Source organism: Equus asinus, chromosome 15 (genome assembly GCF_041296235.1).
Source record: "Equus asinus isolate D_3611 breed Donkey chromosome 15, EquAss-T2T_v2, whole genome shotgun sequence".
NCBI classification, from domain to species: domain Eukaryota; kingdom Metazoa; phylum Chordata; class Mammalia; order Perissodactyla; family Equidae; genus Equus; species Equus asinus.
Window position 1 is genome coordinate 23,196,627 of NC_091804.1, and position 127,275 is coordinate 23,323,901.

The window sequence follows — 127,275 nt, forward strand, 5'->3', positions numbered from 1 at the left end:
AATTGTAAAGAAATGTAAGGGAATAACAAACACAAAATCCAAGGTAGCTATTACACATTAACAGGGGAGGGTACAAGATGAACCAGGGAACAGGATAAAATTGGGAGCTTGCAAGGTAATGGAAATGTTGTGTTGTGCTGTGTAGGGAATCTTTTAGTTGTAACTTCAAGAGGAGAGACAAATGGGACAACTCACTCCACCACGATGCTGACGTCACTCTCTCTGGAAATGTTCTTATTAAACTGAATTGTACACATGTACACAGAATTTGTTGCCTCATTATTCTTCATACCTTTCATACATTTTACATATATATGTATGTATATATATATCTATTTGTGTATCTGTATGTATTACTCAATATCTAATAAAACCTATTTTTAAAAGTCTGGAAGGAAATATACTCAAGTGTTAATAGTGGAGATGTTGCCTCTAAAGGCTATGTTATAGCTATTTTTTCTTTCTTCCTTATTATTTTCCAAATATTACAAATAAGATGTCATTACTTTTTTTTTAGAGATTTTATTTTTCCTTTTTCTCCCAAAGCCCCCTGGTACACAGTTGTGTATTTTCAGTTGTGGGTCCTTCTGGTTGTGGCATGTGGGATGCCACCTCAGCATGGCTTGATGAGCGGGGCCATGTCCACGCCCAGGATTCAAACTGGCGAAACCCTGGGCCGCCGAAGCAGAGCTCGCGAACTTAACCACTCGGCCATGGGGCCGGCCCCCAGGTGTCATTACTTTTGAAATGAGAAATATAAAACTATATAAACAAGCACACATATATAGAAATATAAAAACACATATTCGTGCCTGTATAGATACAGCGGTACGAGGGCTTGTGTTTGCGTTAGTAGATCTCTGCAGGATACACACTGTTTAGCTCTCGGTTTTAAACTGAGGAGTGGGACTGGCGATGGGGTGTGGTGCGAGGAGTAGAACGTTTTCACTTTTCGCTTCATATATGTTTATGAACCCAGACAGGTCTGGCTGCAAATCTTAACTGTGCTGTGTGACCTTGGGCAAGTCATGTCGTCTCTCTGGAGCCTCAGTTTTTTCATCTGGAAATCGGAAACAATAGGACCTACCTGGTAAGGGTTCTGCAATGATTAAATGAAGTCATGAATGCTCAGCACCTAACATATACTTGCACTCTGTCATACATATGTATCATTTTTGTAATTTAAAAGCATTTTTAGGGCCGGCCCCGTGGCTGAGTGGTTAAGTTTGTGTGCTCTGCTTTGGTGGCCCAGTGTTTCACAGGTTCAGATCCTGGGTGTGGACATGGCATTGCTCATCAGGCCACACTGAGGCGGAGTCCCACATGGCATGGCTAGAAGGACCCACAACTAAAATATACAACTATGTACTGGGGGGATTTGGGGAGAAAAAGCAAAAAAGAAAAAGAAGATTGGCAACAGTTGTTAGCTCAGGTGCCAATCTTTAAAAAAAAAATTTTTTTTTAAATAGAAAAAGTCTCAGGTATTAAAGTACCTTGGCCGAGGCACCAAGCCAGTGCCCACTGTAAATGCAGAGGGCGGAATTTCAAGGGATTCCCTTCTTCCTACTCCCAGAAGAAGACCAAGGCCCCACTCGAGCCTGGCTACCACTGACCTTACATGAGCTTATTCAAAAGAAACCCCTGCATTAGCAGTCACTCTCCATACCCTCCACCCCTAGCCCCCCCAAACCACTGATCTACTTTCTGTCTCTGGATTTGCCTGTTCTGGAAGTTTCATATAAGCGGAATCATACAGTATTTGTCCTTTTGAGTCTGGCTCCTTTTACTTAGCATAATGTTTCAGGTTCATCCCTGCTGTGGTGTGCATCAGTACTTCGTTCCTTTTATTAAAGAATACCACTCCATTGTATGGATTTACCGTATTTTATTGATCCATTCATCAGCTGGTGGACATGTGGGTTGTTTCCTACAGTCTATTGCTTTCAACCACAGTGTGCTAAAGTTTCTGTAATCCTTCCCACAAACGGATCCCACATCAGTCAGAAGGAAGAGACGAGGAGACCCCTGTGCTTGGGTGGATGGGAACTGTGGACGACCGAGGTGCCCCCTTCCCCAGGGATCCTTTCGATGGCTGTCACCAGTGGCTCACGCCTGCAACCTTCTTCAGGGGAGTGTCTTGGTGGCTGATCGCAGCCACCTTGCCTGGAGGCATCTAAGAGTTATGTCACCACCCACAGCCAAAGATGGGCTGGCGTCTGTTCTCAGGAAGGAGCAGGCCTCCACCAAGCTGGAAGGCAGGTTCAGGCTTCTGGCCCGGGGGCTCCCTGGTTAGGCAGTGGAGAGACTGACTCAGGGTGAAAGAGCCGATTCGGAAGGGGCAGGGGGAGAAGTTGGTTCTTTCCTTCTCTCTCACTTTTTAAAAATAGAGCTTGAAGAGCCTGAACAACTTTCGACCTCACTGACTCTTCCTCCTCCCTTTTTTGCAGACTTTCCTCCCCTACCAGACTTCCATTATAAAAAATAATAAATTCAAATCGCACAAATAACACATGGCTACATTCTTTTTAAAAAACTATGAAAGATAGAGCTCAAATTGTCTATCCTTCTGTTCACGAGTCCAGTTTACTTCCTCCCCTCTGAAGTTTCCACACTTGTCAGTTTGTTGTGAATTCTTCCATACCTTTCTCTCTATATATACATCCATGTCTAGGTCAGGTAGGGGCAATGGTTAAGAGGCTGGCCTCTGGAGCTGGCTCTCCTGAGTTCACATCCTGGCTCTGTGACATACAAGCTGTGTGACCTTGAAAAAGTTGTCTAACCTCTCTGAGCCTTAAGTTCCTCAATCTATAAAATGGAAATGCTAACATTACCTACCTAATAGGGTTATTGTTAGGATGAAATGAGTTAAGATGTGTAAAGTACTTAAAACAGTGCCTGGCATACGGTAAGGGCCAGATAAGTTATTACTTGTACACACCCACAGGGCAAGTGGAGCATTGTTTTACATATTTTAAAAAAACACGATGGTTTCACAATGAATTTATATCAATCAGTAATTTGTTTTTTAACTCAAAAATGTGTCTCAAAGATAGCTCCTTGTCAGTCCAGATCTATCGAACTCCTTTTGAACAGATGCTTAGTAGTCCATTCTAAGACAGTTTATTGAAATAGCCCCCTACTTATGGACATTTAGGTGGTTTCCAATTTCTCTCGACTGCAGTGCAACAGCTACTAATTGATTTCCCTATTTCCACTCTTGTTCCCCTTCTCTTTGTTTTCAGCACAGCAGCCAGAATTATCCCATTAAAATCAGAATAAATCGATACTCAAAACCCTCCCAGGACTCCCACCTAATTCATAGTCAAGGTCAACGTCTTTACAATAGCCCAGTTGGTCTGCATCCTGGCCCAGAATATCTCTAGCCTCATCACCTGATACTCTCTTCCACAAGGACAACCATTTGGTCCAGCCACCCTGACTTCCTAGCTATTTCTAAAACATGCCTGCTATGCTCCTACCTTTGCACTTGCTGTTCCCTCTGCCTGCAACACTCTTCCTTCAGATATCTGCATGGCTCACTCCTTCATCTTCTTTAGGTCTTTGCCCAAGTGTCCCTGAACTATCCTATTGAAAGTTTCGAACCCCTTTCACATGGATAAGGCCCAAACAGTGGTAGCTGAAATGGTGGGTACAGCGGACCAGGTGTAATGACTTCCTTCTGGCTCTAAAATTCCACGTCAGTGAGTCAGTGATTTCAGACCTCGCAGTTACCCATTCATGAAGAAAAGGAACTTGAGACTCTGCCTAGAAAGTAACAGAGCCACAAGGAATGACAGGAGAGGAATCCCTTGGACCAGGCTCCCCTCTTGTTCATTTGGAAGGACTCGAGAAGTCCTTGCACACAGCCTGGCCTCCTGGCATTGCTTCATTCATTCACTCGCTCTCGCTGAGTGTCTTCTGCTTAGTAGGTCCTGGACACAGCCCGCCTCTGATGCCCCTTCCCTCCTAACACAAATGGAGCCATCCCCACCTCCACCATGCACATGCCTGGTGGTTGGGTGGTGTATATACTGAAAGTGCGCAGCCACAGCCCAGGCTCACCCTGCCCTCCCTTTGTCTCTGTCGTCCGTGCCCCCCCCCCCCCCGCCCCCCCCCCCACCCCCGCCTTCCTCCTCCAATTGACACCAAACTTCAGGGGCTGGAGAGCAAATGGCTTTGCATTTATCACCTCCTAATACCCTATATCAGAGGACAGAGATTTTGTCTGTCTTTTCACTGCTCTATCTCCACCCTTAGCGCAGCAACTGACACACAGTAGGCACTCAACAAATGCTGCAGTGATTGTGCCCCTGCGTGAAAGTGGATGAGTATGTCTCTTGGAGCTAAATCTAGAAATACAAGTCCTAGGTCACAGGGCATATATGTTTGACACTTTGCTACATGTTGCCAAGTTTCCCTGTAAATTGGCAAAGTCGTCTGTCCTCCCACCTGTTGAGTTACCTTGTGAATCCTTGATACTGTCAAACTTGTAATTTTGGTCAATCTGATGGGTGAAAAATGGTACATCTTTGTTTAAATTTCCCTTATTACTGATGAGACCAAGCATCTTTCCATGGGTTTGATGGCCAATTTTGTTTCTAAGAATTGCTTATTTTTCCCATTTTTTTTTCCATTGAGCTTTTGTCCTTTTTTCCCTGATTTATAGGAGATTTTTGTTTCTTTACATTCTGGGTTCTAATCCTTTGTTATATGTGTTGGAAATATTTCACCCCTCAGGCTTGTTTGGTTTTCTTTTGTCAAACAGATTATTAAAATTTTGGCTTGGTCAGTCTTTTCCTTTACCTCTTAGTTTTCTCCTTATGCCTTACTTAAAAATTTCTGGTCTGGCCCAGCGGCGCAGCGGTTAAGTGCCACTTCTCAGCGCCCGGGGTTTCCCGGTTTGGATCCCGGGTGCGGACATGGCACCGCTTGGCAAGCCATGCTGTGGTAGGTGTCCCACATATAAAGTAGAGAAGATGGGCATGGATGTTAGCTCAGGGCCAGTCTTCCTCAGCAAAAAGAGAAAGATTGGCAGTAGTTAGCTCAGAGCTAATCTTCCTCAAAAAAAAAAATTTCTTACTCCCAGGGCCAGCCCCATGGCCAAGTGGTTAAGTTCGCCCGCTCCACTTCAGTGGCCCAGGGTTTCACTGGTTTGGATCCTGGGTGCGGACATGGCACCACTCATCAAGCCATGCTGAGGTGGCATCCCACATGCCACAACTAGAAGGACCCACAACTAAAAATACACAGCAATGTACCCGGCGGCTTTGGGGAGAAAAAGGGAAATTAAAATCTTTTTTTTAAAAAAAATTCCTACTCTAGCATCATAAACATATTCTTCTAAAATGCAAACATTTTTAATTTTAAAAAATATTTTGACAGTTTTTATCCATCTGAAATTTGTTTTTGTACATGATGTGGAATAAAAATCTAACACAATATTTCCCCCAAATGAAAAGCAAATGTCCTAACTCCATTATTTGTTGTCTCCATCTGATTTGAAATTCTACTCAGCATTTACTAAACTTTGATATACATGGGTCTGTTTCTGGACTCTTACACTCTTCTGATTTTTTTGTTGTTGTTTTAAAAAAATTTCCATGGCAATACCCTACTTAAAAAAAAAACTCTGTGGAAAATTTCAAATGCATGTAAGAGCATATGTGTGTGTGTATGTATCATGAACCTGTCACTCAGCTTCGACCATTAGCAATTTGTGGCTGATCTTGTCTCATCGATTCTCCCACCCACTTCCCTCCCCTGCATACTCCTGAGTATTTTGAAGCAAACTGTAGAGTCATTTCATATCTACCATTCCTATATGTATCTCTAAAACATAAAAAGTTTTTAAAAATTACACAAACAAAAAAACCCCTTGCAGTTTATATATATATATTTTTGCTGAGGAAGACTGGCCCTGAGCTAACATCCGTGCCCTTCTTCCTCTACTTTATATGTGGGACGCCTACCAGAGCATGGCTTGCAAGCAGTGCCATGTCTGCACCCGGGATCCGGGCCAGTGAACCCCGGGCCACCAAGCAGAATGTGTGCATTTAACCGCTGCACCACCTGGCCGGCCCCTACCGTTTATATTTTGAAGAAATGACACCTTTTGTCCTGTGGAGTTTTCCTGCCTGAATTTTGCTGATTGTATACTCATGGAGTCAATTAACCATACTTTAAAAAGTAACATAATTTCTTTCTTTCTTTTTTTTTTTGAGGAAGATTGCCCCTGAGCTAACATCTGCTGGCAATCCTCTTCTTTTTGCTGAGGAAGACTGGCTCTGAGCTAACATCCATGCCCATCTTCCTCCACTTTATATGTGGGACGTCTACCATGGCATGACTTGCCAAGTGCACCTGGGATCCAAACTGGTGAACCTGGGGTGCCGAAGTGGAATGTGCAAACTTAACCACTGCGTCACTGGCCGGCCCCTATAATTTCATAATATGTTACTGTTTGTGAGATCTGGTATGGTAATTTCCCCCTATTATTTTTCAAAAATCAGATGCCACTTCTTGTGCTTTTCCTCTTCCATATGAATTTTATAATCAACTCTGTAAGTTCCATGACAAAACCTATTCAGATTTTCATTGGAGTTGCCTTGAGCTTTTAATATAGAGAATTAACATCTTTGCAACATTGGAGCTCCCCATCCACTAATAGCCAGCCCTGGTGGTGTAGTGGTTAAGTGGTGCTCTCAAGGTAGCAGCCAGTGTTTGTTTCTCCATCAGGGTACCACACTGTCTGCCTATCTGTTGTCATACCATGTCAGCTGCATGTTGCTGTTGATGCGGGGTCGGTGAGCCGAGGAGTCGAAAGAAAGATTTCTTGGACTCTCAAGATCTGGCAGTAGTGCTCTTTTATTTAGAGAATAGTGTAGCATGGGGACAGGACCCATGGGCAGGCAGAGCTGGTGCGTGGGGACAGCACCCACGGGCAGTCAGAGCTCCTGCTGCTGCCCCGAGTTGAGGGTTAGGGCTAATTTTATAAGGCATGGGTATGTGAGTCATCTCTTTACCAAGACAAAGGAAAGAACATGGAAAAAAGTTAAAATGGTATCAGTGCAGGTGGGGTCTGGCCATTGGGTGGTCCCACGACTTTTAGACAAGAATCAAATCAGATTAAGTAAAGGTTAGAAAGGTTAGAAGCCACCACCCTAAATCAGTTACATGAGATTGCCAGACAGCAACCAACTTAAGTTCTTGCCTTCCCCATTAAGAGTTTCTAGGGACAAGGTCATCTCTCTTCTTCTTCCTGGTACAGAGAGGGAGGCACCTTTTACAGACAGAGATTTACCTTACAAACGTAAATGTGTCCCAACAAGGGCAAGTTCCATTCCTCAGAGCCTCCCTTCCTGTCCCTGTGATCAAAAGCAATCAGCCCCAAACAATCCCGATGCCAAAGAGACATATTCTGGGGTGGCCAATTTCAGGTCCCTACAAGGTCATCCCCCGTTCCTTCACAAATGTCTCTCAAAAGGGCAAGCAAAATTCCAGTCCTCGGAGCCTGCTTCTCATCTGCAGTTTTAAAAGTAACCAGCCTAAAATCCTCATCAGCTGTGATGCTGAAAGCTATACCATCCGGTATTTCTAATACTAGCAGGGTCATCCATGGTGGACAGGTTTCAGTGGAGCTTCCAGATTAGGAAGGACCTGACCACCCACTTCCAAAAAAATTGGCCAAGAAAACCCTATGAATAGCTACCGAGCATTGTCCGATACAGGATGGGATGGTCAGAGTATGGTGCAAAAAGACTCAGCAGGGTTCCACTCTGCTGTATACAAAGTCACTAGGGAGTCATATCGGACTCAAGGGCGCTAACAACAATCCATTAATAGGATTTATAACCTCATTTAATTATCTTTATAGTTATTCGACGAAGTTTTGCAGTTTTCCCATAAAAATCTTAGGCTTGTGGTTTTTAAAAAACTTTGTAGTGTTTGTTGTTACTATGAACAGCAATTTTTTTTTTTTTTTTGCTCTTATTTTGTAATTTATTATTGATGATGTATAGGAGCAGACGTTCTTAATTCAAACCCCATTTCCTCAACTTATTATGTGATTTTGGACAAATTTACTCAAATTCTCTGAGCCTTTGTTTTCTCTTCCATAATATGATGACAAAACCAGGGGTGGACCACTCTGAATCAAAACGGAGGAGGAAGTACCCAATAAACCACATTTCTAAGCCTGTAACACCAGGGTGTGGACGCGATAAAAGTTTGAAAGACTCCTTCACGTTTGGTAGAGAAGCTGAGGGAGAGTCTATGTTTCATACAGGGGACTCCATGTTAAAACGTAGTGAATTCCTATGAACATTTAAGGCACGATGCACAACGACATGGAGAATAATAAAATAATAAAATAAATTATTTTCTTTCGGGGAAGTTTTAGGGAGGCTCAGGATGCGCACCGTTCTGTTATCTAAATCAACTCCCCCATCTCTTCAGTTGGTACCACCTTTTCCAATTGGTTTGCAGCCGAGCATTCTGGGCTTTGTAGTAATTTCCTTACTAGAGTTGTTCCAATGGGCTCACGCAGCCGCGTGAGACTACATTTCCCAGGAGCCTTCCGGGCCGGCTGTTTGCCTGTCCGTCGCCCTGACTTCCGGCGTCGCTGCGATCTCTAGGGCCAATCGGAAGGCTGGGATTGGCCATTTCCGGCACCCTGATTGGTGCGTTCGACTAGAGCGCCTGGTTTCAAATTTTCAACGGTACTGAATGAATCCCGCGGCTGGTGTTGCGGGCGCCCGGTTGTCAGAGCCGAGGTGAGGTGAGCCGTGGGGAGAAACCGGCGCAGCTGGGGCGCGGGGCTGCCTCTCTCTAATTTTTGAACGGCCGGAGGTCGTCTCCAAGCCCTTGGCGGGGTTTGCGCCTCTAGGCCCGGGCTTCTCTGGCAGTTGGGACGCCGTCCTGGCGGGCGGAATGGGAGCCGGGCTTCGGGCCGCCCTTCTCTTCGCGACAGGATTTTCCCTGGAAGTCTTTCGGGCGCGGGTCTAGCGGGCTGTGTGGAGGTGGAGGCGGAGGCCGACCATGGGGAATAGCGGGAAGAAGGAGTTGCAGGAGGCTGTGGGCAGATAATAACGGCAACGACAGTTATTATAGTTCTTACCACGCACCCATGAACCAAGCACCTGCGTGCGTTTCTCGAGTAGTTTTCACACCGAGCCAACGAAGCAGGTGCTGTTCCTAGCCCCCCGTTATAGAAGGGGAAGCCAATGCCCGCAGTGTAGACCTGTTTCGAGAAATGGGCGAAACGGTAGCCCCGCCCTCAAGAAGTGTGGCATTTGTGGAGGAAAACAGATGTGGTCACAGACAGCTACATTTCAGAACCTTTGTGTGAGATAGAAAGGTCAGTGAGGTGGAATGAGAACATAATCGAGGGAGAGTTTAATGCCTCTTGGAGTTGTCTTTCTATTCGCGATTTTGAATTCATTCTGTTTTATCCACATCTGCTCAGCCCTTCCCTTTTGTATCGAATCACTAGGTATTATTGCCTAATTTACTATTATTTATAACATTTATAGATTGGAGAGGGAAGGAAAAGTGTAAATCAGATTATTATATGGTAGGATTGTTTTGCATCCCCTATTTTCCTGATATATGGGTTTTTTTTTCTATTATAGTAGTTAAATACCAAGGACTTACCCCAAATTGGTCCTCCTTAGGACAAGATAGCATCTGAGTGCTGTACTGATTTTGCTGTAAGGTCGTTGCTTGGTGTACTTCCAGGTTCAGCCTTGCCTTGTCTTGAAATCCTCTGATTTTTCTTTGGATCTGTCTCTCTCATCTCATGTCAAAAATCAAACTATTTGCTGCTGTAATAAAGATATTCTTGTGTTGTGGGCTCAGTGGATCACACCCCCTGTCGAGCCACCCCTGAATTGAACTTGAGTGCCCTTGGTTGCTTTGGAGTAGTACTCTCAGGTGGATCAGTTCAGTCTTTGTCACTCTTGGGATCAAAATTATTGTGGCTCCCAGCTCACTTAGTTAATTAATTGACCTTTGATGGTGTACTGTGAGCTCTGATTGGTGTGAGATACTGGGGGTGTACACACGTATGATGTACTCAAGGGTTTTCTGGTTTGCTTGAGGATGACAGACTGATTCAAACTGACAAGTGACAATCAGAACAAGACATGATGGCATCTGGCACCTGAGTGCTCTACTGTTTAGTATTGTAAGTGCCCTAGCAGTTTAGAGGTGAGGGAGGTCAGTGAGGCTTAGAACAGGCAAGGGTGGCTTTGTGAAGCAGGTGGGACACAAACTGGCTCTCGATAAGCAGCGTTTGGTGAGACAGGGACTAGAACAGTCCTGGTGCACAGAAATCACCCACTAAATATCTGTTGAATTGGATAAGCAGGAGGGCGTTATCTAAATTGACTATAAAATTGCAGGTATGGAAAACTGGATGTATTCAGTTAGGTTGGTAAATTTGTTTAAATTTTAAAATTATTTAAATAAAATAGAGTTATTTTGGCCAGCCTTATACTTAAGTCTTATACCTTGATAAAGTTTATTATGGTTGCAGTTAAGCTTCTCCAGGAGACAGGATTATGTGGGAAAGTCCTTCATTTCTTGTTTAGGTACCAGGAGAGGTTCATAGTTCTATATCCCCTATATGTTTTTCTTTTCAGCCTCTCCTGGGTCTCCTTTTTTCACTTTGTGAAAAAAGTATAGATAACTGGAAGGGGTTCTGTTTTTGTATGTTTGCACAGAGAAACTTGATTAAGGGGATTAAGATTAGTGAGGAAGGTATAAAATTGTATGGGGGAGGGGCCCGCCCCGTGGTGCAGTGGTTAAGTTTGCACGTTCTGCTAGAGGAAGATGGGCACAGATGTTAGCTCAGGGCCAGGCTTCCTCAGCAAAAAGAGGAGGACTGGCAGTAGTTAGCTCAGGGCTAATCTTCCTCAAAAAAAAAAAAAAAAGAAAAAGAAAAAATTGTATGGGGGAGCTTACTTTGGAAATTTTTTTTTAATGCTGTTTCTACTTTTTTAAATTAATAAAAAGTAGGCACAATAGTGCCTACTATTTGTCTGGATGTTTGAATAGGATAGAAGTACATACTACCACCCTTGGTGTCAGTGTTCCTAAATTACAGGTTTTGAAAAGATTACTTTAAAGTGGGATTATGTAATATCAAAGACACCAGGAGACAGCAAATGTACACCAAAAAATTTAAGAACTTTTTTTTTTGAGGAAGATTAGTCCTGAGCTAACATCTCTCACCAATCTTCCTCTTTTTTTTTTTTCGGCTGAGGAATACTGGCCCTGAGCCAACATCCGTGTCCATATTCTTCTATTTTATACGTGGGACACCTGCCCCAGCATGGCTTGACAAGCAGTGTGTAGGTCTGCACCCGGGATCTGGCCTGTGAAACACAAGGTGGAAACTTAACCAGTATGCCACCGGGCTGGCCTTAACATTTTTACACTGGTGAAACAACAATCTGTTAAGAAGTTTGGCGTTTGGGGACAATCCATGCCATTTAGACCTTAGCTCTCAGAAGCACTCTTGGGTTTTGAGGGTGGGCATCCTTGGTCTTTTCTAGCCCCTTCCTGTTCTCTGTTAACCTTTGTAACTACAGAGAACTTGAACCTGTTTCATCACCTCTCTGCTTCTTTCAGATTCTTTACAAGAAGTACTTGCTAGACTTCAAGATTTCAGAAGAGAGGTGAAAGAGTAAATTGCAACTTTGAGTCAAGCCTGTAGTGAGGGGGACTGACTGACTGATTAAACCACAGGTAAGGCTGTGTCCACGGTAAATTACATTAAAAAGGAATGAGGAGGACATTAATATTAATATATCAGCTTCAAAAGTTTTTAAATAACTTTAACATCTTTATAAAGTAGCACATATTTTGGAAGAAAATTTATTTTATATGGAAAAGCAAAAGAATAATATTACCCACTATCCCACCTCTCAGATAAACTATGGCTAATATTCTGATAGATTTCTTTCCAATTTTTGTCTGTGCCTATATTTGATTTAAAAAATCATATACTAAAAACCATTTTTTTCCACTTAATAATTAGATTATGAACATTTTTTCACATCATTAAATTTTTTTACAACATAATTTTAATGGCCTTAATGGTAGTCTATCATATCATTTTGCCACTGGTAAAGAAGAATGTGTATATATATATATATATATATATATATATATTTTTTTTTTTTTGGAAGATTAGCCATGAGCTAACTGCTGCGGATCCTCCTCTTTTTGCTGAGGAAGACTGGCCCTGAGCTAACATCCGTGCCCATCTTCCTCCACTTTATATGTGGGGCGCCTACCACAGCATGGCTTGCCAAGTGGTGCCATGTCCGCATCCGGGATCCGAACCAGCGAACCCTGGGCTGCCAAAGCGGAACGTGCGCACTTAACCACTGCGCCATCGGGCCGGCCCCAAGAATGTGTATTTTTAAGACTTTTGATACATAATGCCAAACTGCTCCAAGAGAAAATTATGCTGATTTACATAATAGTGTATATTCACAAAGGCACAAATATATATATTTAAAATATGTAATATGTTTACATGGTGCAGAAATCAAAATAATATAGGGGCCAGCCCCGTGGCTGAGTGGTTAAGTTCTTGCGCTCTGCTCCGGCAGCCTAGGGTTTTGCCAGTTCTAATCCTGGGTGCAGACGTGCCACCACTCATCAAGCCATGCTGAGGTGGCATCCCACATGCCACAACTAGAAGGACCCACAAGTAAAACTATACAACTATGTACCCAGGGGCTTTGGGAGAAAAAGGAAAAATAAAAAACAATCTTTAAAAAGAAAAATAAAATAATATTAAAAGATTTATAGTTAAAAAAATCTTCCAACCCTGTCACTGTCTACCTCACTCCCTACTGCCCCATAGATAATCACTTTTTTAGGTTCTTGGGTTTGTGTTTGTGTGTCTGTTTCCCAAACTAGATACCTTTTGAAGGACATAAATTTCTACAAGATGGAGTGATTGAGATTTGAGTAGGATTGTAACCTCTTGCAGCCCCACCGTCAACCCTTACAAACTCTTTCGGCTTCTTACTAATAGAACATCAGAACATTTTGATATAAAACAAAGATTTCCTTTTAGTAGTCTACAAAGATCTTTGTCATTATTTGACCTGGAGGTGAACAGCATCATTGATTTCTATCCAGGTCCTATTGGTGGCATAAGAGTGGATTGTTGTTTATAGAGTTCTATGGATAAATTAAATACAGCAGAACTGAGTTTGTAATCTTTACGAAAGAGTGCTATGAAACTCACTAGTTTGGGAGAGAAATGATAGAAAAATATATTTGCTTGAGGTTTCTGGACAGTGATGAATTAGAACAAGTGTTCATGTGTCCTGTGCTGACTTCTGAGTGTTTGGACAGTGAGGGATTGTCATTGGATTTTAAATTGACCCAATTTTGGAAGCTTCATAGATCTGTTTCTGTAAACAGATCCAATTTCAACATAGAAGTTAGCAAACAAATGTGGAAACACAAAGTCCATTAACTTCCTTCAGACTTAGTTTGTGACTTTAACAGTTAAAATTGCACACTGGATTATCTTGCCATTTACTAACTCCTGCTAATCCCTCATGTACAAAAAAAAAAAAAGTAGGTGTTTTCTCCCTGAGTAAGATGAAAATAACTCTATTTAACTTGTGGTTTTGTAACAGGATCTCTATCCCTTGTAAAAGTAGGAGAGGGTATCCCTGGGGAAATGGCACTGCTAGGATGGGACCATCTTAACTGACTATGGTTCTAATTAATAAAGTCTTCACTTACTCTGGTTATTCTCTCACATTACCAAGTGCTTAATTCCTGATTTTTCCTCTAATAGAAGTAGGCAAGTCACAGCTCATGAGCTGGAGAGTGAGCTGCTCGAGAGCATCTACCACACCAATGTCTTTGTTTTGCTTAGGAGCTGCTAGTCCACTGTTTGGGCCCTGCTTAGAATGCACCCTTTTGCAGCTTTCCCCCACCCCCTCTGACCCTGCACCTTTTGATTTATAGAGCTTGTCACGGCTAGTTATTTTTGGTTTGAGAGTGAAGAGAGACGTGGCAGTGGAGGTTAATTTCAGATGAATGTGGAAACAGGTTCCATTGCTGCTTCTGCAATCTTCCGCAGTTGTGTACTCTTCCTCCATTCATTTCCCCTTTCCATTGATCTCTTCCCCTAGGAAAAGTCAACATTCATTCTTAGCCTGTGCAACTCTGCAGGTCTGTCTGTATCTTTAAGGTGTCACTTCCCCCAGGAAGCCTTCCCTGACCCTCCTTCACCCTGTTCCCCTTCTCTGCACTTCCATGGTGCCCTTTGCTTATCCCCCTTCCAGCAAGGATCACCCTCTATCATAATTGTCTGTATTCTCATTCAGTTGTGAGTCTCTTAAGGGAAGGAACTTATATATATCCTTTCAGTCTTTGTTTTTTGGAAACAAAAATGAGCTATATGATATGATGGATGGCACTTAATAGGCAGTTTTAAAAGGAACCTAACTACTTCGTAATGTATGAGAGAGGCTTTTTCCTCAGGTCTGTTGTAGGATTATTGGTCAGAAAGAGCTATTTCTTCACTCAGAATGTTTCTAGTTTTTTTAGGAGTCTGAAGCTATAGTGGATTGAGATAATTTTGAAATGTGAAGCTGATTCTCTTGCTTGGCAGCTTGATCTGTGGAGGGGAATGTGTTTGACGCATGTGCTTTTTTTTTTTTTTTTTTTTTTTTTAGAGAGACCTGTTGACAGAAATTCAATCTTGATTAAGGGGTGCAGGAAGGCATCCAGTTCCCACCGTGCTGGGGCTCTCTCATTAAACAGTTGGGCTTGGCCCTGACCTGTTCCATTTCCCACTAGGCCTTGTGCTTTTTATTTTTTGAAGGTTTCACATCCAGATATTTATTATTTGTGGGAGAGGCAGGATGGTGAAACTGGCATAACCCAGTAGTTACTTTTGGTTTTGTTCATGTATTTGTGCTGTCACCGTTTAGTGAGGAGAGTCAGACTTCTTCGTGGATATGTATTTAGTTACTTATTTGTTTCCTTTTGGGGGGGGTAGGGGTGATGGGTATTGTCTCCTGAATTGGCCATATTAGGCCAAAAGAGAGCTCAAAAGAAGCTTTGTTAAAAAAATAGTATTTTGGTTTTAAAATTTCACCTAAATAAAGATTAGGTGTATTTAGGTTTGAGCCATTACCTTTTAACCTCTACCAATCAGATGCAGTTCTAGACCTCAGAGGACATCCCTCCTCTCCTTGAGTGCCCTCTTCACAGTCTCTTCTACTCTAGAATATCCACTAAGAGGTTCAGACTAAGCTGCATCTTATATGTAGCAAAAGCTTTATATGCAAGAGTACAAACTTAAAAAAAGGGAAATTAAGGTGTGATGTTTTACTTTATGGGAAGATTGAGCTCAGCTTTCTCGGTATATTTAGAAGAGAGTTTTTAATTTTCCAAAGTGTTCTTTATGAACAACCTGTCAGAGAGCCTTAGTTTTTGTATAGAGCAGAGTTTACTTTTGCATTTGTCTAATAGGTTAGTATGATTTGGTTATCTATGTCATTTTTGTTTTTTAAAGATTTTGTTTTTTTCCTTTTTCTCCCCAAAGCCCCCCAGTACATAGTTGTATATTCTTTCATTGTGGGTCCTTCTAGTTGTGGCATGTGGGATGCTGCCTCAGCGTGGTTTGATAAGCAGTACCGTGTCCGCGCCCAGGATTTGAACCAATGAAACACTGGGTCGCCTGCAGCGGAGCGCGCGAGCTTAACCACTCGGCCACGGGGCCAGCCCCTATCTATGTCATTTTTCACGGAATATTTATGGAAAAACTCTATATTATAGTGACTCCAGATTTTAAAGTCCTATAGATCTGGTCTTAAAACTCATCTCTGCTACCCATCTTGATGATCTCAGAGTAGTTCAGCTTTTTGGAGCCTGCTTCCTTATTTGTAAAACGGTAATGATGATATCTATCTTCTATATTGTTAATGCAGTTTAAGTGAGATGATTTATGTGAAGTGTCTGGTAAGGTGCTTGGACAGTAGTAGACAGTCGGTGTTTGGAAGTTGTTATTATCCATAAATGGGTTTTATCTCTTACTCCTTGACGTTTGATCTTGATCTATATACATATCTATTTTTAACTAAATATGAGAGGCAGTGGATAGTGCACTGGATGAGAACACACCCTTTAGGGCCTCTCTTAAGTTCAAGTCCTGGCTTGACTACTTCTTAGCTGCGTGACCATGAACAACTAGTAAATCTCTCTGTGCCTCAGTTTCCTCATCTGTAAAGTGAAGATAATAACAGTACCTACTTCATAGGATTATTGTGAGGATTTGGTGAGTTAATACTTGTAAAACACTGCCAACAGTGTCTGGCATGTCATAAGTATTCAGTAATTAATAGCTATTATTTTTAACTTCTTTTTTAAGTTTAAATACCTTTTTATTAAGTCAATACCCAGGAACATTTTGTTCTTATACAAAAACATTAAAAAAGAAAGAGGATGTGTAGCATTTGATAAGTGAAGTTACCAGCCAGTTGACAGACATGTAAATGGAAGCATTATTTCCAAAAATCAAGAGGTTTAATAATTATTGCTGGATTATCAAGAATATTTAATAAAAATTCCAGAAAGCCCAGTAACTTCTGCACTGTAAACATAGATTTAGGGGGAAATAAATACTGCTTAACTAGTTCTTTAAACTGAAAAGATATGCATTTATATAATAAAACATATTCAAAGAATGTAAAAGTTCATATAGCGAAAAGTCTTCCCCTGACCCAGAATTCCCAGCTCTCTTCCCAGACCCAAATACTGTTAATACTTTTGTGTCTCCTTCCACAGTAGTCTATGTATGGACAAAGGGAGATATGAGTATATATTACCCCTTTCTCTCTTTTTAACATGAATGAAAGCATGCACTTCCGCATTTTGCTTTTTCTCACTTAATAGCTCTTGGAGCTCATTCTGTACATATCACATATGCAAAGTTACAGTATATTAAAGTTATGTAATATTTTATTATATGGTTGTGCCATAGTTATTCAACCAATCTCCTATTGGTGGAATTTGGGTTTTCAGTGTTTTGGCTCATAAACAATGCTATAGTGAACTTTCTTATACTTAACATATGCATAAATACATATTTGTAAGATAAACTTCTACATTTGACAAGATCTATCAAAAAGAAAAATGTAAATTGCCCTTCAAAGAGGCTAGCAGTGTAGCTCCATAACTGAAAAAAGAAAAAAGAGTGTGAGGGGGTTAAATTTGAATACTTTCCAGGTGGTTTTCAGCAGCGTGCTTTGGTGGGATCATGGATTTTAGGAGGCTAAGTGGGGTTGCTGCGTATTACATTCTTGCCTCTTCCCTCCCCCAGCTTTAGTTGTCTTCATTACATTCCTGCCTGGGAAGTGTTCCCAGTGACCTGGGTTAGGCATTAAGATCATGGGAATCCAAAATTTTCCCATGTCTTCCAGCATGTTTGTTCACAAGAACAGGAAAACTTCCTCCTTGTAGCAGGGGAATTTTAACCACTGTCAGTCGCTGGGGAATCTTTCTGTGAGGGTCCTTTGAATACAAATGTTGTCAAGGAGAAGAAAGGTATCAGTAGGTCAAAAGGCAGTGATAACATCTTACGGTAGTGTATTTCATGGCACTTGAAATCCCTTGTCATTTGTTTGTGGGAAGTAGGTAGCCAAAAAGGTAGAGTAACTTGCCTGTTGTCATATACATCTAGTAAATGCCAGAGACTGGGCTAGAATTCTGGGCTTCTATATTAGTTGGGATTGTTTTTGGCTATAAGTGACAGAAAATGTGACTATAAGGGCTTATACAAAAAAAGTATTACTGTCTGGAAGTAGAGGTTGCTGATATTTGATCATCAATGATCAGTAGCTCATTGATGTCAGGACCAATGTCTCTTATTCTCTTGGCTATCCACCCGTGTGTACAATGGCTGCTCTAGCTCTAGCCATTACATCTGCCTTCAAGGCAAGAAGAAAGGTGAAGGGAAAGGGCAGGAACAAGGGCGATAGCTGTATCAGGAAACTAAGCGTTCTCCTTTGAATCCGTCAGCAGATTCCAACTTCATTGTCATTGGCCAGAACTGTCCGTGGCTACTCCAAAGCTTGCAAGGTGGCTATCTAGGAGGTGACTTTTGTTATAGCGTGCTTCCTACTGTTTTGATGATGTTCAATGAAAAATATTTAATCTTGGCTTGACTTAAGCTGTGTTAATCTCTAATTCTCTTTCTACTTATAGTTCATACTATGTAATTTAAATGTTGTATACTATGTTATCTTATTTATTGAGTGTGATAGGATTTTAGCTCCTGTCTAGATTTCAAATTCCTTTGTGTTGAGACTAGATCTACTTTTTGTGTGAGACATAGAGTCTCATCCTTGAATATCAGTGAGAAAGGAGCTCCGATCTCAAGCCCACATCTTATGGCCACTAGCAAGTGTATAATATGAGTAGACTGCTAGTAATAGGTTACTGAGTTAAGTTGCGTAATGAAAGTAGAAATGGGGGAGAATGAAAAATTTAGAATGAGCATAGTGAAGAATCCTCTGTTCAGGGCAACAGATAATGGAGAATGGATCTACTTGGAAATACATACAGTACTAGTTTCTGTGCGAATAGAGGCCTTAACTACATTAACATGCTTCTCTACTTCACAGAGTGAGAGAGCAAAATGATGTGGAAAGAACATTGTACGGAAGTCAGGAGCCTCAGTTCTAAATCTAGTTCTGCCTTTATGTAACTGTGTGATATTGGGCAAGTCATTTAATCTCTCTTACCTTCAGCTTCCTCTTCTATGATGGGGATAATAATCGCTGCTTTATAGGATTGTTGAGAGCATTAGAAATAGTATGTATTTAGTACTTTATGGTGCCTGGCATGCATAAGCGTCTTTGGTAACTGTTTTTACTATGATCATTAGTAATATTGTTGTGTGATCTTGGAGGACCCTTTTTGCTTTAATTAATCCTTATCTATAAACTGCAAAAATTAGGTATTATCTGAGATTCCTCCCAATTCCAAAATGTCGTGTTTCTACAAGTACCTCAGCTGGGATTGTAATAAAGGTATCTGTGGAGTGCTGGCTGCACTGAGTCCATAGGAGAGACCACGGCAAGGTGAAGTTCTCTGATGTATAGATTGATGTCACTATGTAAACCAAATATTTGTCAGAACTAATGTTTCTGAGGCACTGAAGTGCCTTCTGAATTACTCCAGTCCACTGAGAGAAGCTAATGAAATGTTGGCCAAACCACTGAGCAGCAATGAGGTTGGGTGTAACTAATCTTATGATTTATCTCAGAGTATAGGTATAGTGGTACAGTACAGAGAAAATGAGCACTGAGGACTGTTAGTGCCCAGAATTGGTGATGGTTTAGGGAACTGGCACACCTCCCTGGTAATTTAAGTGGATATTACTCTTCTTCTGAGGACCGTTTTCACAGTATGTATCAAGAGCTAGCAATTCCATCTTTAGGAATTTAACTTAAGGGAAGAATTATAGATGTGTACGGAAATTGAGCTACAAGGATATTCTCCCAGTAGTATCTTTAAAGTAAAAATATTGGGGGGCTGGCCCCGTGGCTGAGTGGTTAAGTTCCCGTGCTCAGCTGCAGGTGGCCCAGTGTTTTGTTGGTTCGAATCCTGGGTGCGGACATGGCACTGCTCGTCAAGCCACACTAAGGCAGCGTCCCACATGCCACAACTAGAAGGACCCACAACGAAGAATATACAACTATGCACTGGGGGGCTTTGGGGAGAAAAAGGAAAAATAAAATCTTTAAAAAATATATATATATATTGGGAAAAGCCTAAAAATAGGAGATAAGTAAATTATGATACAGCCATCAATTGATGATTTGTCTATATTTATCTACATGGGAAATGCTCACAATATGCGAAGCTGATTCAAAATGTCAATGATCCCATTTAGAAAAAAAAGTTTGTGTGTGTGTATATATACAGAGAGAGAGAGTCTGGAATAGTGTGGCATTGTGGATTACTATTGTTTTTATAAAATTTTTTGTCATCTAATTTTTTTAATGAGCATGTATTTTTATAGTAAAATAAGGGCTTAGAGAAAGGTACTTAATTGAATAAACATGTATGCAAGTGATTACTGGTATCTGCTTCTCTTCCAAGATACAGAATACTTTAAGTACATGTCGTTCCCTGGATGAAGACAAATGGCTCATTGGGTTTCACAGGGAAATTATTTGCCAGTGAGTGTGGCCTCTGGGCTATTTTTCCAGACTACTTCCAGCTATTTTTTTTAACCATACAGGGCTAGAGTGGAGGCTAACTTTAAACCTACACAGGTTTCCACAGGAGAGAGGGGAACTTTGTACCTAGGAGTAGGGATGGACCCATATCTTTGACTTATTTCTTTTACCTAATCATGTTGTGCCTTTTATGTATTTTTTAAAGTCTTTTTCTTCATGCCCAAGAATAGTATTTTTATGAAAATATTTCTAATGAAAGAAAACCTATCCTTGGCAAAACTGTATTGAGCTCTTAGTATGTGTGAGATATTGTTCTGAGCACCTTGATGGATGAGGTATACACAAGTGAGTAAAATCCATCCTTGTCTTCAGGAACTTACGGACTACTGGGAGAGACATTTACATAGGTAACTAATATAAAATTGGATGGTAAACAAAGCACTATGGCTTTGGAGAGGCAACAATTGTGCGTGATAGGTGGAAATTGGAAAGAGTTTATAGAGAATTGAATTGGATTTTGAATGATGAGTAAGATTTTGGTTGGTAGGTATAAAATTTAATGGAGTGCTTGATAAATTGGATAATTCAGGGCAGAGAGAGAGTAAATTGGATGCAGGGGAGGCTAGAGATGAGAAAATGGTAGATTGAGGGAAAATAACAAATGGAAAACACCTAGCACAGTTGTTGCAGGTACTCATCAAACCTTGCCTCTTTCTAATTCTCGCATATTTACCTCAAGGGGTCTTTAAGTTACCAAAAAAGAAAAGCTGATTTTTGTTTGATTTGAAAAGTAAGGCATATTGTCCACTTGATTTTCAGAATTACGAATGTGATAGTCAAAGCAAAGAAATTGCTAGAGAATCAGTACGTTAATGTGCAGCCAAGTTTCTGAACCGTTTCTTTCCTTAGAAGGTGACCTGTCGAGAAGAGTGACACGGATACTGGGAAAAACCTGCTCTTCTGTGCCGAGGGGGGGCACAATGTCACAAGTTAAAACCTCTTATTCCTATGATGCTCCCATGGACTTCATCAATTTTACATCTTTGGATGATGAGGAAGATACCCAAAACATAGATTCTTGGTTTGGTAAGTATCTGCTTTCTCGGGCCATTTTAAGGGTTAGTGTCTTGCTTTGTTCTGAGGACTTTTAAAAAATAGAAGAGATTGTAAGAGAATAACTGAAATATAAATTCCTTTCTGCACGAAGATACGTTGTCATCTTTGATATGATAGAAATAATTGAAATGCCCAGTATTTGGGGAATGGACTATCAGTACAAATCAATGTTGTTTTGGAGTTAAGAATGACAAATATTTAAGGTTTAGGGTCATATGGGAAAATCCAGATGAAACTCCATTGAGTGAAACTCTAGGACTGTCTGTAGTGATGGTAGTCACATAAAAACTTGCTCTATTGTCGTTAGGCATAGAGTGTAATATTACACCTAGGATATTGACAATGGTACAATTCACCAATCTTAGATCTCTCTAGTTTCATGTGTACTCGTTTTTGTTTATGTGTATTAATGAAATGAATTGAATGAATTTTATCACCTGTGTAGGTTTGTATATCCATCACCACAGTCAAGATATTGAACAGTTCTAGCATCACAAGGATCCTAATGTTGCCCTTTTGTAACTACACGCACCTCCCTCTTGCTACCCTTCCCCAATACGTTTTTAAATGGAGGGATTATGCTACTCAGAACCCAATCCCCAGACAGAGGTAGGATTGCCTGATGGTTTACGTAATATGGCATAAACCCTGACACCAGGCCAACAATAAATAAGCATATGCCTATGTTGTCATATTACTTTGGAATAATATGTCAGACCAATGATGTATCAGGCAAATAGCTGCTGGAGCCCCTTCATTTTATTCTTTCTTATGTCCTCGTCCTCCTTATCATTATTATTATTATTTTTTTAAGGATTGGCACCTGAGGGGCCAGCCCCGTGGCCGAGTGGTTAAGTTCGTGCGCTCTGCTGCAGCAGCCCAGGGTTTCACCAGTTTGGATCTTGGGCACAGACATGGCACCGCTCATCAAGCCACGCTGAGGCGGCATCCCACATGCCCCAACTAGAAGGATCCACAACTAAAAATATACAACTATGTACCGGGGGGTGCTTTGGGGAGAAAAAGGAAAAATAAAATCTTAAAAAAAAAAAAAATTGGCACCTGAGCTAGCATCTGTTGCCAATCTTTTTTTTCCTTTCTTCTCCCTGAGCCCCCCAGTACATAGTTATAGGTCCTTCTAAGTTGTGTTATGTGGGACGCCGCCTTAGCATGGCCTGATGACTGGTGCCATGTACACGCCCAGGATCCAAACTGGTGAGACCCTGGGCCACCAAAGCAAAGTGTGCAAACTTAACCACTTGGCCGAGGGGCCGGCCCCTTATCCTCGTATTAAGAGAAATCAGTATGTGATAGGGGACAAAAATGAGTCCATTGCAACTGCTTTTCACTTATGATGCAGTGTCAATGTGATGTGATGTGACAGCATATGCCATTCTCTTGGAAAAGGACTTTAATGTTATCCAGTGGGGATTCTGAGAGGAGGGGTCTGTTGGCAGTGGTGTAGGAGGAAGTGTGGATGAGAGGACTAGCTGCCGTATAGTGGTCTTCCCCATGCCCTTGCTTCACTGAAACCCTGAGGAAAAGGCTGGATTGTCTGCCTACCTCTTTTTCTAAGTTTTTTAAAACTAAAAGAGGAAATGCAGCAGTCCCCCCTTATCCCTGGGGAATACGTTCCTTGTTGATGGTTTAGATGATGCTCTTACCTTTTCACTTATATATAAACAACCATAACTTCTCTTTGGCCTATCCAAATTGCCAGCATCACTTCTCTTGCGCTTTGGGGCCATTATTAGATAAAAAGGGTTACTTGATGCAAGCACTGTGATACCACGATAGTCGATTTAATAACCAAGGTGGCAAATACAGAGTGGATACAAAGGGATGATTCATGTCCTGGGCAGGACAAAGCAGAACTGTGCAAGATTCATCATGCTATTCAGAACAGCATGCAATTTAAAACTTATGAACTGTTTATTTCTGGAATTTTCCATTTTATTATTTTTGAACTGCGGTTGACTGCAGGTAACTGAAACTGTGGAATGTGAAACCATGGATAAGGGGGGACTATTGTATTAGTATAACAGTACTATTAAATACAATTTGGAAGAAAAAAATTAAGTCCCACTGTTTTTTCAAAACCACCTTAGTTCTAATATATTACTTTCTAATTTTCTTCCAAATAATCACCTTTTTTTTTTCTTTTGAGGAAGATTAGCCCTGAGCTAACTGCTGCTGCCAATCCTTCTCTTTTTGCTGAGGAAGACTAGCCCTGAGCTAACATCCGTGCCCATCTTCCTCCACTTTATATGTGGAATGCCTACCACAGCATGGCCTGCCAAGCAGTGCCATGTCTGCACCCAGGATCCGAACTGGCGAACCCCAGGCCACTGAAGTGGAACGTGTGCACTTAACCGCTGTGCCACTGGGCCAGCCCCTAATCACATCTTTTACACAGTTGCAATCAGTGTATATGCACAGTGTTATTCCTGGGGCTCACTGCATTCCTGAAGCTTCTATCAGTAGGCTGTTGGTAGAAGAGACATTTCTCTGCTTTGTGCTGACTTTCAGGCACAGCTGACTTTAACCTAAGGTAAAAATCCTTGAGAGAGCCTGGTTCTATTCTGTCCTCACACACCCTCCACTCCCCTCTTACCACCCCAGCTGAGAAAGAACCTCACCTCAAATAGACTATAAGGTGTCCCTTGTAAGTCCTGTAGATCTTGGTGGCTACAGTTTGATTTGAGAGGAACATGATGTATTAGGTGGTGGATAAGGCCAGCTCGCGCTTGTATGATCCTGAACGTGTATCAGGCAAAGATAAGGAGCTGTTTACAAAGCAGAGTCTGCACTCCTCCTCTTCTAGAATACATTATTCAGTGTTGCCAATGTTTTAGTGAGAGTTTTTACAGTCTCTATCTCTGATGTATAATGTGTACTCATTTCCTTTGCCAAATGAGTTAGAAGTGCACCGGTAGGGGCTTTAAGGCCGCGTTTTAAGCGCGCGGCCCTGATTTATTTTGCTTCCTTGCTGATTGTTAGATGACAATGCTCTTACCTTTTCACAGAGGAGAAGGCCAATTTGGAGAATAAATTTCCTGGGAAGAACGGGACAAGAGGGCTTTTTCAGGGCAAAACTCCGCTGAGGAAGGCTAATCCTCAGCAAGCTATTGTCACACCTTTGAGACCAGGTAAGAAAGAACATCTTTAAAAAAAGCTCCTTGGCAGAATGATGGAACTAGGAGCCTGCCTGAGGGATCTGAGGAATTACCTGAATGCTGTATCCTTTGGTTTATTATTGGTAAAATGGGCTAATTTATTTCATGGTGAAGGTGCAACTAATGATGCGCTACACTTTTTTTTTGTTAAATTTCTTGAAACTTAAGCTAACATAGAATTTTATTGCCAGAAACATAGCTGTTTTCTTTTCATGACAAGATTTAATGTAACCTAACCTGGGTCTGGCTGGGAAACAAAAGAGCAGGAGAGAAGAATGTACTGCTTGCCATTGTACAAGAATTCTTTGAGTCATGTATCTGATTTTAAAAGATGATGACATTTAAACTGGTGGTTACTAAATCTGCAGGATATTGTCTATTTGGTCAGAACAAAAGAAGCATTGTTTAAGAGGTCATAAATCCTTGAAAATGGTTTTTTCTCGAAATAACAGCTATATTTATATATAATTCATGTATACAATTCACCTAAAGTGTACCTTTCATGTTTTTTTTATAGTGTATTCATAGAGTTGTTGTGTAACCACCACTACAATCGATTTAGAGCATTTGAAAATTACTCTTATGGGTAAATCTGAAATTGACCTCAGTTACACTATTAACTGGAGGAGCCATATCAGGGAAATAGCTGTGTTTTCAGTGGACCTCTCTAGTTTGCAGAGTCTGAGCAGCTGGGCTGACTTTGAAATAATTCATGAGTACAGATGATATCTGTTGGATTCAGGATCTGGACAAAGACCCTGAACTTTTGCATCCATCTTTTTTGCACGAGGGATTAGAGCTGTGTGGCATGTTTTACTTGATGAGCATGGAATGCCTGTGGCCTGTGGCCTGAGCACTGTATTCTTGGGTGAATTTCATCAGTTCATTAAGTGTGGCACATTTTCTGTTGCTTTGATGGTCTTTGTGCTCTTCTTGAATTGAAAGGGGGATGTAATGTTACGTAGTTTTTCTGGACCACTTTCTTTTTAAGGCTGTTTTGTTAACAGTAGGCCCCAAAGCAAGAGACCTCTGCTAGGCCTATTCTGTGACAAAGACCATGCACACTGCTTATATGCATGCTCCTTAGACTCCTCAGAGTCTTTATGTTCTTAGTGCACATTCCCACCTGTCTATTAGTGCTGTTCAATCTGCCTAGAATACCCTTACTCTAACTGAAAAGTTCCTAGTCATCATTCAAGGTCCAGCTCAAATATTCTTTTTTCTCTAATTCCTCTTATTTGTGTTCTTAGAGTGCTCTTCATACCTCTTTTTTTTTTTCTGAGGAAGATGCATCCTGAGCTAACATCTGTTGCTGATCTGCCTCTTGCTTTTTTATGTGAGCTGCCACCACAGCATGGCCAGTGACAGATGAATAGTGTGATTCCATGCCTGGGAACTGAACCCAGCCCACAGAAGTGGAGCATGCTGAACTTAAACCACTAGGCCATAGGGGCTGGCCCTCATACCTCTATTTTAATTTCATTTTCCTACTATGTTGCTAATACAAAGAAATAAAATTAATTTTTATATATTGATCTTTTATCCTGCAAGCTTCTTTTCTTCTTCTTCTTTTTTTTTCCCTTTGGTGAGGAAGATTGGCCCTGAGCTAGCATCTTATTGTCAATCTTCCTCTTTTTGCTTGAGGAAAATTGTTGCTGACCTAACATCTGTGCCAATCTTCATCTATTTTGTATGTGGGATGCCACCAGAGCATGGCTTGACGAGTGGTGTGTAGGTCTGCGCCTGGGATCTGAACCCACAAACCCCAGGCCGCTGAAGCGGAGGACACAAAGTTAACCCCTATGCCACCAGGCCGGCCCCTATCCTCCAACCTTCTAAACTCATTTATTAGCTTTAGTAGCTTTTTTGTAGATTCCATCAGATTTCTACATAGATGATCCCGTCATCTGCGAATATGCCTTTTATTTCTTTTTCTTGCTTATTGCACTGACTAGAACGTTTAGTAGGATGTTGGATGGGAGTAGAGAGAGTAGACGTGCTTGTTTTATTCCTGATCTTAGGGCAAAAGCATTCAGGCTTCCACCATTAAGTATGGTGTTAACTGTAGTTTTCTCATAGATACCCTTTATCAGGCTGAGAAAGTTCCCTTCTATTCCTGTTTTGCTGATAATTTTTATCAGTAATAGATGCTAGATTTTGTCAAATGCGTTTTCTGCATATATTGAGATGATTTATATGATTCTTTTTCCAGTCTATTAATGTGTTGAGTTACACTGATTTTCCAATGTTAAGCCAACCTTGTATTTCTGGGATGAACTCCAATTGGTCATGATGGTGTTTTTCTTTTTATGTATTTTTAGGTTCAGTTTGCTACATTTTTGTTAAGAATTTCTGCCTCTGTTATTCATGAGGGATATCATTCTGTATTTTTCCATTCTTGTGATGCTTTTGTTTGATTTTGATGGAGTAATGCTGGCCTTACTCTATAAATATTCCCTTTTCTTCATTTTTCTGGAAGAGTTTGTGTAGAATTGATATTATATCTTTCTTAAATCCTTGGTAGAATTCACCAGTGGAGACATCTGGGTCTGGAGTTTTCTTTGTAGGAAGGTTTTTGACTACAAATTCACCTTCTTTAACAGATATAGATGATCTGTTTCTTCTGGAGGGAGCTTTTGCTAGCTTTGGTAATTTGTCCATTTCATCTAACTTGTTGAATTTATAGGCAAAACGTCATTTATAATGTTTCCTTATTATCCTTTTAATATTTATAGATTCTGTAGTGGTGTCACTTCTCTCATTCATGATGTTGGTAATTTGTGTTGACTCTTTATTTTCCTAATCAGTCTGGCTAGAGATTTATCAATGTTTATTAATCTCACAGAACTAGCTTTTGGTTTCATTGGTTTTTTTTTTTCCTGTTTTTCTGTTTCCTGTTTCATTGGTTTCCATTCTGATCTTTGTTATTCCCCTTCTACTTAATTTGCGTCTAATATGCTTTTTTTTTTTTCAGTTTCTCACCGTGGCAACTGAAGTCATTGATTTGAGATCTTTCTTTTTTAATGTGTTTACTGCTATAAATTCCTCCCTAAGTACTGCTTTAGTGGCATCCCACAAATTTGATGTGCTGTGTTTTCATTTTCTTTCTACTCGAAATACTTTTAATTTCCCTTTTGAGATCTTTGATCTCCAGGACTTATTTATCTATTAGTTACAAGTTACCTATTGTGTTACTTAGAAATGTATTTAATTTCCAAATATTTGGGCAGGGGGTTCCAGAAATCTTTTCTGTTATTGATTTCTTGAGGGATTTAATTCCACTGTGGTCAAAGAACATACCTGTATGACTTGAATCCTTTTCAATGTATTGAGACTTGTTTTATGGCCCAGAATATGGTCTGATTGGTAAATATTTTGTGTACACTTCAAAAGAATATGTATCCTGCTGTCATTGGGTGGAGAGTTACATAAATGTAATTTGGGTCAAGTTGGTTGATTGTGTTGCTCAAGTCTTCTATTTCCTTATTGATCTTATATCTAATTGTTCTATCCATTATTGAAAGTGGGGATATTGAAATCTTCAATGATTATTGTTGAATTATCTGTTTCTCCCTTCAGTTTTTTCCGTTGTTCTTTCATGTATCTGGGACTCTGTTGTTAGGTACATATATGTTTATAATTGTTACATCTTGATGAGTTGAGCAGAACATATTTTTGTAAATGAAGTTTTATTGGAATACAGCCACGCATATTCACTTATATATTATTTATGCCTACTGTATTACTGATTTTTCTGTCAACTTATTCCCTCTGTTAGAGAGAGAGGTATTGAAATTTCAGACTATAATTATGGATTTGTCTATTTCTCCTTGTAGTTTGTAATACATGAAGTATTTTGAAGCATTTCTCATTAGATACATAAATATTTAGGTTGTTTTGTCATCTTGAGGAATTGACCTCTTTATCATTTTGAAATGATCTTCTTTATCTCTGATGATATTCTTTGTTCTGAAATCTGCTTTGTCTGATATTAATATGGGCACTCCAGCTTTCTTTTGATTAGTGTTAGCATGATGTGTCTTTATATTTTAAGTGTATTTTTTGTAGGCAGGATATAGTTTGTTCTGGTTTTTTTAGTTTAATATAATTATCTTTGCCTTTTAATTGGGATAAGCACTTCTATTGTAGCCTTGACATAATATACTATCATTTTTTTATTTCTATGTCTTTTTCTCCCCTCCAGAAAAAAAATTTCTTTAGAGAATGAGCCAAATGATTGTTCTCTGGAATAAATAATACATGAAATGTGTTTTCATGGCCTGACTTTTCGTCTCCTTTATCTGGTTGGAGTTTTCATCTTTTATCAACGCTCAGTTTATAAGCTATACCATCAAATGCTATTTCCTCCATGAAGTCTTTACTTGATTGTTCCTTTTTATTATTCTCTTAGCACTTTTTTCTGTTTCTATTTCATGGTGGCCATGGTATCATCAGAATACTTTTTGATAAAATATCTCCTTCCCCTTCCCACCCCTATTACCAGTCCCCTTTCTCAAAGGCTACATCTTTTAACGCTTGCTGTTTTAAGTTGAACTGGCGGTTACACCCATAATGCCTGATAAAATGATTATATGAGAAATATTTACGTTTTTATGATTATGTAAATATTGTTCAATGCCCGGTCAGTTAGTGTGATGCAACTGCATTCCTTCTCAGTTCTGCTTGGTTCTCCTCAGTTCCATTGTCACAGCCCCTGGGCGACATAAAGATGATCCTGCCAGCGAGGTCAGGTAGATTCTCTTTTCTTTAAACTTTGTCAATTACTTAAAGTTTTGTCATACTTAGCTTGCTTCATATTGGACAATGATCCTTGGAAATATAACTGCTGTGTTTTTTTGGAGGGCATTATTTTCCTTGATATCTTTGCTGCCTAGTTTCCTGGATCTTATGTCTTCTTACTTATATTCTTTCATTTGTACTTCATTTTGCAGGAGTACATCCTTAGGGAACTTCCTTAGATTAGGTGCAGGAGAAGAGAACTTGGAGTTCTCACATGTTTGAAAATGGCTCTGTTCTGCCTTCGTATACAATTGAAAGTTTGACTTAATATAGAACTGTAGATTAAAAAATTTTTTTCTTGGCTACTTTGAAGGCATTGTTCTTTCATCTTCTATCATTCTGTGTTGCTGATAAGGAGTTCAGCTTATCCTATTTTCCTTACATCTTAGGTGACTTCTTTTTCTCTACGGAAAATTTCAGAATTTTATCTTTCTTTTTTTGGGGGGGGGAAGATTAGTCCTGAGCTAACATCTGAGGCTGATCCTCCTCTTTTTGCTGAGAAAGACTGGCCCTGAGCTCACATCCGTGCCCATCTTCCTCTATTTTATGTGGGGTGCCTGCCACAGCATGGCTTGACAAGCGGTGCATAGGTCCGTACCCAGGATCCGAACCAGCGAACCCCGGGCCGCTGAAGCAGAACATGAGCTCTTAACCACTTGCGCCACTGGGCCGGCCCCAGAATTTTATCTTTTTAAAATGTCGTGAGGAGGGGCCGGCCTGTGGCTGAGTGGTTAAGTTCCCACGCTCCACTTTAGCGGCCCATGGTTTCACCGGTTCACATCCTGGGCGTGGACATGGCACTGCTCATCAAGCCATGCTGAGGCGGCATCCCACATGCCACAACTAGAAGGACCCACAACTAAAAATATACAACTATGTACCAGAGGCACTTTGGGGAGAAAAAGGAAAAATAAAATCTAAAAAAAATAAATAAATAAAATGTCATGAGGAAATGTTTGGTATTTTTTTTTCTGAGATAGTTTCTTAGGCTGACAAATAGGCAGGGCCCTGGATACTTCATTTCTGCTTCAACCAAAGTAGGTTTTATAAATTGGTCTTTTGTGTAAGATTCCACTGGAACTAAAGGTTCCACTGCTTAGGATGGCTATATATACAGACATACACACATAGATAAAATTGTTAACCTAGAATTCTCTATTAAGTCACATATATATAGATGTGTCTCTCATCTCCAACTTATTTCCTTGGGATTTGAGTGCTGACTAGTTTTTGCTGTCCTACAGTTGACAACACTTACTACAAAGAGGCAGAAAAAGAAAATCTGGTGGAACAGTCGATTCCATCAAATGCTTGTTCTTCCCTGGAAGTCGAAGGAGCTACATCAAAAAATATTCCAGCCCAGCCTCAGAGGTAAGATTGTTTTGGGGCTCAAAAGTGGTGGTTATATAAATAATGTTCAAACTGAACAGAGCACCTACTTTGTCTCATCTTTTGTAGACTCTTTATGTCACCTTATTTAATCTTCATAACATGTGTGAGTTGTAGGTTATATGCTTAATTTACAGACAAGGGCTCAGGGGTACTAAGTTGCTTGCCCAAGCCAAGTCTATTTTAGAGCCAGGATTCAAACTGATCAGCTTGGTTCCAAAGCCCTTGCTGTTTGCACCATCAACATGGGTTGTAATTTTACATTTATTCATGTGGATTTTGACAGATTTTTTTCCCCTGTTTATAGGTTGTCGGTAAACTTTATAAGGGCAAGTGTCATATATCCCTAGTGCCTAACAGTGTCCTGCAGGAGCAGAAGCTGAATAAATACTTGATGAATGAACAAATGGAAAGATGTGTGGGTTAAGCTGCAATCTTGGCACTAGCGATCTCAGAACATCTCATGTCTTTGTTGCATTTTGCATCAGTATCCTCTTTTTGATAATAAAAACACAGTGTTTGCGAGCTGTCCATCTTATTATTAGTTGCCTTCACAAGGCACTAATCAAAAGCTTATCTATTCAAATTAGGTTTTTTAAAACTTCTGCCGTCTAATAATTCCCACCACCATCATGTTTAAATTGCAGGACAGTTTATTGCTTTACACTTTAGTGTCACCTAGAATATCCTCAAGGAAGAGGAATGGCAGAGTATTTAATATTGCTCAGAAGTGATGAAGTTATCCTTTGCAAAGGCTCATGCTGCCACAAGGATATCAACTTTTGAGGATGGTATTATGCAAGCTTTTTCTAATCTTTTCTGGTAAAGAAGCTCATTTTAATCAAAGAATTTATGAAATTTCAACCAGCTAGGTATACATCACAGGAATCTTAAGAGATTGCTATTGGTTGATTCTATGATTTCTGTTCCATGTTTAGAGTTTGAAGTGAGACCTATGGAAAAGCGAATCAGTATCCTACAGATTCCTTCAGAATACAAAAAAGTGTTAGTGTCTTGGCATCTCCATTTTATATATGTATAAAATTGTCCCTCATCCTAACCGAATTCTGGAATGCTTTTTGGAAATGATGGTATGGCAGGAAACCAGGTGCTCTGAGAGTCAGAAGGCCTGAATGGTTTTTTTCTTAATTATTTTTTTTGTTGAGGAAGATTAGCTCTGAGCTAACATCTGTGCCAATCTTCCTCTACTTCATATGTGGGTCACCACCACAGCGTGGCTGACAAGTGGTGTAGGTCTGTGCCTGGGATCCTAACCCATGAACCTGGGCTGCCGAAGCAGAATGCACCAAACTTAACCAGTATACCACTTAACCAGCCACAGTGAGTGGTTTTTTGTTTTGTTTTGAAGGCAGGTACATCTACCACTCAAAAACTTCAGTTTACTGAGAATAATCATATTTCTCAGGCTTACTATAAGAAAGATCCAAATAAGATGATATGTGACAGTACTTTTTAAATGATACTGCATTATGGGAATGCGTAATAAGAGGTAAAAAACATTAGTGCCACTTGTCTCAGATCTGATATTTATCTTAGTCCAAAGATACGTAATCTAGAAAGGAACAGCGGATGGACTAGGAAGTGTAGATAATCATACAAATTCCCTACTGTTCTATTTTCACATAGTTTCCATGGGTAGGCTAAAAGATGGCCAAAACTTGTTTGACACAGAATAGTTAAGCATTAACAAGGCTGTAGTCTGTAGTAATAATTTTTCCATGGAGGTGTTGCTTTAATACAAATACATGTTTTAGTTTTTGGAATCTCATCCCTTAGCCATTTCTCCCTAAAGACACCAAGTAATTCTCTTGACTTTATAACTTCATTGTATGTTGAATTTAAGTAATGGTCCAAAATGGTCATGTCTTCATATGCTTTGCCTTCTCTCTAATTTTTATGATTCCCAGTCCGCTTTTTAAAATTAACTAATTTTATTGGGGTATAATTTGCATATAGTAAAATGTACAGATCTTGTGTACAGTCTGATTAGTTTTGACAAATGTATACCACCATGCACCCATAACAATCAAAATATACAGAACATTTCCATCACCTCAGAAATTTCCCTCATCCCTACCCTTTTACAGTCAATCCTTACAGCTCTTTCTGCCTTCTCACTCTCCCACCCAGAGGCAACCACTGTTCTGATTTCTGTCACGATAGATTAACTTTGCCTGTTCTAGGTGTTTTTATAAATGGAATTATATAGTATGTACTCTTTTATATTTGACTTCTTTTACTTGGCGTGTGCTTTTGAGATTCATCCATATCTCATCGCATGTGTTAGTATTTTATTTCTTTTTGTTGCTGATAATAAATTCTATTGAATGGATATACCACAGTATATTTAATCCATTCACTGGTTGATGGACATTTGAGTTGTTTCCAGTTTGGGGCTATTATGAATAAAGCTGCTATGAGTAGTTGCTTATACGTCTTTGGGAGGACATGTGTTTCTCTTGGGTAAATACCTAGGAATGGAATTGCTGGGCCATACTGTAAAGTTTATGTTTATAAGAAACAGCCAGAATGTTTTCCAAAGTGACTGTACCATTATACATTCCCAGTAGCAATATAAGAGTTTGTTGCTCCATATCCTTACCAACACTCGGTATTACCAGTCTTTCTAATGATATTTCATTGTGTTTTTCATTTGCATTTTTCTGATGACTGATGATATCAGTCATATTTTCATGCGATTATTGGCCATTCATATATCTGCCGTTTTTTCATTCTGGCTTCCTGAAGTCTCCCCTGTGCCTGTGAAGTTTCGTGGTCAGCCAAGATTTTGAGTAGAGTTTATACTCAGGTTTAAGTGTTCATTCTCTCTGTGGTTCTCTTGCTTGTGGAGTTTTGCCTCTAAATTTCCAGGTATTTTGCCAGCCCTGATGTTTGTCTTCTGACATCTCAAGCTAGTAGACTTTAGCTTTGTGCCATCCTACTGTATACACATTGGGGACTCACTTAATAAAAAAAGCAGCAAACTCACTAGTCTTCCTAGTGCAGTAATGTCTCTCTCTCTCTCTCTCTTTTTTTTTTCTGTGAGGAAGATTGGCCCTGAGCTAAGATCTGTTACCAATCCTCCTCTTTTTGCTTGAGGAAGATTGTCACTGAGCTAACATCTGTGCCAGTCTTCCTCTATTTTATGTGGGATGCTGCCACGGCATGACTTGGTAAGTGGTGCTAGGTCTGCACCAGGGATCTGAACCTGTGAACCCTGGGCCACCAAAGCAGAGCGTGAACTTAACCACTATGCTACTGGGCAAGTCCTGCAGTAATATCTTTTAAGGATGGATAGCTCACGAGATTCTGCTTGCTTTTTCGTTGCGCCCCCTAGGTCTCTCTTAAACATGCATAGTTTAGCAGTCAAGCAAGAATTTGTGGAGTTTTTGTTCAGATTTTGGGTTACACCTTTTCTGTGCATCTTTCACTTCCAGAATTTTCCACCTAGATTTCCAGCTGCTGTCCTAGCCTTGATTCTATCTTCTGTTATCCATAGCAAGTGAGACTGAAGTTTTCTGCTGCTGGAGCTGCCACATTTGGGGAACACCTTCAGGCAAAAAAGCTACTAACTCATAATTCTTATCCTTTGCAGTTGCTGTTTTTCATGGATTCACGTTCTTCTGCTTTCTGCCTGCTTTTGGTTACTTTTTCCAGTCCCTTCAAATAGTCATTTTTTTCTATTTTGTATACATTTTGTAGTAAAATGCAGGTAGATTTGCCTGATGAATTCACTCTTCATTACTCCATATTTTTTTTATGACTACTTTCTTTTGGGGATTAATATGAAAATATTTGCAATTAAAAGATATGAAATTTGGGATTTGCTTCAAAATCTAGGGGAATGATAAAGGGAAAATTGATACATGATTGGCTATGAGTTGATAATTTTTGAAGCTGAATGATGAGTACCTGGCAGCTTATTATATTATTCTCTTCGTTTTTTAATATGTTTGAAATTCTCCATAATAAAGATTTGAAAATTAGGTACTCTATGCAATAGCATAAAAATTTGAAAATCAAATAATCTCTTATAGTGTTTAGGACTTCTATACAGGAAGTGTGAGAAATTAAACAAAATCTAAATAAATGGCAGGATATACCATATTCAAGGATTGGGAGACTCAATAGTGTAAAGATGCCAATTCTTCCTAACTGATCTGTAGATTCAGTGCAATACCCATAAAAATCCCAATGGTTTTCATTTTGGACATTGATAAGTTGATGTCAAAATTTATGCAGAAATGCAAAAGTCCAAGAATAACCAAGATACTTTTCAAGTGTCTATTAGATATCAAGGCATTTTATAAAGCTACAGAAATTAAAGCTTTGTGTATTACTTAAGGATCAATGACAGTAGTGGAATCAAAGAGTAACTCACTCTCCAGTATATGGAGATATATGACAAAGGTGGTACTACAGACCTATGGGGAAAGAATGTCCCCCCCCCCCCCCCCCCCCCCCCCCGCCCCGCACTCCCCACCCTTGAAAAAATAATGCTTGGACAATGGATATCTAAATAGAACAAAATGAAGCTTGGCCCCTACCTCACTCCATAGAAAAGAGTTCTAGAGGGATTGTAGATCTAAATATGAAAGCTAAAACTCGTATAAGGAAGGGGCCGGCTCCGTGGCTAAGTTCGCGTGCTCCGCTGCGGCGGCCCAGGGTTTGGATCCTGGACGCGGACATGGCACCGCTCGTCAGACCACGTTGAGGCGGTGTCCCACATCGCACAACTAGAAGGACCTGCAACTAAGATAGACAACTATGTACCGGCGGCGGGGGGGGGGGGGGGGGGGGGGGGGGGGGGTGGGTGGGAGGGGGTGCGGGTTGGGAAATAAAGCAGGGGGAAAAAAAGAAAAAACTCGTATAAGGAAGTATAGGAAAATATATCTTAATGACCTTGGAATAAGGAAAGATTTCTTAAATTGGATACACACAGCAAAGCCCTGGCCATAATGGGGATGGAGTTTGATGTATTTGAGCACATTTATCTAATCAAATGATACCATAAAGAGAGTAAAAATCCTACCCCCACAGTGGGAGAAATATTTGTAACACATAAAATCTACAAAGGGTTCATATTCGTAGTACATAAAGAATTCTTACTGATCAATTAGAAAAGGATTGACAACTCAGTAGAAAACAAGCAAGAGACTTGAACTAGCACTTTATGAAAGAGGATAACCAAGTGACCAATAAACATGAAAAGTTGCTCAGTCCTACTGGTAATTAGGGAAAAGCAAATTAAAACCACAATGAGGTTCTACTACATACCAACTAATATGGCTAAAATTAAATCATCTGACAATACCAAATGTTCAGGAGGATGTAGAACAAAGCAGACTCTTATAATCTTGCCAGTGTAAGCATAAAGTGGTATAAGCACTTTGGAGACAACTTCAGTTGACATAACCAATGTCCTGTGACCTAGCAATCGTATGACTTAACATACCCAACAGCAACATGTGCACTGAGAGACATACAGAATCAACAGTAGACTGGGTAAATAGCAGTACATTCCTACAATAAATGTTAGACAGCATTGACAATCAGTGAATTAAAGCTACAAGAATCAACGTGGTTGAACCTCACAAACCTAATGTTGAGTGAAATAAATCAGACAGAAAAAAATACTTGTAGTAGTCTGATTTGTTATATAAAGTTTTCTGTTTGTTTTTTGTTTTCTGTCCAAATGAATATACTGTGTTTATGGAATGCATGTTTATATAGTAAAATGATAAAGAAAAAGTAATGATTACCATAAAACAAGTCAAGATAGCAGCTACTTCCAGTGTTCTGTTTCTTAGCCTAGGAGGTGATTTCATGAGTCTTCACTTTGTAATCATTTAACTTAATTGTTGTTTTGTTTACTTTTTGGTATGTGTTACAGTTTAACATGGAAAGGGGGGGTGTGGCTAAAAGAAAAAGGAGAAAATAAATATCTTAGTCAATTTCCAGGAGATCTGATATCTAATTTCAAGCCTGACAGCATTTAGCTATGTAACATCTCTTCTTACTTTTACCTATAAAAGGAGGGAGTTGTACTAGGTGATTGCCAGTGCCTTTAAAGAAAAAAAAAATCAGCTTTATTGAGGTCTAATTGTAAACACCAAAATGCATTTAAGTACCAATATTTTATGATGAAATTTCAAAAACTATCAGTAAGACAAGGAGAAATTAGATTTTTAGAGTGGAAAGGATCCCACTAAACTTTGTATAGCCCTTTGCAGTTTGACAGACTTTCACATTTCTGAGGAACCTTTATGTATCTGTAATAGATGTATTCATTTCACACAAATTTTGTCAATTCCTCTACCACAGAAGATCTGTTAGACTCTCTGCTCAGAAGGATTTGGAACAGAAAGAAAAACACCATGTAAAAATGAAAGCCAAGAGATGTGCTACTCCTGTGATCAATGAGATTCTACCCTCCAAAAAAATGAAAGTGTAAGTAGCCACAGCTTCTGTCACTTGTCAGTTGTTGGCTCCTGTAGTTAATAGCAAGCAGAATACACGGTGCTTGTTCGTATGCTTATCAGTTAGGACTGTATTTTACTGTAAGTAATAGCCTATTCAGCTAGAATGTTTTAAAGAATAGTGATTTATTTGCTTCACAGAAGTTGGTTTGCTGTTGGCTTTCGTTCAGTGACTAAAAATTGCCAGGGCAGCATCTCTGTGATTCTTAGCTTTTTTTTCATACTTGTTGCTCAAGATGGCTGCTCTATGTTTCTTAGCTTCTTCCTTGTGCTTATTGCCTCATTCTCACATGATAGCTGCTATATCTCTAGCTATCACATCCCCGTTCAAGAGAAGAAGAAGGAGACTATGGCAAAAGAAGAGGGACAGCACTCATGTCACAAAAGTGAAATATTTTCCAGAAACCCTTGTTACATATGTGTTGCCCAACTGTGTCACTTGGATACCCTCTAGTTGCAGTAGAGGCTATTGAAGCAAGTACAATACTTTTGCCTTTGTACGTTGCCACCCCTAACAAAATTGGAGTTCTATTAGTAAGAAAGAAAGTGGAATAGATATTGGGAAGGCACCTAGCTGTCTGCCGTTTGTGTATTTGATGAGGAGCGGTTGGAATCCCTCCCTACCCTCCTGAACCATCAGCAGACAACTCTTACCTTGGCTTCTGTTGGTGTTCTCAAAGTTTACCTGTGGTAGCCGTTGGTATGTGTGATCTGATGATACTCTTGGAAGAATCTTGCAGTTGAAGCATGCTTCTTGTCCTAAGGAATGAGAAAATTTAAGCCATATGTGGTAGATTTGGGGAGGAGGGTAGAGCTGGGCGTGCTTTAGGGAATTGAGGGGATTTTTTTTGTCCTTTTGAACAAAAGTTCTAGCAATAAAAAGAAGCCAGAGGAAGAGGAAGAAGGCAATGCTCATCAAGATACTTCTGAAAAGAATGAGTCTTCCCCAGAGAAGGTCAAGAGCAGACATACTGTGTCTTGTATACCACCTGTAAGGTATGCTTCTTTCCTGAATTTAACTTGAGAGTCAATAGAGTAAAATGACAAATGGGTACATCTGCAGTCTGTTTTGGTGCACGTGGAGCTTGTACCTAAGCTTTGGGAAACTCCTAAAACTGTAACCATGGTGAGGTGAATTGTTTCATGTCCTGGTGAGTACTCAAGTCTTAAACATTGAGAAAAAGATACTATTAAAGCAAATTAAAAGAAATATAAAAGGAAAAAGTTAGTGAAGGTTCTTACTACCAAATTGAACAGTTTTTATTTTGCCAAGCTCCCTTCTCGTCTTTACTCAAGTAAGATACATATTTTCACAATCACGTATAAACAACCTTTGAATTCTACTTTATTCACTTGCCATATTTTCTTTTTTTCTGTACTGCTACAAAATCTTCACATTTATCCTTTTTTGATAGATTGTTAATATTCTATCAAATTGTATTTAACCCATTTCCTGTTGAAAATGCAGTTTCCAATTTTTCACTATTATAAGTAATCAGTGAATATCTTTATACAGAGCCTTTTCTTTGAGTTTCCTTTTTTAGTCTCCTCAAGATAAGGGAAGAGAAATTCCTTTATCAAAGGGTGAGACTAGTTTTATGGCTATTGATATTTATTGCCAATTTTATTTCTGAAATGAATGTATGAATTTACAGTGCCGTCAGCTTTTTTTTTTTTAATTTTTATTTATTTATCTTTTGAGGAAGATTAGCCCTGAGCTAACATCTGCTGTCAATCCTCCTCTTTTCACTGAGGAAGACTGGCCCCGAGCTAACATCTGTGCCCATCTTCTTTCACTTTATATGTGGGACGCCTGCCGCAGCATGGCTTGCCAAGTGGTGCCATGTCCACACTCTGGATCTGAAACCGATGAACTCTGGGCCGCCAAAGCGGAATGTGCGCACTTAACCGCTGCAGCACCGGTCTGGCCCCAGTGCCGTCAGCTTTGAATGAATATTTTATTTTCTTGTCTCATGTGCTTTGGATTTTTTTTGCTTTCAAAATTATTTCAGGGCCAGCCTGGTGGCGTAGCAGTTAAGTGCGCACGTTCCACTTCTCAGCGGCCTGGGGTCCGCTGGTTCGGATCCTGGGTGCAGACATGGCACCTCTTGGCAAAAGCCATGCTGTGGTAGGTGTCCCATGTGTAAAGTAGAGGAAGATGGGCATGAATGTTAGCTCAGGGCCAGTCTTCTTCAGCAAAAAGAGGAGGATTGGCAGTAGTTAGCTCAGGGCTAATCTTCCTAAAAAAAAAAAAAATTTCAAGTTTACTTGATATAATGTTGATGGCATCAAATTATTTTGATTTTTATCTGTTTGATTGCTAACAAGATTATACTACTGAAGATTATATTACTGTTATTATAAAGATCTTTTCCATATTTCTGCTTGGGTGAATAGTCTGTTTCCTTTTCTATTTATTTATAAGTGGTCTTAGTGATGTTGTCATTACTAAGAATGGCTACTCTCAATTGAACTTTTACTGTGTCAAGTACCTCAGAAATATTACCTAATTTAAGAGTCACAAATATTCTGTGAAGGTGTTTATATTCCTCATTTTACAGTGAAGAAAACTGAGGCTCAGAGAGGTTAAATAGTTTTCTCAAGATGACATAGGCAGAAAATGAAATGACAGGGTTGCGATTTGAACTCTAGTTGGCTTTATTCCTAAGTCCTTTGTATCACAGTATATATTTTATGTACATTAACCTTTTGTCATATTTGTTGCTTATTTTCCCCATCCTACTGCTATTTTAATTTTAGTTTTTCTTCTGGCATAAAAGCTAATCATTTTATAGTCAAATTTGTGGCTCTTTTGTAATACCTTGTGTAGTCTATTCTAGCTAGTTTTTCTTAAATTTTTTCAATATTTTAGTACAAGTTGTGCGTGGTTTTTTTTCATAGTGTTATCAAATTCGGTATTGATTTATTAGATATTACTTTTTGTTTTTGATGGTTATTTTGTCACAGGTTAAAAATCTAATCTAGATAATGCCTTTAGATTATTTTGAATCATTGAGACTCTTTCTCCTTTCCTCTCTTATCTCCTTTATTGATTTGCCCTTTAGGCGGAAGCTTCTAAAAAGTACTGAGGAGCAAGAGTTGGAGAAGAGAATGAAAATGCAGCAGGAGGTGATGGAGATGCGGAAAAAGAACGAAGAATTCAAGAAACTTGCTCTTGCAGGAGCAGGTCAGCTTGGCTCTGGTTGAGTCTGATTTATATGGGGTGCTTCTGGTAACCTTGGTGTATGGATTTTTGAAGTCTCTAAAGCAAAAAACGGCTGTCTTGTCTGGTAGTCTGCATAAAAAGATGTGTTTCTTTAGAAGGCTGGACATGGGTACCATTTATATCCCAATTATCATTCCCTAGAATGTTTTACATACATTAGCCCTTTCTTACAGCATGCTGTTTCTCTCCGTCTCTATCTATAGAAGTCACATCCATCTTTTGAGGCCTTTTTCCATGAGGACTTCCTCATTTCTTCAAGTAGAATTAATTCCTTCTTTCTTTTTCCTCCCAATTCTTTTTGTTTGTATTAGAAAAAGAAGGGACTAGGATTGAGACAGAAGTAAAGCAATTGAGCAGGCCAGTTTTTTGTTGTTGTTTTCCCATTTTATCCTAAGCAGAGGAACAGAAAGCTGAGCAAGTCCAGTTGTAGCTGGAGGAAAAGTGTGACTGAGGGAGCAGAAGGGGTCAGAGTTCTGCTTTGCTCTGGCCTAGAGTTAATGGTGGAGTCAAAGCTCTAAAGTCCTGCTTACTGGAGTGAAGAAGCACTTCCGGTGTTTGCAGGGTGTCCCTCTTAGAGATGCTTAGTTAAGTGTGCTTTTAGAGTCAATTGATGCCTTTTCCTATCAAAAGTATTCCAATTACTCTGTGTCTCCAGAGCTGTGACCACATTTGGGAAACGGGCTTCTTCTCCCCCTGCTGCCTCTTTATGGTTTGTGTCTGACTGAAGGGCCGCAAACCCAGTAGTACTCAATGAATAAAGCACACGTATTCGTGTCCCTGAGGACTGTTTCAAGTTTTGCGTTATATGTAAAGAGTGAACAAAGTTAGATCCATGGTAATAGAAATACCAAAAGGACTGAATAAAAGAGGATTTACTGATTTCTCTGTTCTTAGTGTCACGTGTGTGTTTTACTCTGCTCCTCACTCAGGGCAACCTGTGAAGAAATCAGTGAGCCAGGTAACCAAATCGGTTGACTTCCACTTCCGCACAGATGAGCGAATCAAACAACATCCTAAGAACCAGGAGGAGTATAAGGAAGTGAACTTTACATCTGAACTGCGAAAGCATCCTCCATCTCCTGTAAGTTGATGGACTAAATGAATATTCTTGTCACTAATTCAGTGAGGATTTCAGGTGGAGTATTTGTGGTCACTACTTACAGTAATACAATCAAGAGAAGCATATGTTTTTGAGTTAAGATAGATCTAAATCCTCTGTTAGCTTTGTGACCTTGGACAAATCACTCTATCTCTCTGAGAAGCATCTTACCAACTTGCTGTGAAAACGGAATTGAGAATGTACATAAAACGCATAGAATTATGTGTGGCAAATTGTAGGTATAGGCTCGTTACAGCTTGTGCTGTTACAAAATTCTTGAAAAACATCTGTGTCTGCAAAGTGGTGTACAAAATATAACAGAGTTTATGGGAAAAATGAGGTTGGGGCGGACCGCTTAAATCCTGTGCAGTTGTGTTACCAGAGCACTAACAAGGACAGTGACAGTCCTAAATAAAAATCCAGTACTGAGAATTCTCCGTGTGTTTGCAGTCAGCAGCGTTGTTTGTTGAAGTCAGTCCTTTGCAGTCTTAAACCGTGGGGTTGTGTTTCTTCCCTTGTGACATAGGTCCTTGAAGAGTTTGTTTCCAATCAGAGACCCGTTTTGTAAAAACTAACGATCCAAAGAATAGGCTTCTTCATCAGTCAGTTTTAGGGAGGGTGTGTGGAGAGATCTGACAGCTACCTTACCTGCTCCAGACCTGGAAGCCCAGTCAGTTTTTTTTAAAGGGATTTGGGGTGGGATACCTTTGCAGCTTTTTTCCCTTCTAATTCTAAGAATACTTCCTCTTTTTTTTTTTTTTTTTTTTAGATTTTATTTTTCCTTTTTTTCCCAAAGCACCCCGGTACATAGTTGTGTATTTTTAGTTATGGATTCTTCTAGTTGTGGCATGTGGGATGCCGCCTCAACATGGCTTGATGAACGGTGCCATGTCCGCGCCCAGGATCCGAACTGGTGAAGCCCTGGGCTGCCGAAGTGGAGTGCGTGAATTTAACCACTCGACCGGTGGGCCAGCCCCAGAATACTTGCTCTTGATTCTTCAAAACATTAACTTGCTTGGGAAAAATCACCTTATGTACTATTGCAGAACAGATAATTTGTTAAGTGCTAGATTCTTTCCCCCCCTTTTTAAAAGATGGGAATAGACTAGTTATAACTCTTGCTCAAGAACTGGCAAACTTAAGAATAATAATCTTGGCTTTATGTGGACCCTTTTTTTTTTATCCTCTGTGCTGAATATGTGGCTTGTGGTAGCTCTGAGCTCTAATGTAACACTTCATTTGGGAAAAACTCTTTCTTTACAGGCCCGAGTGATTAGGGGATGCACCATTATCAAGCCTTTCAACCTGTCCCAAGGAAAGAAAAGAACATTTGATGAAACAGCTTCTACGTATGTGCCCCTTGCACAGCAGGTCGAAGCCTTCCATAAACGAACCCCTAACAGATACCATTTGAGGAGCAAGAAGGATGAAATAGGCAAGTTTCTTACCAATATCATAGCCCGCTGGAGCCTCCCCTAGAATTCCCTTTGCTTACATCTTAGGCACAAATTTGCCTTTACTTGAAATCCTACTTTTGAACTAAAGTATGGCATATGCCTATGTGCAGACAACAATGTATAGTTGAGCATTTCTCAAACCACTCAGCTATCTGTCCACTTTTACCCATGAACCACCTTGATCCTCCTGGTCAATAATTGGCCATGGGGAATTAAGGTAACCTGAGATGTCATTACACATCAAGGCTATCTTTGCCATGTGTCAGAGTGTGAAATGCATTTACTCACCTACAGAAAATGAAGGCATTCCGTTCCTTCAAGGTTGTGTGCTTTTTGTTCAGCGACTCAACACATTTTTTAACCACTAAACACCAGGCACTGTGTTGGGTGTAGGGGATATAGAAGTGAACAAAATGGATTTAGTGCTACTCAACATCAAGTTCTTATTCAGTGAGAGAGGTGAACAAATAGATCATTACAGATTGTGGTAAGTGCTATGAATGTGGAGGGAGCTGTAAGAGTCAAGGGAGGTGGGAGATAGGTAGAGCGTGTCCATATGCTGAGAAGTCCCTGACAGAAAGGAGTGGAAGATACAGGAGAGAAAGGGGATAACCAATGATTAAGTCCCTGTGCAGGCAGCCAGGGGAGGGATAGTTAGCACAGGAGGAGTGGTGGTTCTTTGAAAGGAGGGTGGAAGAGTGAGAGGAATGGGTGCAAATGTAGTGGGTTGTAGATTTGGTGGCGAACAGATAAGAGGATTCTAATCTAATAGCTTCTACCTTTATAAAAGTAATCACAAGAAGGAAGGTAAAGAAATTTGAGAAATGGAAGAGGTGTAAAATAGTTGTCAGGAGCATAAGGCTGGCATTCTGGATAAAGCAGAATCTGGTTGTTTTGAAGGTCTCAATTTTTTCTGTCCTTGCATAGGCATTGTTCCGTGCTATGGTAGGTAGCCAGACAAGTTCCTTTAAGTACAGCATTTCTTAGCATTGTTATTATGTTCCAGTAGCCATTTGTCAAATTTTATATTATGAAAATAATGAAATGGTTTTTTTATCCTAATGGAAATTTAAATATTAAACATGACTTTTCAAATAATATATGATTCTTAGAGTCTGATATGCCCTGCTCCTAGAATCCTGGTCCTGGCAAACAGAAAGGAGAATTATTTTCTGCAATTTTTATTTAAAACTGTACAATTCTAGCTAAATAATGGTTATATGTATACTTGAAGCCTGGCTTATTTATAAAATAAATAGATTTGGTTTCTATCTTCTTTTTTTTTTAAAGATTTTATTTTTCCTTTTTCTCCCCAAAGCACCCCAATACATAGTTGTGTGCTTTTAGTTGTGGGTCCTTCTAGTTGTGGCATGTGGGACGCCACCTCAACGTGGCTTGATGAGCTATGTCATGCCTGCACCCAGGATCCGAACTGGGGAAACCATGGGCTGCCACAGTGGAGCGTGTGAACTTAACTACTTGGCCGTGGGGCTGGCCCCATGGTTTCTATCTTCTCATCTTTTTTCTTTTTTTAATTTTTTTTTTTTTAAATTCATAAATTCCTTTTGTTTTGTTTTGTTTTTTTCGGAAGATTAGCCCTGTGCTAACTGCTGCCAATCCTCCTCTTTTTTGCTGAGGAAGACTGGCCCTGAGCTAACATCCATGCCCATCTTCCTCTGCTTTATGTGTGGGATGCCTACCACAGCATGGTGTGCCAAGCGGTGCCATGTCTGCACCAGGATCTGAACCGGTGAACCTGGGCTGCCAAAGTGGAATGTGCACACTTAACTGCTGTGCCACTGACCTGGCCCCTTATCTTCTTATCTTATGTGATAAGATCTAAAATAGAGGACTCATCCTATATAATTGTGAAAATTGATAAGATTGCCCCTGGCCGGGTAAATCAATATTCTCTATGAGCAGTAGTATAGCCTTAATATTGATGGTTTGACATAGTTTTTTTACTTTCTCCATTTGACTTTCTATGAGAGATGGTCTTGATACTTTGATGTAGATGCTTTTAGAGAGTTCATAAAATTGGGAGTTTTTACTTATTTTAAATAAGAAAGGCCTTATTTTAAAGCTAGAATAAGCAACAATCTTATTTATCAATAACAAGCAAAATAGTTGGCATTGTCAATAGAAGGGAAGTATAGCCCTTTGCAGTGATAAGGAATCCATCAGACATGAACAGATTTTAAGTTCAGAAGATGATAGCAGACTACCCAAAGTCTCCGCATACCCCTCAGTAAAGAGTGATAGAGAAGAAGGGACAGAATGTTTGTGAGGTTGACAGATGAGAGCTGAGCTGAGCAGAAGGCCAGTCACTGTGCGATTTGGCATCTCTGGGCTGCCGAGCTGAGTTAGCACCTATAGGGAAATGGGGTCTTGGGGAGCTAGGTAAATGTCTGTGATCTCGGTTTACAGCTCTGTTACCCTCCAAATCTACTGTGGCCAAGATATCCAGAGACCCACAGACTCCCGTGCTGCAAACCAAGCAGCGCGCAAGGCCTGTGACCTGCAAAAGCGCAGCGGATCTGGAAGCCGAGGAGCTAGAGAAACTGCAACAGTAAGTCCCATCGGCAGCATTGGAGGGAGAGTTCTAAGAATCTGCCTGCTTTCTTTTCATTTCTGTAAGGGGGACAGTTGCTCTTTTTCTTGCCATGGGAATTTATGGCATTTGAGTTAGAGGCTCTGCAGGCTATGCCCCTGCCTCTATGATTAAAGGATTGAAAGTGGGAAAATGGAGATGTCCTGGAGTGTAAACTGGTAAAAAACTAAGGCAGAGGTTTGAGTGGGAGAACTTCCTTAGGATTCCAATTAATGGTTATCCTCTGAGATTAGTTTAGGTAGACCCCACCCCTTCCGGCTACCCAAGGGATCATTACCGCTGTTATCAGTGGAGGAAACTGGACTTAATGTGGTTGGTACTGAAGTTTGTCTCCTATATCCTTCTTCCATTCCTTTTTGTACTTCTTTTGAGAAGGTGGAGCTTCCTCTAGGAAGAGAAACCCCAATCTTTAAAGTATTGGGAATGTTAGGACTGTCTCATTTATTCTTTGCTCTAGAGGTAGAAATAATGGCTATGGAGAGAACTGAAATTTTGCTGTGCAAGATGGGTAATCTTAATGATTATTATTTTTCTGTTTTTGGCTTACTTTGTGTTTCTGTCGTTTTCATTTTATTAAAAAAATTTTTTTTGTGGTTGTCATTTAAACTCTCACCTTACCAGATACAAATTCAAAGCACGGGAACTTGATCCCAGAATTCTTGAAGGTGGGCCCATCTTGCCCAAGAAACCACCTGTCAAGCCACCTACTCAGGCTATTGGCTTTGATTTGGAAATTGAGAAGAGAATCCAAGAGCGAGAGTCAAAGAAGAAATCAGAGGATGAACACTTTGAATTTCATTCCAGACCTTGCCCTACTAAGATCTTGGAAGACGTTGTGGTAAGAATGGTTGAGGCTCTGCATGCTGGCAGAAGTGCCCTGCTCATGACCAAATATCCACTCATTCACAAATGTTCGAGTAGGTGCTATGATCAGGGCATCAGGTTAGGAGCTGTGGGTGATAAAAAGACATATCAGAAGTGGATTTTGCTCTGAGGAAACTTAAAGTCTCAGCAAGGGAGACAACATGTTTAAATAACATAAAATGAGACAGAAGTGTTCTAACAGAGATGACAGTTCAAAGTACTATAAGCATTCAAAGGAGATAATGATTTCTTCCCCATAGAAGGTTCAGGGAACGCTTTGTGGAGGAGGAAGCATTTGACCTGAGCCTTGACAAGGTGTAGTAGTCATCGTTGTCATCCTTCTGTTGTTGTCAGTGTCATAATAGCTGACACTTTCACTTTGTGCCAGGTGCTGCTCTAAGCCCTTTTCCTGTATAAACCCATTCATTTTGACCACAACTCCTTCGGGTGGTTTGCTCTAATTATCACCAGTTTTGGATGAGGCAATTGAGGGACAGAGAGGTTAAGTAGCATTCGCAGGGCACTCAGCTAGTAAAGAGGGGAGCAAGGATAAGAATTCAGGCACTTTGGCTCCAGAGTCCATGATGATCTTAACACTTCATTGTATTGCTTTTCTGCTACATGGTAGGATTTGGACTTGTAGAAATGCAAATGAAACGGACCGGTAGAGCATGCCAGGCAGTGGGAATAAGACAAAGCCTGAGTGTGGGGTAGCTATGGGAGCTGTGAGTGACTCAGTTAAATTGGAAAAAAGAAGTGTGTTAAGAGGAGCAACTGGAAACTAGACTAGAGAAGTGGGTTGTAGTTTGATGGTGGGCTCACAGTCATGATTTTAGAGAAAATATACAATCAGGAAGAGATGCCACGGTCAAAGATAAGTAATGGAGTTCAGCACCTGCATAAGTGCAAAGATAGGTTTTGGATGTATTTCTGTGCTGATGGGAAAACACCCTATCCCCCTAATTTGGATTGATTTATGTGCAGATACTAGAAGAAGTCTGTTTTTCTGTCCTCTTTCTTTTTGCTCGCCCTTTAGAGTCACCATGGTTTTAAGTGAAACTGTGTACCAATATATTACCTTCAACTGGGGACTTAGTTTTGTATATTCTGTTTTCTTAGCACTAAGTCAGAAGCAATCTGAAGTTATATTTTCCAGGCTTTAAAAAAGCATGATAATGCTTAGAAATGATTCTTCCTCTCTTCTTTCAATTGAGGGCTTTCTCCATGTGAGGCCTCTTTTCTATTCACAATGCTTTTCTCTTTTTTTTGTTGCTCTGATGCACATGTACTATAGGCCAAACTCTGTAACATAAACTTTCAAGAAACCTCTTCCCACCCAAGTGATTAGTCTCCAAGAGCTGTGCCACCTTTGTCCTTACCTGCTGAGGAAGCAGTATTCTGAATTCGAGGGAAATGTGGGTCATAGGCAAATTCAGAATCCTAGAGCCAGAAGGGCTCTATGTTTCCATTTTACTCACTAGGAAACAGAAGCCCAAAGAAAAGAAATGACTTCCTGAAGGCTTCTGTAGCATTCATTTGGCACCAAGCTTTTATTTGTTTATTTATATTAAAGATTGGCACCTGAGCTAACATCTGCTGCCAATCTTTTTTTTTTTCTTTCTTCCCCTCCAAGCCCCCAGTACATAGTTGTAGGTCCACACCTTGCTTTTAAATCTTTTTCTCCAAGCTCCTGGCTTTTCCTCCTGCTATAAGTTTTTGTTTTTTATTTCATTCACATACCACCTTCTTGATTTTTACTATATCCTTGTATCTCATATACCAATATTGACTTTATATAGTCTTAAAATCGACTAATTTTTAAAGTAATTTTAAAGGGAACATTTAAGTCACTATATAAATGGAAAGCTGGTACTTTTTGCCATAAATAACAACAATAATAGCTAATACTTATATAAAGCTTATTGTATGCCAAGTTTTATTCTAAGCTCTTTATATAATAACTTAATTCTCATAATAATCTTATAAGGTAGACACTATAAGTACTATTATCAATCTGTTTTACAATTAGGAAACATACAGGTTAAGTAACTTGCCCAGGATCACAAACTAGCCAGTGATAGAACTGGAATATGAATCTGTGTAGTAGGGTTCCAGGGTCCATGCTCTTGTTTTAAAATAGAAGGTTCTGGGGCCAGCCCGGTGGTGCAGTGGTTAAGTTTGTGTCTTCTGTTTCGGTGGCCCAGGGTTTGCTGGTTCAGATTCCAGATGTGGAACTACGCACCGCTTGTCAAGCCATGCTGTGGCAGGCGTCCTACATATAAAGTAGAGGAAGATGGGCACAGATGTTAGCTCAGGACCAGTCTTCCTGAACAAAAAGAGGAGGAATGGCGGCAGGTGTTAGCTCAGGGCCAATCTTCTTCAAAAAAATTAATAATACTTAATAAATAAAATAGAAGTTTCTTAGGAAAATATGTGATTATTAAGTAAAAATATCCCACTGAACATCCTCTTCCATATCACCAGTCATGCCTGAACTCCATTTTTAGAAACATTGATTTGGGAAATTGGTTTGGCAGTTTGTTGCACTTTGGAAATGCTCTGGTGAAGTAGGAAGTGGGGAAGGGTGACTTGAGTTCATTAGAGTTAGTTAAGTGAGGTCTTAGAGTAGCATTGTACCAGGTTATGCCTTGTTGAGAATTCTGGATAAACAGATCAGCAAAGCACTAGGTAAGTAAGTAAGATGCGACTGAATTGATGTGGTATGCTGGAGGGAAGTGTTTGCCAAATTCAACTGGTTCGCAGAATCCTCTGGAGATCTTATTACATAAACAGATTCCTGGGTCCCACCCCTGGAGTTTTGATTTGTTAGGTGCGGCGTAAATTAGAGCACCCGTGAAGAACTTAGTGTCTGACACACAGTAAGCAGTCATGTTGTTAATAGTAATAACTGTCATTTTATTGCATGCTTACATTGTACTGATTGTTTTATGTAGATTATCTTATTATTTCTCATAACAACTCTTAAGAGGTAGCTTCTATTTTTATCCTGCTTTTTCAGATGAGGAAAGAGGCACTAAGAGGTATCCACTATGCAGAACCAGAATTGGAACATCTCCTTAAACACTATATTATTCTACCCCACAATGCTAACTGATATCATTGTTTATTTTGGCAAACGCACTTTTTTGAGTTTGACGCTGGCTGTTTGCAGCTCTCCCTACTAAAATTTCGAATGATTTTCACTTCAGCTCTTGGTTTCTAGAGAAGCAGAGCATAGAAGGAGACATTAGATCTGTTCTTGTCCACCCTCTTCACTCTTCAGAAAGGAAGCTTTGAAAGGGGAATGCGGTTTGCCCACGGAAACCTTTTTAAAAGTTGATGGCACAGCTGAGCCTATGTCTCTTGACTTCTAGTCTTGGATTCTTACAGCAGAACAGAAAAGCCTGCCTCCCAGAGCCCAAATGCAGCCTGTCTGTCTGCCACTGTTGTCCCCCACCTGTGTCCCCCTGGTGCTGAAGCTCCCTTTCCATGTGTCCTTATGGTATTTCTTGTGCTCTCCCACTGTGGTTGGTAGGTGGCAAGGAGCCAACAGGGCTGATGAGAGATGGGCTTGGGCAGCAGTGGGCCATGAGGCAGAGATGAAAAAGGGCTCTGGGGGTAGAGGGGGAGTGATGAAAGCCTTGAGCTCAAGGGTGTGAAATGTGAACTTGGTGCCGACATCTAGTGGGGAGCTGGGGCACCACAGAGGTGGATGTGCTGTCAGTGAGGCCAGTGAGTAATTTTAGCAGCGATATTTTAGGGATGACTTGGGTAGACCAACAGGCTTTTTTTTTTTTTCATACTCCCTGAGATAATATTGCTTCACAGTAATTTACTAACTGCTCTAGGACAGGCCCGAGAACCTTTGCCCGGGGCACTTGGGGGCATATCCTGCCTTAGGGAGAACTGCTCACCCCAACACCCCCATCTCCCCTCCTGGGGTGCTTTTCCTAAATGTGTCCTCTGTCTATCCACATTGCCCTCTTCTAACCACACATCACCTCTTTAGAGACACCTTCCCCGAGCTTCCCATCGGAGCTTCCCCCCATTATCCTTTAGCTCCACATTCTGCTAGGTTTCTTCAGAGCACTTGTGAAAATCAGGAAATACTTCATTTGTTACTTTTTCATCATCTCTTTTCTCCGCTAGAATGTGAGCTCCCTGAGAGCAGGGACTACGTATGTCTGCTTTGTTCACTTCTGTATCCCCAGCTCCTGGCATCACAGCATAGGCGGCCAACATTGGATAACTGAGTGAGTGGCGAAACAAGCTGAAATGCACCAGCCTGGTTAGACATGGGGTATTCAAAGATGGAATAAGACACAATCATCGTCCTCAAAGCTTTCACAATCTGCTAGTGCAGATTGACATGTAAACAAATAATGATGGTAATATTAATCAATGTATTTGGTGAACAAATACTGCTACTTGTAGATGCTGTGGAGAATGCAAAGAAACGCAAATGACGATATTCCCTGCCCTCAAGGAGCCTATAACTAAACAAACTTAAAATAGCAAAACAAGCAGCCTTCTCTGTTTTCTAGAAACTCAAATTCCTTTTCTTTATTTCTGATTGGGCCCTCAGTTGGCTTTGATTGCAGTGGAGGTGGGAGTGTCGGTGGATAGTTGCTGCAAAGTTGATTTTCATAAATCACCTTTCCCTCTCCCCCAACTAATTAAGAGGATTGATTGTGCATAAATATCTCTTTCATGGCTAACTTATTAGAGATTTCCATTGCTCCTCTTGTAAAACGCACATCTCTGCTGGGTGGATACAGAGAAGACAGGGGAAAAATAGGAAAAGAGAGATTATTTTAGAACTAAATGAGTGCTCAGATATTTATTTTCATTATTTTATGAAAAGACAAAAACAAAAACCGAAGGCCTAGAAAACTATCTACTGTGCCCAAGTTAAACAGATTAGAATCAGAGCTGGACTAGAGCAGACCTCTGATTCCCTGCTCAGTGTTCTTCCTGCTCCCACCTGTCCAGGATGTTGTAGAACAACAGATTTTTGTTGTTTGTGGTAAGCATTATTTGAAAACCCGTTTCATGGACTTTTGTCACTCTGATTACAAGTTCTGCTCTATTGGATTTCACTATGCTAGTGACCTTGGCTTTCTTTAGAAAACATACAAGAACTTTCACAGCAGAATGAGCATCCCTTTACAGTGGTCACCTTGCGAGGGTATAAATTCTTTCCAATGATTGATATTGTACAAAGCATTTTGGAAAAGCCACTTGTCTTGGGTACTTGAGCACAGTCATTTGGGTCTCTTCAACGATGGTAAATCTTCATATTTTAAAGATTTGTTTGCTTTTAGGAGTTTGTCTAAAGTCATTTGGAACTGAAACTTCTGAGCAGTCCAGTATAATAGATCTGGAAACAATTTCATTTAATTAAAAGTAAAGATTGGGGGCTGGCCCCGTGGCCGAGTGGTTAAGTTCACGCGCTCCGCTGCAGGCGGCCCAGTGTTTCGGTGGTTCGAATCCTGGGCGCGGACATGGCACTGCTCATCAAACCACGCTGAGGCAGCATCCCACATGCAACAACTAGAAGGACCCACAATGAAGAATACACAACTATGTACCGGGGGGCTTTGGGGAGAAAAAGGAAAAAAATAAAATCTTTAAAAGTAAAGATTGAGCAACTACCTTATATGGCCTAAAAACTGACTTTGAAAGCCATGCCAGAAAGACATTCCAAACATGTTTTGAAGAGTTGCAACATTGTTGGGATTAAGAAGTCTCCCATGGTATAAATTAGAGTCCAAGAGACTTAGAGTCCAAGGTATAAATTCTGTTATTCATTCTTACTGTATTCATTCAGCAAACATTTACTGAATGCATTATACTTGCCAAGGTCTGGTTAGGTGCTAGGGATTGATGGAATAACAGTCCTCACTTTCAAAGCACTCATGCTAGCAGGAGGAGATGGCCGTCTAAGTAAACAAGTGCACTGAAATTTTGTATGTACTAGGATAAAACTATATACAGGAGAGAGAGGGCTCATTTCCGTAGGTTCTAGGAGTGGAGAGATCTATTGAAAGGCTTTATAAACGAGGGACGCTGGGCACCGGCCCCATGGCCAAGTGGTTAAACTTCTGCGCACTCTGCTTCAGCAGCCTGGGTTCACAGATTTGGATCCTGGGTGTGGACCTACTTCACTTGTCAGCCATGCTGTAGAGGCATCCCACATAGGAAGTAGAGGAAGACTGGCACAGATGTTAGCTCAGGGACAGTCTTCCTCAGCAAAAAAAAAAGGAGGATTGGCAATGGATGTTAGCTCAGGGCGAATCTTCCTCACAAAAGATAAATAAAACAAAAGAGGAGATGCTTCAGTGGAGGCTTGAAAAGAAGGGCTAGATGCTTCCAAGCAGCCAGGGCATTTCAGAGGGAAGAGAGCACAAGCAAAGGTACTGAGCTGAGAACCAATGTTACATTTTGACAGCTGCCAGTAGTTCATCGTGGTTGGAGGGTGTTGTGTAAAGAGGAGCAAGGGATAAGGCTGAAGAGTCAGGCAGGGTGCCTGATTATGAAGGGCCTTGTACTTTATGCCAAGGAATTTGTTATACTTTCATAGGTAAACAATAGGAGCCTTTAAAGAATTTTAAGTCAGGAAGTGATGTGATCAGATGTGTTTTAGAAAAAATTCTGACTATATACAGCAGATGGATTGGGGGAATGAGAAGAGAAGCTGAAACACAGTTATAAGGCTAGTGGAATGGCACAGGCAGTTGATGATGTGGCCTATCTCAGGGCAGTGAAGAGTAGAGGGAGCAGAATAGGGAGCTTATGGGGCAGTGTATGCATGTGAGTATAACAAGGAAGGAGTTATTGAGGATGTCTCAAGGTTTTGATTTTTTTTTAATTGATCTGATCAAACACTTCATTCAAAACAACAGCCCAAGAGATACCATTTTGCGGTTCGGATTAATTTCCAGATTTGTGATAGAGTATAAAGTCTATGAGAATCAAAAAATGCTTATGGAACAACTTTCTAAAATGTGTTAGTTTTGAATGATGTGCACGTGATGAAACATGTAATTCAGTCTGCAAGAATTTGAAGTGTTGGCAGTCTTTTGGAATCATGAAGGAAAAAAATCTTTGTAGTAGTTGAATGTATTAGAATTATGGAAGATAGAAAATTAAATTCCTCTCTTAATTCACTCTCAAAGAGATGTGAGAGTTAACAGTTTGGTGTTCTTTGCAGATTTTATTTTCTATGCTTAGGTTAATTATGTAACATTTTAAAAACACACAAAAATAATATTCTGTTTCAACAACTTATCCCTCTCCCCTCAGTATTATGAATACTGTTCTGTGTCAGTAATAAAGATTTGTTTTATTCTTTTTGATGGCTGCATCATATTATATTGTGTGGATGTGCTACAATGTAAGGAAGGATTTAACTGATCCTTTCTTGATAAATAATTTGAGTTTTTTGCAACTTTTTATTCTTTTAAAAAGTGTTTTGAAATATACCTAAAAATTAAACTAAATGAGATCAGATACTAGAGGTGTAATACTGGATGAAAGAATATGACCATTTAAAAATTTAATAGCTAATTCCCAAAGGTTGTACCAATTTATACCCTGTACCCTTACCCAGCTGTTTGTGAGTGCTCACTTCTCTTCACACATGCCAACATTGGTATTAGTCAGTTTTTAAAATATTACTCCCAGTATTATAGGTGAAAAATACTGTGTTTTAATTTATATTTTTAAAATTACCGAGATTGAGCCTTTTGTATGTCTTTGTGACCTGCTTGTTCTTGTTCTTTGCCCGTTTATTTCGCAAAAAGGAAATTAAACTAGCCCTTGGCCAATACCTTTTTTTTGAGGAAGATTAGCCCTGAGCTAACATCCGTGCCCATCTTCTTCTACTTTATATATGGGACGGCTACCACAGTATGGTGTGCCATGCGGTGCCATGTCCGCGCCCCGGATCCGAACCTGCGAACCCCAGGCCGCCAAAGCGGAACGTGTGCACTTAACCGCTGTGCCACTGGGCCGGCCCCTCCCACTTGTCTTTTGAGGGTAAAGTTTTTGACCGTAAGTTATCACTGTAGTGCTGAATATGGAATAGGTTTAGGAGAATGGACAGTATTTATTCTGATCCTCGATACATTTGGAAGTCTTTGTGTATTTTGTTTTTGAGAGATTGGAGTATAGAAAGGAAGAGAACAATAAAATATTGGCATTAGTTTGTTTTCTGTTATGGGAGTGTTTCTCATAAATACCAAAAGAGATTTTGATGAACCTTATTTTCGCTGAACTTACAGCTCAAACTATATCCTTGTCGTTTGCTGCTTGTCTGTCATAATAAGCCACCTTTGGGGTGCTGCTGCATACCACATATGCCTTTGTCTTAGTTGGGTAAACAACAGCACACTGAAATACTAGTCTTTTTTTGATTCCTGGTATATCAACTTCCCTTTAAGAAAGGGATTTAATCATATCACAAGCCTAGTGGAGATTGTTCTGGCATGTCTAATTGAGTTGCTTACTCCTTCCAGGGTGTTCCTGAAAAGAAAGTACGTCCAGTCACTGTCCCCAAGTCACCGGCATTTGCATTGAAGAACAGAATCCGAATGCCCACCAAAGAAGATGAGGTGATTCCTTGGGATAGGGAATTTCTTCTTCCTTCTGCATAATCAATCTAAGAGTTATTCTTTCTTAGGCTTAACGGAATTCAGAGGCAATCACTCTTGTCTGGAGTTGTCTCTAAGAATGAGTATGAACATTTGATCATCTTTTTTGCTCCTCTAAGAGGAGCAAGGGTATGGGTAAGGATAATGTTGATAAGGGTACGAACTTTCTGGCTTTCGGGGGTAACTGGTTGCAACTTATTAGAGGCTTATCCATTTCTATGGCACTGAAAATCGGCCTGTTGTTGTAACATGGATCAAAAGTTGCCAAGCCCTACTCTCTGTTTTGCCTGAGCTATTGTCACCTTCAGTGAGGCACTTTTAAAACTCATACTAAGCTGTTAAATCCACCCTGAACTATCTCCATTAACCCAAAGGTTGTGTGGTGATGGTTGATGAAATTGGAATACAGAAACTGTCATTGATCAGGCTAGTTTCTTGTTACATCTCCCATTTTATCTATAAATATCCAGAGTTAGGGTAATTTTATAGCAGATCTCAAGCATAAGCCTTTTTATAGGTTCACTTGAAACTAAAATACACAGTAATCTTATGCTACCAGCTTGAACCCAAACAACTTACTTGGTCCTATTCTGGGTTTGGCAACCCTTAACTCCCAGTCACATGTTTCAGTGGACTCTGGAGGCTGGGTCAAAGAAGAGGCCAAGGTATATGCTTGGTTAGTAGCTTTCTTCTCTTCTTCATTTTATTCACACCGTTGGACCTCATTTAGTTTTTACAACCTTCCTGTGAAAAACATTAGTTCCTTGAAGGGTAATTGTGTTAGTCCTTTATCAAATGCTTCCACATTGGTCTCACCCCTGTGAGTTGGTAGGTGACTTAGGTATTATCCCTCTTTGATAGAAAAGGAAGCTAAAACACCCAAGAGGTCGAGTGACTTGCCTTAATTAATGACTTCTTTTCATATAATGTCTTCTGACTCCACAGTCTGAGGAGGTGAGACAGAGTGAGGAGTCTTGTTTCTAGACTGCACTTTTTCTCTTAGGAAGAGGAAGAGCCAGTAGTGATAAGAGCGTTACCTGTGCCACATTATGGGGTGCCTTTTAAACCCCAAATGTCAGAGGCAAGAACCGTGGAAATATGCGCTTTCTCTTTTGATTCTCGAGACAAAGAACGTCAGTTACAGAAGGAGAAGAAAATAAAAGAACTGCAGAAAGAGGAGGTAGGTATTTCCATTTCGGCAAGTAGCGGAACACTATTCTTTGATCCCTCAAAGATAATCTTTTATTTTTCACTTTTAACTAGAAAATCACTGACTTCCTTCGATTCCTCTAAGAACCTTATGAAGCAGAAATAGGGCAAGTAATTTTACTAAGCTTTCTGGTACAAGGAAGTGAAGTGACTTGCCCATGATCCTTCTGGCTGCTATTGGCGATATTGGAGGGCAAACCTCGATTTCCTTTTGAGCCCATTACTCTTTCTGCTACACCATGCTGCTTTGAAAACTGGCCTTTCCTAGTTTTCAGATTCATCCAAATATTCTGGAGCAGGTATTGCTTTCTGGTGAGAGAGGCCTTATCTTAAATCTTATATTTTCTCTTAGGTGCCCAAGTTTAAGGCGCTTCCTTTGCCTCATTTTGACACCATTAACCTGCCAGAGAAGAAAGTGAAGAATGCGACTCAGATTGAGCCTTTCTGCTTGGAGACAGAAAAAAGGGGTGCTCTGAAGGCACAAACTTGGAAGCACCAGGTGGGGGATGAGGAGAGCAGCTAAAATGTTAATTGCTTGATTGTTGATTTGTTAGAAAAAAGTAGGGGCCGGCCCCATGACCAAGTGGTTAAGTTCACGCGCTCTGCTTCAGTGGCCCCAGGTTTTGCCAGTTTGGATCCTGGGTGTGGACATGGCACCGCTAATCAGGCCACGTTGAGGCAGCATCCCACATGTCACAACTAAGAAAAATATATACAACTATATACAGGGGGGATTTGGGGAGAAAAAGCAGAAAAAAAAAAACAAGATTGGCAAAGATGTTAGCTCAGGTGCCAATCTTTAAAAAGAAAAAGAAAAAACTAGACTCACTACACTGAAATTCATCTGGGAATGAACATACTGGATTATTTCAGGGGCTGTCACTCTAAAGCAGGGGTGAGTAAACTTTTTATATAAAAGACCAGGTAGTAAATATTTTAGGTTTTGTAGGTTACATATGGTCTCTGTCACGTGTGTTTCAACCCTTTAGAAATGTAAAAACCATTCTTAGCTCACCGGCTGTACAAAAAGAGGTAAGCTGGATTTGGCCTGCAGGCTGAGGTTTGCTGAGTCCTGCTCTAAGTGATCTGATCATCTGGGGAACGTGAGCACTGACAGGCTTTTTTCTGTGTCAGGAGTTACTTTAAGATCTCTTCTGTTTTATCTGTTAGGCTTGTTCATTAACTATTCACGTCTTTCTGTAGTGATAAGAAGCAGTGTAATAAGAATAGATTCTCAATATGGTTTGCTGTTTTCTCAACATTGTGTGCTATTTGCTCTTTATAGATGACAGGTGATTAAAAATAATTAATTTGTTATTGGGATCTAATTCTGCCCTACCTGAGAGAGGGTGGAAAAAATTCCCCTGAAACCCACCCTCAGTGTGTCAATATTTTTGTATTTTTGTCACATCCTAGACTCTGTCTAAAAGGAGCTCTGGGCTAATCTCTGTTTATGGGAAGTCACCCCTCTTGAAGCCCAGGAGATGTGATTTCCTCCATCGATGGATGCAGGTCCTTTGTTGCTGTTGTTCTCTAGGAAAACTTGGGACTGTTGCTTTGGAAATGGAGTATATCTGTCTTTCAGGGACCATGACACAGAATGTCTGTGTTGCGTATTTTCCATAATAATATTTTTAAAAATGTTTTTAGACATATGCAAAAGTAGAGAGAATAGTATAATGAACTTCCATGAGCTTGTCACCTGGTTCTATAATGATCAAAACACGGAAAGTCTTGTTTCGTCTATACTTCTACCTACTTTTCTCTACACTGGATCCTCCTACCTACACAGGGTTACCTTGAAGCAAATCCTAGGGATCATCTCATTTCACCCAAAAATACTTCAGTATGTATCTTTAAAATATAAAGAAAAGATTAAAAAAAAAGCCATAACCACAATAATATTTTCACACTCAAAAAGATGAGCAGTAATCCCTTAATAGTGACAAATAGTCAGCATTCATATACCTCTAAATCTCTGAAAATTTTTTAAATAGTTGAATTCTTCAAATCAGGGTCCAAATAAGCTTCACATATTACATTTGTTTGATAAATCTCTAAGTCCCTTTGAATATAGGCTCCTCTACTTGTGTTTTATTTGTTGAATAAAGTAGATTGTTTGTCCTATAGGTTTTCCATCATCTGGATTTTGGTGATTGCATTCCCATGGTGTTCTTTAATATGTTCCTCTATCTCCTGTACTTCCTATAAATGAGTAGTTAGATCTAGAGGCTTGATTAAATTCTGGTAATTTTGGGGTTGGGAGGGAGAATACTTCATAGGTGATCACATCCAGGAGTATATAATGTGTGCTCGTTTATTTTTGTGATGTTAAGATAGGCCTTAAAAGTATATTAAAGATACTTTCTAGTTCTCGTTGGGTTCAGATGTTGTCAGTCTAACCTACTCAGTGCAAAGTCTATGTGAGGGCTTTTAACTGGGGTTTGGATTAAATCATCTGCTGTCTTTATTGATGAAGCACTTTAGAAACATGAGAACTCAGTCATTGAGGTGGCAGTCGTGGAGAGTCGTGTCGTTGCTTATCTGACAGACTTTTCTTTCTAACAGCTGGAGGAAGAACTGAAACAGCAGAAAGAAGCAGCTTGCTTCAAGGCCGGTCCAAACATTGTCATCTCCCAGGAGCCCTTTGTTCCCAAGAAAGAGAAAAAATCCTTTGCTGGTATTATTATATGTACCCTTGGGGGTGGGGCAGAATTGGCAGACTTCCTATGGGGAATGCCTTGGGACTCACTTGTCAGTATAATGCTGTGTCAATCAGAAGCGTTTGCCTTTAGAGGATCTAGTTTATCTCCCCTGGATCCACTCTTTTGCCTTTGTTGTACCCAGCAGCTATGTTGAGTTGCAGAATGTGTTAGGGCCAGATTCATAGAACAAGAGCCAGGGCAGAGGCAGCTGGCATTTCAGCAACAGTTATAGGCTTTCCCCACCCAAAGAGTAGCAAGTAAGTAGGGGAGGGAGAGCCAGGATTTCTTTCCGGAGTTCGCCCTGAAGCAAGCCTTAGATCCAAAATAGTTGATTCCTTAAGCACTGGACGAAGTGTCAGAAAATTGGGATTCTTCTCCTACATCTGTTTCAAAGTCACTATATAGTTTTCAGCAAGCTATTTCACATATGGGTTTTGCTTTTCTCCTAATTAGATGATTAGATAATTAGGGACCCTTCCTACCCCTAAAATTCTAAGACTTTGTGTGTGGTTTACTTCACCTTTGTCCCAACAGGGCTAGCTTAGAGCTCAGCCTTTCTGTGGCCACACGCGTCTGTGCCACTTGCTGGATCCATGGGGGCTAAGTTTCTGCAAGTCCTCCTTGAGCACCGATATTCTCTCTGTTTCTGTACTCAGAGGGCCTCTCTGGTTCTCTAGTTCAGGAACCTTTTCAGCTGGCCACTGAGAAGAGAGCCAAGGAGCGGCAGGAGCTGGAGAAGAGAATGGCTGAGGTGGAAGCTCAGAAAGCCCAGCAGTTGGAGGAGGCCAGGCAGCAGGAGGAAGAGCAGCAGAAGGAGGAGCTAGCCAGGCTACGGAAAGAACTGGTAACTGAACAGCATGAGCGCTGACTAACCCACTGTTGTCTCTATTTTGTTTTATCTGTACCTTGCCTTACTCCAGAAAGGATCTAAGGTGGCCTACATGACATATCAAAGATGAGTGAAAGCAGGAAATCACACAAACCAAGGGTGGTCACAAAGCTAAGACGTGAACAAAACTGAAGATGCGAACATTGTGATCCACACACATATCTGCTACGTTTGAGCCATAATTTTGGCCCTTTTAAGAAGCCACCCTGTTGCTTACAAAACTTACACTGTTCATGAGATATAAACAAACTAGTTGTTAAAAAAAAATAAATTATCCTTGATATTGAATTCAGACAGAATTTCTTCCAGGAGTTTTCGTAAGGATATCATGTGGTATAACTATGCGCAGTGATGCATTCATAAGACTCTTTTTATTTATTTAACTTATTTTTATTATTTCCTTAAGGCTTAAGAAAGCCAACGTGTTTTACAATTAGACAGGAAAACCTAGGTAGGGAAGAGCATAGGAATTGTGTGGCAACTGTATTTTCATTTTCCTCTTAATACTTGACTCAGATTCCTTGGGTTATGGTGCATATTGGTCCAGGTGACCCTTCATGCTAAGACTAGCATAATGATTTAGATATTAGTTATCCAAAAAGAAAGCTTAATTCACATTAAGGACCCTTCTATTAGGAGGGCAGCAAGCCACTTTAACTGCATTAATGAGGAAGAACACAGTTATAGATGGAACTTCATGTGATTAATAAAAGGATGAATATAGAAATACGTAAGTTGAGGCTTTGTCTGAAAGTGCTAGGCCAGCAGCTGTTAAGCAGGGTGACTATGGCTGCAGGAAAGCTCTAGGGACAAACTATTAAAGGGACTAGCTTTTCGGCAAAATCCAAGCTACCATTTGCTGATTGGATGAAAAAACAATTCAGTCCCCACTCTAGGTATACTCACAAAACCAGCCTTTTTTCTAGCCTCAAGTTCTTTGATTTTTCTTCAGCACTTGGTAGCTGTCTTTTGTCTGTGTCCCCATCATAGAGCTGTTTCTTACAGCGAGTCTCACTGTAGGCTGATGGCCACAGCCTAAAGCACAGCTCAGTCGGTGCTAGTTAGCTCTCTACTAATCCGTCTTGATTCGGGATTTAGACTGCCCAGAGGATGGCCAGGATCACGCCTTCTCCCAGCAACCCTTCCTGGTTATTGTGTTTTTTGTCCATTCTTTTGGTGAATATTAAGACTCAGTAAGCTTAAGATTGTACTCTGGCAAGTTCTTACCGTGTATCTCTTCTCTGCTGCAATTGAGTACAGCCCCATTACACCCTAGGAATAAACAGTCAAACTGGAGATAGGTTTGACCTTCTTCAGTGTAAGCTGAGAGACCCTGCAAGACCTGAATAGAAACCTAGTTGGGCTCCAAAGCTCAGGTGCTTTTTCATGCTAGTGTTGCCTTTTTTCTTCCTCTTTGAATTAGTGAATGGGATCTGTAAAACTACACCAACATTTTCTCAAGAAGAAAAAAACAGTTATAAGTGTAGTTCTCTAACCTCCTTATCAGTGGTAACTTTATTTTCCTTACTCGGCAGGTGCACAAGGCAAATCCAATACGCAAGTACCAGAGTGTGGAGGTCAAGTCAAGTGACCATCCTCTGACTGTGCCCGTATCTCCCAACTTCTCCACTCGATTCCACTGCTAAACTCAGCTGGGAGCTGCAGACACCACCTGGGAACAGGAGCTGCTCTTTCCATCAAACCAGGGACCTTCTTTCTTTGTCACTGGGGCATGGAGAGAACCCATTTGTCCAGACTTTTACCTACCCATGCCCAACAGAGCATACCTGACAAGTGTGGACTCCAATTCTGTTGAGAATTGTTTTCCTACATTATTGAGGTTAATGATGAAACTCAACTCACGTGTGTCTCGATCAGACTCCATGTAGTTATTTCCTTTGAACCAGCAGCTAACCTTTATTATGGGTCTTAACTTTAACTAGCATTTAAAGTCTCTGTATCAGCACAGTGTAATTTCTATTGCCCCTTCCCTGCCTCCCTTTTTTTCTATTTTAATCAGAAAATAAAGATAGTTAAATACAGAGATAGTATTTAAGTGATGGCTTAAATGGGGGACAATCAGTATCTTAGATTCCTTTCTCTGCACACAATGGGGAAGCCTCATTAACTGCATATCAAGGGAGAAGTCTGCGTGACTGGGGACCTCAGTCATCGGCAAACTTTGGGCAGAGCTGCTGGTAAGGTACATTCTTCCCTTCTCAGTGCTGAGAATAATAGGGAATGCCATGCAGCACATGCTCGAAGTCCTCCAGGAACCTGGACTAGAATAAATATGTTTGTCTTCCCCTCCTTGGTTTTGTCATTTGGTGTTTTTAAATCTGTCAAGCCCCTTTGGAGGTCATATCTTAATGGGAAAATGGGTACTTTGAGAAGAGGGTCCAGGAGCGTTTAAAAGCACAGGCTCTGTCTTTAAAGGAAAGTGCCTTGTAAATTTTTTCTGTCTTATTCAGAATAGCGTTCCATATTTTGTTAGCTCGCTCCCAGGAACTCCTCTGGAGGGAATCGTGTGTGTTAGACCTTCACACAGATTATGCCTCTCCCGTAAATGTGCTTTTCCTCCTCTGGTGAACTCTTGCTGAGAAGACTCAGCTCAAATGAAATCTTTTTCGTAAATTCTTCCTTGACCATCTGACCTCCTCAGGTAAGGATGATCACCTCCTTCCCTGTGCCTCCCAAATGTTTCTTTTTTTCTTTTTTTTTTGGTGGCTTAAGATAATAGAAATTTATTCTTTCACTGTTCTGGAGGCCACCAAATGTTTCTTATGTATATCTCTAGTAGAACAATCATACTGCTGAGTTACTTGTACTTGTTCACAAACTATAGAGATGCAGGTATCTAAAATTATTTTAGTCCTTGAACAAAAATTACCGTAGTCATCTCTGTATTTGTCATAGCTGGTACAAATATGCTAGGTCCATGTTAAATAGTGTATTTACTTTTAGACTTAACGTAGTTTATGAATTCTATTCTGTACCAGTCATCTACTCCTGTGCCAGGAACTATAAAAGCATCCATATTCTGCCCAGGCCAGTCCTAGGCACCATACGTGATATTAAACTTGTTTTATATTCCTTTTATTTATTCAGTGAGCATTATGTACAAGCATTTGTAGATTGAGTAATGTGTGACAAAGCAATATATGATTTGCAGATCCCTGGCCCTCCTGAAGGCCTACAAACTGATGCAAAATGTGGGTCCTTTATTCATTTCCTAGAAGTATATGGTACACAGTTCCATAACTACTTATGTAGTTCATTTAACAAATATTTATTTGGTGCCACCTATATATACCTTGGCACTGTTTTAGTCTCTAGGAATACAGCAATGAACCGAAATCGAAGACCTTGGCTTCGTGGAGCTTACGTTTTAGGAGGGGAGACAGACAAGAAGCAAGTAACTGTCCTCTTCTGTCGGGTGATGAATGTTTTTCTGCCTGGCTGCTGTGTGGGGAATAGACTGGCATGGGGAGTGAGCGGGCGTGTGAGATTGGAAACAGGAAGGTGAGGAGGTTTTTGTTGTCCAGGTGAGAGCTGATAGTGGCTTGGGCTAGGCTGGTAGCAGTGGAGGTGTGAGAAATGGTTGGATTCTGAGCGTAATTTGAAGTTGTACAAGACTTGCTAAGAGATTGGACGTGGGGAGTGAGAGAAAGAGGGTAGTTAAGGAGTGCACCCAGGTATCAGCCCCAAAGAGGGACGACGTTCTCTATCCCTTGTACGGTGACAAATCTAGTTCTACCCCAGACTTCATATCTCTTGTCACTTGTCGGGAGGGCTTTCATTTTTTTTCTGGTCTTGCTTTTGTTTTTCCACTTGTGTTCATCTCTTGATCCCCTCTCTGCACCTGTCCTATGTTGCTTTTCTCCCTCCCTTGTATCAGCAGTTCTCTAACAGTTCACTATCATTCATATATTTCCAGCTGGTATCATTTTTTTATATATTTCATCCATTTTTTGTTTTTGGTTGTTTCCAATAGGAGAATAAATCCATCCCTCAAGTTGAGGGTTTTGGAGAGAGTGTTACTGAGAATTATGGACCTACGGGATGCTTCTATCCCATTCGCTGTATTGTAGACACACCCGAGTCAGGGCAGTAATGTGTGGCAGACTGTTAGAGGCAACAGAGAAGGATTACATTACTTCAGAGCAAACAGCTCAAAACTGAGACGCAGACATCCATTACCTCTTGCTTCCCAGAGTCTCTCAGTTTCTCGGTGGCTGTCTACGCCTCCTCACCACAGTCAGTGTGTTACTGAGTCCTCTGTTTTGGGCCACCTGACATGACCTTCATTTTTCTAGCACAGCCTCCCATTTCCCGCAAAATTCAAACTCTCTGCTTTTATTTTAGAGAGAAATTCAGGTTTTTTTATCCCCTCAGGCCATGTCTTAGAGAGAGCCTCTCTTTCAACACTCAGAGGTCACTCCAGAATTTTCCTAAACAAAGAACATGTCCTCTGAGAGGAATTTACTGAATTCTACTGAGAAATCTGACTGTCACAATTTGCTTGACAATTTACAAAACTTCTAGCACATGCACTCATGCAGATTGTTGGAATTCCCACAATTTCTGGGAAGGACTCTTCGTTTTCAGTGTGATTGTGACTTGGTCCTGGTTGCCCATTGCTAATAGTCTTGTGCTAATTAATAACATAAGCTTACTGCTCAGTCTTTGGTTGATGCCTTTGTTCTTGTGTAACTGCCTTGTTGCCATCTTGACTGCTCTTTTATTCCTCACTGGTTCTTTTCCACAGAGTTTTGTCTCTGGAAAGTGGAGCTTGAGTGGTAGACAGGCTGCAGTTGCTCGAGCATTTAACAGAGATGAGACCTGTGCACAGATAATTGTAACACAGATCGGGTGTGATTGAGTGACGTGAGATAGACAGAAAGCCCTGCAGGAGTTTAGAGATTCTTCTTGGAGGTGAGATTGCAGTTCTTAAAGATGTTTCTTTTTAAGTAAAAAATATGAAAGTAGTACTGCCTTTTGGAAACAATTAAAACAATATAGACTATATAAACTAAAACATGGAAGTCTCCTAACTGCCCCTCCTCCCATTCCCCAGGAGGAAATCCTTGTTAACAGCTGTGTTCTTCCAGAATGTTTTTTATGTACACACAGATTTATAGAGCATTTTTCTTTTTGTATAACAATAAGATTCTAGCATTCTGCATTTGTTTTTAATTTTAATTTGTTCTTTGAAAGGTTATAGATTCACGTGGTTCAAAATTCAAACACTGCAAAGGTAAAGTCTTCCACCTTTTCTCCCAGCCGCTCAGTTCCCCTCCCCGGGGGCAGTCAGTGCTGCCAGGCTTTTTCCCTCGCAGAGATGGCATCTGCGTATACGCATTGCCACCTCCTCCTTCCTTTCATTTTTCCGCAGATAGTGTCATACTTTACACTCTGGACCTTGCTCTTTTCATGTGTGTTCTGCCTTGAACGATGCGGTTCAGGTGCTAGCTGGGGTGTGTCCTGGCTTCTCCTGACTGAAGTATGAAGCCGCTTCTGAGAATCTAGTGGCGTGGAGGGAGACCTGTAGTGGGGTCTAGCTCCTCTGCATGAAGTCCTGCGCTGGTGACCTGAGGTCCCAGGGACTCAGGGCAGCTCAGCAACACCTGGTCTTTTAGCTCCTCCTGGCTTAGCGGAGCCTTGGGGGCTTATTGGCTCAACTATCTGGTTAAACCTGTGTATCCCCTTGGATAAATCTTGACATTGCTTCCTTTTCAGTTCTCTTCTGAATCTTATCTGCTTAGGAAGTTCCTCATTGCTGAGAGTAGCAGTTAAAAAAGCTGTTAGCCACGTGGCTGGGCTCCTGTTTCTGCACAGCAGGCTGAGTTACAGCTTGGTGGTGCAGATCCAGGTAGGAATTGGTCAACATTCTGAATCCTGAGCTGCCATCTGCCTTGCAACCTGCTGGGATGCTCAGTTTAGACAGCATATAAAGTTTCCTGGATACGAGACAAACCCAGGCCTATGGAAAGAGCAGGAAGGTTAAAGTGCATGGTACTCTGAGCAGTGACGAAGGCGTAACCAGGGAGCTGACGTGTTTGCTCCAACGCCAAGAATTCCAGGACAATTTGTTATCCAGCTGAAGCCAGTGTAGTTGCTACAAAAAAGCCCTGGGACAAAAACATATTTTTTCCTGTTTCCTTTGTCTTCTCACGCCCCTGATCTATTTTCTAATGCTGTAGTGAAAGTTACTGACATTGAAAACGTCTGATGGTATTTGCTCCTCTCTTTCTTGCAAGAGAATAAGAGGCTGGGCTCAGGTCAGAGCATGGCTCTGAGGTGCTGAAGGTATCAGCTTCCTGAAAGGGCTTGACAGATGCTGACTCTTCACTCCGAGAAACCACAGTTGGAGGGGCAGGGGTAAAAGCTTTAGGAAAATACTAGGTTTTATCAGGAAATATTTCACCAGACTAAACTTGACCTAAAGGCATCGATTACCCTCTCCCTTTTTCTTAAAATTTTACTAGACAGAAAGGCAGTAAAAGCCTGGCCTGTCTGATTTGCTGAGACCCATGTAGTTGTGGGATTGATCCCAGAACATCATGGGGAGGTGTGTGAAGGGGCTAAGAATTATGGGAGACGTAGTTTTCAATGGTTGTAAATTGTAATATGAAAAGCAGTTTGGGGCAGCATGGTAAGGAGAGGTGAAAAGTCTCTAGCCTGACACTGATCTACGTCCCCTCACAGGCACACACGCACACTCAGTCACACAGATAACCGACTAAATGGCCAGAAAGTGACTTTGAATTTGCTCTATGCAAAGATCTCAACTGGGTTTTGCAATATTTTTGTTTTCAGCTTTTAAATTTGGATTTATTGTTAATTATATACAATTAAGATAATACCTGGTAATAGGAAGAAAGAGAGAAAAAAATCCATTACCCACCTTGAACACTGGTGTTTCTTTGAATAATCTGTTTTTTTCTTGTATAAAAAACAGCCTGTCTTTCTACATTGTAGGGTTTTTCTGTGTATATGTATAGATATACCTTGCTTTTTTCACTTAGCATAGTAGTAACTCAGATATTTTTCCTGTATTCCTGCATACTTTGTAAATACCAATTTTAACAGCAGCATAATGTTCCACTGTTCTGAGTTTGCTTCTCCCCATTGAAAATGCTTGTTTTGCAAAAGATTTTTCTAGACTCTATAGGATAGATTTGTTCACCCCATAATATATCATGTCTGGCTCTAAATTTTAAGTGGCTGTTTCAAACCACATATCAGTCAATTTTTGTAATTAAAATATTAAAAGGATATATAAGCCCCTGAAAAGCAGAGTTAATGACATTATTCTTGCATACACATTTGCAAAATGGAAAGCTCCTTTTGGCTGATGTGATATCAGTGTTACTGGCACTCATGCCCAACAAAAGCTTCAGTTTGTTGGTCTTTAGCAAAGCCTTTCTGGAGAGAAGTCTAGTTATGTTATCTTAAAGTCTTGGAACTCTCCATTTTCAGATGACTTATACAGGGATTGTTGTCTCGAAGCCTCAGATCAGATTTGGAGGAAGATGCCCTTTGTCTTTTTTAACTCTATTCTAGGGCTGTGATGTGTCTTTGGGGACAAATAGGGGCAGGGAATATAATCTCGCTTCTGTCACCAACACACTGGCTGACCTGTAACAAGTCACTCGCCTTTTCTGGACCTCACTTTCCACATCTGTCAAATGAGAAGATTGAACTGGAAAGATTAATAAAGCTCTCTCCAGCTTGAATATCTGCAGAGTTTTTCCTGTAAATATAAATATGCCACACCAGACATATTTATATTTTTCTATAGCCGGCTGCTCGATCACTGCAAGAGGACACCTCTAGCAAGCTCTTCTGCCCCTGGATTGCCATTTGAACTTCAGTGAAGTATGTTGGAGACCAGTGTGGTATCTCGTTGAGGACTTTCCAAGGGTTGTTCTGGGCGCGGAAATCTAGCCCAGATCACTCCAGGGGACTAATCCCTGAATAATGTCCTCTGACACACACACATATTTTCTGATGTTTCTCTTGACCTTGGAACCGGTTAAAGACTGCACAGAATGTTCAATGAATTCTTATACATACTACAAGGAAGTCCCTCCTATCCTCGGCTTTTCTAAGATATGAGGCTGCCTAGTTGTGGTTTTCTATTGTTGGAGGCAGTTTAAGGGCATCCCAGTAAGACCTTGCCTGGCTGCTCTTGTCTCTCTCCACTGCAGTTCAAGTTTTCCAGGGTTCGTGGTCACAGGGACTTGGATTGTTTTGGGATCACTGTCACAGGCTTCAGGAGGAACACAAAATTATTTAGTGGAATGAGCCCAAGATTGGGAATTGGGAGAGTGGCTTCTGGCTTTGTGACCTTGAGCATGTCATTTGAAATCTCCGGGCTCAATTTCCTTATCTTTGAAGTTAGATTGCTTTCTAGAAAGGATCTTTCCTCCAGCTCTGTGGATGAGAATTTGCTCCCAGCTTTAACATGGCCCAAGGGCACTCTAGGCAGCAGTGATGATTGTCACATCGGGTACTTACCTATTCATCCCTGTTGGCCAATGTGACTCAGGGTGACCATGCTTGAGTCATATAGTCAGTATTGACAATGGGTATATGTCACCAGGGGGTGCCAGAAGGCCCTACTGTTTACCCAGAGCTAACAACCAGACAGGACAGGGCCAGCAGGTGCTAGTTAACAACCTGCGAAAGGATCAGGGAGACCTTAGGGCAAGGGCTTTGAATTGAGCTTGTGGAAATCTCATTCTTACTGGCTGGAGGTTGATGTCTGTGCTGTGGGCTCACTGATTCTTATTTGCTCATTAACCTTTTTCTCTCATTTGAGGAAATTTGTTACTGCAGCAATAGAAAACTAATACAGGAAGCAACACAGAGCAAGCAGCTAGTCAGATTGGAGCTGGGAGGGGCTGCCAGTACCCACCACCTTCACGAAACAGCTTAACTTGAAACCCTAGCTGTACTGACTGGGTCTAAGTGTTTCTGTGTTTTCCTCACACATATATCAAAACACTTCTACTACCCAGAGGTCTCATAAAAATGGGAAGGAATTGGCGGGCTGGAAGCTCAGCAACTTGGGCTAGGGGACTTTTCTCTAGAATAGTGGTCCTCAGAGTGTGCTCTGTGGACCAGCAGATGAGCATCACCAGGACTAGAAATGCAAATTCCCGGGCCCACTCCAAACTTCCTGAGTCAGACACTGGATGTGGGGCCCAGGACTGGGTGTTTTAGCAAGCCCCCCAGAGGACTGTGATGCATGCCCAAGGGTGAGGACCACTGTGCCAGGAGAGGGGCCTACAGGTCCTGATAGACAACAGGTCGCCCAACTCAGGGCAGCCGGCAGCCATTTTCTCCTGTGACTCAGTGCCCAGGCCAAACGAGCTGGTCTGGAGGGCCAGAGCACTCCTCCCCTCCAGAGCTCCCTGGGGAGTCATCTTTGTGCAGTCTGTTCATGTTACACGGGAGAGCTGCTGAGTTTGTTGAGTAGGTATTTATTTCCTTAGCCAAGACTAAGAAGATGGAGGGTAGAATGCTTTTCCATATGGCCTTCCAACAAGTCATATGACAGATGAGGAAACTGAGGCTCAGAGTTTAAGTTACTTTCCTAAAGTCACACTGCTAGTAAATGGCAGAGTCAGAATTTGGCTCCAGGTCTGTCTGCCCTCAAGTGCCCTTTCCGGCACACCAGTTGCATCTGAGTAGAGCCAGCTGTAAGAGATGGGCATTCTCAAGAGCTCCTGGCTCTTTTTGGAATTGAGTGACACTTGATCAAAGACCCCTGGATGAAGAAGAGATTGCTTCTGTCACCCTACAGGGCCAGAAACTCAGGACTTTGGAGCAAGTGTCTTGTGAAGGTTGCAGTTTGGGCTGGAGCCCTCACTGAACTCTTGACCTTGCTATGGGAACCTCCAGCTAAGCTTCCCAGAGGCTGGGAGGCAGGCCCTCTCCTCAGTTTCACACAGCAGGCATCTCCTCAGACCGTGCCCGATGCTTGGGTTCCTGTCAGAGATGTGGCAGCTGCCAGTCAATTAAGTCACAAGCCACAGCAGGCCTGAATGATAGCCTAGGTGGTCAAACGGCCAAGCAACTGCACCCAGGAGTTGCTTTGCCCTGGCCCACTTCTCATCCTTTAATCTGGATGCCCCCCACCATGCCAGACAAGACCCTCTTCCAGCAGCCGCTCAGAGCATGCCATGCACCCCTGGTTGTTATGGTAACACAATTTAGCAAATGGACGTGAAGTTTTATAAATAGCACAATTGTAGGCCAGGAAGCTGTCCTGTGCAACAGGACAGAACACAAATTCCCTGCTTTTTGAGCCGTTTCCTGGGATCGTGTGACAGGAGTGACTTCTTGTGCAGATTAAGTCGAATTACTCTCAACTCCGGAGTCTGTGTTCCTCACTTGGGTCTTGCGTCTGCTTTTTTATGTGTTTGCGTTTGTCTCCTGCCCCCACTGGCCCTGCCTTCCTGGGGTGGTGCTTCCAAGTCTGTTCCTGGGACGTTTCCTGTTCTTGGAACAGCTGCACCAGCCTGGGGTACCCTCCTGCTACTTGATCCTATAGGGAGGTGTCCAGTGGCCCTTGGCAATTTTCAGATGACCTTGTTCCTCTGACGTCATTAGATAGCTATTTTTGGCTTTGCTGTTTATGCTGCAGAGAAGTTGGGCTGGAATGGGGGAGAGGGAGAAGAGTGAAGGAGAGGCTGGTCTGGTTTCCCATTGTCCCACGGCCCTACCAAAGTAGGAGCATTTATCCTTCAACGTTAACAGAGCACCTACTGAATGTCAGGCCCTGGAGCTACCAAGTTGATGTCATAGTCTAAGTATTCTTCACTCACTCTCGAATTCCTTTTTCAGCCAGCATTTTCTTTGGGGTGTGGAGTAGTAATTAAGCACGAGGGTTCTGGAGCCAGACTCCACTCCCACACCTGTTGGGCTTGGCTTTAAATTCCAGCCCCACTGGAAGACTCTCCCTGAAACCTTGGGCGGGTTACTCCTCTGTGCCTCAGTTTCCTCTTGGAAATAAGAGTGATAATAGTATCTACCTCATAAGTTTGCTATGAAGAGTAAAGGAGATAATACCTGTGTCTAGCACATAGTAAAGACACAATAAATCCTAGTGGCTATTACTATTAACAGCAGCACCCCTTTCCGCACTAGGTCCTTGGGATACAAAGTTGGCCAACATGGTCTCTGTCTGTCTTGAGCTGCCATCTGGATCTCTAGAGCCCCAGATACTGGGACAGTGTGCACAGTCAATACAGCAAGTCAGAACAGAACACCTGCATGTGCACTGCTTTACCCTACATTGTAGGGGCACTCCAGGGAAACAAGGTGAATTCCCTGCCCTGGGAGAGCCTCAGAGCAGTGGCTCTCAACCCTGACTGCACAGCAGAATCTTCCGGGGAGATTTAAAAAATACCAACATTCTGGGCCCCCCTCTTGGAACTGGTCTGAGCTCAGGAGGGGCTCAGGCTTCCGGAGTGGTAAGAGCTCTCCAGGCACCTCCCATGTGCTTCAGGTGTGAGAAGCATGCCCAGGCTCCTAGGGGATATGTGACCTGGAAGTACTCCGCCAGCTAGCTGCACAGGTCGGACTCTGTCAGGAGTGCCTCAAAGCTGGCCCTCTGACTGGGGGTTCTCAAACATGGGTGTGCGTGAAAACCACCCGAAATGCTGGTCATTGAGACAGATTCCACAGTGATATGTTTCTAGTGATTAATCTGCTCAGAGTTACAAAGGGTCATTTAAAAAAATAAAAGGAAAATCCAGACACAGAATGAAAATCATCTCCACTCCCATACCTGTTAATATGTATATTTATATCCCTCCAGATATTTTCTCTATAAATGTTTTTAACAACAAAGGATCCTACTTCATGAATGATTTTACAATCTTTTTTCACCTAAAATGCACTGGGTGATGATTCTATAGCTTTTCCTCAACTTCATCTCTGTGTCCCTAAGGTGACCAGTTGAGTCCTGGCCACAGAGTAGAGCATTCGGTAAATAATCTTAGCAATAAAACTCGACAATTCTGGGACAGAACAGTATGTCATTTGAGCTCCAAGAGAAATCGACATCCAGTTTGTCACACAGAGTGTCCACAGACCTCCGCTTAGCAGCCATGGGTCTGCTGTAAAGACAAGGCTTCTGCAGGGCTTTCCCAGAGACCTGAGAGGTTCTGCCCGGGCCCGGGCTCTGGGGTCCAAGGTGGGAGAGGGCAGAAGACAGCCCTGAGCGGCTCCCGTTTCAGGACCAAAGGAAAGTTGTGAGGGGAGTTGGCTGGCTGCTCCCTGGAGTCAGGTCATTGCTCAACTCCCTGGATTTTCCATCACAGACGAGCCGGGAGAGGGTCAGGCCGGGAAATGTCTCCTCTGAACAGGTCCTTTTAAAGCCTCTTGGCTGGATCAATTTCCTCCCTGGAGCCAGGGAAGCAGTGCCCGGGTGGAGTTAACCCCTCCACTCCCGAGGAATTCTCTCAGAGATGGGTGAGCCTGGGAGCGCAGGCTTCTGGAATGCAGAGCCATCCAGGGCAGGAGGCCTAAGGAGCCGTGAACTCTGGCTGGAGAAACCTTCCCTCTGGTCTTGTTAAACCCAACAGCATAATTGCATCCTGCTGACCTTAATTCCCCTGGCGGGTTTAATTGGTCCTGGCATGGCCCAATTTCCTGCCCTGCCTCTGTAGAGGCAAAGAGGGTGCCTGCACAGCTGGTGCAGGGAGGGAAAGCCCCCTTTTAGGGGTGGGCAGGGGCTCTGGCAGCCCCCAGCTGGGTGGAGGAGGTTTCCCTGTGCCCCACCCCTGTGCCTCCAAGGGACCGCTAAGAAGAAGTGCGGGGACTCCCAGGGAACAGCTGGCCGCCTGTGGGTCCGGAACCAGGCCAGCCTCTTATCCCAGCGGGAGGAGCCTGCAGGGATAGCTAAGCCCTCTACCTGAGGTGTCCACAACATTACTGAGACCCCACAGTGCCATGGCTACTGTGCCAAGCACTCTACGTACAGGTGCTTGCTAAATGCTCCCAGCCACCCCGGGAGAGAGGCAACCAGGCAGAGCGGTTATGAGTGAGCCTTGGGTTCAATGGTTCACACCCAGCTCTGACGAGCCCTGTGAATCAGTTTTCCTGTCACATCTGGGAAATGGGGATGAAATAGCTGACATTTCTACAGCACTTACTAAGTACCCACACACTGTTCTAAATGCTTTATCAGCCTCCCCCTTCTAAGGAGGGTCTCGCCCTACAGATGAGGAGACAAGCGAGGGCATTTGCCCAGGCCTCGCAGTTAGTCTCAGAGCTCCACCCACAGTGCTCCTCGGCCACTCCTCCGGAGGAATGCTGTAGGTGTGAATGGAGGACACTCATGAGGTTGCTGACCCCAGGGCCTGCCCCATTTAGGAAAAGTTCAAGAAATGCTAGTTATCTGGGAATCGTAACAGTAGCAAATGTAGCAAAGAAAGCCACTTATATTGTCCCAGCCTGGACTTTGGTCTCATTGGCAGGTGGCTCTGGATAGTTTGAAGCTATGCAATAGCTGTGCAACTTCAGGGATGAGCCTGTTACCCTCTCTCAGCATCAGTTTCTGCACCTTCACAATGGTCTAACACTTGGGCCCCCAGAGTCCCTTGTGAAGATCCGATGAGCTGGGTAAAGGCTTTGGCAGAGCCAGGCCTGGCCCTTAGCGGGCACTCAATAAATGATCGGTATCGACAACCACAGTGATAAAAGGGGACGTCTGCCAGGGCCATTCTAGTAGAAAACTCCCACAAACCCAGTCCACAGCCTTGCTGGTCCCTCAGTTATTTACTCACCAAACACTGATTGGCTGGGGACACACGTGGGCATCATTGAACAACCTCTGCCCTGGAGAGGCTCCCAGACAGTGTCAGTGGTGGGATCAGCCTGGAGCTAAAGGAGGCCAGAGGAGGGCAGTCGACATTTCAAGCTAAACCAGAATATGATGTGGGGACCACCAAACAGACGGCCAGGGGGTCAGGATAATAGGCTTGGACAGGAAGCATTTCAACCTTCAGAATGCCGTGAGACCCATAAAGGGGGTACCCAGCGGGGAGGGAAGGGCGAGGAAATTTCAGGGAAGAAAGAGGACTCTGGGCTTTGAAGAAGGACCTTTTTGGTTCAAATCCCTTCCCTGTGGAGTGACTTTGGGCGACTTACCCACTCTTTTGATCCTCTCCATCTTCACCTAGAAAATAGGCTGGAAACTCCTCACAGAGTTATTATCAAGACGATGTTTTAAGAAAACACGGATAAAGCTAATAGCAGGCACTGGGAAAATGGGAGCTCCCTTCCCTTCAGAGAGCCTGGGTTCAGATCCCAGCTCAGTCCCTTACAAGCCAAATGGCTTTGGGTAAGTTACTTAACCTCCCTGTGCCTCAGTTTACCCATCTGTAATCATCCTACCCCATCAGCTTGTTGTGAAGATCATATGAGGGAATCCACATAAGAGCACTTAGGAGGAGGCCCGGTGCATGTGGCGAGTGCTACACAGGCATTAGTAAGTATTTTGGCTTCCTGGAGGAGGCAGGCTGTCAACCAGACCTTGAAGGAGAGAAATGGAGGAGGGGAGGGCCAGGCCCGAAGAGGAGGGCCAGGCAGAGCAGAAGTCGATGAGACGGGAGAAGGAGCTCCAACTCTGGTTTTCAGCAGCCTGTACCAACATGCCCAACATTTGCTCACTTAAAAAACAATCTCTCATTTTGCATAATCTGTTCACATAGTTCACGGTTCAAATAAAGAAGTAAAAGGGTGTGTAGTGATGTCTCCCTCCCACCCCTGTGCCCCAGTGTCTCACTTATCTTGCCAAAGAAGTTCTTGTGCATACAAAGTGAAAATTTCTATATTATGATGTCAAATATTATCTATTTTACCCCCTTTTGCTCAAATGCGAGCACACTCTACATGCTATTCTGCACCTGGATTTGTTTTTGTTTTTTTCCCCTACTTTGGGGGTTGCCTCCTATCTGTTCATTCACAGCTTCCTCAGTCTCTTTTACAGCAACATAACTTCCCATCGCTGAGACGTGCTGCGTTCTTGGGTCATGTCCCTCTCCCTTCTCCCATGGGAGGGCAGGGGTTGTTTCCTCCATTTGATACTTAGAGGGTCTGAGGCTTGCCAGAGTCAGGACTGAACCCAGACGCCCACTCCAGAGCTATTTCCAATGCGCTGGGCTCAGGCTAGTTTTCAAGGGCCCCCTCAGAGAAAAGCTCTGGGCAGACAGCCTCTGGGTGATGGAAGGCCCTTTGGGTCATACCTCACCCCATGCCGTCTTGGCTTGAACACCTCAGGCTGGAGCAGCCCCCGGGTCACCGCTGTGGGGGACGACCCTTGGAAAAGACTCCTTCAACTCCCTCCTTCCAGGGCGGCCACTGGAGAGACCCGGACCAGCTCCAGGGATGGACGCAAGAGCACTGACCCTCTCCCACAGGTCCTTGGGGCAGCCTCCATCTCCCCAGGAGACCAAGAAAAACACATTTTCAAAAGAAAAGGCTTTCAGGCCCAAGGGCATGTTGAGCAAGTGCCCCCAAGACAATTTCTTACCCAAAGATGCTCCAAGTAGGTCCAGATGCCAGGGCCAGGGATCGTGGGCACGGAGCTGGGCCCTGGGGCTAGGGTGATTATCCCTGGGCCTGCGGGGCTCTAACCAGGTTCTGGGGGACCCCAGGAGATGTAGCACACAGGTGAGCAGAGCCAGGGCCCAGCCTGGGCAGAGTCTTGCCTGTGAGCCCTGCCCGAGAGCCCCTCCTCTTGCAGGCCCCCTCCCTCACCCCTGTCCAAGCTAGCGATCCCAGGCAAGGCCTGCAAAAGGCTGCTCCCCCAGGGCCCCAGGTGCCCCCTCCCTTTTCTCTTCCTGCTTGTTCCAACACCACTCTCTCCCCAGTCGGTCCATGGGAAGAATGCCATGTCCTCTGAATAGGGGCCAAGAGTGACAGGTGGTGGCAGTCCAAGCTGCATGGCCCCTGGTGTAAGAGATCCTCTCCCCCGTCCCCGCCTCCCCTGCCTGCGCCCCTGCCTCCGCCTCTGCCCACCCGGCCCAATCCTTTACAACTGCCCCAGGACTGCTCCTGGGCAGCCGCCGCAAGACAGACGGCCACCAGGTTGCCCCTCTCTGCTCCAGGTACCTCTCTCCCTTCAGTCAGCTGGCCGTGGCCTCCTCTCAGCCAGACAAGAGGAGGAATCCAACAGCCCGACACACCTCACTCTTCTTTCCGCAGCTAGAAATACTTGAGTTAGACAAGCAGAAGCACACGCCTCCCTACCTCATGGCGACAGAAAACGGAGCAGCCGAGCTGGGAATCCACAGCCCGTCAACAGGTGCTAAGCTGGGGCAGGAGATGGAGGGTGGAGCTTGGGAAGGGGTGTTTGAATCCAGGGTTGGGCCAGGTCCTCAGTGGGAGTTCCGTGCCTGAGGCCTCTTCGTATGGCACATGGGGGACCCAGAAATCAGAATTATCGCTGGGTAGGGTAGGGCTGGGCCAAGGGTCTAGAGGAGCCCTCCTGGAGAGACTGGGAGAATGTGAAGCCCCCATGGATGGTATCTAAACACTCAGAGCAAGGGATAGGGGGCCTCAATGCCTACCAGAGGACCAGAGGCCTCCCACACAAGGCCTCCAAGGCCCTGGCAGCCCATCTCTAGATCCCACCAAGTGGCCCCAGGGGCTCCGAAGGAGAAGCATTTCCAAATTGTTGCCGGGGTGGGGATCTGGGCCCAGAGTTGGTCTCTGGCCAGCCTGGCTGGGGAAGGAGGGGAAGGTGGGTGGATCCTGACCGGCGTCTCACCTCCTTTGCAGACGAGGCACCTAAAGGGGCAGCAGGAGAAGGACCCCCAGCTCCAGAGAAAGACCCTGGTCCCCCAGACCCAGAGAAGGAACCTGGGCCCCCAGACGCCAAGAAAGAACCTGGCCCCTCAGATGCAAAGAAAGAACCTGGGCCCCTAGATGCAAAGAAAGAACCTGGAGCCCCAGAAGGAAAGAAAGAACCTGGAGCCCCACATGCAAAGAAAGAACCTGGAGCCCCACATGCAAAGAAAGAACCTGGAGCCCCAGAAGGAAAGAAAGGACCTGGAGCCCCACATGCAAAGAAAGAACCTGGAGCCCCAGAAGGAAAGAAAGAACCTGGAGCCCCAGACACAAAGAAAGAACCTGGAGCCCCAGACGCAAAGAAAGAACCTGGAGCCCCAGAAGGAAAGAAAGGACCTGGAGCCCCAGACACAAAGAAAGAACCTGGAGCCCCAGAAGGAAAGAAAGAACCTGGAGCCCCAGACGCAAAGAAAGAACCTGGAGCCCCAGAAGGAAAGAAAGGACCTGGAGCCCCAGACACAAAGAAAGAACCTGGAGCCCCAGAAGGAAAGAAAGAACCTGGAGCCTTAGATGCAAAGAAAGAACCTGGAGCCCCAGAAGGAAAGAAAGAACCTGGAGCCCCACATGCAAAGAAAGAACCTGGAGCCTCAGAAGGAAAGACAGAACCTAGAGCCCCAGAAGGAAAGAAAGAACCTGGCACTCCAGAAGGAAAGAAAGAACCTGGAGCCCCAGAAGGAAAGAAAGAACCTGGAGCCCCAGATGCAAAGAAAGAACCTGGCTCCTCAGATGCAAAGAAAGAATCTGATCCACTCCACATGAAGAAAGATGCCAAAGCCCCTCCCTTAGCAAAAGGAGATGGTGCCCCGGCCCAGCCCTCACCTAGCAGCCAGGGCCCGGAGGGAGAAGGTGACCTGGGTGGGGGGCCTGCGGAGGGCAGTGCTGGGCAGCCGGCAGCCCTGCCCCAGCAGACTGCAACGGCTGAGGCAGGCATCAGGAAGCCCAGTGCCGAGCAGGGTACCTCAGGCAGCCAGAACCCTGCAGAGTCCAAGGTGCACAAGAAAGAGGCTGAGGGCCAAACAGCAGCCAGGAGGGGCTCACCGGCCTTTCTGCACAGCCCCAGCTGTCCTGCCGCCATCTCGAGGTGAAGGTCCCCTGCCTGGGAGCAGAGAAGGGTCCTGCAGCTCTGTCCCCAGGGCCTGTGCTTAGCTCCTGTGTCTTGGGCATCGTTGTCATCACATTCAGTGCTGGATTGGGTAGTTCTGACATTCGGCTCCTCTGTCCTGGGCATTGGTCTGACCTCCTTGTCCCGCTGCAGAAACCAAGACCTCATGATAGTTCATAGAAGCCTGAAATGTCAGACGGGAGAGGTCCTCAAAGACCTCTTCTCTGGGCGTCTGGAGTCCAGACTTCCCCTTACTCTGTGAACTTGGGTCTAGCCAAGGGCAGGGCTGAGATGCAGGAGGAAAGGAGAACACTTCCTCTTAATATAATTATCAGTGTAATACGGAAAGATGACTAACAACCGGATTGGTATATCATTACTAATACTTGCATAACCATAATCTAGCACCAGGCTTAGGATGGAACCAGTTATACTTACCTGAATGCTAATTATGTTAATGAGGTTATTAGTGATCTTTTGTAAACCACAACAATAACACCATATCAGTTTGATTTGTGTATTAATATCAATTGTATTGCCACAGTTTTTATGCATCGAGAGCTACATAATCTCCCTAATTGAATCCACATAATGGTTAACCAAATCAACAATCCTACTAATAGTTATTAGTGCTTTGGTAGTCAAGATAATGACCACAGACATTTATGTTATTATTAACATCCCTCGATTTTGCTGAAAGTGGCTTCAGATACATTATCCTGGGAGTTTGGGATGGGGAGCAGGGTTGTATCAACTCCAGATCGCAGATGAGGATCTGGAAGCATCCTGCTGGAGGCCGCAGAGGGGCTGTGGCTGCTAAGGGTGTCACTTCTGTGTTCCCCCCTTCTAGCTCTGAGAAGCTGCTGGCTGAGAAGCCCCCAAATGAGGCACTGGAGCTCATCTTTGAAGGGGTGCCGGAGACCCCTGGCCCCACAGATCCTGGGCCAGCCAAGGCACCAGAAGGAGGGAAGAACATCCCGGAAGGCAGCCAGAAGGAAGCAGAAGAGAAGGCCCCAGGCCAAGCTGGCCAGGCTAAGGTGCAAGGGGATACCTCGAGGGGGATCGAGTTCCAGGCTGTTCCCTCGGAGAAATCGGAGGTGGGGCAAGCCCTCTGTCCCACCGCCAGGGAGGAGGACTGCTTCCAGATTTTGGGTAGGCCAGGGGCAGGTGGGCGCTGGGGCTGCCCTGGGGCTGAGGGAGGAGGGAAGGGACCCCCATGTCTCCCTGTTCAGAGGACTGCACTGCTCTGAGCCCTGCCTCACCCAGGCAGATCCATGCAAGTGTCACACAACCCCAGGAAGTACAAGTTCCTATTCCTTTTTGATAGATGAGAAAATGGAGGCTCAGAAAAGGGGAAATGGAGTGAGTGTCCAAAAATCCATAGCTGGGACGGGATTTGAACCTGTCGGAACAAGCCTGGCTCCAGGGCTCACTTTTGACTTTCTTCTACTTTGTCTAAAATGGGGTTTTGAAAAAAAATCAGTCAGGTTATTGGACCAACACCAACTCTCTAAACAGTGGAATATGAAGTCAGTGTGTGGAAGGGCTCGAATGCCAGGCTTTGGTAGTTAAACTGCGTTCTGGAGGGGCTGACAAGGGTCAAGGGAGCCACAGAGGGTTGGTGAGCTGAGGAGCACAGGTGTCTGTGTGCGGGAGCAGTGACCAGGGAAGCTGGGCACGTGAGATGGATGGGGCAGGGCTGTGGAGTGGCCTTAACTAACGATCAGACAAGGAGTCAGTGGATTATTCAGCCGGCACCAGGGACCCATGAGCATGAGTGAGCTTGGCCAACAGGTGAATAGGGAGAGGGCCTGGGCAGGGGTACGACAGGGTTGGGGGTGGGGTGAGATGGGGTCAGGAGAGCCCAGAACGTCCTGACAGCCCCCCTTCTCCAGGCCGAGGTGCCCTGGGAGACCCGCCAGCCTGCCTGGTGAGCGGCACAGAGCCACCCAGACAGGGTGGGAGGGCCTGGCGGCTGGGCGGCAGCCAGGAGCCCTGCCTCCTCCCCTAGCAGAGCAGCGGCAGAGACCTCCGCCCCGCCCCGCCCCGCCCAGAAATCACATCTTCGGGGTAACGGGACCTGAACAACCTCCAAGAGCCGTCTGATTTATCGCCATCCCGGCATCCCTGCAGCCTCTTACTATTTATAAAGAGGTTTCCATTCCCGATGACTCAGCCTGTCGGCCGCCAGGGCCCGCTGTTCCCCGTGGTTGCCGCTAGGTGGCAGCCTCTCCCTACCAAACATCTCCGTCCGTGTCTCCTCCCTCGGCCCAGATTGGATGCCCGTTCCACAGGTCAGGCCAGCTTGTGGTGGTGTTAGAGGGGACCGTGGGCAGGTCCCACCACCTACCCCATCATTCAGACCTAGCAACCCCGATCTAGAACTCTACCATGATAGTTGCTTTTTTTTTCTTTAATGGAAATGCGGACAGCTTGGGATGGAGTCTTCATACCTTATAATGTGGGAGGGTCGAAGTCCAATCAGCCATCCCCTTTGTTGTGCCGGGAGCAGCTGAGCCCCCTCTGACAGAGGCAGAGGCCTCCCAAAGCTATTCTGTGTGTTGGTGGCAGAGCTGAAATTGGAATCTGGGTCCCCTAGCCCATATCCTGGAGCCACCTGTCCCCCAGGTATCACTTGGTGAACTTCCCTGGATGGGGACTCAGGCCAGGCAGGAGGGGGTGGTGCCAGCGTGAATCCTCAGCAGCCCCCAGCACTGACTGTGATGGTTCTGCTCTGCCTCCCCAGATGATTGCCCGCCACCCCCAGCCCCCTTCCCCCACCGCATCGTGGAGCTGAGGCCCGGGAATGTCAGCAGTCAATTCAGCCTGAACTCCAAGGAGGCGCTGGGCGGGTGAGAGCTGGGACCCCGAGCCCCTGGCCCACAGGCAGGAGAGCACCGAGCCCCCAGGGCCTCATGTCTTCTCCATTCAAGGCCCAGACACACCCCAAGTGGACATGTCCATGTGGACATATTACTTCTATGGGGTCACACCCGTTGTACGCAAGCTGTTACACAGGCTGATATGCACTCACGTCACTGTCACTCAGACACACCATCAGTCACTTGGTGTTTCCTGCAGGAAACACACGATATTTTACTGTCTCTCAGTTTCAGGCACCACACTCACCCTCTCAAGGTGATTCCTGCTTTGTAAAAAGCCCTGAAGCTGCCCTCCCCAGGGGCCCAGAGCCCCAGGGCCCCTACCTGCCACAAGCCTGTGAGCTGTCACCTCAGGGGCTGTCCTTCGGATGGGCCTACACTTCTTGCACCCCTGGTTTGTGTGATTCAGCCGTTGTCCCCACAGCAGAGCTCACAGCTTCAGGAGGGAGTCAGGGCTGGCTGGGGCGAGTGCCCCCATCTCTCAGATGAGGATCCAGATGAGAACAGAGCCCAGGGCCCCCTCAGCCCTGTGCCCCTCGCACCCCCCTCACTCCCAGCCTCTTTTCTCTCCAGCGGCAAGTTTGGAGCAGTCTGCACCTGCACAGAGAAAGCCACAGGCCTCAAGTTGGCAGCCAAGGTTATCAAGAAACAGACGCCCAAAGACAAGGTAGTGGGGGCTGGATCCTAGGAGGGGGAGGGGATCCTTCGAGTGGGTGCCTCTCAGCTCACTCCACCCCCACGTCTGCGCTGGGACCCTGGCGTGTGAGCCCTGATGCGCTGGAGGTGTCACACAGATAGACAGACAGCCCTGCCCCAGGGCCTGATGCCCGAACCGTAGAGCAGACCCCTCAGTTAGTGGACTTATCTTGGGGACTTCCCCTTCTAGGCATGGGATCTCTCTGCCCTCTGTTTGGTTCAATTCAGCAAACACTGATGAGTGCAGGCTCTGGGCCAGGCCCCGGGCTGGGCAGTGGGGGGCCCAGTGTGAAGCGAATGTGGGCCCCGCCCTCAGGAGAGCCAGGGTGTCTCCAGCACTCAGCCTGGGCATAGTTCGGAGGAGGCGAGGGCAGTGTTTGTTCAAGGAATGAATGAATGAATGAATGAATGAATGCAGGTAGAGGCCACAGGGAGTGAGGGAGCCGGGTGTGTGAGGAGGTGATGACAACCTGGAACCTGTGTAGTGAGAGCTGTAACTTGGGAAAGCTAGGGCAGGGGCAGAAGGGGGCAGAGGAGGATCCGACCCAGCCCTGGGGTCAGGGACGCATCCTGAACCTGCGTCTCCTGAATGACGGCTCTGAAGAAGGAGGAGCTATTTTCCAGTGGAGAAGGCCAGAAAGAGAGTTTCAAGCAGAGGGGCCTGTGGAAGGAAAGGCCTGAGGGCCGGAATGGCAGGCACCTGCTGGGAGCCATTGAGCTGAGCTGGGGCCGAGGAGAAGTGAGGTTATGGGCACTCTAGGCAGGGCCTGCACGTGCGGTGGCGCGGAGCCCAGAAAGAGCCTGAGAGGCAGCTCCAGCTGCGGCAGCCCTGCCTTCTTGTCATGGCGCGAGGCACATCTGGAAGGCACGAGTTTTCTGTGGCTCTTTCTCTGCCTCTTCCCCTTGACAGCGCCTGGGCCTGTACCATTGACTGCTGGGTCTCCAGGCCTCTATCATGGACCTGGCTCAGCGTAGACGCCCAAGACACATGTGCTGTCTACACTAACTGGAGGCAGCGACTGGTTAAGTGATTCCTGAGCACTTCTTCCGCCATTCACTCTTCCAGGTGCTAGGGAAATGGCAGTGAACTAAAAAAGTCCCTGTCCTGGTGGGCTGACACGCTAGAGAAGAGGGACAGATGGCTAGAAAGCAAACAAAACAAAAGGCATAGTCTCAGGAACTGAGAAGTGCCGGGAAGAAAAATAGAGCCGGGTAAGGGCCAGGGAGTGTGGGGCTGAAGAGGCCTTTCAGATAGGGTGGTGAGGCCAGGCCTCTCCGAGGAAGTGGCCTGGAGGGTGAGGTAGGAACGAAGCAGTGGAATAATGGAGCAACGGAGCCACTGGGGGGACGATACCACGCTCTGGGGGGCGGGTCTGGTTTGTAGGATTCGCCAATTTCTCTGGTGTAAATATTCCTGCCACGGCTGATTTCAAGCTACCAGTGTGACAACTGGCTTGCCAACTTTCTGAAAGTGACAAATAATGGCGGCTTAGACTAGGTAGGCAGTGGTGGAGGAGGTGAGAAACTGTTGGATTTGCAATCTAGTTTGAAGGTAGTGTCAAAGGGTTTACTGATGGGGGGGTGGGAGGAAGCGAAGATAAGAGAGGAAGCTGGGATAGCTGCTAACTTTTTGTCCTGCCCACCTGGGGCAAGAGTGGTATCCCTTTAGCTGATGGGCAAGCTGAGGCCAACTCGATTGTGGGGAAGAGGCATCAATTGTTTAATTTTGGGCATGATAGGTTTGAGATGCCTGTTAGACATCCAAGGGGAATGGCAGTTAGGCCGTTGGAGATCCGGGCGTCTGGAGTTCAAGGCAGCACCTGGAGGCGGAGGCATGTACTTGAAAGTCCATCACAGTTGGATGGAATGTCAAGTCATAGGACTTGAGGAGAATGACAGGGAGACTGTAGAGACGGGAGGGATGAGCAGGGACCACTGGGTCCTGGGGCATCCCCATCTTTAGTCAGGAAGAGGAGAGGAAAACCAGTGGAGGAAAGGTGAGCCACCAGGAATGGCGGGGTGGCGAGCACACAGGCTTGGAGGTGGGGAGAGGAGAGGCAAGGGGCCAGGGAGGAGGAGGCTGGCAGTGGTCTGTTCAAGGGCGCCGGTGCCACGGATGGAGGGCAGAGAGTGATGATGCCCAGATGGTACCCCTCACTCCCCCGGTCCCCAGGAAATGGTGATGCTCGAGATCGAGGTCATGAACCAGCTGAACCACCGCAATCTGATCCAGCTCTATGCAGCCATCGAGACCTCTCACGAGATCGTCCTGTTCATGGAGTAGTGAGTGCCAGCAGTGGGGGCAGGGGGCTGGGTGGGGGTGCCAGTGGGCCCAGAACCAAGCCTGTAGAGGGGTCTGTGCACACAGCATCGAGGGCGGCGAGCTCTTCGAGAGGATTGTGGATGAGGACTACCAGCTGACTGAGGTGGACACCATGGTGTTTGTCAGGCAGATCTGCGATGGGATCCTCTTCATGCACAAGATGAGGGTTCTGCACCTGGACCTCAAGGTACTGGAGCTGGGGCCTCCCAGAAGGGGTCGGGAGCAGCATCCTACCACCTGAAGTCAGCGTCACAGCCAGCCATGCCTCCATCCTCCAGTCATTCCTCCTCTTCCTCCATCCATCCTTCCATCTGTAGACTCAAAAAGGATTTATTGAGCACTTACTAAGTACCAGGAGCTGGGGATACAACAGAGAACAAAAAAAGACTTGGTCCCATTCTCAGGACTCCTGGTCTAGGACTGGGTACTTGTTGACAGGGTCTCTTGCAGTCCCGTGAGCCCCCAGCTCAGTGTCTCACACACAGAACTTGCTAGTAAGTGTTGCAAAAGCATTTGCCTCAGGGCCGGCCGCCGACAGGCACTGTGAATGTCCGTTTATTCAACACGTATTTATTGAGGGCCCACTGTATGCCAGGCAGTGTTTTAGGTGGTGGAGAGCCAGTGGTGAACAAAATAGATAAAAATGCCTGCCCTCATGGAGCTTACCTTCTAGAAGGGGGGTCAGAAAAACGAATCAGTACGTATAGTGTCAGCGCAGCAATACCTACGTGATAGGCACTAACAGAAATGTTTAATGAAAGAACATTTATGTCCCTCTTCTGACCTTGCCCGGTACCTTGCACGTGGCAGGTCAGGGGGAGCAAATAGGGTTTATGTGTCACACCAGCTCTGATCAACCGGTAGTGGCTGCCTGGAGCTTGGTGACGTGGGCATGGTGTGGAGTAGGCGGGAGCAGCGTCCTCACGGCAGGTGTTAATGTCTGTGGGATAAGTGGCAAGGCCAGTGGAGGAGTGGAATATGAACGCTGGGTGGGTAGGGTTAGCACCCACAGCTAAGTGGCTAGTCCTTTCATTCACTCATTCAATAGACATATACCAAGTACCGGCTTGTGCGCTGTGCTGGGCACGGGCCTTGCCATAGGAATGACGAAGGACACACCCCTGTTTAAGGGGGTCTACAGGGTTTGTCAGGGAAACAGACATTTATAAAATAATAACCAAATGAATAGATCATTTGAAACGGTTCAAAGTGTGGGGAAGTAGGACGTGAGAGCAGTGGGGAGACGTACAAGGTGAACTTGGAGAAGCAGGCACAGGGCGGAGCTCAGAGGCCTGGAGCAGCCCAGGAGACGCTGGGGCTGCTGCGGCCTCACCCTGCAGCGAGCTTCTGAGGGCTCAGGGCTGCACAGAGCGCCGGCCCTCCCTCCGGCCCCGCCGGGACAGGCGTGCCGCTGTCATCCCCGCTGACACGCGGGGAAGCAAGGAGGCAGGCACATGGCTTTGAGGGGGCCCAGTGTGGCAGCAGGAAATTCAGGGACTGTTGTAACAAGCCGGGAGAGAGGTGACGGGCGCTGGACCCAGAGTGGCAGTGGCGGGGAGGGAGTGGCCAGATGATGGGCACATTCCGCAAACAGAGCAGAGCTGGGGTGCTGATGGTTTGGAGGGACTGGGGGTTAGGAAAGGGGAGGGCAGGGGTGACTCCTGACTCTGCGGTGCCTTGGGAGGCCTGCCCTTCCCCCGGGAAAGCCCTTTTCTTTGGGGGTAGAGCGGGGTCCCCAACCAAAACGTAGTGCCCTGGGAAGAAGCTCAGCCACAAGCCTCTGCATCCAAGAATGTGCTTTTTTTCGGGATAACAATAAGTTTTTCATCAAAAAAGAGGTTTTCACAGTCAAGTAAGTTGGGTGAGCCATTTCCCAGGCCTCCCAGCTTCTCAGGAAGTCCCAGCTCCTCCAAAAGGAGGTCTGAGTCTGTCTTGTTTCCCCGGACCATGGACCCTGGGCCCTCTCTTTCTTCCCTGTCTTGGTGGGACGCCAGGTGGAGCTCTTAAAGTCTTCAGGAGCCAGCTGGGAGTGAACGCGGCAGCTCGACAAGGGCCCTCAGAATGCCCCTCCTTAGAGGCTGCAACTCAAATGCCCACAGAGCTCCGAAAATAACGGGACCGTGTAGGGGCCGGGTTGGGGTGGTGGAGTCCCGGGGTCTGGAGGACTTCCGCCCCATCTCAGGGGCTCAGCTGCCACTCAGTCCAAGCAGTGTGTGGCCGTGCGGCTGGGGCTTCCGGTGTTTGAGGAGGTGCTCAAAATCAGGAAATCAGGAGTTTTGTGCGAAATCTCCTGCCTTTTTAAACATTGTTAACGATTTAAGATGTTTCTGCCCTGCAACCTCGGATTAGTCCTGTGTCCTTGTGTTATATGAAGAGGAAGTGGAGGCCCAGGGCGGGGAGGGACCAGCCTCACAGTAACTGCATTCACATGCTCACCTGAGCTTGGGCCCCAGGAATCCGGGGGGCCTTGGCTGAGCACCTACTGGGTGCCTTTGTTGGACCCTGAGGGTGGGGAGCAAGGAGGCCAGGAGAACATGGTCCCTGTCCTGGAAGAGCCAACCCACTCGTGTCCCGTCTGCCCCAGCCCCTACCTCGTGGAGTGCGCTATGGGTCGTTGTTGGCCGACGGCAGGCAAAGTGAGGTCAGGAGACCAATGCTGGACAGTTGTGGAGTCAAGTCCTGGCTCTGCCCTTACTTGCTGGGTCACTTCTGTGTCGGAGCCTCAGTTTGCTCAGCTGCGAGATGGGGATGGATGGCGACAGCACCTGCCTCGTAGAGCCTGTTGGGAGGACTGATGAGCTAGCGCTGGAAAGCAATGACGCTGGCCCTGACGTCTGGTGGGTGCTGTCGTCTCTAAGTGGCGAGAAGGAGCAGCTCATCTGAGAGCGCACACAGAGCAGCAAGGAGCCCTCCGCTCCCGAGGGCCTTCCTCTGGGAGCCCTGATCTGGTGGTTTCTGTCTCGGTCTCTGGTCTCTGGAGCTCTGGCCCTGAACTGTCCTCCCCCCTGGGGCACAGCCCTTCTCTGCAGCCGTCGCTTTTTCCATCCTCAGAATTGCTAGGACACTGTTGTTTTCTCATGGCCTTAAGTGAAAGGAAATCCCCCTGAACCCACCCAGAAGCCTTGTGCTGCAAGGACTTGTATGAGTCCCTCTCAGGCCCTCAGGATCCTCATCTGTGCCTGGAGCGGGCAGGCCCCAGGGTCTCTGATAGCTGCCCGTTCTGGCAGCCTGGGCCTCTGGTTCAGGGAGCCTGGGCCTTGGGTGGACCTGGATGGGGAGGGAGGGTGAGCTAGGTCAGAGGCCAATGCAGGCTGCCCCCTTGTCCTCAGCCAGAGAACATCCTGTGCGTCAACACCACGGGCCACTTGGTGAAGATCATCGACTTCGGCCTGGCACGGAGGTACCGCCTGGGTGGGTGGGGAGGGCAAGGTGAGCCTCTGAGGTGGGCAGGGGGCAGGGGAGGGGCGGAGGGCACCCAGGAACGGGCTGGGAGCTGTGCTCTGAGCTCTTGGTCTCACCCTAGGTATAACCCCAAAGAGAAGCTGAAGGTGAATTTTGGGACCCCGGAGTTCCTGTCACCCGAGGTGGTGAATTACGACCAAATCTCCGATAAGACAGACATGTGGAGTATGGGGGTCATCACCTACATGCTGTGAGCCCTGAGGGAGTGTGGTGTTCTCGGGGTGGGGGCACCTGGGTGGGCAGCTGAGCCAAGATTGGCCTTGGGGTCCCGGTGAGGTGGTCCCACTTTCCCACTCCCCCAGTCAGGGGTTTGCTGGGAGTAGGGAATGCTAAGGAGGACCAGGAAAGGGGCACCGTGGACCTGTTTTATAGATAATATGGTAATGTGGTATAGATATGCAGTCGGTCATAATTCGAATAAACCAAGGCCCCGAAGGGCATAGTGTTCTGGCCCCGGGCTCTGGAGAGCAGAACTTTGACCACCCAGGGTGGGCGCAGAGGGGCAGTGGGCATTTTTTGTGTACTCATCATTCCTCTTCTTCACTGTAACTCTGGGAAGCTGGGATGATTACGCCCATTTTACAGATGAGAAGAGTGAGGCTCAGAGAGGGGAAGTGACTTGCCAAAGGTCACCCAGCCAGATTCAAACCCAGGTCTGTCCCACTGGAGAGGCTGGGGGTCTTTACAGCACATGGTGCTGCATCTTAGGATCTGCCCCCATCCCCTGACTCGCCAAGGGTGACTCAGCATCTCCAATCTCGCCTCCCTGCCCCCTGCCATCCCCTCCCTCCAGGCTGAGCGGCCTCTCCCCCTTCCTGGGAGATGATGACACAGAGACCCTAAACAATGTTCTATCTGGCAACTGGTACTTCGACGAGGAGACCTTCGAGGCGGTGTCAGATGAGGCCAAAGACTTCGTCTCCAACCTCATTGTCAAGGACCAGAGGTGAGTCTCTCTGCGGGACAGGAACCCCGTGTGTGCGGGCCCAGTGTGTGTGGGTGCCATCAGGGCAGGAGCAGGCTGGCTGGGCTCCTGTTCCTCAAGGACGTGCTGCCCACCCTCACCGCGCCCCCGCCCCCTCCCCCCCCCCCCCAGGGCCCGCATGAGCGCTGCCGAGTGCCTCGCCCACCCCTGGCTCAACAACCTGGCGGAGAAAGCCAAGCGCTGTAACCGCCGCCTCAAGTCCCAGATCTTGCTTAAGAAATACCTCATGAAGAGGCGCTGGAAGGTACTGCTGGACCGCGGTGGGGAGTAGGGCGGGGCTGCGGGGCAGGAGGAACCCCTGGCACCAGGCCCCACCAGCCCTGCCTTGGCAGATGCTGTCGCCCAGGCCAGGCCTTGTCTGGAAAACAGTGTTCGCTTTTCTCTCTTTGTCCTGGGCTGTCTCCTGACCCTCCACCCACCCCCTCCACCCTGGGGAGGGGCGTCCATCTGGGGCTCAGGCTCAGGAAAAGGTCTCTGACCCCAGCCCAGGCCTCCTCCCTTCATTTCACAAATATTTATTGAGTGTCCACTATTTCTAGGCACTGGGGATATGCTAATGGACAAAAAGCTAAGGACTTCAGTTTTTGTGCACTTACTTTCGGTTGGAGGTGGGGAGTTATTAAAAGAGATCAAGGAAGGGCTCTAGAAATAAGTGAGGATGGTCAGGAGTGCAAAGGGAGAGGTTGTACCTCTAAATAGGGGCGTCAGGGAGGGCTCACTGAGAAGGAGCGTGTGAACAAAGACCTGAGGGAGCTGAGAGGTGAGCTGTTCCAGGACTGGCAGGGAAGAGTGTCGTAGGCAGAGGGAACTGCCAGTGCAAAGGCCCTGAGGCAGACACATGGTTGATGAGTGTGAGGAGCAGGTAGGTGGCCAGTATGGCTACAGTGGAATGAGCAAGGGGGCAGGGGAGATGAGGTCAGAGAGGAGCAGAAGGCAGAGCATGAAGGGACTGTGACCATGGTGAGGGGTTTATCTTATACTTGGAGGGAAATAGGAGCCATTGGAGCATCTTGAGCACAGCGGTACTCTGGTCTGGCTGACCTAGCTGTTGAAGGAGGGAGGGAATCCTGGAGGTTGCAGTGTCATGGCGCTTCCTGTGGCCATTTTGGGCACTGCACCCTCCCTGGCGTCTGGCCCTTCTGGAACAAAGGGGACCTTAGGAGATGCTCAGCTGTCCCACAGCTTCTCCCCTGCCCTGGTGCTGACCAGAACCCCTCTCCTTCATCCCCCAGAAAAACTTCATTGCCGTCAGCGCTGCCAACCGCTTCAAGAAGATCAGCAGCTCGGGGGCCCTGATGGCTCTGGGGGTCTGAGCCCCAGGAGCAGCTGAGGCCTGGACGCAGCCCCACAGTGGCCAGGGCTGAGGCCACACAGCCCAGAAGGCCAGAGCAGACAGGCCAGATCCCCAGGGCGGGCTGGCCGGGACAAGGCTGCGCCAGGCTGGGAGGCTCGGGGCTCCCCACGCCCCCCGCGCAGTGACTGCTTCCCCGATGTGAGCCGCTCGGATGTGGCCTGACCCCATCCCGCTAACGCCTCCCCGGACAGGCCTCTGCCCAGCGGCCACAGCCCAGATGCACGGGCCGTTGTTCCCTGCCTGGCTCCTCCTCTTGGAACTGCTGCCCTGGTGACCCCTGCTTGGCCCCACCTGGGCATCCCCAGCCTGGGCTTGCTCCTAGTTGGAGTGGGAGGGCTGGGGGTCCCAGCGTGTGGGGCTTCTGCGGTTGTGGCCAGGAGGCTCGTGGTGGGGCAGGAAGGCAGCAAGGCCGGTTCCTAAGGCCCAGCTGCCCGGGCAGACAGAGCAGGCTTTGTGAAAGAGGACCTCCGTGCCCTCACCCGCCTCCCCACTCCCAACAGATAAGGCCTAGCACACACCATCTGGCCCAGGCCCGGCCCCCCGCCCACCTTCCTCGCGACCACCAACACACAGGAACTCCGGGCGAGAGAGAGGACGCCCGGCCCAGGCCTGGCGGAGAGGGAGAGGGGAAGCCTGGGGGACACAGGAGACCACCCCCGAGCTTGCCTGAGGGCCAAGCCGGCCCAACCGCCACTCTGGGCCCCCCTCCCAGGGGTCACCCACGGCCTCAGATGAGGGGGTCAGCAGGCCCAGGAGGAGGGGGAAGGCCGTCAGGCAGCCCCCAATCTGCTCTCAGCTTGTGCCTTGTAAATAAATGTACAGGTTGGACGTGGCCTCCTTCTCTGTGCGTGTGTGCACTTGGGTGGGGTCCCAGGTGGCCACCAGCCCTGAGCGCTGCTGCGGGCCAGGCACTTTAGTGATGTCCATCAGCGTGGGGTATGGTGGTAACCGAAGCAGCCCCAGGAGCCAGGCTGCCCAGTGCGTGATCTGGGCAGGTTGCTTCCCCACTTTGTGCCTCCGTTTCCTCATCTGTGAGAGGGAGGTCGGAGCACCAGCCAGCGTTTGTTGAGTGATGACTGTGAGCCAGGCTCTCTTTAAGCACTTGCGTGTCTATTAACTCCTTCACTCCTCACAGAAAGATGATGAGGTGGATGTTGTTATTCCTATTTTACGGAGGGGGAACCTGAGGCTCAGAGAGGGGAAGGAACTTGAAGGCTACTCAACAAGTCAGAAGCTGGGGCTTGAAAGGAACTCTTCTGTCTCCCAGAGCAAGGCTCTGCCCACGAGCCCCGCTGCTTCTTGCCAGAACAAGATGTAAGCAGAGCCTCCCAGAGCCTGCGGCGCCTTTGCTGGGCCTGCCGTGATGGGCGTCTCCCAGGAGGCCTGCGGGGAGAGGCCCGTGCTCTGCTGTTTCCCGTTGGCTACAGCCCACCTCGCCCCAGGCCTGCCATGCAAAGGGGGCCTCCACCCGCCTGGGGGGCAGCTGGCTCGCCTGTTGGGGGCGTATCGGTTCCAGCGGGAATGGCAGGGACGGCAGTTCACACGCACAGAGCACCTGCTGGGCGCCGGCCCCAGCTCAGCCCCGTGTGTTCGTGCTCACGTCGACTGCTCATGATGGCCCTGCACGGCGGGCCTCGTGTCCATCCCTCAGATGGGGAAGCCAAGCCTCAGGGAGGTTAAGCCGCTTGCTCCGGGTCAGCCAGGATTTGTACCCAGACAGTCTAGGCCCCTGTGCTTAACTGCTACACTGCCTGCCCCCTGCTGAGCATCTTGGACTTGCCTGCAGACTGAGACCTTGACAGTCCCCCTCCGCACCTGCCTCCATGAACATTGGCTGGAGGGCGAGGCCAGGGTCCTCACCCACACCCCTGCCCTCTTCCAGCAGGTGGGTGCAGAGTCCTGCTGTAGCAGGTGCCACACGGGATGGGGCGTGGGGACTCTGGGGTCTGAGCTGGCAGAGCTTGGCCCTGGGGAGCCGGGTGGGGCTCTTGGTGGGAGATGTGCTTATGGGCAAGACCCCCAGGGCCGTGGATCCCTGCCCGCCTGACCGCCCGCCCGCCACCTGCCAGCTGGGCCGGGCCTGTGATTTCCTCTGAGTTGTCTCGGCCTCGCTGGCCCCCACCCAGGCTGAGCCTCGGCCACACAGCGTGATGATGAGGGATGAGTCACCGCCGTGGTTGGGGGGGAGGAAATGAAGTCCAGCGAGAGCAGAGATCCAGGGCCTGGATCCAGCTGGGGAAACCGAGGCCAAAATGAGGAAAGCCCCTCAGCAGAGACAGCCGCAGCTGGGACTAGAACCCAGGACTCCTGACTCCCAGCACAAGCCTCAATTTCCTCCTCTAGAATATGAAAATGACCACCTCAGCTCTGCTCTCCTCTGCCACTCCTAGGCCATTGTGACAATCGGGAGATGGGACAGGGTGCTCATTCACTGTGTTTGACTGGTGAGGAAACAGGTTCAGAGAGGGAAAGTAACTCACCCAAGGCCACACAGCAAATTAACTTGTCCTGGACGGGAAGCCCACCCAGAGCCGCAGAAGAGGGTGATCACTGCCTCTGCCCCCACCCTCCCGGGAGCACCTCGTAGAAAGCTCTTTTTAATTTGTCAGGTGCCTCCTTTGGGCCTCCCTTGCTCCCTGAAGGGAACGATATGGATGGGCAAATGGGAGTTCAGAGAGATTTTGCTTCCTCCAAGGGCCACAGAGCACACCCAGGAAAAGCTGAGGCAGCAGCTCTGGTGTGGGGCTGAGTTCCTGCCTCTCTGCGGGCCTGGGCCCCAGCCCCAGCCCTTTCGCTAGAGCTCCTGTTCCCCGCAGCCTCAGAGGAAGCAGCTTCCTCACCCTAGGAGCCACCCTGACAGAGGGCGTGCATCCTCAGTGGGTTTGGGCTTGCCAGCTGGAACCAGGGCCAGGGCCAAGGCTCTGGGGCTGGGGCTCTGCAAGTCCCGGGTGCCCAGCTGTGAGTGTCCCCCGCGCCTTGCTGGGTGTGCCCTGCCTGCCTCAGTGCCTCCTCCTGAGTTGTTGTGGGCTCCTCCCACGTGGTGCCCATCACAATGCTGACGCGGTGACCTGCCGCCAGGTGCTCCGTGCCCCATGGGGCCAGGGCCACCAACTTCCCCTACACGGTGACCTGGGCCTCCCTGTGGGCTAAGAAGGGTTAACACCCTCAATGGGACAGCTCCTCCCGGCTGGTCCCAGCCCAGAGAGCGTTCCTCCAAGACTATTTCCTGCCTCTGGGCCTCGGCCAGGCCCTCAGTGACCACCCCCATGGGTCCGAGGCCGCATCTGGTTTGGATTACACCAGGGCTGGTGACGCTGTCTTTTCCTGTCTGCGTCCAGTGGCCTCGAATTCCACTGGCCACCTTGGACCCAACAGGGCAGCGGTGGGAAAAGCCACAGCCAGTAACAGGGCTGCCTCGAGGGTGTGAAGCAGCCCGCGCTGTCCTGAAGGATGTGCCCACCTGGACCACATCCCCTTCGTGCAGCTGCCCACACACCTGTTCCTTCCTTCACCCCAGTGCTGTTCTTTATTGAGCTCCCAGCATTGTACCAAGTGATTCCCCTGGGTGAACTCCTTTCATCCCCACATGATGGATGGGTGTTTTCATTACCAGCACTTCAAAGGTGAGGAAACTGAGGCACAGGGAGTTTATGAACAGGTCCATGGGTTCCCAGCCAGTAAATAGAGGAGTCAGGATGCAAAGCAGGCAGTCTGACTTCTGACACATCCAATCACATCACAGCTATTTATTCAGTCCCTGCTCTGGGCCTGGCCCCAACCTAGAGCCTGGAGATGAGTTAGTCACGGTCCCCACCCTCAGGGAGCTCGCGGCCTCTGGAATCCCAGAGGGTGGGAGGCTGGGGATCAGGGTGAAGCTGGAAGGACATGGAAGAAGACATGAACCCCTATTCTCTTCTCTCCAGTGGGAGTGACGTCCAAGTTGAGAGCAAATAAGGAGCAGGCCTTTTCCAGATAGAGCAAGAAGGGTGTTCTGGGCGGAGAGGATCTCATGTCCAAAGACTTGAAGCTGAGAACAAGCTTATCTTGGAGCATTCCAGTGGGGTTTTGACATATAAGGAAGCAGGAAACAAGTCTGGAGAAGTTGGCATGGGCCCCAAATGCCAGGCTGAATCAGGGCAATAGGGAGCCACAGAATGGTTTTGAGCAAAGGAGGGACATGGTCAGATCTGTGGTTTAGAAGGATCCCTGCAGCCAGGGAGGTGAGTGGCAGAGAGAGACTGGAGGCAGGGAGGCCGGGGGAGGCTGGGCCCGGTCTGCTCGAAAGGCTGTGAAGATTGTGGGGACAGGGGGAGGGAGACGCGGATCTCATACAGCTCTGGAGAGACAAACTAAGGACAGAGAGGCTGGATGCCGGTCAGACAGAACGGGGTTCGAATCTACTTATTTGCCCCTCTGAGCCTTTGTCTGGGGTAAGATAGCACCTGCCTCCCAGGGCTAACACGGGCTTACATGAGACACGTAGATAGAGCTCCTGGCACGGGCTGCTGAGTCTGTTCCACAACTATTTCCTCAGCTCCCGCTATGTAGCAGACACTGTTCCAGGTGCTGGTGACGAGCAGCTGACAGACAAAAATCCCCGGCCACACGGAGTGTCGTTCTAAGCGGGAGACAGACGCTGAACGGCAGTGATGACTTTAGGTTGTGTTGGTGGGCACGTGGGGGATGCGCTGGTCAGGCGGGCTTCTCTGAGGACAGGACCAAAGGGCGTGAGGGAGGGAGCCCCGAGGGGATTAGGGGAAGACTGTTCCAGGCAGAGGGACGAGCACGTGCAAAGCTGTTTGGAGTGGGTGAGGGGAGGACAGGAGGGGCCGAAGCCGGGTCACACGGGCTGGTGGGACCTGGGCTTTTGCTCTGAGGGAACCAGGAGCTCCTGGGGTTGTCTGAGATTCAGTCCATGGCGAATGGATGAATGGGGGCCATGAATCCATTCGTCCGCTCAGCACACCTTTCCTGAGGGCCTGCTGGTGCGGGTCCCCTGCTTAGGGAAGTGGGTAAAATGAGTCAGGCGGACCCCACCCTGCTCCCTGAAGCTTACATTCTAAGACGAAGACACAATGAAAAGGGAGTACACGTGGAAATGGGTAATTCCACATCGCAGCAGATGCCATGCGGAGGAAACGAGTAGGATGCAGAGACGGGAGAGTAGTCAGAGCACCTAGTCAGACGAGGGGGTGAGGGCGCTTCCCTGAGGAGGTGACGCTGAGCAGGCGGCACTGGATGCGGAGGAGTCAGCTGCGGGGAGTGAGGATTCTGGAAGGGCCGAGGAGTCGGCTTCCCTGACTCAGAGACACAGGGGTGGCCTCTTGTACCCCAGGGAGACCAGGGTACCCTGGGGGATGTGATCAGGAGGTCTTTCCAGGGCCCCAGGCAGGGTCTGGCTGACGGTGTGACTAAATGGCCTCTGGCCTGTTTTTAGCCTGGAACCACTTCCTTCGGCCCCACCGGCTGAGTCATGGCCCGATTACCAGCAGGGTGGGAACAGAGTGGGGGGCGAGTGGCTAGGTACCTCCCGACCTGCAGGATGGAGGTTTTGCCACCTGCAAAGGAAGGCGCAGAGAGGAAAGGGCTGAGGGCACGAGGCCCTCCAGGGGAGCTGTTTTATGCTCTAACTTCATTCCTCGTTGACTGAATCTTACACGAAGTGCACAAGACAAGGTTTCCCACCTACCAGTCCTGGGGGTTGAAATGATTGGCGCCATTTAACAGATGAAGAAACCAATACTCAGAGAGGTGAATCCACTTGCTCAAGGTTACACAGCAAGGAAGTGGAGATGCTGGGAAGTGAATCCAAAGCCTGTCTACACAGCAGTCTTCCCACTCCCTATACTCCCTACCTCCACAGCTGCTGGACCTTCCCCTGGGGGTAAATCAGGCCAAGGGGATATGCCTCTGGGACCCAAATATTTTTGTATTTTACCTAACAAACACTTCTATGGCAGTTTGCATGTGCCAGACCCCGTCCTAAGCACTTTGCAAATATTAACTCATGTAATGCTCACAACCCCACGGGGGGAGGTACTGTTAGTGTCCCTATTTTATAGATGAGGAAAACACAGAGAGGGAAGCAACTTGCCCAAGGTCACACAGCTAGGAAGTGACAGAGCTAGGTTGTGAAGCCAGGTAGTTGGGCTCCGGAGCTCCTGCTCAGAGCTGCTGTACCTACTGCTTCTGGCAGCCTGGCCTTCAGGGGTGATGAGAGCCTGTGTGGGGAGGGGATGTTCTGGCTGAGCCCCGGTTTCCTGGGTTCTTACTCTCCCCACAGGCAGACGTGCCAGGCTGGCCGACGCCGCCTCCCCCTTCTTCCTCATCCCTGGGGCGGCCTTGGAGCGCCCCACCCTCCACAGGAGAGGGTCTCCCCGCCCCTGGCCCAGGCGCTGTCTGGGGTGTGGGCAGTGGAATGCCATAAACCAGGGAAGGAAGCGGGTGGGAGGACGGGCGGGCCGGAGATAAGACGTGGAGGGTGGAGGAGCCGGCGGAGGAAGGCCCGGCCCTGCGGGTGGGGGTAGCCTCCTTGGGGGCAGGGAGAGCAGAGACCAAAGGACCAGCAGGTGAGGAACTTCCTGCCGGTGGCTCAGAGCTGCCAGACTCGGCTGGGAAGGCAGCGGGCTCCTCCTGGTTCCTGGAGGCCCACGTGACGTGCACGCCTCGATGTAGAGGGGATTCAGAAATCAGGCAGGAGACGCCCTTTCAACTGCGATATTCCAAGAATCTGAGCTGCTGTGATTAACAATTCTGGAAATTCTGAAATACCACCAATTCTATCATTTTAGATTTTGACATAGCCTAACTTTACAAGGTGACTCAGTACCCTTTTTCACTCTAACTTACTGAGGAGGAGGAGTAGGGGCTGGGCTCTCCTACTGGAGACAGACAAGCATCCAGTGAGGGGGGAGGTCCTTGAGGCAGAGTCAGAGGGGATGGTCCCTGTCCCCTAAGACCTAAACAGTTAAGGCAGCAGAGTGGGTACCGGCTCCTGCCTTGCTGTGTGACCTTCTCTGGCCTTGGTCTCTCCATCTGTGCCAAGGTGCTCTCTCTGGGTTGGCCCCGTTTAAGCATTCTGAATCTTTGCTAAGCACTGTCCACTCCCGCCCCCCCACCCCCCAGGTTGGGGTGGCCAGGCAGGAGCCAGAGGGTGTCGGTTGGCCATGGAAAGAATGCAAGGGCAGGAGGCCCAGAGGGTGGGGTCCCTGGGCTGGGCAGCAAGCACAAGGCAATGTGAGATCATGGTGTCTGGTCTTCTTGATCCAGCACCTCTGGGGATGGGATCTCCTCCAGGCCGTCCCCCGAGGTCAGACCCTCTTGTGGGACCCAGACTCAAAGAGTCAGGCTGCCCACCCCCAACTGGGCAAAGGGAGTGAAATCAGGGCCCAGAGAGATCATGGGCACTGGTCCAGGCTCATAGAGCGAGTCCAAGGCAGGCACTGGGCCCAGGGTCCTGCTTGGGGGTTGGGGCTGAGGGGGCCTGTCTTCACTTCTCAGCTATGTTAGGAGGCCAGAGAGGGATGTGGAGAGGGGGCTCATGCCCAGAGCTGAGTCTGTGCACCTGGGTGTGGTTGACCCTGTTGCATGTTCCCCCAGAGCAGAGGGTGGGCAGGGGGCGCAGATTTTTTCTCCCCAAGCCCCCACCCCAGTGCAGATGCTAAACCTCCTCAGAGGGTGGGCTGGCAGGATGCAGAGGCCTGGGCTCCCCAAGGCAGGGCAGCCTCCCCATCCTCCTACTAGCTCAGGACACAGGCTGGGAAAGGACCGAGGTCACCAGGTCGCCACAGGAATGCACCACAGGGAACAGTGCCCAGCAGAGGCGTCTTTCCCTGACCCAACTGAGAGAGAACCCTCACCCCTTGAATCTGGTTGCCCCTGTCTCTATAACTGTCTGTCTGTCTGTGCATCACACACACACACCCCCTCCCTGAGACATGCTGACCTACACGGGCGCCTCCTTCTCTCTCCTGGCCCAAGCCCCGCACACACACGCCTTTCTCCGCCCCCTTCACCAGGGACGCTGCCTCAATGCCACAGGACAGACCCTCTCTCCTTCTTCCCTTGCTCAACGGGCTCCAGGCTGGGGTCCAGAGGGCAGGGTGGGGAGTGACCTCACAGTCGGCCAGGCATTTTCTCAACCCCTTCCAACCACAGTGAGCCCCCACCCCGCAGGTCCCCCTTCCACCCCGGCTCTGGAGTCTGTGGGAACCAGACAGTTGGTTGGGGCTGTCCAGCCGGGCTCGCTTCCTCCCAGGCCCCAGGGGACATGCCGAGGGAGGAGGGAGCGTCAGAGACTGAAGTCAGTGTGGCCGCCTGCCCGAAGGAGGGCCTCTGGAGGGGACTAGGCTGCCTGCCAGACAAAGGGGTCTCCAGCCCCCTGGGTGTCACCTTGTGGGACATAAGACCCTCCAGGCCCTCACACCAAAGACCCCTAGTGTCACTGGCCCCTCTCTTCTCTCCCTATACCCATGATCCAGATGGTGGGACCAAGGCTCCAGAGGGCAGCCATTTGCCTCAGCAATTCTGGTATTTGGACGGTACAGGGACAGTGAGGTTTCAGGTCCCTAAACCTGTTCCTCTGATGGAGGCCACGAATACACCCACTCCTCCTGCTTCCATCCAAGGGGGCAGCTGGAGAAGCCCAGAGGTGAGGGCTCAGTCGCTTCTAATCTGTACCCAGGACAGCACCCCATCTCCCCATGAGAGAGATGCTCTCAAGAGTCACCAGGAGACCTCAGAAACCTGGGGGCTCAGAGAGGTCCCTGTTTCAGGTAGGAAATCCAGACAAGGGAATTGGTGCCTGCCTTTCGAGCCTTGGGTTGTCTGAGTCGGGGTAAGGGGTTCCAGGATTCCAGAAAAGCCCTCCCCGCTCTGGGGGTCACCATCAGCTCTGGTCCTTCCCTGTGTGCCTCCTGTGCCCCTCACCCAAGCTGCAGGGCGGGGGCCGGAGGTAGAGCCACACAGACCTGGTTTTGATTTCCTCTCTGTCACTCACCCGCCATCTGGAGTCGGAGATAGAGAGCCCCAAACTCTCCGAGCCTGTTTCCACCACTGTGAAATGGGGATAACATTCTGTACCACACAGGATTCAGTGAGAGGGTATCTACAAGCCCGGCACAGAATAAATGCCACAAACGATTCCCGATACTAGGACTGCTCCTCATGGGGGCTGCTGGGTCACAGAGTTGGGGGCTGGAGTCAGCCCCTCCAGCCAGCCCAGCCTCACCCTCTGCCTGGTGTCTCTCTTGCTTGCATCCCTCCTCTCTCCCTGCTTCCCTGCTCCCCCATCCTCTGCCTTCCTGGGAAACTCCCTAAGAAAGTCCCCAGCAGGAGAAGGCCTCATGGGGACATTTCCATCTGCAGTCCCCCACCCCTGCCACACAACCCACAATTATAGCCACCCCACGCAGAACCAGGCATCCTCAGCCCCCAACCATCCAGCAAGCTGATCCTCATCATCACACTGGCTTTATTGGCCCCGAGAGCCACAGAGTAAATCTCAAGGGGGCCCCAGGTCCCCTCACCCCCAAGTCTGTCCAGAGGCCGTGGGGGCTGGCCCAGTGTTCAGTACTCCAATCTTGGCTTCCTGTCCCGATTGTCGTTGGCTTGCAGGCCTGGGTCCTTTGAGAGCCCCCCAGATCCTAGAGGCAGGCTCAGCCTGGAGGGTGTAGTTGGCAGGGGCCTTGCAGGGACTGCCCGAGGTCAGGTGGGCTTCACTCAAAGAAGAACATTCCTGGTGTCCGGTATAGGCAGGGGGTCAGCCCAAGCGGGTAGCCGGAGCCTCCCTGGACAGGGAAGCTGCCTGCAACCCAGGGTTCCTTGGGGTCAGCTGGCAGGGGCAGTGGGGCCCTGAGTGAGGCTGGAGGGGTGGGTGGTGCAGGGGAGGGGGCTGCCGAGGCCAAGAGGTGCTCCAGGCCTGAGTCGGGCCCCACACAGAAATTCAGTGCCTGCAGCCGGCACTGGTAGCTGCTCCCAATGCCCGCCTCAGGGGGCAAGATGGGTGTAGGGGCCTTGCTAAAACCCTCAGCCTCAGAGAAGCCAGCAGGAAAGCCAAACGCTGGGCATGGGGAAGACGAGGTGGCCACAGGGAACTCCCCTGGGCCTGCAGGCTTAGGCGTGGGCATCTCTTTGGGCTCCGCGGGTGGCCGAGGCCTGGCATCGGTCGTTGGCGGGCACATGCTGGCTGGCAAGGCCCCCACCAGACCCCCAAAGCTTAGGCCTTTGGGCTCTGGCAGCTCTGGAGGGAATGGGCACTGCCTGCCAGTCACGGCGTCGGGGACTCCTGGGTCCTGGCTGCTGGCTCTGAGGGCTCCGCGGCGCGCCTTGGCGGGGCCCTTGGCGCCCTCGGCACCTGCCCGCCGAGTGAAGCGGCGGCGGCGGCGCAGGAAGCTGCCGTGCTCGAACATGTCGTGGCAGTCGGGGTCCAGCGTCCAGTAGCTGCCCTTGCCTGGCTTTCGGTCATCGCGGGGCACCTTGACAAAGCACTCGTTGAGCGACAGGTTGTGGCGGATGCTGTTCTGCCAGCCGGGCCGGTTGTGGCGGTAGAAGGCGAAGCGGCCCATGATGTAGCGGTAGATGCCGCTGAGCGTGGCCCGCTGCCCCGGGGAGCTCTGGATGGCCATGGCAATCAGGGCTATGTAGCTGTAGGGAGGCTTGGTCGGCTCGGCCGCAGGGGCCAGGGGCCCCGGTGGGGGCTGCTGCTGCATGCTGGCCGGGCTGGCGGCTGCCGGGACCACAGGGGCCAGGCACGGCGTCCAGGGCTGGTGTCCCGCACAGCCTGCCAGGGCTGGTTAAAAGGCCCACTGGCCCAGCCTCCCAGCCTGGAAAGGCAAAAAGGGGTGGGCCCGCCAGGCTGCCCTCCCTTCCTCCCTCTCCCCCCTCCCCCAAGGCCCAAGAGGGGCGGGCAGGAGAGGCCAGGATTGGGAAGCTGTGAGCAGCTGCCAGGGGTGAGGAGATGGGAGGGAAGGGACTGAGACCCTCAGCCCACATGTGCCGGGTGGTGGTGGCTGGGGAGGGACAGGATGTGAAACCGAGCGAGACAGAGACCGAAACAAAAAGAGATGGAGGCAGAGACGTAAAGAGACAGAGATAGCAAAAAAAAGACAGAGAGACAGAGACAAAGAGAGGTAGAGACATAACAAGAGAGAGGCAGGAACACACAGCGAGAGATGGAGGCAGAGAGAGACAGAAAAGATAAAGACACACAGTGCCCAGACACAGAAGTTAGAATCACTGAAAGAGAGAAACACAGAAATCTACAGAGAAAGAGGGAGATGGAGAGAGACACAGGTACAGACACAAGAGAGGGTGGGCAGAGAGACACGCTGACGAGAGACGGGGGATCTAAGTGGCTGAGCTGGGGAATGGGGAGTCTCCGTGAGAAAAGCCCCAGGGGCCTCTCCAGTCCTCACCTCTAGTTCCCCTTTCCTCCTCTCCTCCTCCCACCAGGCCTCTGGTCTACTTTCTCCTCCCCGCAGTGCAGAGCCCTCGAGGTCACACCATTCCCTGCCCTCCTAGCCCTGGGGTGTAAGCAGGGAGGGGAGCCTGGGATGATGTGGAGGGCCACGGAACTGGGTCTGCTGAGCCCCCAGCGCCCTCTAGTGACTGGTGTGGGGAGGACAGACGTCCACCCTCCCAAGAAGCCTCTCCAGCCAGTCCCTGACCCTGGCTGAGTTTGTTTCCCCAGCGCAGAGCAGGGGTTTAGACCGTCACTCTGAACTGAGGCTCCCCACCAGCTGCAGCCTTGGGCCGGGGATGCAGCGAAGCCCAGGACAGACAGTCAGGCTTTCTGAAGGGTGGGGCAGCCTCCTCCACACTCTCCTACCCACAAGTAACTGAGTGGGCGCTTACTGTGCGCCACTCTTCGTGCCAGGCCACTCACATCCCCTCCTTACATTTACTTCTTGGACCAATCCTGCTCCAAAGGGCTTCATAGCTTCTTTTGAATGGATGAGGAATTTGAGGCTCAGAGAAGTTAAGTGACTTGCCTGAGGTCACGCGCAGCTAGTAAGTGACAAAGCTGAGATTTCAACCCAGGAGTCTGTAACTCCTTACCACCACCCTTTCTGTGAGGGCCAGGAGTAGAGGACAGTCACTGGGCCCCCACTGGAAAGCAGGCTGTGAACCCCAAGAGAGTAGGGACCATGGTGTTTTGCTCTATGCTCAGTGTCCAGCATTGGCCTGGAACAGAGCAGGTGCTCAATAAACATTTGTTGGATGAATTAGAAGAACAGTGATCTGATGGACTTCTGGCCTTGGTTGAATCACACAGTCCCCCTTCCCCATAAAAGCGGCTTCCTCATGTATCACTAAAAGAGACCTATGATGTTGCCATCTGTGAGAGGATTCCTATAAATAAAGTCAGAAACCAGAAAAGGAAAGAAGTTCTAGATATCTGGAGTGGAAAACAGTGACCTTCCTGCCGAGGCCGGGGCAACTGCCCTCCTGGTGGGCTGCCTCCCAAGGCTCAAGGACGCCCTACAACTTACAGTTTGCAAAGACTGGCCGGCCTGGGGGAGGGCCCGACTCTTGGCTCCCACTTTGGCTTCTGCCTCAGGGTCATGTTTGGGGGCCTGCCTCAACTTCTCCAAAGACAGCATCTACAGGTGCTGCTGGTGGTTCAGTGGTCAGCATCCACAGCCCCAGGTTCAGGCCAAGTCCTCTGTTTGGGACCTCCTCCCCCCTCCATCCACACACACCCAAAAGGAAGAGAGAGGGGGCCAGCCCGGTGGTATCGTGGTTAAGTTTGCACACTCAGCTTCAGCAGTCCGGGGTTAGCAGGTTCGGATCCTGGGTGCAAAACCTACACACCACTCCTCAAGTCACACTGTGGAGGCATCCCACATACAAAATAGGGGAAGATTGGCACAGATGTTAGCTTAGGGTCAATCTTCCTCACCAAAAAAAAAAAAAGAAGAAGAAGAAGAGAGATGAGTCGCAGGCGGGAGGAAGGGTCTGGAAATTCAGAGCCCCTCAGAGGTGGGCAATTGTTACTGGTTGGCCCCACTCTAAAGAACCCTGAGGATCTAATTATTGGTAAACCCAGCTTTAAGCAAAACTTACAGCGGATCAACCACAGTTAAGGTCTGCTTTTAGTAAACCACTATATGCATGTTGGGCTCTCAGCAAAGAGATGAAGTCTTGTTTCTGATGTAATTGCTGTTTCTAGAACCTCAAGCTTGAGTTTGGTTTCCGCCTGATGCCCTAGGCCCAGCTGCTGGGGCTACGTGCCACGTTCCAGGGCTTCATCTCCATGGCTGAGAGGGTGGAGCCGCCATCGGCTTCCACTGTCCCAACCTACCTGGGTGATGGGTGGGGGGAGGCCCCAAGACCTCTGGCTCAGTTTGGGCAGGGCTGGGGTGTGGTCTGCACCTTGGTGGGGGGCTGACTTTAGAGGGCATGAGAGGAAGAAGCAGCTGCTTAGGGCTGACTCAGCTGCGTCAATGGTGAGTGATGCCTTGGACGCAGGGCTGGGGACCTGCAGCCCAGGCACCATGGCCGTGGCGCTTCATATGCAGGAGGAGCTCCCGGGCGAAGATTGGCTCCACCTGCAGCGGGGGTTGGGGGACAATGAGCCAACCACCTCGGTTACCAGCACCCTACGTTCCAGTTGGAAGTCCCAGCCCTAGTGACCGCCCCTTCCCCACACACATGTTTACATACAGGGTCATACAGACCAGCGGTCATGCAGCAGGTCAGGGGTGGAGCTGGGACTGCAGGGAGCAGTGAGGGGCCGTTCAGAGGGGACTGGAGGGTGTGGCTCTCCGCTGAAGTGAGAGGTGACTCACATGGGCCATGATGAGTCGCTCCTCAGGCTGGTCCGGGGGCCCTGGGTACTCCTCACCAAAGCACAGACGGATCTGGTACTCGGGCTCTGGGTGACCATCCTGCAGGTGGGCGCGCAGTTCTACGGGCACCAAGACTGTGGGGGCTGGGCCAAGACTGGGCATCCCACCTGGTACCCACTTTGTGCTCCTGCCCCATGCCCACGTCCTGTAAGCCCACCATCCATTGTGTGCCCATGCACTGTGCCCACTTCCACGTCCCGATGCCTGTCTCATGTCCCCCATCTGTGCCCACTTCCAGTGCTCATGCCCCTCGCCTTGTGCCCCATCACTCACCTATGCCTATCTTGTGCCCAGTGCCCCGATGTGAACCCTATGCTTAGCACCCTAAGACAACACATGTGCCCAAATCCTATGCTTATGCCCTACACCGAATGCCCCAAGCCTGCCTCGTGCCTACACCTCTCATATGCCTATGTCCATATCTGTGCCCAGCCCTCATGCCCATGTTCGTTCCCACTCCCCATGTTCTGTGTCATGTCCTTTATTTCGATGCCCACCCCATGCCCTGCATCCTTAATTCTATTCCCCTGCGTCCACATCTCGTGTGCCCACTCTCCTCTGTCCACGTCCCTTTGCCCACCCTTGTGCCCAGTCACTCTGCCCCGCGCCACCAGCGGCCCCACCGTCTTGCTCTTACCAGCGAGGAAGCGGCGCGTGTCGAGCAGCTGGCAGGTGCGCTCGCGCTCCAGTTTGTTGGGCCGCGCGCGGTGCGGGGCGAGCGGGCCGCGCCAGTACACGCGGCCCTGGCACAGGCGCTTGGCGAATACGCCCTCGGGCGCCACCCACAGCAGCACGCCGCGCTCCAGGTGCGGCAGCAGGCGTTGCAGCACGCGGGCGCCGGGCGGCGGCTCCGGGAAGCGAACCTGCGCCATGCGCCGCGGCGGCCCCAGCAGGCGCTCGGCGGCGGCGGCGGCCGCCCGCGGGCTCAGACGGCAGCCCTCTGCGGTGCGCGCGGTGGCTTCGCGCACCAGCTCGGCGCCATAGAACAGCCGCACGTGCAGCCAGCAATCTGCAGCAAGGGAAGACGCGGAGCGTGCGCCACGCGTTGGTGGCACCCGCTCGCCTCTCCCACAGCCAACCGGGCAGGGGACCTCGAGGTCCTCCAGGCCCCACCTCGGGAATTTCTGGCGCTCCCTCACTACAGTTGATAATAATAGTTCTGGTAGTAGTGTGTGTGTGTGGCGGGGGTTGGGGAGAGGGGGTAGTAAATAATAGCAGCTTCCACTATAAACGATCTGGTAGCTGAGTTTCAAAAGCATATAGTCTGGAGCCGTCAATGGGGGCCTGACACTGAGGCCCTCCCAGCCCTGGCTTCTGGGATTTTAGGAGCTTCTTCCCAGCAAATATTTTAACGCTGGTAGAAATAATAATAACAATAACAACAAAAACAACAACAGCAGCCTCCCAGAAGAAGAGCCAGTAGGATGCTCGATGGTCAGGGTGGTGGGCTCTGCAGCCGGGCCCTTGCAGTCTAGTCTCTCGCTGCCACTTAGGACCTGTGACCTGTTGGTAACTTTCCCAGGGTTCCTAGCTGTGTGAGCTTGGGCAAGGTTCTTAACCTCTCTGTCTGGTTCCTGCACCTGTAAAGTGGGGGTAATGGCAGTATCTGTCTCACAGGGCTGTGGGGAGAGCTTATTCAGATTTCTTACCAGGGTTGCTGAAGTCCTCAGGGGGCGAGGGGCTCGAAGGGTGTGCAGGGTCCTGTGCCTGGTACCCTGGGGAAGGAGGGGGAGCAGTCAGGTGCCACCTCACCCTGGGTCCCTCGACCCCTAGATCAAGGGCCCGGAGGAGGCCGGGGAGGGGGCAGGGGTGAGTGAAGAGACCCATTCCTTACTGTGGTCAGCCAAAGGGCCCGGGAGCAGGGTGGTTGGTGGCAGGGAGCCCTGCTGGGCCAGCCCCCTAGGCTGCTGCTTGTCCTTATCCTCTGTGGCTAGTTCGGAGCCATCCTGAGTAGTGGGAGAGAGGGTTATGAAGGTGGGAGAGGAGACCTGCGGGCCACAGGAGTTCCCACACTGTCTGCATTGGGGCAGAGGAGGTCTGGACAGACCAAACGCCAGCTGGGGGTTGATAGGGATTTGAATTTCAGAGCCCATGACTCCCCCCACCCTCCACAGAGGTAAAGAGAGAGTTCATGGCGTTGTTGGAGATGATAGGGTCAGAGATGAAGTTCACTGTGATAAGGAGAGAAGTTCTAGGAGTGAATGAGGAGATGGGGAACAAAGGTGATAGAGATGGGGGGACAGAGCAATGGAATGGATGCTGATGGGGGCAGTGGGCACAGTGAAATGGACCAGGCTGATGGGGAGATGGGCACAGAGCAATGTACCATCGGTGATGGGGGAGAGGTGATGGGGTGGAGATAATGAGGGCGATACAGACAGGGTGATGGAGATAGAGATGATGGGGTGATGGCAACTCTCTATAGTGAGGGAGCTAGAGGTGATGAAGGTAAAAGAAATACGTGATGGAACTGGATCTGAAGGGGTGAGTGGGGACAAAGTGATGGACTCAATGATGATAGGGGAGGGGGGTGAATTTGGAGAAAATAGGGTTGATGCTGGACAGAGTGATGGAGCTGAAGATGATGGAGGTGATGGGAACAGTGAGGGAACCAGAGATGATGGAGGTGAAGGGAATAGAATGATGGAGCTGAAAATGACGGCAGAGATGGAGTTGAGGTATGAGGATAGTGATAGAGCAGGAGCTGATGGCAGGGATGAGAAAAATGTGCCAGAGATCATTGGGAGGGTGGTTTGGGTGAGAAGTGACCAAGCTGGCAATGCTGCAGAGGCTGGAAGGACACGCTGACCTGGTCTGTCCTGCAGGCCAGCTCCGTCGCTTCTCCAGGGGGCTCCGCCTGGCTCTGGAGAATGCCCTTCTCTTCAGGGGGAGCACAAGCCCTGGTAACTGGATGGAGGGAGAGCCTGTTGTTCCGTGGGCCCCAAGGGGGACCCCCTCAACTGAGATGGTCACAGACAAGAGTACCCCGGCCCACTGCATGATCTTAGGCAAGGCCCACCTCTCTCTGGGCCTCAGTTTCCTCCTTATCAAATGGGGAGATAAACTGGGTGGTCTAAGTGTCCTATGTTTACCAGCCCTGGAGTTTAAGCTCAATAAGTCCACCATTTCCCATTTTACAGATGGGCAAAGTGAGGTCTTTATTGCCCAGAGAGCCATCCTCAGCCACTACCTCCAGGGGCAGGATGGTACCTGGGCCATCGGTACCGTCGGACACAATCCGGTAGACCTTGTAGGGGTTGGAGATGTCCAGCTGGCTGCGCGCATGCACCTCACAGAAGTCGGCGCTCTTGTTGAGGGCACAGCGGAGCCGCGTCTTCCAGGTGGAGGGGTCGTCCTTGTCAATGCCCTCTACGTGCTTGCCCTTGTATATGGCCCAGGCCTGGGGATGAGCAGGGGGACTTGGGGAGGAGTGGCCTGGGAGAGGGGGCCGGTGCCATGCAAAGGGGTGAGGGCTTGCCTTGCCCCCCACCCATCTCTCTCTCCCTCTGACCCTCTGTCCCTCCACCCCTCCATGCTTCCATCTCTTCCTCCCTTCCTCCATCCAACACAGGTCCCTTGAGTCCCTGAGATGTGCTAGGCCTGAGTTAGGGACTGAATTGGGAACAAGACAGACATGTCCTTGCTCTCAAGGAATTCAAGTCTAATGGGAGAATACGGCTGCAAACAGCTGAATGCAAATAACTATATTCCAAATTATGGATTGTGATAGATAAAAAATAAATAGGATCATGGGGTATAAACTAATGGCAGTGATTTGCTAACTGGTAAAACTGATAAAACTAAATCCCCATCTATCGCCACATACAAAGTAGACCCCAGACGATTAAGAAACCAGAACTAAGAGGTCAAACTGTAAAATTAATAGAAGATAATGTAGGAGGAAATCTTCCAGGGGCAGAGAGTGCTTCTGAAACAAAACTTGAAAGGCATGAACTATAAGGCAAAAAGCGTTTCTGCATAAGGCACGTCACAGTCTCCTGTGCTTAGGACACTAGACAGCGCTTCAGCACTATGCTGGGGACCATTTCAAACCACCATTTGAAATCACCAACAAAAGGAACAAAAATATTAAAACACGGCACTAAATAGACTGAAAACGACGCTTGTTGACAGTAGGAGAGCTAAAACTAAAAGGCAGAGCGTGCCCTTGTCCAACCTCAGCTGGGAATGTGCACGTCCAGTGACTCAGTTTTTGCCGTTCTGAACACGTCTGTGAGCGGCTGCAAAAGCACCCTGAGTATTGATTTGGGGATTACAAATTTTAGCAAGTAAGTGAATTTGCAAATATGGAATTCATGAATAATGAGGATCAACTGTATGTGGCAGGGGAAAGGAGAAGAGGAATTGAGGAAGAAGAGACAGACTGAAGCTGGATCATGAATGTCCTTGGAGGCCAAGCTTTATCCCGTGGGCTTTGGGGGCACTAGGAGGGTGAGAAACCAGGAAGTCACATGAGTCTGTCAGCAGTGGGTTGAGGGATGGGTGAAAGCAGCCAGAGGGATGGGGAGGGCCAGTACCAGAATCTCCTTCCTCCGAACAGCACCCAGTCTTCAGGGACAGGCCATGTAACCATCTGTATAACACTTATGCAGCACCTTCTGGTGGCTAGGCACCGTGCTCATGGTCACTACCCTCGAGCAGCAGGAGGGAGTCTGCTGGAGGAGACAGTCTCATACGAGGCACTTATAATTCGCAGGGAAAGGCGTTCCAATGGAGGAAGCAGAAGGAATCAGGGATGACTTGGGAGAGGCACTGAGCTGGAGTTAATAAATGCACTGAACAAATGAGTGCTTCAGGGGAGGCTCTCTTGAGCACGAGATGTTGAAGCTGAGCACAATGGAAGTTGGCTAGGTGAAGGCGAAGAAGAGTGGGTGTTCCAGGGAGGAGAACAGCACAGGCAAAGGTCTAACGGTGAGGGAGACACAAAGCGCTTAGAAACTGAAAGAACTGTCAGGCTGGCTCTAGAGTTGGGGAGCAGAGGGAGTGGAGACAAGGAGGCCAGAGAGGGGCAGTCGATGGCACGGCTTTGAGGCCATCATAAAGAGTTGGTGGGACTTTAATCACAAGGGCAATGGGGAGCCATGGAAGGATTCTGAGTAGAGGAGTTTCAAGGCAAGATTTACATTTAGAAAGATCCCTCTGGAGGCCTGAGGGGAGAGCTAAGGGACTGGGGAAGCAGGGAGCTCCGTGAGGTCACTGCAGTTGACCTGGTGAGAGATGGTGGAAATAGGTCCAAGCAGATGGATTGAAGAGAAGATCTGCAGGGGACATCAGCAGGCCTTGGTGACAGAGGAGAGTGAGACTGGAAGAGAGGGGAGCAGCTGGGGTTCAAGTGCCTGGCTCTGGGGCCTGGGTGGCAATCGGTGCCATTTCCCATTTTGGGAAACACAGCAGCCATAGAGGTGAGCTAACGAGTGTGGCATTGAGGGCATGCTGAGTTTGAGAGGTCTGGGGGCCGCCAGACCAGCAGGCTTGGGGTTCCACGCGGAGGCTGTGGAAGGGGAGAGTGGGACATGAGGAGGGAGATGCAGGGGTGAGTGCTGGGAGCTGCAAAAGAGGAAGGGAGGAAATGGAGGCTGGGAAGCAGGGGCCAGGGAGGTAGGAGGAAAATGGGGGACACTGGGGGGGCGGGTGGGAAGCAGAGATTCTGGAAACCGAGTGAGATGTTTCAAGGAAGAAGGCAGGTCCACCAGGCCCAGACCCACCCAGAGGTGAAAGAAGATGAAGACCGTGATGGCATCCTTGGATCTGACAACTGGAGACATTAGCAGGAAAGGCAGAAGCCGGACGAGGGTGGTGGTAGCGAGAAGGAATTGGGGGGCTACGAGTGAGGGAGCTGATGACCAGGAGACCATTTCCAGGCGCCTCACCCTGGGAAAGGAGAAGGCAGGCCAGAGGAGCAGGAGTCAAAGGCACTGCCAGTGTTTGGGGTGTGGCAGTGGCCTGATACGTGGTTGGTTCCTTATAGCTCACGGGAGAGATTCCAGAGTTTAAACGTTGATGGGAAAGAGCGAGCGAGTTTGGAGGACAGCAACAATGCCTGACCAAAGGGAAGGCATCCCGGAGGAGGTCTCTGAGAAGGGCTGGGGCTGAGAAGCACAGAAAATGTCCCCAAGTTGCCGGGTGGGTGGTTTAGCGTGAGAGGTTGAGGGAATTCCCATGTGTGATGTCTGATTTCCCCATGGAGAGGGAGCAGAGGCCCCCTGAGAGGTGGGGCGGTGCGGGTCACGCAGCCGTGGTGATTCCCTTTTAAGGGGGTGTCTGAGGGTCTCCCGCCTGTACAGAACACTACCCTCAACCCAGAGACAACTGAGGCCAAGGGCCGAGCGCGTGGCCTCAGGTCACACAGCGCGTCGGTCGGTCCTGGCGCTGGGACGGTGCGCGTGCAGAGCCCCCCCGGGGTGCGGCCGGGGACCGCCCCCCACCCCCTTACCCTGAAGAGCGCCGCGTCCTGCTGCGCCCGGTAGCCCTGCTTGGCTGCGTGCTTCCAGGGGATGCGGAAGAGGGTCTTGCCCTCGTCCTCCCAGCGCAACCCTGCGTAGCGCCCGCTCTCGATCTGCGCCACCAGCCAGTCGCGGAGGCGCAGGGGCCCCCTGGCTCCCACCATGGGTCGCCTGCCGTCGGGGACCTTCTCCTCCTCTCTCCGCCAGGGGTCGCCGGCCATTTGGGGAACGCACTGTGACGGGGGTCGGGTCTGGGGCGCGGCGACTGGACCCCAGAGCGATAGGGGATCGCGAGGACACCTGGCTGGCGCGCGGAGGCGGGCGAAAGCGAAAGTCTGGGCAGCCGGTTTCGCTTTCCTTTCTGCCCCCTCTCCCGGGACGCCCTTCCCTTTCGCCCCTCCCCGTGTAGCCTGGCCAGGAGGGCGTCGGGCCTCGCGTGGGGGCAGCTTAGGGCTGCGTGGTTGGCTAAGACCCAGTGGAAGGTATGGCGTGGGGTAGCCTGGGCTCTGTCTCTCTAGGGAGGGGACCCAGACGGGCACCCAAAGGCGTCCCTTGCCCCACCCTGCACCTGTTCTCTGCTCTTCCCAGCCTACTGGAAACCTGTCAGTCTCTTCTCAGGACCCGGACTGCAGAGGTTGGAAAGGAGCAGTACCTCTGAAATGAAGGCCCTTCAGAACTGGGAGGCAGAGACCAGTCTAAAACGCACACTCCTGGCCTCCATCCCAGACCTGCAGAAGCAGATTTCCTGGGCAGGAAGCCCGGGAGCCACATTTTAACGAGTCCCTCCATGGGATTCTGATTCCCGTGGTCCATAGGCCACACTTGGAGAAACGTTTCCTTAAACATTGGGAGATCCGGGTTACTGACAGCTCACCACAGAGCCGGGCCTGGCTAAAGCCTTTCCTGCAGTGTGGCAATTGTTTCTCATGTGAGATGCTATCATGACCTATTTTATAGGGAGGAAGACTGAGGCTCAGAGAGGGCAAGGCCCAATAACCAGGTCACAGAGCTGGTACATGGGGGAGCTAGGATCTCAACCTGTGTCTCTCTGCCCCAGGGCCAGGAGCCCAAACAGTGCCCCACACTGCCTCCCGACAGCTATACCTGGAGTTTATGGATTCCTGTCCGGGTCTGTGACACGCCCCACCCCCACCCTCAATGTAGACATCTTCATGTCTATGTATTTGTCTAGGCTTTGTATCTTTCATTAAATTGTCAAAGGGGGTGTGTGATACGAAAGAGGTCAAGTAGCTCAGGCTGCTCAACCCCATGCTGTGTACGTGGGGAAACTGAGGCTCTGAGAGAGAGAAACCACCCTTCAGTTAGTGGACATAGGGCTGGACACCAAGCCAGCGTTGACCAGTGGCCGGTAGCACTGTCCCTCCTGTGCGTGTGTCAGACGGTCCTTCTTCATGCTCCCACCCTCTGTCCTCACGTGCCAGCAGCCACTCAGTTCTGACACGTCTACAGTGACAGTCGGGATGCAGACTCAGGCCTGCAGGCCTCCGATGGGGCACAAAGCATTTCATATGATTACATACGAGTCCTAATTGTATCTGAGCAGGAGTCCTGAGTGTGTCAGACAATCTCTTCCTTTTTCTAGGTGACAGAGTGTAGCAATTAAGAGGATGGGGTCCACAGCCAGATGGCCAAGAATCAAATCCCAGTCCTCCCCCCCCACCCTCAGCTGATGACCTTCGGCACCACCTCCGTTTCCTGGTCTGTCAGCAACGCCCCCCTCATCGGGTTGCTTGAGGATTAAATGAGATGCAAGGACAGTGTTTAGCATATTGCCTGGCCCCTAGTGAGCGCTCAGTAAATGTGTGCTATTATCGTTGTCGTTGCTGAGTCAGAATGTGGTAAAAGTAATGAGAGAAGGAGGGGAGAAGTGAGAAGGACCTGGAACATCAGAGCAAGGTGCTCTGTTTTGTCCTATCGACAATGGGGCCGCGGAGGCTTTTAAATAGGGGGGACACCAGCAGAAATAGAAAGGTGTTTTAAATCCAGTGGATGGTGGTGGCACTGCTGACCAGCCAGGAGGACCACTGGTGAGTCTGGCCACCTTGCTCTTTATGCACAATCTTACCTCAGGGACTTTTCACTTACTGTCCCCTCTGCCTGGAATGCTCCCCTGAGAGAGCAAAATGGTTCACTCCCTCATTACCTGACATTTTTTTGTTTATCTCTTTGTCTGGTGTCTTTCCTACCAGAATGTAGGCAACTGTATCCCCAGGGCCCAGCACAATGCCTGGCACACAGTAGGTGCTCAACGAACATCTGTTGAGTGAATTCAGAGTAGGGGGCTGGGCAGCAGGTGAAGGTTCTTTCATCCATCCTCCCCCCACCCCCGATGCCATCCCCCCCCCCCCCCCAGCCCTGAACACGTGCTTGGTGCATACTAAGAACCCCAGACAGCTAGCTATTAGATTATAGCTAGTTCAGGCCCCTGTCAACTTCAGGTTCATTTCAGTTTAGGAAAAGTCTGCTCCAATGACCTCCCTTCATTCTTGGAGTAGTCTGCTGCTTTCTAGGGCTGCCTTGAGGCCCTCCCTCCTCAGTGGCTGCCCTGGCCTTTAAACTCTGGATGGGAAGGGTCATTCCCACTAGCTGGCAGGGGATCCTCCTTGCCAGTAATCTCCAAGACCAGAAGGAGCTGCTTCTTAACAACCATCATGGGACTCAGACTGCCTAGGTTCAAATCTAGTCTCCCCTACTTCATCTGTGTGTCTTCAGGCAAGGTCCCTGACCTCTCTGAACCTCAGTTTCCTCTCGAGGATTAGGTGCACTCATGTGTGTAAAAGGTCAGGTGTCAGGGAGGCACTAGTTACCTCACTAGCTAGTATTTGTCAATAGGAAAGGGGAAGGAGCTGGAGGGGAGAACGCGGCATCAGGGAGGACGAGAGGGGCTCAGAGATGGGGGGTGGGGGTTCAGAGAGAAGGGGGGACTGAGGGGTCTCTTCAGGAGACCAGGGCTGGGGAGAGATGGAGGTGGGGTCAGGGAAGAGGGTAAAGTCTCAGAATTCAGCCCTGCAGACTGCAGTTCAGGGAGGCAGGCAGACCCCCTCCCGTCCTGGTTTCCTGCAGGCTCCCGGCCCCTGGCAGTCCTGCTGCCCCGCCTCTGCTGAATGACTGGGAGGCGCTCAGACAGGCAGCTTCTGTGTCTCTTTAATATCCTCTAGGCCCATCCAACCCCCACCCACCTACCCACTCCCACTCCTGCCGCCTTGAAGGGTGGAGGCCTGGGTGCCCCCTCCCCCAGCCCAAGGACTAAGGCACCAGGTGGCTGCAGCAGGCCGGCCCAGACGCAGAGACGCACAGACGGAGGACACACTGACTGCAGACGCAGACAAGCAAGGCGGGCATGGGGGCAGGGGCAGGGATCAGGCCGCCGCGGGACTCCCACAGGCTCTGGGCCCGTCCTGGAGGCCTTGGGAGGCCCAGACAGCCCCCGATGGGGACCAGTCGGGAGGAAGAGGGGCGCCACGACGGGGCGGGCTCCTCACTTGCCGCCTTTGCGGGACAGACACCGCGGGAGGCAAGAGAAAGTCTGCTTGACGCGCGCCAGCAGCGGCAGCGGCCGGTGGGCTTCCCGGGGCGACCGCGGCACCAGGCGCTGCAGGGTCCCCTCGGAGGCCGCAGAGTGCGGCGCGGGGGAGGCGGCCGAGCTGGCAGAGCCCTGCCGGCAGCGTTTGCACAGCGGCAGCAGCGCACGCACCTCCTCCTCGTCGCGGAAAGGGCTCTCTCCGAAGCGCTCCTCCAGCTGTCGGCGAAGCTGGCGTGGGGACGTAAGGCGGGGCGGGGGTCGGTGCCAGGTTGCCGGCCGGTCCGGTCCCCAATCCTCACAGCCTCCGCTCTTCTGTGAGCTTACCACACCTCGCTAAGCCCCTCCCATTCCTAAGCATCCTTAGCCTCCCTCCTGAGTTTCCATCCCCTTCATTGAGCCCGCCTCCCCTATGAGTCCCCTCTCTCTCCCTGAATCCCCTTCCCCTTTAACACTCCATCTTCCAGACCTGCTAAAGTGACCCCCACCTGCACAGTGAGGACCACCTTATACCCTCCCTCCGCAGCAACTCCACTCAGGCAGGGCCTCCTCCTCGCCTGCCTCCTTCCTAAGGCAGCCTTGCAGATAGGCGTCTGGGTACCAGCCCGCCCCCTGAGGACAGCCTTCCTGAACTTGTTGCTTCTCCCTCTCTCTCTCTCTCTCTCTCTCTCTCTGTGTCTGTCTCTCCCTCTCATCCCTTTTTCCCAGGGAGGCCTCAGTTCCTGACATTTCCCTGTGCCGTTTGCCCAGCGGGCATAAGAGACGGAACTGCTTTGGCCTCCGGGGACTCGGGGATGGACGGTCTCCCCAGAGGAGCCAAACTCAAATGCCTTCAGGTTCCAGGCTTGTAGAACAGGCAGTGCTGGGACCTGGTCTAGCTCAAAGGCATTCAAATTCTAAATTAAAAAAGAAAACACCTGGCTGGCCAAACAAATACACCTAGATTAGCTCAAGGGCCACGAGTTCGAGACCCCAGAAAAATCTGCCGCCAAGTCTGAAGCACTGGCCGAATTCTGTCCAGTCGGTGCTCGGCTCAAGTGGGCGAAGAGTTTCCCACCCCACCCCAGCCCCGCCCCAGCCCCTACCTTCCCGGAATTGCCCCAGCCAAACTCTTCAAGCTGCTGCCTAAAGCCTGGGTTGGGGTTGGCGATGGGCCGAGTGGCCTTGATGGCTTCAAGCACGTCCCGCCAGCCGAGCCCTGTCACCGTCATCACATACGCCGTCACGATGGTGGTGCTGCGCGAGATGCCTGCAAAGCTGGGAGGCCCCCCACCCCCGGGCTTCAGGTAAGGCCCAATCTCCTCTGTGCCCGCCAAGCACCCCATCCCCACCTCTTGCCTCTTGAGCTCCAACCACAAGGAACCTGCCAGGACCTGTCTTTCCACCTCCAGGCCTTTACCCATGCTGTTCCCTCTGCCTGGAGAATCCCCCAAGCATTCTCCCACATTAAAGGCCTGAGTGAAACATCATTTCATGCATTCACTCAACAAACATTTCTTGATCATCTGTTATTTTTCAGATACTGGGGATAGAGGGGGGAATAAAACAGACATGGTCTCTGCCATTCCGGGGCTTCCAGGGTGGTAGGGGAGACAGACACTAACCAGGGAAACAATTTCAGGTGGTGCTAACTGCTTTGAAGATGAGTCAGGCCTAGGAGATGGTACAGGAAGAGGTATTAATCTAGCGGCAGGAGGGCAGGGATGGGGAGGATGAGGGAAGGGGTTCCCAAGGAAGTGACATCAAGCTGAGTCCTGAAAGATGGGGATTCTGCGCTGCAGGTAGGAAGATATAAGGTGGGAGCCTGGTGGATGTGAAGAACAGGGAGACGGCCAGTGCAGCTGGAGCAAGGGAAAGAGGGAGAGAGGGGGAGAGACGAGGCAGGAGGGAGCTGAGTGTATGGCTGGGGCTCCAGCAGAGCCGCCCTGAGCCGGGCATAGGCTGGGTTCTCAGTGAGAAGTTACGGAATGAATGACATCAACTGGGCCAGGGGCCCCTGGGAAGAGTCAGGGGTCCTGCCTCCCAGCCTGGGGTTCCCCACCACCCTGCACTATCGCCTCAAAGGCCTGGAGGGGAGGAGAGGACTATTGGAGGGTGCTGGTCTACCTGCGTGACTTCACCTAGTCCTGCCAATAGCCTGTCAGGTCAGCATTCTTCTCCCCATTCTACAGATGAGGAAATGGAATCTCAGGGAGAAACAGCCATGGCCATGGCCACACGGCGGGGAAGGGATAGGGCCCTGATCTGAGCCCCTGATCGGCCTCTGTCAGACGAATGGTGGACTGTCAGGCATTGTGATGGGCTGCAGAAGATCTGTCACAGGCTCCTCCTTCCCCAGAGGATGAGTGTGTGTTCGGGACTTCCTTCCTCTCCCCCCAGGCCCCTCTTAACTCACCAGTGCACAAGGCAGTTCCCCCCACTGAGGCGGCAACAGTGGATGAAGTTGATACATTCTTTGAAGTGCTTCTTGCTGGAGAAGAAAGCAAGAGGGTGGGCAGCGCTGGGGGGCAGGTCTCCTAGGAGTTGCCCCCTTCCCCATTTATGGGATGGCAAGAGACAAAGCGCCCCGGGGTCCTCCGGTCAGCTAGCACATACAGTGAGCAGGGGCCTGTACTATCCCACGAGGAGGGGGTGTGTGTAAAGCAATAAGGGGGCGTTTCAGGCAGTAGGAGGTCCAATAATGGCAAATCCTACCACAGGCAGGAGCACCTCTCCAGCGGGCCCTGTGGATTCTATTTTCATGGGTGGTTTATCTTGACCTTTGAAGGAAATGGGAGGGAGGAGACACAGGAGTCCCACTCCTCTGGGCTCTGCAATCAGAGCACCTGGGGACAATGGTGGTCAGCACGAGGCCAGGAGCAAGACTCCCAAGGGGCAGGAGTGTCTTGTCTGGGTCCTTCCCAGGCTGAGAGGGACTGCTGCTAATAACATGAACAAAAGTCCTGCTTTCTGAGCCCCCATTACACTCCAGGCCCTGTCTGCGACTCTCCGTCTGTGCTATCTGATCTTTGAAAGCCTCCTTGATGCTGATCGCACCCCTATTTCCCTCTCGGGGAGGGGAAGCGATTTTTCCAAGGTCACACAGCAAGTAAATGGCAAAGCCTGGCAAGAACCCAGATGTCTCAACTCCAAGGCCAGGAACAGGCTGAGCCTAACCCTTTCAAATCCTTTGGGGCATCAGATCTGTTCTCCATTAATTCTGGGAGGTTAAGACTCTTGGCCAGGGGCATAGGCAAGGGCATGACTGAGACCGCGTCAGACCTGGGTCTGGGTGACCACCTGTGCTGGGATCTTAGGACAGAGTCCTCTTTGTCCTCCCTCCGACCACCTCCCACTCTCCCTACCGCCACCATAGGAAGTAGCTGTCTGTCCATCTGTCAGTCCGTCTAGGGGAACTTACATGGGTACCTCAGGGGTGTCGGCCACCGGGATGCGAAGGTATGTTATGTCCTGAAAATAAAAAACACGCATGGGCAGTGGGGGGACCCTTGCCTGTACCCCCTTACCCAAGCCTGGGCTGCCCAAGCACCTCATGACCCAACGCCAGTTCCTGCCCCTCTCCGGACCACTGTCATCCTCTCTGTCCCAAGACAGTAGACACCATCTCCTAGTGTCTCCCAGCTCTGACCATCTGTGGTTCCAGAATCTTCTGAGGGGATGGAATCCTAAACCCATAGGTGACTTGAGCACGAGGACTTGATAAAAAGGATCCAGGGACCTTTTATTTAATAGCCGGGAAAGGGCCACTTAAAGTGGCTCCCCTCCAAATGATCATACTGTAAGAAGGGCAAAGCAGCTTTTATCATCTTGAAAAGAAACAAAAACTATGAACATAAGTTTAGAGTTCATGAATTGTGGTTATAAAACTATACGCTAATTATTAAAATAATCAAGGAATGAATTGTCAGTAATTTCTCCAACAAACTTTCTACAACATCCTTCACTTTATGCTTAACTGTCACACAAGAGAATCAAGAGGATTTCTGCCCACTGCCCCAAGAATCACTTTTCTCAAGGACCTCTCTTAATCCTTTGATATTCAAAGGGCTCTTTTCCAGTGTCTGTCCCGGCCCCCCCCCCCCCCATCCAGTGGCTAAGGGACCCCCGGCCAGGTCCTCATTGGTTAATGGCTTTGTGTGACTCCAGCCCTTCTCTCACTCACTGCCCAAGGGCACGCAATCCTGCATCTTTTGCAAGGTTTGCAATTTCACTTTGCAACACATTTGGCCTTGGGTTTGCAGGGCATTATCAAACTGACTGGTAATTTCACTGATGGATGGGGATGAGGAGGGCGAGTGCTTGTGAGCAGAGGGCAGGCCTGTTAGAGCAGGGACTCGTTTTGCAAGCAGTCATTTCATTAGTAAATACACTCATAACTTGACAACCTTCCCCATGCAATCTGGAGTAGGCATGACTGCGTACTCCAAATACTCCAGAACGAGCCTGCCCTGGGCAGCAAAATCAGACTCCATTGATCTGGAAATTTCTTCTTTGAAACACACTGAGAATCACAGATTATTGGAGGTGGTTCATAGAGACACTCAAATCTGACTCACGGGGAAACTAAGGCCCAGAGAGGGGAAGGACCCTGTCCAAGGTCACACAGCAAATCTGTGACAGAACCTGTTCTGGATCTCAGATCTCCAGAGCCTGTCCCACAGTTCTTTCCTTTCATCAAGTGACACAAACTCTAACAGATAAGGAGGAAGGCGCTCTGTTTAAGGGATAAGAATATGATTAACTTTGTTATTATAGCAGCTGTAATTTATTGAGTACCTAATATGTGACTCTCAACAACTCAGTGAGGTTGGTACTGTTATAAAATTCCCCTTTACAGATCAGGCAACTGAGGCTCAGAAAGGTGAAGTCCTGTGCCCAAGGTTACAGAGAGAATAAGTAGTGAAGCTGTGAACGTGGGCCTCCTGACTCCAGTACATGAGGTCTGGATTTCCTACGTTCCTCCTCTGAGTCATAACCCCCTCACTCCCTCTTTTCCAGGACTCAACAATACCAGCACCAACTCTTCCAGCAGGGGCCAGGCTTTACAGTGTGAAAAGCATCTTCCCTACCTGCAGCCCCTTTGCATCCTCACAATAGCCCCCTGGGGGCTGCCCCTCTGGAGGCAGAGGGAGCGGAGGCCCAGAGAGGTGAAGTCACAAGCCCTAGGTCACACAGCAAGACACACAGCCCAGAATCATCCATTTGGAGTCATTTATTCAGTTGGGCAATGGGAAGCCCTTGTGGGGGCCTCTTTATGGTTCAGTGTGAGCCCGCTAGGGCCAGATGGCCTGTGTTAAAATTCCAGCTCCTTAACTTCCTGACCTTAGGCAAGTTAAACGTTACCTCTCTGGGCCTCAGTTGCCAAATAGGGATCAAATAGGGATGATAACGTAAAACAGGCCAGTTTTTAATTGAAGGAGTTTGTATGGGTCAGGAAGGCAGTATAGGACCTGGCACATGACAGGTACTTGATAAAGGAGTGCTGTGGGGGTCTGAAGCCCCCTCCCCACCTATGCGCAGCCCTGGCATGGGGGGAAGGACTACCTGCAGCAGAGGCTGGGGTGACTCATGGATGGAGATGATGTGTGTGATCTTATTCCGGCCCAGCTGATCCGGGTCTTTGGCATCTGAAAGAAACAGGATGCTTAAGCCAATCCCGCAGGTGTGACTGACATGTTCCTGACGGCCAAGTGAGGCGGGAGCTCGCTGCCCAGCTCTCCTCCTCACCTTTCTCTCTCCACCTTGGCCCATCCTCCGCCAGCTCCCCACTCTTTCATCACCTCCTGCTCTGGCATGACAGGTCCCACCACACCCCTAGGCTTCAGTCTTGCCACCGGGGCGCCCACAAGTAACAGCTCAACATCTCCCTGGCCTTGCCCATTCTGTTCTTTCCATTGCAAACACGCTTTCCTGGCATATCCTTGACCCGGCAATTCTACTTCTAGGAATCTGGTCTACAGAAGGGTTCGCTCACAGAGAAAGCTGTGTGTAGTGGACGATGTTCTCTGCAGCACTGCTTGTAACAGTAAACACCTCAGAAACAGTTAAAAATGGGAACACTCTAAATGTCCATCAAAAAGGGATTGGACAAATAATGATAGATTCATACTTGAACACTGTGCAGCCACTAAAATGTTCTCTTATGTGCTGAGGTGCAAGGATGTCACAATATATTATTAAATAGGAAACAGGTTACCGAACAGCATGCAGAAGAGGTTTCCATTTTTGTTTTAAATATTCTATCTGTATCCGCAAAGATCTGTGAAGCTGACCCAGGGATATACTGCCCGTTGCCATCAGTGGTCATCTCTAGGGGCTGGATCTCCATCTGCAGACCTTTCACTGTCAGAGTAGATGACACACATCCCCTCTATCTCCATACGTCCACTTCCTCATTCAGCACATTCACTGAGTGTTACCATGTGCGGCCTTGACTGGCACGGAGGTATAGGGTCAACTTCCTGGCCCCTGTCCTCATGGGGCTACACACTTAAAGAGGATTCCAACTTTACTGAGCCAAATACTGAGAAATCAAGCGGCGTCGACTGCTGAGGTAGCTCCCAGGGATGAAGGGACCAGGGTTTACCGGAGAGGAGCACCTGAGCCCAGTGGGGAAGTGGGGGATGGGGAAGGCCCTGCCCCGGTTCAGACGCCCCTCCCTCTCTGAAGCTTTCTTTGACTCCGTAGATGGAAGTGACTTTTCCTACCTCGGGTCCGCCAAGCCCCAGAGCAGTCCATCTCTTAGCACAGGCCTGGGACAGGACGGGGCCATAGCCTCGGGACAGAGTGGGCAGTGCTCACCAATGAAGTTTCTGAGGTAGAAACTTCTACCTCTGAGGAGGAGGTGGCGGGGTGGGGGGAGGGGCGGGGGAGGCTTCCCAGCCAGAAGCAACACCTCCAAACAGACTCCCCACCCCGAGCCTCAGTGCCGGAAGAACCCTTCGAGGTGGGTGGGCCTTGTGCTGAGGCTCGGAGCAGGTGCAGACTTGCCCAGTGGCTAGGGCTCTTAGCCCTTTGCACTGGGGACACTGCAGGGCCCACGTGGCCCTTAGTCCTCATGAGCTCTCTCCCCCTCCCAGCTTGGCATTGCTCCCCTGGCCCCAGCCCCATTCCTGAGCGTGTCCAAGGTGCGTGGGCCAGAGTGTGGATGGTGGACACAGGCCTGGGACAGGCAGAGTGCCATGGCCTGGGGATGGAGTGGGCAGTGCTCACCGATGAAGTTTCCGAGGTAGAGTCCAGGAAGAACCTGCGGGAGAGAGAGCCAGGCTCAGCGGGGCGGGGGCTGCACACCCTCCCACCCAGTGGCTGGGGTCCCACAGCCCCTCTCCGTCCCATGAAGGGTGTCTGGACCTCAGGAGTCAGGGAGCAATCTCCTCTCTCCCGCGGGCCCAGACTCTCTGTGAGAGGGGTCTGGGGAGGGTAGAAGGGGGGCACCAAGGGAGGTCAGCTTGGGTAGGGGTGAGAGGAGAGAGGAGGGAGGGCAGAGAGACCTATGGGGGGAAGGTAGGAGGAGCACAGAGGAGGGGGCAAGGGGAGAGGCGGACTGGCCAGGAGGGGTGGCCGGGAATGCAGAGGAGGAAGGAGTGGGAAGGCCGGAAGAGGGGAAAGGATAGAGAAACGGCAGCAGAGAGACTCCAAGGAGTCAGAGACAAGCGAGACAGAGACACATGTAGACAGAGATAGGGACTCAGCGAGAGTGGGAGTGACAGAGAGCCACAGGAAGACACAGCAAGAAATACAGAGTGACAGAAACAAGCAGAGAGAGGGAGGCACAGGGAGACAGAGACACAGAGATACGGAGCCAGAGAGAGACGAGACAGCCCCAGAGAGACACAGAGAGAGATACAGAGACTCAGCCGGAGCCAGAAGGTCAGAGCCGGGCAGAGCGACCGGGTCGGAGCGGGCGCCGCGCCGGGGCGGGGGCGGCCAGGGCGGGCTGCTCGGTCCCCGCCCCCCTACCTTGGTCATGCCATTCCCCATGATCCCGGGGGCGGGGGTCCGGGCGCACCCCCAGCTCGCCGCCCGGAGCGCGCTCGGGTCACAGCTGCCCTGATGGCCCAGGCCCGGCGCCTGCAGCCTGGCGGGGAGCAGGGGGCCCGGCGTCCGCGGCCCCGCCCAGCCCTGCCCGGCCGCCGCCGCCGCCACCGCCCGCCGACCCCCGGCCTGCGAGGGAAACGATGGTGAAGCCGCCGCTGCCGCTGCCGCTGCCGCCGCCACCGCCGCCGCAGGCTCCTCCTACCCCCTCGGTCATGTGGGCCCCCCCCTTCGTGGGTCGCGGCGGGGGGCTGGACAAAGCCCCAGTGTGCCGGGCCCAGGGCCCGCGGGACAACGGCAGCTTGTTGGGGCCGCGTGGGGCCGCCACCTCCGGAGGTGGGGGCGGGGGCGCTCCCCCCACCCTGGCACTGTCAGGCGCGGGCGGGGCGGGGGTGGGGGATGGAAAGAGCCCCCAGCCTGGGCTCGGAGACTCCGGTCTCAGTTCCGGCTCTGCCTGGACCTTCCCGCGGGCCCTGGGGCAAAGCACCCAGCTCCTCTGGCCTCAGTTTTCTAGCAGAAACGTGGTGGGGGTTGGCCTTTGACCGCTATGGGTCCTCTGATTTTCATGTTCTGTTTGAGACGAGAAAAGTGGGTAATTCCTTCCTTCTGTACATTTCCTCTCCTGCCCCGCCCCCCAAGCAGGTATCCTACCAGCCAACCATTCTCCTTTGCCGCTCATGCAGCCATCTGTCCTCCCATCCTTCACTGGTCCATCCATCCACCCACCCATCCATCCATCCATCCATCCTCCCATCCACTTTGGCCTCTATGAGTATGGTGCCATCTGGGTCAGCTCTGCTGGGACCAGGCATAACTGCCCCGAGAGGCCCCAAGAAAGCAGAGGTAAATATGAGGAGAGGGAGCTGAGGGAGAGTTAGTGTCACCTGGGTCCCTTGAGTAAAGGAGACTACAACAGGATGTAGTTAGAGGCAACAGTCCTGGAAGGTGAGTCTGGAGACCAAGGTTCCAGGCCTCATTCCCCTCTGACCTGCTGGGCGAGCCTGGGCAAGTCCCCTTGGGGTCCCAGCTATCCTGTGTGTCTCTGTGTGTTGAGGTGAAGCCCTTCCTGGCTACTAGCACCAAAGGTGAAGAGTGTAAAATAATTGAGACCAGACACCTCCACGGGGACTGAGATCGAAGCAGCTGAACCAGCTATCACCTGCCCCTCTTCATCCCCGGCTGTGAGACGATGGCGGCACAGAGCAGGATAGAAAGTCGGCAGAATCTGTTTGAGATGCAGTGACTGGAGAAAAATAAAACTGTCCCGTGTTTCTTCCTCAAATTCACAGCGTGCATGGGGCTACCTGACTCAGCTCTCTCTGCGCCCAGGGTTCTCATAAAAAACAAATTATTCAATAAACACTTGCTAAGCACCCACTATACAGCAGGTACTAGAACACAGGTGGGTAAGGCGGAGACGCTGCCTCCCTTCATCGGCTAACACTCTAGACCAGCACAGCCCAAGAGAAATATAGTGTGAGCCACACGTGTAATTTTAAATTTTCTAGTCGCCATATTAAAAAAGTAGAAACAGGTGGTTAAAAATGTTTTTATTTAACCCAATATATCCAAAATATTATCACTTCAACATGTAGCCATTATTTAAAAATTATCGACATATCTTACATGCTTTTTATTGTATGAAGACTTTAAAATCCAGTGCGCATTTTACACTTTGAGCACATCTCAGTTCAGACTAGCCACGTGTCAAATGCTTAACAGCCATGTGTGGCTGGTAGCTTCATATTGGACATCTCAAGTCTAGGAGGGAAGGCAAATGCAATAAGAAAACAGACAAAGTATTTACAAATGGTCATGATTTTCTGTGAAGGGAACAAAAGGGGAGGCAGGAAGAACCTCTCCAAATAGGTGATATTCCAGCTGATATCTGACCTATAAGAGAGACCCAGCTATTTAAGGAGTGGAGAGTTTTCCAGTAGAAGGAACAGCATGGGCAAGGGCCCTGTGGTGAGAAAAGCTTGGCATTTGGGAGGTGCCAGTGGGACTGGAGGGAGGGAGCCCAGGGGAGGTGGTGAGAATGAAGCCAAAGAGAAGACAAGCATGCAGGACCTCATATGGCCACGATTAGAGGTTTAGGGTTTCCTTCTCCGTATGATGGAAAGCCAATGAGAAATTCAACCAGGGAGGCCATGGCATCTGATTTACATTTGAAGTCGATCACTTTGGCCCCTACCTGGAGTGTGGATTAGAGAGGCAAAGCAGCGAGGCCAGTGAAGAGGTCACTGTGGTGGCCCGGGTGAGAGATGACAGGCCCTGGGACGGAGGGGGAGCCGAGAAGCTGGGAAGAAGGGGATGGACTCAGTGTCTGTTAATGTTTTGGTGGTGCAGCTGACAGAATTTGCAAATAGATTGGAGCTGGGGGAAAGGAAGAAATTCTAGGATGATTCCCAGTTTTCCTGCCTTGAAAATCACTGTCTGTGCCACAGAAGTGAAAGCAGGGTTATGCACCCATTCAACAAATGTTTATGGGGCACCAAGTCATACACGAACAACTGCACCCAAGATGTGCTGACGGCCCACTTGAGTTTCCCAGAATGCCCCACCCCATGGATGGCATAAAGAAATCCATATAAATGAGCCTGAAGACTAATTCCTCCTCAGGGCTCTGCGTTGGCAGCTCTGTGAACCTGGGCAGTGACCAGGGTCTGTTTCCACATCCATAAAGGGGCAATTATTATAGTCCTTATGCCCATACTTGGTTGTTGGGGGAATAGTCCAATCGTGCAGAAGAGCTCCATCAGGTTAAAAATCCTGAAAAACCCCCGAAACATGTAGTTATTAGATTTAACACATTTAATATCTATGTACTGTTCAACCTCTAAAGTGTTAGTTGTTGCAAAGCCCAATCAGCCTTAAATAAATCATGAAGTGACTTTCTTTACAAAACCAGCAATATGAAGATGCTAAGATGCAGGTCTCACCTTGTCGTTCCCTTACTTAAAACCCTTCAGTGGTTCATCGTGGTAGGCAGAATTATGGTCCCCCCACCAAAAATGGTCCGTGCTCTAGTTCCTGGAGATCCTGAAGATGTTACATCACATGGAAGGGGGAATTAGGTTACACGTTGAACTGAAGTTGGTAATCAGCTGGCTGTGAGTTGGGGGGAGTATCCAGGATTATTCAGGTGGGCCCACTGTAATCACAAGGGTCCTTGTAAGTGAAAGAGGGAGGTTGGAGAGTCAGTCAGAGGGGCTGTGATGACAGAAGCAGGCGTCGGAGACATACGATTGCTGACTTTGAAGGTGGAAGGGGGCCATGAGCCAGGAACGCAGGTGGAAAAGCAAAGAAACATTCTCTCCTGGAGCCTCCAGAAGGACCCCAGCCCTGCTGACACCTTAATTTCAGCCTCGTGAGACCCATTGCAGACTTCTGACCTCAAGAACGGCAAGCGAATACATTTGCGTCGTTTTAAGTCACCCCGTTTGTGGGAATTACAGCAGCAATAGGAACCTAATACGTTCACCAATGCCCTTAGGAAAAAGTCCAGCCTGCTCAGAATAGCACACAAGGCCTTGTGGGATCCGGCTTCTGCCACTGTGAACTTGAGCAAATTTCTTAACTTCTATAGGCCTCAGTTTCATCGTCTGTAAAATGGGGAAGAAAAACCCCCAATAGGTCTGTAGTAAGATGATATGAGAGGACGTATTTAAAGTTCCTAGTAGAGAGACTGGCACACAGGACATCATCATTATTATCACGGGCATTATTATTATCATGAAGCAACTGACAGGGAGTGAGGAGGCCTGGGTTCTATTCCCCTCACTAGGGCTCTGTTTGCATATCTGTAAAAAAGGAAACAAACAGAAACTCTTCTCTACTCTTTCCTGGTCACTGATCTGCGTTCACCTCCTCAAACATGCTTCACTCTCTGACATCCAATTTTGCACATGCCATTCCTTCTGCCTGGAATGCTCTTCCCATCCCCTTTACCAGACTAACTCCCATTTCCTCAGGAAGTCTTTGCTGACCCCAGTTCGAGTTGGTTAGACTCCACTGTTACACATCCCCAAAGCATCCTAAACTTCCTGTCATAGCACTGATTTTTTTTTTTTTATTGCTATGGCTTGTGTGTTTTTCATTTAGAAAAAACAAAACAAAACAAAACCAAAAAAACAAATCCAGATAACAATACTTTGACTTATTTACTTCAACTGTGTTCTTTAAATAAAACAAAATATTCCAAATAAACTTGAAGTTGTCAAAATTCCCTCTCCTCTCCCTTCTTCCTTTACTCTATTCCCAGAGGCAACTACTATCATGAGTTTGGCGTGTATCTTTCCCTGTGTTTTTAAACTTTTAATATCTATATACCCTTAAGTATACAGAATATCATTTTATATGTATGTTTATAACTAACATAAATTGTAACTTTTAAAAAATATTTATCATTCCACAACTTTCTTTTATTGACTCAACAGGTTTTGGGGATATTTACATGTTGATAAAGATCTGGATCATTCATTTTCATCATTGTATAGGATTTTCTTATTAGAGTATATCCCATTTTCTTCATCCATCACTCTACTAGTGGACATTTAGATCATTTCTAATATTTTCCACTATTGTAAAGAATGTTGCAAAGAACATCCTTACACACATGACCTATGCACAAGTGTGAGAATTTCTTCAGGGAAAGTTGTCACCTTGCACATTAGCTGCAAAGTGAAAGGCAGCCCATAGGTTGTGCAGTTGTGATCAGAGAGCCTATAGAATACATGTCCAGAAGTGCTATCAATGGCTTGTAAAGTGTGTGCTTTTTCTACTTTACAAGAGGTTGCCAAATTGCCTTTCAAAGTGTGAGGGTACCAGCAGCGTATAAAGGTTCCCAACATGCTTACAAACACTTGGCATTGATATATATTTTTATTTTTATCTAACTGATGGATTTAAAATCCTATCTTGTAATTGTTTTGATTTACATATCTCAATTGTTGATTGGCTATTTCAGTTTCTTCTGCCGGAAGTTCTCTATTCATATCTTTAGTCCACTTCTTTTTCTTTTGCAGGTGGAGGGGGAGTCTTTTTCTTAATGGTTTGTAGGAGTTCTTTGTGTACTAGTCCTTTGTTAAATATGTTGCAGATATTTCCTCCTAGTCTGCAGCTTGTCTTTTAATTGAATATGCAATGCCTTTTGTTACGTGACAGTTTAAATTTTAAGAGAGTCACAGATCAATTTTTTCCTTTATGAGTTGTGCTTTATTAAGAAACCTTTCCCCATCATGAGATCATAAAAATATTATATATATATACATATATATTTCTAATAGCCTGAAATAGTTGTTTGCCGTATTTATTCTTCAAACCACTTGAATTAGGCATCTGTTTTTCACTCCTGTGGAAAGCCAGTTTCTCAGTGTCATTTACTGAGTCCTCCATCCTTGCCCCACTGATTTATGATGTCCCCCTATTGTACATCAAGTTAACATACATGTGCACACACACATCTGTGTCTGTTTCTAGGATCCCCATTGTATTCATTGATATTTGCCTCTCCCTGCATCATAATGGGAATCGACAGGCAGAGAAATGTCTCCTTGACCCAACATACATGCTTTGTTGCTTTGGTTTGACAAGGGCTCTCAAAAATCCTGACTGGATTTGGGAAATACACATCTTTACGATACTGCGTCTTCCTGTTCACGTACATGGTATATCTCTCCATCTATTCAGGCCCTTTAACGTCCTTCAATAATGGCTTGTAATTTTCTCTGTGAGGATATAAACTCCACAAGGGCAGATACTTGTTTGTTTGGTTTACTG

At 47.5% G+C, this 127,275-nt stretch overlaps 5 protein-coding genes and 2 long non-coding RNA genes across 10 annotated transcripts; 3 read left to right on the plus strand and 4 right to left on the minus strand.

Moving 5' to 3' along the window:
- The first annotated feature begins 8,659 nt into the window (after positions 1 to 8,659).
- On the plus strand, positions 8,660 to 63,022 carry TPX2 (TPX2 microtubule nucleation factor). 4 transcript variants are annotated; one of them, XM_070485721.1, is made up of 18 exons: positions 8,660 to 8,771; positions 11,632 to 11,748; positions 21,144 to 21,320; positions 24,377 to 24,499; positions 30,571 to 30,697; positions 37,061 to 37,186; positions 38,083 to 38,211; positions 40,281 to 40,402; positions 41,371 to 41,522; positions 42,804 to 42,975; positions 45,425 to 45,566; positions 46,230 to 46,446; positions 54,992 to 55,087; positions 56,130 to 56,306; positions 56,688 to 56,834; positions 58,904 to 59,015; positions 59,718 to 59,884; positions 61,465 to 63,022. In XM_070485721.1, the coding sequence occupies exons 3-18, from the start codon at positions 21,215 to 21,217 to the stop codon at positions 61,573 to 61,575; spliced, it is 2,226 nt and encodes a 741-aa protein (XP_070341822.1). In that variant the 5' UTR covers positions 8,660 to 8,771; positions 11,632 to 11,748; positions 21,144 to 21,214; the 3' UTR covers positions 61,576 to 63,022. The 4 variants fall into 4 exon arrangements, with proteins under 4 accessions (XP_070341822.1, XP_070341820.1, XP_070341821.1 ...); XM_070485719.1 differs by having other exon boundaries at positions 59,697 to 59,884; positions 61,465 to 62,807; XM_070485720.1 differs by having other exon boundaries at positions 8,666 to 8,776; positions 59,697 to 59,884; positions 61,465 to 62,807.
- LOC139040317 (uncharacterized) lies at positions 8,935 to 75,616 on the minus strand. Its single transcript, XR_011494609.1, has 3 exons — positions 75,483 to 75,616; positions 37,870 to 37,974; positions 8,935 to 9,070 (listed from the first exon to the last, which is right to left on the minus strand). It is a non-coding gene; the product is annotated as an uncharacterized lncRNA (long non-coding RNA).
- A 286-nt stretch (positions 75,617 to 75,902) lies between these two features.
- MYLK2 (myosin light chain kinase 2) lies at positions 75,903 to 90,438 on the plus strand. The gene is made up of 13 exons (XM_044748024.2): positions 75,903 to 76,059; positions 76,157 to 76,256; positions 76,733 to 77,882; positions 78,754 to 79,055; positions 80,650 to 80,755; positions 81,359 to 81,452; positions 83,655 to 83,764; positions 83,850 to 83,991; positions 87,134 to 87,204; positions 87,328 to 87,456; positions 88,060 to 88,212; positions 88,363 to 88,495; positions 89,484 to 90,438. The coding sequence occupies exons 2-13, from the start codon at positions 76,205 to 76,207 to the stop codon at positions 89,562 to 89,564; spliced, it is 2,523 nt and encodes an 840-aa protein (XP_044603959.1). The 5' UTR covers positions 75,903 to 76,059; positions 76,157 to 76,204; the 3' UTR covers positions 89,565 to 90,438.
- An 8,619-nt stretch (positions 90,439 to 99,057) lies between these two features.
- Positions 99,058 to 100,314, minus strand: FOXS1 (forkhead box S1). The gene has a single exon (XM_014845045.3). The coding sequence runs from the start codon at positions 100,312 to 100,314 to the stop codon at positions 99,322 to 99,324; it is 993 nt and encodes a 330-aa protein (XP_014700531.1). The 3' UTR covers positions 99,058 to 99,321.
- Positions 99,058 to 110,267, minus strand: LOC106833762 (interferon regulatory factor 4-like). Its single transcript, XM_044748215.2, has 8 exons — positions 109,910 to 110,267; positions 106,666 to 106,855; positions 106,265 to 106,362; positions 105,290 to 105,401; positions 105,105 to 105,170; positions 104,093 to 104,464; positions 103,396 to 103,514; positions 99,058 to 103,155 (listed from the first exon to the last, which is right to left on the minus strand). The coding sequence occupies exons 1-8, from the start codon at positions 110,138 to 110,140 to the stop codon at positions 103,048 to 103,050; spliced, it is 1,296 nt and encodes a 431-aa protein (XP_044604150.1). The 5' UTR covers positions 110,141 to 110,267; the 3' UTR covers positions 99,058 to 103,047.
- Positions 110,268 to 113,070: 2,803 nt separating this feature from the next.
- On the minus strand, positions 113,071 to 121,669 carry DUSP15 (dual specificity phosphatase 15). The gene is made up of 7 exons (XM_014845046.3): positions 121,420 to 121,669; positions 120,673 to 120,706; positions 119,005 to 119,087; positions 116,861 to 116,910; positions 115,856 to 115,930; positions 114,546 to 114,717; positions 113,071 to 113,691 (listed from the first exon to the last, which is right to left on the minus strand). Exons 1-7 carry the CDS (start codon positions 121,438 to 121,440, stop codon positions 113,419 to 113,421), a joined length of 708 nt encoding a protein of 235 aa, XP_014700532.3. The 5' UTR covers positions 121,441 to 121,669; the 3' UTR covers positions 113,071 to 113,418.
- On the plus strand, positions 121,046 to 122,773 carry LOC123277164 (uncharacterized). Its single transcript, XR_006513898.2, has 3 exons — positions 121,046 to 121,329; positions 122,137 to 122,337; positions 122,549 to 122,773. It is a non-coding gene; the product is annotated as an uncharacterized lncRNA (long non-coding RNA).
- Positions 122,774 to 127,275: the final 4,502 nt, after the last annotated feature.

Excerpts from the sequence above, each read along its gene's own strand:
- LOC106833762 (XM_044748215.2), bottom strand. The coding sequence starts at position 110,140 with ATGGCCGGCGACCCCTGGCGGAGAGAGGAGGAGAAGGTCCCCGACGGC. Across the intron at positions 105,402-106,264 it reads TGGCCTGCAGGACAGACCAG|GATGGCTCCGAACTAGCCAC; the intron begins GTCAGCGTGTCC and ends CCCACTACTCAG. Across the intron at positions 105,171-105,289 it reads GGGCCCTTTGGCTGACCACA|GGTACCAGGCACAGGACCCT; the intron begins GTAAGGAATGGG and ends CTCCTTCCCCAG.
- MYLK2 (XM_044748024.2), top strand. The coding sequence starts at position 76,205 with ATGGCGACAGAAAACGGAGCAGCCGAGCTGGGAATCCACAGCCCGTCA. Across the intron at positions 83,765-83,849 it reads ATCGTCCTGTTCATGGAGTA|CATCGAGGGCGGCGAGCTCT; the intron begins GTGAGTGCCAGC and ends CTGTGCACACAG. Across the intron at positions 88,213-88,362 it reads CTCATTGTCAAGGACCAGAG|GGCCCGCATGAGCGCTGCCG; the intron begins GTGAGTCTCTCT and ends CCCCCCCCCCAG.
- TPX2 (XM_070485719.1), top strand. The coding sequence starts at position 21,215 with ATGTCACAAGTTAAAACCTCTTATTCCTATGATGCTCCCATGGACTTC. Across the intron at positions 42,976-45,424 it reads GAGCAAGAAGGATGAAATAG|CTCTGTTACCCTCCAAATCT; the intron begins GCAAGTTTCTTA and ends CTCGGTTTACAG. Across the intron at positions 56,307-56,687 it reads AAGAACTGCAGAAAGAGGAG|GTGCCCAAGTTTAAGGCGCT; the intron begins GTAGGTATTTCC and ends ATTTTCTCTTAG.
- DUSP15 (XM_014845046.3), bottom strand. The coding sequence starts at position 121,440 with ATGGGGAATGGCATGACCAAG. Across the intron at positions 119,088-120,672 it reads CTACCTCGGAAACTTCATCG|ATGCCAAAGACCCGGATCAG; the intron begins GTGAGCACTGCC and ends TGTTTCTTTCAG. Across the intron at positions 115,931-116,860 it reads GACACCCCTGAGGTACCCAT|CAAGAAGCACTTCAAAGAAT; the intron begins GTAAGTTCCCCT and ends TTTCTTCTCCAG.
- FOXS1 (XM_014845045.3), bottom strand. The coding sequence starts at position 100,314 with ATGCAGCAGCAGCCCCCACCGGGGCCCCTGGCCCCTGCGGCCGAGCCG.